This window comes from Poecilia mexicana, unplaced genomic scaffold (assembly GCF_051168715.1).
Source record: "Poecilia mexicana isolate PSO_F unplaced genomic scaffold, ASM5116871v1 scaffold_5, whole genome shotgun sequence".
Lineage (NCBI taxonomy): Eukaryota > Metazoa > Chordata > Actinopteri > Cyprinodontiformes > Poeciliidae > Poecilia > Poecilia mexicana.
This window is the reverse complement of record NW_028263374.1, coordinates 10,456,301-10,595,359: the sequence shown is the minus strand read 5'-3', so window position 1 is coordinate 10,595,359 and position 139,059 is coordinate 10,456,301. Positions and strand designations below refer to the sequence as shown.

Here is a 139,059-nt window from a genome sequence, read left to right as displayed (position 1 = left end):
TAAATCTGTTTTTGCTTTGTTGTCACACTAAAGATTAAATACAAACTGCAATTTTCAAATGATGATTTAACTTCAATAAAATTATATGAAAACTAGCCATGATCCACTGCTGAACCGTACAGTGACATTTCCCAGGAAGGACTTCCTTCCTTTTTCATTTCTTTGCATAGGAATACGTGTTAAGTCTAAACAAATACTGAACTCTATGATATTTATAGCCGTAGCTAATTTGCAATGCTCATCCCCAGATGGGCCTTTGACAACATACAGACTGTAAACCAGCATAGCAAAATAAAATGCCAAACATAGCTCCTAAAATTAACTTCAAACAGACCACAATAGCCATCATGAAGCCATCATGGGCCATGACTACAAATCTGGTCTTCTTAAAGAAACACCTGAGCATTGAGATGTTGGAGGATAAAATGAAACATTTTACTGTGACATGTCAAATAATCTTCATTCAGGCAGTGAGAGAGCAAGACTTTTAAGGATGTAACGGGAAGGCTGAACCCTTTTGAGTTTTCAACCTCTGTTTGCCATGAAATGTGCTAGATTAGCGAACGTTCACAGCTTTTGGAAATGTCAGATTCAAAAACAAAAGAATCTTAACTCTGGAGAAAACATCCACAGAGAGATAGTAAAGGTAATAATGCGCATTGCTACAAAGGATCTTATTTTAACTAACATATTTAGGTAACTTTTTAAGAACTCATTCAGCTTGCAATTTACATAACAGTAAGCGCCTGTTGGTCAACGACTTCTCTCACACATGGAGGGTGTGATGTTGTCTCTGCTCCTATTATAAATAATAGATGACCAAACAGGAAGCCCGGAAAATATTGTTGCTGCTCTTACATCATAACAACAAAACAAAATAAAAAATTGAGATATAAAATCTACCCCAATATTTGAGAAACGGTGCACCTTTTTCAAAGTATGGTACGGAAGAGTTTGAAATAGAGAGAAAAATACGAGAAAAAAAAGTTATATCTATATATATACATATATATATATATAGGCACATTCAAAAGCAGGAACTTATGTCCTGTTTTAATGAACAGTGATGATTAGTATTTGCAAAAATGAAAATGATCAATGAAGTATTTCAATATCAGTGTCTGATTTTGAAATATCTATTCTCAGTCAATTTAAACAGTCAGATGTATCAGTAAAATAGTTGATCTTTCGTAAAACATACATATTAGTGAGGATTCTGTTTAATAAGCTCTGAACATCGGCTACAATCTCTCTTTTACCTTACGTTTGTAAGGAAACAATACTTTGGAGTGTGTATTTTGCAGCAGAAAGCGATTATGTTCGTGGTCCAATCCCAACAGTCTTAAGTTTGATCACTGCCTTCTAATTGTATTAGATCCACCAGTTGAACATGCTAAGAGTTTTTTGGGCAGCTCAAGCAGGAGTGTGAAGATGGGCGACCACAACGGTCGGATACGCAGCATCACTCTGACGGAGGAGCCAGGCGGACGGCGAGTGTAACCTGTGAAACGAGCCAGTTGGACCTTTCAAGTTGAATACTGCAGACCTGTTGCCAGTTTCTGGAAGAAAGTGCTGCAGGTGAAGCTGTACTGTTATAGTGTAATACAGGACAACACTCTGTCTTATAATGCTTTGAAACACACACATATTTTACTGGCCAGAAAAAGCCCTGAAGATGAATTAGCAATGGTCGTAAGGGCTGGTGTCCAACAGCTTTTGGATACATTTCTGCTTGAACACACCAATATAAAATATGTAGGTCATTAGCAGGACTCTGCAGAACCTAAACACACGCTGAGGTAATGCAGCCATTTGTTCGTAGTGTTGGACCAGGGATGCGTCCAAACGTTACAAGACAGCAACTCTCATGAGGTGGAGTTTGAAACCCCCTGATGAATTAGTGAATTAAATAATGTTAGACTCTTTGGGAAAGTAGACAATATGAGCTACATACAGTTCAGGGAAAATGACAAAAAACATTAACATCTGATGAAAGTTATAAAAATAAGTGCTGTGCTTAAAATAAGTGAAAAGGACTGAATGCATGAAGAAGAAAGAGACATGTAAATCACATAGAAAATCACTTGAAATGTATCACTATATAGAAAGTAGTCCTTCCCACAGTTAATTTAAAAAAAATGTTTCTCATAAAGCAATCGCATAAGAAGCATTTTATGAGGGTAAAAAGCAAAGGGATCCCTCAAATCCTGCATTTTGATTATAGTGGCTACAGAATTACTCCTAATCTCCTTAGTGGTCCAGTGAGGAATGCTACAGTCGGAATATGGAAGTGATCATCGTTATTTCACTATAATCTGATAATCTGACCCCAAACAGGCACACCTTGAAATATTTTATAGACTCAAATAAACAATCAGAAGAGTTCTTAGGAGCCAAATTCCACCTGCAGAAAACCCACTTAGTGGGCAGAACGCTCACAGTTTAAGATTCTCAAAATCCTAACATGCATTTTAACGTTCACATATACTAAGTCAGATGAGCACTTTGCAGCTGGGTCCCTTTGCACCAGGCTGCACCATGACATTAAAAATTAACCGGACCACGCACGGTCTCTGCAGGGTCTTTGAGAAGATCTTCCGGGGATGCATGAACTGTATGAATACATGAAAGTCCTCGGACTGTTTTAATCATGTGCAAATCTTCAGCGGCGGTCCAAAGAAGTTGTTGCAATGCTGTTGGTGGTGTGGATGTTATGTGTGTTGCATGTTGCCACTGCTCCGGCAGAAATCAAAAGGATCTCAGAACAAGTGCTGAGAAGAACAAGGAGAAGAAAACACTTGTAAACAGCTGCTTATAAGGTTAGCAGTCACATTATAAAATAATACCTAATTTCTGCCACAATATGTTCAGGAAAACACCAAGATTTCAGACTTTGGTTGTATGGTTCTATCTGAGTGAACTTGATGAGATATTTGAACGGAGCGCTTCGTCGCAGCATCGCCATTAAAGTGCAGGATGACAAACTAACACTTGTGTTTGCATGTCTATAAACAACAGTGCTGCGACTCATGGCAAATTTCAGAATTGTTCTAACAATAAAGAGTATCTTGCATCATATCGTACGATACTGGATCGTACTCCTGCTGACACACTGGTGAAAATCCTGGCTGTTTTTCCTCTGCAACAGCAAGTCTGAAGCTGATTTCATAACCCCCCCGCCCCCCGTATTTGTTATAAAAATCTGTGGAAGCTGGAAGGAAACATTGTAATACAGAGGGGATACCTCTGAGCACGAAAGCGCCAGGGAATAGGCATTTGGCAAGCACAGAGAACATGGTTGCCTTCATAATGAAAATGAGATTTTTCCAAATTTGCTTCGGTTCAGCCACATTTTAACGGTCCTAATCCGGCAAGAGGAACGTCTGTTGGAAAGTTTTAAGGTCATACAAAAGTGCATCAGAGGGCAGAGTTTGAAACAAATCGTGTTGCGTGCTTTATGTCCCGCTCACTTCAACAACACATTTTTATAACTAGACCAGTTTAGTCAGCCACGCCAAGCGGACTTAAAGGCCAAGGAGTAATGATATCACCGCGCTGTGGACGTCTTCCACCTCTAATTCAAGTTTGTGCTTAAATTACACTTCACAATAAATTGGTCCCCCATTATTGTAATTAATGTAGTGGGGAGTTTAAGTCACTCCGCTAGTGTTTGGAAGATATTACGATAAACGGGCTTTGAAGTGAGCACTCATGAGAAAGTAATCACCGGTGCTGCGAAGGGGGCAGATGAAAGTCAAGCGCCGGATCGCTGTTGGGTTACATAAGCTGTGACAGGTGAAAGGAAGATACGGAAAGCGGAGGAAGAGGAGCATCGCGAGAGACGGGAAGAGGCAGGGATACTCAAGTAGGAAAGACTGGCAGCGGCGGAGAGGGAGCATTCACAGGTCACTGACATAAAGGATACAACCACACCCTGCAAAGGTTGATCCCAAAGAAACCCAGAAATCAGGTCCTTCCTGCTGCACACTAAAATGTGACCTTTATCTGCCGCATGGAAATGTGGACAGTGATCTCACACTCTGAAGCGTTCACGAGAAGAAAAAAAAAAGTGTCACCTTTACTTATTTTTACTGTGAATCAATGGGTGCTATGTCATGTGTACTGCATGCAAATGGTTGAGTCAAAACTAAATATCCCCTCCACTGTGTGCGCACTCCTCTGTGGTTTGGCACACTCTGACACACCGGTTTTGTGTTCATTTTTATGTGAGTACACACACGAGTAAATATCAGCTGGAGCATGTGTGCTGTGTGTGCAAGCTCACTTAACATTGGGATCAGGTATTCTCGGGGCTGATTGAGTCTCTGCTGGGAATTTACAAGGGCGACTGCCGATAAGGAGGAAAAAGGAAACGCATGCAGTCAACCATTGGAAAAATACTACGGCAGAATGTTCTGTTTGCTGAAACATTTGACAAAGAAATAACTACCCTGTCACAGCTATGGTGGGTAAAAAACAACCTGGCTAGATCTGAATTGCATGACGTCAATCTTTCAAGCAGAGTTTCTTCTCATCCTCATCTCCAAAAAGTGCCTGAACCTGAATTCTGTCTGTATTTTTTTTTAACAGATGGGTCTGTTAGGGAATGGTGATTTAAAAAGTAAAAAAAAAAAATAAAAAGCAGGACTGACAGCCAAAAAGACAGAGATGGAAAGACCACTCTGTGTTCAGAGAGAGGTGGGGCTGGCAGCTTGGAATGATAGAGCGAGAGAAAGTGAGATAGAGAATGGCACGAGAGGGAGATGAGAAGATAAGGAGAGATGGAGGGAGAGAGGAAGAGGGATAAACAAAAGTGAGAGCGCTGGGGTTGGGAGAGAGGACGAGAGACGGGGGCTCAATATGATGAAATGAAAGCTATGGGAGAAGCAGCTCAGACCCACCAGATGGTTACTATAGCAACCACATTCCCCAGTCTCTCTCTCTCTCTCTCTCTCCCCGACTCTCCATCTTACTCTCCCTCGCTCTCTCTTTCTCTCTGTCTGTAGTTGCTTTGTTGCTGCTTTAATTCTGTGGAGGGAAAACGGAGAGAGAGAAAGAGAGAGAGAGAGAGAGAGAGAGAGAGAGATGGCGTTTTACATTTTTGGTGCAGTGGCTCCCCAACAAACTTTTTTATATTTCTTATGAAGACTCTTTTACGTGTTGATTACTTCATTCCTACAAAAAATAAAAAATACCTGCGTAAAAGCAAACAAACGACCCTTCCTTATATTCACTAGCGCTGAGGTGTTTACTGTTCCTGCATCTGCAGACATATTCAAACGCAGCGACGGCGTCTCTCTAACGCTCCGCAGCAGACGATCACTTTCATGTGCAGAAATTCCAATGAAAGACATTTTCAAAACTAAATTGTGCATTCATACACAGATGTACTCACACACACAGACACACACACACACACAACCCATGAAATATCCAGACCGAGATGCTCAACAAAGGGAAGAGCTTTCCAGGCCCCCCTGGCTAATCTCATGCATGGAGATCATTTTCAAAACAGAACAAAATGGTGGGCCATCTCTGCGTAGCGGAGTGGGTTTCTGCAGGGCCCCCGGGGCAGGATAGCATGTAACTGTGTACGTGTGCCTCCTGAATAAAAGATGCTGACCTAGATGGAACGGCGCCATTGGTCACTTCATTTGTTCTACATGTGTGATTGGCTCATGCTCGGACACGGTGTGGCCGTCCAAACGGACTTGGAGCAAAATGTGCAAAACTTTCTTTCCTCTGCCTGTTTATTTTTTATTTATTTATTTATTTAGACAGAAATACTACCTTACCTTAGAAGACGATTATTTGAAAACACAGTGCTCTGGAGTCAGGGCTTGGAATAAACATTGTCATCAGTGGTCAAGCTTCGCACGTGTTTGTCACCTCTGTAGAGGAGCTGATGTACTTTCCCGCCCCCCTGCCCCCTCCCCACCCACTGAAAACAAAGCTCAATTTCTCACCTCTGGGGCTGAGTCCTGAGCACATCTTCAAAGACAGAGTCATAAATGAAAACATGAGAGGCATTTTTTTTTTTTTTTTTTTTTTTTTTTACCATCAGCCAGCATTACACGGCTCACTGATGCAGACTGTACGCATGCAGCGTGCCGGCCCTCGACCGCGTGGGACTAAACATAGTACATATGTCTGCAGGTCTGTGAGCATGAATGAGCCCAACTCAAAGGGTATTTTGTATCAACACTGTACTGAGCCCTACTACATAATTGATATGCAATTTGACTGCCTGCCATCAATAAATTATTAAGGAATTGAAAATTGTTGCGCTGAGGCCTGACAGCCCCGAGGCTCTTTTGGCCCAACTGGGTGAGCGAACATGGCCGCCTGATTTGTCAGTGACTGCTAATGTCGGAGCGAACGAGTAAGTCTGCACAATTCTGTTGGAGATTTTCAGGAGAATTCAAGGGTGCTCAGCTCTATGCTACAAGCTACGCGGGAATCAAGCTGGTATTGCTGGGGTTAATAGCTGAGCTGTGAAAGAAGGAAAGATGAAATCCAACGCTCATCGTTGCCAGGAAAATACTGGCAAGCAAAACTGATTCTTAGAAACGGAGAGAACATGCCTGTTCTTCTGTATTAACCACACCGGCTGGTAAGCAGTCGTTTCATCCATCCATTTTGTGGATTGCACAGCAGGCAGGGGACTGTTTGCAGCCACCAATGGCCAGGAGCGCATACCTAGACAGGTTTGCTTGATTGTCACTGAGGCAAATAGAAAAAATTCAGCCACTCATGCGTGCTGCATGCACGCTAAGATGCATAATGCTGGACTCTGAGAGGAAGTCACAGAGGACCCAGATATGCACAGGCAAACTTCACGCAACACAACAAAAAGCTCCCTGAGCAGATTTCAATCAAAGGACTTAGTCCAGACTTAGTGCATACAACTGCTGCATAGCTCCACAATAGTCTAGCATTTCATATTTGACTGTGTACAATTAAAATCAACAAGTTGATGCAAATATACTATATATGTTTTTTTGAAATAGGAAAAAAAGATTTGCATTTCTCTAGCATGTATATATATATATATATATATATATATATATATATATATATATATATATATATATATATATATATATATATATATATATATATATATATATATATATATAGAGCTGACTGTATAGCTCAGTGGGTAGACACCAGTCTACCACCCGGGAGACCGGGGTTCGAATCCAGGCTGGTGCAAGTTACAACAGTGCAATTGAGCTATGCAGTGTGGGTCCTTAGGCAAGACCCTTAGAGCTATATAGCCTACCTCATACCATGAGAGACATTGATAAGCACGACATGCCGGCTCAGACGTCGCCCGGCCAAACAAGGTCTGCGTCAGGTGCTGGGGAACCAGAGCACCTTGATGAAAAATGGGCTACTGGAACAAGACGGAAATGGGCGAGAGACGAAAACATGGATCTGTTGGAATGCTACTACTCAAGTAACCCTAGTCAGAGGGGTTACATGCAAAGACTGAGGGTGGAATGGTTACTTCGACACCCACAGTCTACAATGACTGCCAAACAACTAGTAGCTCAGTGCTCCAACATCCGCAAACGGCAACTGCTATCACAACTTGAGATTGACGAGGTACAACACAAATGCTACGGCATAAGGGAGGAGCCCAAAGGTAAGGTCAGGGGGGAGTTAACTACTCCCCACCCCGAGACTGGGTATGCAGCCCCAGTAATGAACGAACTACCACGAATGGTGTTCATTCGTGGCCCGAATGAACACCAGGCAACCCCGACGCCAATTACAACGGCTGAGTGAAGTACCATCAGAAAGTCTCATTGAAGATGTGAGTGCAGCATTGAGAACAATCCCTACCAACACCATAACAGAAACCAATGAGCTGATATACAACTCAGCATCAGTGATCCTTGAAATGCTCGGCTATAAGAGCAACCATGAGACCCAATATCCATCATGGAAAAGACGGTTAGATCAAGATAACAAGGAGGGAAGTGAGCCAGCTGTCAGAGCTCCTAAGGGGTGCAATGAAAAGATCAGTACCCAAGAAGTACAGCCAGATGCCCATACCTGAAGCACTCGAAACTGCCAAACAAAGGCTCCAATCCTTGGCCAGCCGCCCAAAGAGATACACAAGAGAGAATGAAGCCAGGAGGATCAACCGGCTCTTCTCCACCCAACCAGCTAAAGTGTACTCTCAATGGCAGGGTACTAACAACAGAGCAGACCCACCAAGGCTGGAGACTGAACAATACTGGAAAGGCATATGGGAAAGGGAGGCGTCCCACAACAGCAAGGCACAGTGGCTAACCTCTCTACGAGAGGACCACAGCAACCTCCCTGAACAAGCCCCGGTAACCATCCAAGAAAGAGTCTCGGGTATGAAAAACTGGACATGATCCATGCCTACTGGCTAAAGAAACTCACTGCCCTCCATGAGCGACTGGCAGCTCAACTGAACCAGCTGCTACAGAATGGGACTCACCCTGAATGGTTAACTGAAGGGCGTACAATCCTGATCCAGAAGGACCCCTCAAAGGGTTCAGTCCCATCCAACTATCGGCCTCTCTACAACATGGAAGCTCATGTCAGGCATCATAGCGGCTAAGATAAGCGGACACATGGATAAATACATGAGCACGGCACAGAAGGGCATCGGCATAAATAGTAGAGGAGCCAAACACCAACTCCTTGTAGACCACACAGTCGCCCGAGACTGCAAAACCCGACACACCAACCTGTGCACCGCTTGGATTGATTACAAGAAAGCCTATGACTCAATGCCACACACCTGGATCATTGAATGCTTAATTGGACTCTAAGAGCCTTCATTGCAAACTCGATGGGGCTGTGGAAAACCACCCTTGAAGCCAACTGCAAACCACTTGCACAAGTGTCCATCAAATGTGGCATATACCAAGGAGATGCTCTGTCACCACTGCTGTTCTGCATAGGCCTGAACCCCCTCAGCCAAATCATCAACAAGACTGGCTACGGATACCGACTTAAGAATGGGGCCACAATCAGTCACCTCCTCTACATGGATGACATCAAGCTGTACGCCAAGAGCGAGCGAGACATCGACTCACTGATCCACACCAGGATCTACAGCACTGACATTGGGATGTCATTCGGACTAGAGAAGTGTGGCCGGATGGTTACAAAGAGAGGGAAGGTCGTCCGCACAGAAGGGGTCTCACTCCCAGAGGGAACGATAGCAGACATAGAGCACAGCTACAAGTACCTGGGAATACCACAAGCAAATGGCAACCTCGATGAGGTCACAAGGAAAGGAGCCACAGCCAAATACCTCCAACGAATAAGGCAAGTCCTGAGAAGCCAGCTCAATGGCAAGAACAAGATCCGTGCAATAAACAGCTATGCCTTACCAGTAATCAGATACCCTGCCGGAATAATTAGCTGGCCAATGGAAGAGATGAAGGCCACGGATGTTAAGACTCGGAAGCTACTAACCATGCATGGAGGGTTCCACCCCAAATCCAGCACCCTGAGACTGTACACGAGCCGTAAGGAAGGAGGCAGAGGACTAGTGAGTGTGAGAGCCACTGTCCAGGATGAAACATCCAAGATCCATAAATACATCAAGGACAAAGCCTCAACGGACGATGTGCTCAGCGAATGTCTCAGGCAATGGGGAACAGAGGACGAGGTGCTGGAGGAACCATCATGGGAAAACAAGCCCCTGCATGGGATGTACCACCGACAAATAACTGAAGTGGCTGATATCAGGAAATCCTACCAATGGCTGGAGAAAGCTGGACTCAAGGACAGCACGGAGGCCCTCATCCTGGCCGCCCAGGAACAGGCCCTAAACACCAGAGCAATAGAAGCTCAGATCTACCACACCAGACAAGACCCAAGGTGTAGGTTGTGCAAGGAGGCCTCTGAGACAGTCCAGCACATAACAGCAGGGTGCAAGATGCTGGCAGGGAAAGCGTACATGGAACGACATAACCAAGTGGCGGGCATAGTGTACAGGAACATCTGTGCAGAATATGGACTGGAAGCCCCGAGGCCAAAATGGGGGACACCCCCAAAGGTGGTGGAGAATGACCGAGCTAAGATCCTGTGGGACTTCCAGATCCAGACAGACAAGATGGTAATGGCGAACCAACCGGACATTGTGGTGGTGGATAAAGAACAGAGGAAAGCCGTTGTGGTGGATGTAGCAATACCAAGTGACCACAACATCAGGAAAAAGGAGCATGAGAAACTGGAGAAATACCAGGGCCTCAGAGAGGAACTGGAGAAGGCCTGGAAGGTGAAGACCACAGTGGTGCCTGTGGTCATCGGGGCCCTCGGGGCAGTCACCCCCAAACTGGAGCAGTGGCTCAAACAGATCCCAGGAACAACATCAGACATCTCAGTCCAGAAATGTGCAGTTCTAGGCACAGCCAAGATACTGCGCAGAACCCTCAAGCTCCCAGGCCTCTGGTAGAGGACCCGAGCTCAGAGGATGAAAGAGACCACCCACGGAGGGTGAGAGGGGAATTTTTATATATATATATATATATATATATATTTTTTTTTTTTTTTTTTTTTTTTTCAAAAATCCCTGCTGTTAAAATAATTGTATTTAAGCCACTCAACTAAATCATCAGTTTGCATATAATCCTAATTGGCCTTCTAATTGTTTTTCAAAGCAGACAAGTAATTTTAAAAGCTTTTTTATGACACCAAAAAAGGCCTCAGGAAGTGACTGCCATATATGGACTAGGAGCTGTACTGTGGATTTGCAATGTCTGATATTGTTGCATATAGAATAGGGATTGTTTCATTGGTTTAAAAAACTACTACAGAGACCTCAAAGGACGACTTCAGCCTCCATAGTTACCTGAAAGACCCAGGTGTGTGATGACGCAGGGTGAGACTCATCATATGAATGAAATTCTTAAGCCTTGGCGTCAAGGGGAAAAACAACAGGCTGATAGACAGAGCATTGTGTTTTGTGTGTTTATCAAGCATTTTATTCTAAGTCAATAAAAGACCACTTTATGTGCATGCTTGCACTCCTCCCCATATTTGTCGAATCCTTTATAAAACAATGTATGCTTCAAATATGACGGAGAGAAAAAAAAACCTCCTAATATTTGCAATCTGTTTACTTCACATTTTAGCAAGGAAACATTGACTGTTAAGCCAAAACAGACTCTGTGATTAACAGATTTTAAAGTCTTGAAAGGCAGTGTGGGCCCAAATCAGATTTGGCTTTTGGCCCCAAAGTCCACACCGGGCTGGATCTGCACTGTCTTATGCAGTAAATTCTTATAATTGTACATTGAACCACTATGTTATTCAATATATAGATCCAAACTGGGATCATTGTCTTATAAAACAGAAAAAGCACAAAATTGTAATACCAGCCATTTGGGGACATCTAAATGAAATGGTTCATTTAATGTGGTTTGTGTCAAATATGTATGGAAATCAATCAAATGGAAAAACTCAAACAAGGTTATGAACATATTTGTAGCAGTTAAAGTTTCACCACAGTTTGTTTCAGTGTCTCCACCCCCAGACTTGGGGAGGAAATCTCATCTGAGTCAGACTGGTACTTCAGGCCCATAAGGTTGAACCCGTTCAAACTCAAATCGTTTCTAATTGGTTTGGAATCTGTTCCAAAATCTGGTAGAAGACCCTTGTCCACCATAGTGTTTACTAGTGCTAGCTAAACCGTTCCTGATCCTCTTCTGATGCCATCAAATCATGTACACGCAAACCAGAGTAAGCAGGATTTTTGCTGCTGCCTGTGGAAATTTTCGCTTCCGCTTGTTTTTAATTGTCATTGTACATTTGCTAGGGAAAAATGTTTTGTTGTTCAGAGAAAGAAACACAAAAAAAGAGCATATGGGAAAACTAAAATGCACTCATTTTACATTAAAAGGTCGTGTAATAAATATTTCTAAAGCACAACTTACGAGCTGTGAAAAAAAAAATACAACTTGAATTTGTGGTTGATTTGATGATACTCGATCTGATGAAACAGTTGCTGGTAAAACACCCAAGTTTATAAAGTACAGAGATTCAAACATAAGCAAGTTGTTGCACCCACATTGAAATTCCTCAGCAATGTCCACTGTGCACCAGCAGCCTCTAAGCTAAGCCTCAGGAATACAAACCAGCTGTGCGCCCCCTAACTCTTCCCATCTATTGCACTTCTTCTGGCCCTATCTCACTTTCTCTCAGTATGCTCTCGCTTGTTGACTGAAAACAAGTGCTGCATCACCATTTTAGATTCTGGCGTGGGTGTGCAGGTTTTTGTTGTTTTTTTTTATTTGTTGTTTTTTTTTTTTCTCTCACTCTCCCTCTCTGATAAAGATGCATGAAGAGAGCAGTAAGAAGTGAAGAATCAGGGGTATGAATCTTAATGACTTCTACCAGAAGAAAGTGGGATGAAGAGGTCTGGAGAGAATCCGCCCTTAATCTCGCTTCCTCCCCGATCGCTTGTCTGCCTTTCACCCAAGGACCCGTTCTTACAGCTTGTTCGTGTTTACAGGATTTGTCTCCCTTTGATTCAGATTAATTAACTACCAATGGACAGCCATGTTTCTGAAAGCTGTCTTGGTAAAAAAAAAAAAAAATTACATGAGCACAGAAAATAAATCCATGGGCAGTGTAGTTTCGCACATGGCGTCATTTTTGTGAAATAGTATCAATCGTTGTTCTGGACACGGAAGAGACAAATGGTACTGAAACGTTATCCATGCTTCAGTGATACATAAAACGTTTCTGGCTTACATTCAAAATGCTACGTGGGACACAAAGCTAACAGTTCACACCATCTAAGTACACCATCCACATGATGCAACAATAAAGTTGTGGGACTGCTTTTCTTCAGCAGAACCATGGAAACTTGTCTAGTATGATGAGACGATATAGCTAAAAACTGGATAAACCTCTGAGAAACCAGTTAGAGGCTACAAACTGAAAGCAGACCTTTGTCTTTTCACAGCATGACGAACTTACAGCCAGAGCCACAGCAGAGGAGTTCAGATCACAGCATATTAAGATGCTAAAATGGCCCTGTCAAAGTCAGAACCCACATTTTAATGGGGATTTATGTCAAGACTTCAATGTTTAAAGTGGTTATCCATCCAGTGTGGCTGAGTTTGAGTTTGTTTGCAAAGGAGAATTCACACGTCAAGCCTCTTGACGTGTGAAAGACTTGCAGCTGTATTTCAATTCAACTCGAAAAGATTTCACTAATCCAAAAGGTGTGAGTGTGTGTGCGTGGTTGTTTGTCCTCTGTGTTGCCCTGCGACAGACTGGCGACCTGTCCAAGGTGACCCCGCCTCTCACCCAGAACGTTAGTTGGAGATAGGCACCAGCACCCCTCCCGACCCCACTAAAGGACAAGGGTGTAAAGAAAATGGATGGATGTATGTATGTGATATAGTTCATCCATGTCGATGTGTGTGTATGTTTTCAGAAATATTAGAAGTGCTTTCTCATGCAGTAAACCTTTCACAAATCTGAACCAAGATATTCACTGTTCTAAAGGCTGTAATCACATTCATCTCATTAAACTACAAAAAAACAAATCAAAACCACTGACATCAACGGCCATAGGAAGAGCTACTAAATAAACTGCTCTGCCATTTTAACTGAAACATTTGTGGCTCAGAGAGTGGCAGCAGTGCATCTATATATAAGCTGTCTGTGCAAATGGCAATAACAAGATGCTCCATAATGTTGTCCCATCCAGATCTTGAAGGAGGCTCTCCAAATGAATTAGTGCCGTAATAACCTATCAGGATGTATTTGTTGGATGCCTTCCCTCAGCAACAGTACAGAACCCACAGATATATTCAATTTATTTCCAAAAACTTGAAGGGCAGTTAATATTGGATTTATATGCCCAGTCTATTTAAATGCAAATGTTGCGAACACTTGCTGAATTTGTAAAACTCCTTCGGTAAGCTGCAAGAGATGAGGCCTTACCGGGCCCATGGCAAACCGCATGTTCGCCCCATTTATAAGTCCTAGTCAGTGTATGAATGACCAAGGACAGTTTTTATTCTTAAAGCCCTTTGTTGATCAACGTGTTGATCTACATCAACATGTCATTCTTATAAAAAAAAAAACAACAAAAAAAAAGAACGGCACAATATCATCTTTTAATTTCAAGACTTAATGCTAAAAAAAATCTAGACTGAATATGAGGAGATTATAAAAGCATCTATTGATTGTAAATATATGTATATATATATATATATGTAAATGGAAAAGAGTTAAGGTGGCCCTTTACTATGCATTTCTGTGCTGTTTATTCTTTCAGATTGTTCACACAGTGCCTGCTTTGATACCCTCTCTGTCACATTCAGTGCTTGAAATAAGTCCTTATCTGGCAAACAAAGTCCTTCTCTCCTTGTCTTCCCAATTCTCCGGAGACCTCAAACCTTCCTTTTACTCTTTCAGTTGCTATGGATACCTCTGGCGAGGATGCTGATTGGAGGCAGTAATAAACTCTTCTCTTTGAAATCTTTGACAAATTTGTCTACTAACAGATGTCTCAACAACCACCAGTGTACAGCACGTATAGTGGAAGAAAGGTGATAGAAGAACAAAGATGTATGTAATTCCCTTTAACACAACCCACTGTCACCCTCCATCTATCTGTCTCAGCAGAGCGAATGAAATGTGTGAAATCAATTCTGCATTCACTTAAAGAGCAGCAAGCCACTGCAGTCATGCTCCTGATGTGACCGGGACTGATCCTTCAGGCCTGTGGTTAGTACCTCAACTTACACCGAAATATCAAACTATTGTTATCGTCCATCTGAGCCTGATTATGTAACAAACAGAATGTCTATGCAAACAAAGTTCGCTCTCTTCTTGTCAGATGGAATAATTGCCTGTTGCTTTGCAAGTGAATAAAATTACATAGAGAACTGTAAAAATGTATTTGGGCCTTTTTATTAAAATTTCAGATAAAATCATTTTAAAACAATTATGTCAATTTACTGTGTAACTGTTGATTTTACAGTAACCCCTCATAATGACAATGGGGAGGAAAAACTCTACTTTAACATGAAGAAATCTCCAGCAGAACTTGACTCAGTGTAAGAGGCCTTCTGGCACGACCGACTGGGGGATTTAGAAAGACAGACCTGATGCATAAAAAAGATGCAATGTGGGGTATCTTATGTGTTAGGGAAATGTAAAAAGTTAATAAAAACAGAGGAAGAGCATTTAGTTGTTGGCAGGATTATCTCCGCAAATTTAATTTCTTACAAAACATGTCAATTCAGAAGAATGCATAAGAAATGTCCAGCAGAGCTAAAAAAAAACAAACAAAAAAAAAAACAGGAAGGCTTAAATTCATCTTTTATGTATCTGATTGTGATTATGTATTATTAAAGCTAACTATAAATTCTATTTTGTGGTTGTATATCACAAAAAAATGTTTTACATATCAAATATGCTATGTGTAGCTAATATGTGACAGTAAAGCTGGAGGTACTATTCTTTTTTTTCTTTTGAGAATTGGAATTAGCTTGTTCCAATCTTTTATAATTTTGTATAACAAGGGATCTGAATTTCTGTGGATTCAATATAAAAACATAAAAGATACCTACATTTTTTTAACCTTTTTACAGTGTTGTGGTCAAGACCTACCTAACCTGAGACCAACAGAAGACGAGGACCAGAGTGTATCGAGACCGAGACAAGACCAAGACTTTTAGGGTCCGAGACCAAGTCAAGACCAAGACCGAGGGAAGTCGAGACCGAGTCAAGACCAGCGGCCCATGCTACATGACATGATAAAATGTAAAATATGATCAAAATTGCTTCTCAAATTGAGCTGAAAGATCCATATTCCCAATAAAACACTTAATAAATTTTACCAATATTAAATATTCCATCTCTATGCTACAATCTGTGGTTTCTGTGCTACAATGTGTGATGGTCTCGTGCCATCCCTAATAACATAACACCCTGGGCATTTGCCTATATTGCTCATGTAAGAAACCACCACTGTCTGCACCATTAAACATAGCAATTGAGGCAATGCCCTGACGGTAAATAACGTCCAACTATGAACACTGACAAAGGAATAACAAGCAAGAAGTAACCAAGCACAAGACGCTCATTGTGACTGTTGTCTTCCTCTCTCCCGCTACATGAAGCCAGGCAGTCTGACACCATGGCACACATTACAGCTGCCACTTTGAACAAAAACAATCAAAGAGCAATGTGCATGCTGTGCGTGCTCTTTCGTTCTTGTGTTTTAGTTATTTGTTAATTTAAAAAAATATCAACGTACATAATTAAATAAAATAATAATAGCTACTGCAGAGTACACAGAGCATTACAAGAACAAAGAACAGGTGTTATGTCAGGTCAGATCGTCATACGCTTAGCACGAACTCATGGCTATATCTGTCAGACACGTCATTACCATAAGATTTCATTTATTCAGCAACATAGAATCATGACGTATATCGTCATACACTTTGTTATTAACAGTTGTATGTCATCTGTGGTGTGCTGTAGTGGCGCAAGGGTTAAGCACAACCCACATATGGAGACCTTAGTCCTCGATGTGGCCGTCGCAGGTTTGATTCCCGACCAAGCGACCTTTGCCGCATGTCTTCCCCTTCTCTCATTTCCCACTTTCCTGTCAATTAACTATTAAATAAAGGCAATAAAACCTTTTTTAAAAAAAAAACAAAAAAACAGTTGTATGGCATCCTGACTCGAGTCCAAGACCGATCTTGAGTACTACAACACTGCCTTTTTAAACATGTCGCATACTGTAATACAAGTTATATTTTCTGAACTCACAAATAGACCTGTAGCACTAATTAAAATCAATTACCATGAGTTGCTTTTACATATATATGTAGGGTTTGTGAAATCACAATAACAATCTGCACCTTGCTGATAACTTGGTTAAATAAGTTATTTCATAATTGCTGAAGGAGTTGTACAGGTTGTCTAGTTGTTAATAACAAACCTACCCACTGTATAATAGGTGCCAATTATCATACCATAATAAAATAAACATAAGAACACATTAATATGTACAACTGTGTTTATACCAGGATGGTTTGACACACAGCAGATCAGACCACATACTATTTAAGGACTTTGACTCCCTCTGCAGGCTAAGCGACTGAATAGTGCGTTACACATTCACATTTTAGTCATCTTGTTTTATTAAAAAGAAAATAACACTTTGTGAGGAACGGTGTGGCTTTAGCGCTATATTTGAGCTAATTTATTTTGAGCCTTATTTTTATTGGTAATGAGCACTTATAAACTGATGCCTCAATCTTTCCCCTTTATAGGTTGTGTGAAACTGTAAATATTATTATTATTACTAATAATAATATTAATAATAATAATAATAGAATCATGACGTAATATTATTATTGTCAATAATAATAATAATAATAATAATAATAATAATAATGCATTATTATTGTTGTTATTATTGTAATATTCGGTGTCGCATATTATTCATAAAAAGGATTGCATTTCGAAAATGCAGTTTTCAAATATAAAGTCTTAGTTCAACATTATTTATTTTCAAAATTCTCGGCTAGGAACGATTGTTGCTAAAGCCTTGAAATCAGCCGGAAACGTTACGTCGTTACACCCCCGTCCAGAATCGGGATTGGCACGCCATTGTAACAAGTAGTTACTTTTACATCAGCGAGTGGTCATTCAGAGCCAGACTTCAAACTCACTTATCCAGATTGTAACAGTGGTATATCAACCTGTCCCATAATGGCTTCAGAGTCTTGGGCGCAGGCCGTGGATGAGCAAGAAGCCGCGGCTGAATCGGTAAAAACCTAAACTTACGCAACGTGAGCTAACCTGTTGTTAGCCTGTTTAAAATTATGCTTTTGCCTTTTTGTGGGAACTGTGTGTGTGGAAAAATAGGTGTCAGTGTTTGGTTCATAACATACTGAATTTTCCGGTGATAGTGCTGCCAAAGAGTTAGCCGATCTTTGCGGCAGTTTTTCCTTTTGAAGTTTTGTGACTCATAAAACTAAACTACCGGCTAAGTTAGCCCCATGGTAGCTTTAGCAGGTAGCGGGCTAGCATGGAAATGATTCAACCACACTGTTGTTAACTATTACTTACGACTCTCTGATTGAAAACTTTTATCATGTTCTTCCTCACAGATTAGTAGTCTTCAGATAAAGGAGAAACCAGAAGAAAATGGTAAGTGTAGCTATATTACAAATAAAATAAAATAGAAATGACAAGGCAAAGCGTAATTATATTCCTTAATTTTGTTGGTAGTATAATTCATATATCATTTTTGTACAGTTTTCCAGTGTTTGTGTAATGGTAAAATACAAAGTCGGTAGTCAAATGGGAAATGTCTCTCGTTTTTAACTTGTATAATGATGTTTAACAAGAAATTATCTAAAGAGCTATCACTTTGCCTGATTAATCAAAATCAGGGTGTCAAACTCTTATTGTTAAGGGCTGATGCTGAATTTGTTCTTCAGCATCCAAATATGTGGTTAACATGGTTTAAAGAAGAGAAGCATCTAAAACTTGCTGGACATCTTTGAGGACTGTAGTAGATGCCAGCTTTATTTGTTACCCCTTATGGTTTTGTAGTTTATCTGATTAATATAGAAATTAGCATTATTTACATAATTAAATGCATTTATGTGCAAAGAAAGTGTTCAAGGTTGCCTGCACAAAGTCTTCACTTTCACACACACACACTGGCAGAGAGTTAATCAGTCAATATTTCTGGGAGCAATATTTATCCTATAAAAAATGTAAATAAAGTAATCATAAAAACTTTAGTTTTTGTCATCTTTACTACCTGTGGGTGCTGTGTTATTTCTTCAGCTACTCGTCATCCGTCATGCTTGTCTTGATCAATTTTCAATCTAAATCTTAGAGAAAATCTTAATGCCCTGCTTGTCTTTGCCTTAATTGAAGTGCTTCCATATTTATTCCTGTCACAATAACACTCTCTGGACAATTATTGTCCTGGAAATCATCACCATAAACAATAACATTGTTTTAAGACCATTTTCTACTAATATCTTGATAAAGGCATAATAACACAAGTTTTCCCTCACAAAGAATAATAGCTAATTTTTTATTTATCATGTGATTCATTGATTTGACAGGCTTATTATCCATATCTTAATCTGCCGTTTTTTTTTTGAGACATTAACTCAGACGAACAATCGAACACTGCTGACATACACACACACACACACACACACACACACCACACGTACCACAGCTACGGGGTTTGTATGCACGCACTGCAGTTTGGAGGAAAACAACTGGAACTTTTGTTTAAAAAAAAATCAGAAAACAAACCACAAAAAAAGAGACAAGTTCATTAAAAATGGACAACTGTAAATATTGATATGGATGGATTCTTTAATTATATTGATTCCCTGTTAAGTTACAGTTTTGTATGTCTTCAGTTAGTGCTCAGTCGTACACAACTCCATCCACTGAATTATTTTAAAACACGCCGTATTCATTTTGTAGCACGATTTTTAAAAGCAAAAATCAACTTGTAAATACTTCTTTTTAGGTACTGTTTCAAATGCCTCAGACTCCAGCAGTGGGGCTGCAAAATCAGAAGGCGAAGGTGACGCCAAACCTGCAGACGACGACGACAAGGGTGAGGAGCATGAAACGTGGCTGTGTCTAAAATATGGGCCTAGACTTTGATCGCACCCATTCGAGTTGCTTGGTCTGTTGCGCTTTAAGGTTGCGTTGCCTGTCATGTCTTTCAGAGGACAAAGCAGCACAATCGCTGTTGAACAAGCTGATACGGAATAACCTCGTAAATACGACAAATCAAGTGGAAGTTCTCCAGAAGGATCCAAACTCCCCGCTGTACTCTGTGAAGTCCTTTGAAGAGCTACGCCTGTAAGTAGCTCCTCCGTGTTCTTACATTCAAAATTAATAGTAAATCTCTCTTTTGTTTGTTTTTTTTTTTTTGTCCTTTCTGTCTGTGTCCTTCCTCCATTGATTCATTCCTTCTATCCTTCCTGTCTTCAGAATGTCCTTCCTTTGTTGTGGGTGTTTCCATCATACTTTCATCAAAGCAGTTTCATAAAGTACAAAAAAATAAATAAAAAAATCACTAAAACAGTTTTTGCTTTGGGCTTGTTTTTTTTCTCCATTTCTTCACAGCAAACCACAGCTTCTTCAGGGTGTATATGCCATGGGGTTCAATCGACCATCTAAAATCCAAGAGACCGCCTTACCCATGATGCTGGCAGAGCCGTGAGTTCTACTTGACGTTTTCTATGCCTCGTACAAAACCTCTGGTTGGTGCGTTGGGCTGTTTTTTGGGAGAAGTTGAAAGAGGGTTGCTTTCTTTTTCTGAAATACGTCTTGCTACTTGGAATCAAATTTTGTCTTTTTCTTCCCTGAAGTCCACAGAACCTGATTGCTCAGTCTCAGTCAGGGACAGGAAAGACGGCCGCCTTTGTCCTGGCAATGCTCAGCCACGTCGACCCCAACAACAAATATCCCCAGGTCAGAACGACATCCGCATGTTTATGTAAAAGTGTGACTTTCTTCTCAACACTCGAGGTGCAACGTTTCTTTGGTCCTTCTCCACCAGTGCTTGTGCGTGTCGCCGACGTACGAACTGGCACTTCAGACCGGCAAAGTCATCGAGCAGATGGGCAAATATTATCCCGAAGTCAAACTAGTCTACGCCATTAGAGGGAACAAATGTGAGTCTCTCTGCAGCAGTCTGCTGCCAAAAAGAAAGCAAGTCGTTTCTTTCGCTCTGCCTTAATCGTGAACAGTGTCGTCTCGGGTCTCTTCCAGTGGAGCGAGGCAGTAAACTGCAGGAACAAATAGTTATTGGGACACCTGGTACGATGCTGGACTGGTGCAATAAGTTCCGGTTTATAGATCCCAAGAAGATCAGAGTGTTTGTGTTGGACGAAGCCGACGTCATGATCGCCACGCAGGGACACCAGGACCAGAGCATCCGAATCCAGAGGTAAGCTCAAACACACGTGCAACTAAATATTTGATCAAATTTAATTTCAAATTAGCCATATGTTAAATGATAATAATAATCTTAGATGTTACTTGAATTGTCAAATTTTTAATTTCTAGTAAAATTTTAGGAGCCGTATCAATATATAAATAATTATGCTAAACGTCCAGTGATGCAATCATATTGACCTCATATTGACCTATACAGATTTGACATCGAAATGAGTCTGAAATTCAAAAATCCGTTTTAAGAAGCTAACAGCGTAATGTAGATATTTGAGTCTGTGAATTTGGGAATTTTATAATGAACCTTGATTAGAAATGCCCTTTATTTTACTACTTTGCATTGTTGAATATGGCCCATCTGTTCTGAATTAACACAACCTGCTTAGGTAAAAGGTCTACGACAAAAACAGTTAGACTTTGAAAACGGCTTCATGGTAAGTTTTACTTCCAGAGTTTTGACCCAGTCATTCAGTCGTGTGCTGCAGTGCAGGACTCGGCGTTACTGACACGGCCGTTAATCATCTAAAAAGGAACAATCTACTTGGCCCCTCAAAAAAGATGAATAAGTGCAATAAAACATGTTTTATGGTGAAATTAAACCCTTTTTTTTCAGTTTGGATCTTTTAGAACAAAGGAAAGTAGTCGGTGCTTTACAACAAAGGAGTGTGTACATTTTCTTTTATAGAACATTTCATACTTAATGAAAATGAAGGGAAATCATGAAGTTATCTATGTTTATAGAGAAAATGACACGTATATGTTATAAAACAAAAATATTACTGCACCGATAGGGTGTTTTCTGTTGTAGACTTTCTTTGTGCACATAATGTGTGCACTGGACTTACCTTTCGGATTTGTAAACGCTCGTCGGTCCTATGTAATGTTTGGCCAAAGTTAATGAAGATGCACATCTCTCCAGAACTGCAGGTCGTGGTGTCGCGACACCTAAACGGGTTTTCCTTGGATGGAGTCTAAACCTTTAGCAGAAAAACTCTTTCATTTCTGACTCTTGCGCATGTAATAATCATCTGAGAATGATTATTATAAGAGTGTTCACAGCTAAATATGTTAACATTTGCCTCATAAAAATGCAAAAGCAACAGACTTATCGTTTGAAAAGCTTCCCGTTGGCACAGTCGACGGTTTTACAACTCTGTCCACGTCGTCCGTCCGCAGGACGCTGCCAAAGAACTGCCAGATGTTGCTGTTCTCAGCCACGTTTGAAGAGAGCGTTTGGAGCTTCGCGCAGCGCATCGTGCCCGAACCCAACATCATCAAGCTGAAGAGAGAGGAGGAGACTCTGGACACCATCAAGCAGTACTTTGTGCTCTGCAACAGCAGAGAGGAGAAGTTCCAAGCTCTCTGTAACATCTACGGAGCCATTACCATCGCTCAGGCCATGATCTTCTGCCATGTGAGCTCGTTTTCTCACACTCCCTGCATTAAAAACATCGTGCATATTTATTTATATTTTCCTCCGCTAAATTATTAAATCTTTCAGTTTAACAGAGTTTATTGGTTATAATTATGCTCTGAGAAACTTGGATGGTCATTTTTCCCATAATTCGCAGCACCTGAAGCTTGTTGTGTTTATTCTCTTTGCCAAGTGGCCAAAGCAAGCTTATGGTTTTTTTTTTTTTTTTTTTTTTTGTTCCTCTGTGCAATCCAGACGAGGAAAACTGCAGGTTGGCTTGCAGGGGAGCTGTCCAGAGAAGGCCACCAGGTGGCGCTGCTCAGTGGAGAAATGCAAGTAGAGCAAAGAGCTGCCGTCATAGACCGCTTCCGAGATGGAAAGGAGAAAGTCCTGGTGACTACAAATGTCTGTGCTCGAGGTAAAGATGATGAAGTGGAAAATAAAGGGAATATGAAGTACAGGCTTGGTCAAAAATGTGCAGCTCAAAGGATTCAAAGGATTAGACTGCTGCAGAATTTTGTCCTAAATTATAATAACCAGCTATGGCTTTTTGCATCAATCCTGGCTGTTTTTGAAAAGAGCCATTCCTGCCTAATGGGGCTAAAAGCTGCTTGAGACCCACTGTTATAAATCTGCAACTTATAGTCTCATCATGCATCGTAGTCGGATTTGATTTTCTTTCTTTTTTTTTTTTTATGCAGGCATTGACGTGGAGCAGGTTTCTGTGGTGATCAATTTCGACTTGCCAGTCGACAAAGACGGTAACCCTGACAACGAGACGTACCTGCACAGGATTGGGCGTACCGGCCGATTTGGGAAGAGGGGACTGGCCATCAACATGGTGGACAGCAAGATGAGCATGAACATCCTCAACAGGATCCAGGAGCATTTCAGTAAGTTCAGACAGCTTCACACTCCTTCACACACACACACATCTGATCGGATGTCTGAACTGCTGTAATCTTTGCTTTCTTCCTCCTACAGATAAGAAAATTGAAAGACTAGATACAGATGATCTGGATGAAATTGAGAAAATTGCCAACTAAGCGGAGAAAGCGTCCCCACCCCCTCCTTACTCTCCAAGGACTCTACGCTTCTATGATATTTTAAGCTTTTATGTTTTATTTTAGCTGTCAGAGAAAAGAGCAGAACCACACCAACAGATCATATGTTTACATGTGGACATGTCTCCTTTCAGACAAGTGTTTTTTTTTTTTTTTTTTTGTAAATCTCTGGAACATACCCCATTTCACTCTTTGTACACATTTTTTTTCTAAAAAAACAAAACAAAACAAAAAAACAGAATAAAGTCTGTAACTTAAGTGCTGTGTATGGATCTTAATGCTCTAAACATTATCAAGTTATTTATTTGAAAACTTGTGAAATTTAAGAACTTTTTAGTGATTTATAGGAATATTCACAAGTTCCAAATTAAAAACAAAACAAAACAAGCATTTAAAAGTGCCACAATTGTTTCAATGTAAAAGAAAACGTAGCAGATGGTCGGTACAAAGGGTGAAGTTGGGTATGCTGCTCCAAGTGGTAGTTTGTTCAAATCATTTTGTTTGAGATGGTGAGGGTTAGGATCTAAGGGTCTATGCAAACTTATCAGCCTGATAGATATTATCAAATGCTATCAATATGTATTCTCATAACACAAATTAATCCTGAAATAACCTCTTCTCTAGCATCAGGGTGTGTAGTCGGATGCCAAATCGGCTGCGTAGAATGATACTAACTCATAGGCATAAAGGTGCATCTTTGCTTAGCCACTAGTCATTCGTCAGCCATCAACACACCATTTGTGTCACTTTTGAAAGCCGGAACGGCCACTATCTGAATAGTCCAGGCAGCCATTCATCACAAGTCATCTTCTGTTTCTTCATCAGACTCATAAAATCTCATTTTAAGTCCCAAAACGTGACCTGCGAGGTCCGGTGTGAGTTGTTTTTCTTTCACGTCGTCGCTGTCCCATCCAACCAGTTCTAATCAGGGTCTCCAGCTCGGACCTCGGCGCAGTTCCCATTCTTCACCCAGACTGTGCCGTCAAAAGGATTGTGTTACAAAACAAATACGCAATGCCTTCCTCAAGTGCATTATATATACGCGTAGGATTTTGATATCGCTATTTTAAGACATTGGGCTTAAATATTCTGGCTAACACTTGAAATTTTGATATACGTACTGAATAATGGGGAGCCTTTAATTATGGGTGTGTGAACTACATTATCTTTTTGAAACCAAATGCTGAATTGAACTTGAGGATCTATGCTAACAATCAGACTCGCTGTGTTGCTTCGACATGGTTGCGTGCATAGAAAACGTGTACTTGTGTACATATTTAAGAAAATGTATAAGAACAAATATGGGTGAAGTATTTAGGTTCGTCACTTCTAAGAAGTGCAATGAAACATTCCCGACGAGGTTTAATTTTCATATGAGACAGTGAGTCTACAGGACCTTGCAAAAACATATTCATGCCCCTGTCAACGTTTTCATTAAAACTGCAAACTTTAATGTCATTTATTTGAGTAGTATGTGATGGGCTATAACTGTGAACAGGAAGCGACGAGGTGTGCCTTTCTAATTTCTACAATATGTTTGTTCATCCCCCCCCTGATTCAACACTTTGTAGAAACGCCAGTCTTTTTATGGTTAATGTTTGAAAACTTAATTGATATTTTTTTCCCCAGCTCAGTCAGATTTGGTGGAAAGCGTCTGTCACCATCAGTTTTCAAGCTTCGGCAGGCATTTTTCAGCCTCTCATGCGTTTTCTTGCATTTAATTCCTTCCTTCTATTTATTCTGACCAGCTTTCTTGTGGTGAACTTGAAACAGGACTTCTTTAGGATTTCTTTTTGCCGCTCTTTGTCGTTTCTGAGAGCCACTTGGTCACAAACTCACTATTTAATAGTCAGGCGACGTCTGCAGTCGACACGGGCGGGAGGGGTTGAATACGTATGCACGCTACACTTTGCAGAGTTTCTTTCTTTGAAAGGTTTTCGAAAACCAGGCACCATGAACCCTCGTCCTTCCACCTTTCAAATTTATGCTAGTTTGTGTCGGTCTGTCGCCCAAAAGAATGCATTGGTGTTTGTCGTTGCAATGAGACGTGGCATATGAATCACTTTGCAAGGCACTGTAAATCAGTGTACCTTTGTGTCAGTTTGATACAAAACATAAAATAAAGTGTAATGTTAACACTGGAGCCTCAGAGCCAGTTGCCAGTCAGTGTGAACCTGCAACAAGCCTCAATCAGCAGCACAGAGAAGGTAACTGGTGGTAGTCTGGTTTTAATGGACTGTTAATGGACCTCAAAACTAGCTGAACAGATGCAGACAAATTAGGAGAAGCTAGGAAACAACGAGCATGAGAATACTTAACACTTTGTAGGTAAAAAAAAAAAAAAAAAAAATAAAAGTGATGAATGCAGTTTTATTAGGACAACCGGATGTATACATCGAGTGTGTTTGTGTGTGTACTTTGTTGACCCGCAGTGTAATGCCTCTGTGTGAGAGCCATGGACACAGCAGCTTTTGCTAAAGGACACCACCCCCACCCTCACCTGACCTCCCCACTTGTAGTACAACCATGTTTTGATAATGTTATGAACCCAGTTCATAAATGTGTACATTAGCTAAACAGGCATTCAGCAAGTTGTGTCCGTAGTAGCCAACGATAGGTTCAAGGTGTGTGGTGTTGTGTAAGCGGAGCTGTGTTCATGGACACAGTTATGTATTGTTACATGTTGAATTAAATGAACATATAGAGGTTCACCTTGTTCTCCGTTGCTTATTTATGTCGGATTGGAAACTCTGGTTCTGGTTCTCGGATCATTTAGAAGCGGTTCCTTAAGTACCACAATATTCAGAGACATTTTAAAAACAGGAATACCATAGATGTTGAACTTTAAAAAAAAAAAAAAAAAAGTTTGTCAAAGAACGTCGCTGCATAATTGATGAGTTAATCTTGGAAAAACAAGTTTTCTCCAAAAAATTAAATTAGACTAAATGTTTCCTGTTTCAGATAAATTAACATTATCAAAATGATTCCCACAGGGTTGACTATGCTTTTAGGTCATTTGAAGATGCCCAGACTATGTGATGAATTTGTAAGCTTCTCAATTCACAACGGTTGAGTTAAGATGGAGGCAAACCTGTGGATGCACTTAGAGAAACACCTCAAACATGCCATTTGACATTATAGGACAGTAAAGAAGTCGGTCAAGATATCAGGAAGAATATTGGTTCATCCTTGAGTTTCCCGATGTCTTAAAGTGTCACTATTATATGTTCAAACAATTATATGTAAGTACAATTGGCCCGGGTTTCGTGTCCCAGAGACCAGAAGGACAAAACCCTCGAAAGAAGCTGACTGAACCTGGTAAGAGTGCTGATATCCAGCGAGAAATACATCGGACATGGGCTGAATAGATATAAAAAGAAACATTCCTAGTTATTTTATCATTTAGCAAGTAGAAATAATTCCGACAAACCTGCGCATTTTATTGCCTTGGAGACAAAATTTCCCCTGAGTGAAACTAAAGACGGCTAAAGTACCAAAGTTAAAAGCATAACCAATAACTCGAGATGGATGTTACTAAAAAACTTTATTATAGTCGCTATCGTAAAGAGTTCGCAAATATATCAAATATTTGTTTTTCAGGTAGCATCGTCATGTCTTTGGATCTTCAGTGGCATCAGGCTTTTGGGAGAACAGAAGGTCTGAGGAAATCAGAAACAGATTTAACCTGAGACAAGAATGAGAAATGCAACAGCATAGGAAAAATAAAACCCTGTAAAATATAACAGCTATGTTTAAGATGAAGATGACAAAACCAGTCATGTAGTCCTATAGTGTAAACTCTTTGAAGTCATTATTGCTCCCTCTGATTTATCCAGAATGATAAACTATGTTTAATAACACATTTATAAGACAATATAATTAAACTGTTAACATTTATGAAGAAAGAGAGAGGAACACACATTTCAGCTATACATTTTTGTACTGTAAATTAGGCCAATTTCAGACTAAAAAAAAACAAACTAAAAAAACAAGCAATTTTAAAATGAATAAAAGATCAAGTCATTGTCTGATAAAAGCAAACGCGCATTACAAAATGCGGCTACATCCAGCTCAGATAAACAATGCAGTTCAACTGTTGTTCATATCAACTATCAGTGTCTTCATGTTACTTAAATTTTCTGCACATACTTCATGAAAACCTAACAGGAAAACTGGTATAACTTGACATTTTTAAAAATGTGGCACTAGGGATCATTTTTATTGCATAAATGGTGGAACGTGTGAGCTTAGCAGTCGAGGGGGAGATGTCCGTTTTAGATATAAGCCAAACATTATTTCCGTAAAAACTAAATTGAACTAATCTTACCAAAAAGGTACAAATAAATAAATAAATAAGCAATTGAAGAATCTACATGGAGTGTAATGTCTTTGGACCTACATATCGTTTATTTGATGGAAGAATGGTGGAGTAACTAGTCTTCATACAGCAAAGGATGATGGTAAAATTATTCCCTGTTCATTTTTGTTGGGAAACAAAAAGTTTAGAAAAGTGTTAGGTGTTTTAGAAATAATATGGAAGTTACACACAAGAAACAAGAGCGCAGTAACGTCCTCAATGTGTTATATTTCAATTAGCTGTCGGACAGAACAGACTCTCAATGACTTTAGATTACATAACAGACTTGCTGTATACACTAAAGACAAGAGATATTACATATGACTACAGATTCAGAGTGATTCTCACTCACCCGATTCTTTGTAATCTACACTTTTAAGGAAGAGGCCATAAGCTGGAGCCGCCACATCGTGAGGGAAGGCCAGAGTGTCCCGCGCATCCAAGATCTGTTTGACCTGGGACACGGACAGCCGTCCCTGGCCTGCAGCCACCAGGACTCCAGTCATCCTCCTCACCTGGATCACAACAACCACGGCTTCACTCTCAGGTTCACGCCAATCATTCACTGCAGATATGTGATCGTGTCGGCTTTGATGCGACTCAGCTGTCACCAGCAGAGGGCGCCACTCACAATGAATTGGAGCAAAATCAGACGAAGAGCGCACATTAACATAGGCATTTGAAAGAGATTAAAGCAACAAACCTGCTTATAGAGAAAAGATTGACTTTTAAAGGTCAGCTCCCAGAATTGTAGCCGCCTGTGAAAAATAAAGTAGCGTTAGCAGCAATACATATACGCATAAAAGCAGGTTTTAACAAAAGTCTGTACTTAACCTGAATGACTGATTTAACAAAAACTATTTTTAGGTCTCAATTTTATTTATGTTAGGACAGATGTAATTATTCTAACAACCATGAGAGATGAGCAGGAAGACGGGGAAACTAAAAAAAGAAAAAGGTAAAAATAACCCACGTCAGACAATTCAGACGCGACCTGCGTCTGCGTGGATGAGGCTCATTTGACATTCACCCAGACATCAGACACAATTCAGGAGTCTGTTGCGTGGATTTGTTTAAATGTCATGTCACGAATATGCCAGAAAACCACAGAATTATGACCGACGGCACGCAAACTCCTTTTCTGCATTAAAAATCAGAGCAGCCTTTCTACTCCTTTTTTTGTTTTATTTTGTTTTTGGTAAAGAAAGATACAAATAAACGACGAGACATGCGGGAGGAATTGGGTCAACTGCAAATGTCTCGCAACTTGCTGCCTGACTGAATTTGACATATAATAAATATAGACCAAGGTTCATTTAACAGGGCTGAAAGCAGTGTGTGCTAGACATCATTATTACACATATATTTAAACCAAAGTTACCAAAAATAAAAACAAATAAATAAAAGTTAAGAGAAGATTGGTATTTTTCTATTTAAGCTGGAAATGGACATCTATTGTGACATAAGCAGATGAATGTGGGAAAAGTTGCAAAACGACAAGGAAATACAAGCCTTTCTGAATTGCTGTTTTTGACCCAAATGACTGCAAAGGGTACCAGGAACACTAATTAGAAAACTAAAGATATAAAACAACATTCATGCTGGAAGGACGACACATATATCTTGGAAATATTAAGGTAATATTGAGCTGCCGTTGATTTCTTTTAAATAATGATTGTGTGAAACGTAGCTCTAATAACACAGACAAGCTATTTTCTAAACATCTATCATCATTGTGGTAGCATGAACATATTGACCCATAAATTGCAATTGAGACTTTTACAAAAATTACAAGCAAAATATATAGCTTTAAATATATAGCTTTTAATATATAGCTTTATTGCTTTCATAAAAAAAAAAAAAAGAAAAGCAACACGTATCCCTACTGCTGAGTCAAATTAGTCTTTCTTGTGAGCACAGGAAAACTGTAGAAGATTTTTTCATCCAGCTGACTGGCAGTTTGCAGCAACACTTTAGTGTTTACATATTAAATAAGCAGTGCTCTGAAGAAGTATTTACATCCCTACAGATTTGTTTGTGCTTTTTTGTCACATTATAACATTTTCACATCAAACACATTTTAATATTGAAATATTAATATTTATTTTAATTTATACAGAAAAAAATTATATGAGAAAAAAAAGTCTCAACCTTTGGGAAAAATGTAAATGGTCTGTTGGAGTTTGGCTCGTAGATGCAGATTTTAATTTTGGCAGCCTCTCGTTTAGTGGGACGCTTAAGTTATTATTATTATTATTATTATTATTTTTAAACTTTCGTTTCATATGACAATGGAAGATTACAATTAATAATCCTTACAATCTGCTCACTTTTATTAGTTAGAAGGCTGAATAATTTCTCAGTCAGTGCAACACAAGCCTCAGACAACCTTACCCTGTCAGTGAAAACAGACTAAATGGAGAGAGGTTTACTTGTAAAATAAAATTAGATTAACTTAATTAAAAAACAAGAACAAAAAACACCACCTTATGTTTAACCATCTACAACCAGGCCATTCATTCTCACTGCCCTCTTTTAGGATGAAACGTTGAGGCCAGCCTTTGACATTTCTTAATAATTTATCACTTAGTTTCGTTTTATTTCATTACAGTTACTTAGAACAGTGACGGTCATAAAAAATGAACACTTAACTCGAATGCAAGCTTTCTAGACCGGTGTTGCCCCACATCAACCCAAAACTATAAAATATGCAAAAGACTTTAAATTAGCAGAAATGCAAGCATGCAGGCTTGACTGGAAGATGTGCCATGGACCTTTAACCCTGGAGGTCACTTCATGCTGGTGCGCCACGCGTGTTGGGGGTTAGGGCATAAGAAATTACATTTATTCTAAGAAGCGCTAACCTACTTCTGTAACGTGCGCCATATTTTCAGGATTAATAATTAATACTCATGGAAGTGTTATCTAGCATACAGAGCTAGATAACACTAGCTCTGTATGCTAGTACATACGACCCCCCTCTGTGGAAATGTAATTTCCCACAGCCCACATGGCCCTCCCCATCTCTGCCATGGATTATACTGAATCCTCATTGTCTAAAGTACATGAACCTGCTTAATACATAATCACGCGCAGCTCCTTAATTAACACAAACAACATCTATACCTGCCTGATCTAACAGCGGGGAACATCAGCTGTTTAAAAAGGCATTAAATAATATACGGAGCGCAGCTGGAAAGTCGAGACAAAGGGAGCTTCCAGTTATTAGCAGCTCAGCTAACAGTGTGGAGATCCAGGCATTTGAGGCTGGAATGCCTCTTTGGCATCACACTAATTTTTAGCACCCTCCACAGATTCTCTATCAGAATCAAGCTGGGACTTTGATTGCAATCTTTTTCAGAAAACATTTTTTTTTTTTACCAGGAAATCATACAGTGTAAATATTCTTACTGAATATTGTGAGAAGTGAGTGAGAAGCAAAAATGCTCAGGCTTTTACAAAGAGCTCTCATATGCATATTTATATAAGAGGTCCTGTACGTATATTAAAATTCAAAAGTGAAGTCCATCAACAGAAGAATTATATATTGACATGCTAAAGCTGAGCTGGGTACAACTTCTTGTTTTCCTGTCCACAGTCCCACCTGTGAAAATGTGAATGTGCGAAGGAGCTTCCAGGCTGTATGGTAACCACATCCACCGTCTTCACGGGATTTTTAAAAGGCAAGTCAGAGTTCACTGCCCTGAAGCTGCTGAAATCGTGAGTCCCAACCAGCAGTGCGGCAGCCTCATGCATGGCATCTATATCCAGCTCTCTGAAACAGACAAAACATTGGATTTTAAACACACGAATGACGCGACTCCCTGCAGGCCAGTTTCCCCAAAAATCAGCCCTTTTCTGGTCTTATTGGGATTCCTTCATGCTGACCTGAAAGTGACTCGTCTAAGCAGTTAGGTCAGAATGAAGAGTTCACGCCAAGTAAGATGTATTTCTAGGCCTCCTTGTTCCAATTTCCCATGAACTTATGTAATATTAACATTCTGAGGAACAAGGCCACGTGAGAGAGCAGAGGCATGTCGACGAGTGGCTCATTTCGAGCAGGGAGTGAGAGCGGGATCACGGCTCGGACTCTCCGCAGCTTTTAACGTCACCGTGTAAATATGAGCTGACAGAGACGGGGATGGATGCAGCGAGGAGTGACTGAGCCATTAAAATCCTTAATGCAATCATTGAAAGCCTCTGCCTTACAAAGAAATCTTAATTAATGACTCAATAAAGGAAAGAGTTTGGTACCAAAGAGTGAAGATATAGGATTACCTTTGGTTGCAGAATAATGTCCTGATATCTGATTGATTCCAATAATTACAAGCAGGAGAAGGTGCCACCCCCATACCATCACACTTCCACCGCCAAAATCCATTTGCAAAGAGGATTTGGAAAGTTCCTCTTTGCTGTGATTTACATTCTCAACTCTGCTACTTAATGCACAATGCATTTAAATACAAGAGAAGAAAGCTGGGCCTGTGTGCTTTCAGATTTATTGTCGAAAAGCTTTGTCAACATCAGAAGAAGCAAATTAAAAAAAAGACAAAAACAGAAATCTGTACTTGCAAGAAAAACCCCCCATAGGTCAATCATCAAGAAAGTTTGAGAAATACACAGTAAATAAAAATAAGCTGCATTCATTTCTGCTGAAAACCAGCTTGATGAAGTAAAGAACTAAAGCAATCTATCAGATATTTCTTGCAGTGGAAAAGCGGGTGTGATGACGCGGGAGAGGAGCGGCAGATCAAAGAGAAAACGAAGAGACGCTGCTGAGGCAGAGATGCTCAGGGGCAGAAAGACGAGATAAAGGCTGAACACGAGAGAGGGATAAAGGAGCAGACGGCGGAGAGAGAAATTAGGGAAAAGGAGAATGAGAAGAGATTGAGGAACAAGTGAGGGATGGAGAAAAGAAGAAAAAATGGAAAGGGAGTGAAAAAAAAAAGGAAACCTGGCTAAAATGCGTGGGTGTTGTTCAGTGTGTATAAGCCCGCAGCTTATCTTGCCCTACTTTTCCCTTAAAAAAAAAAAAAAAGAGTGAAATGAGAAGAGCAGACAAAATGTTCAAACATACACTCTTTAAAACATTTTTCCTTCATGCTCCCTCAATGTAGTCAGAGCCAGAAGAGCATTGCCTATGCTTCAAAGCCCTAAACATTTTATCTCTTTGTACAAGCTGTCCCTCCTCTCTCCCTCTGCCTCCTTCTTGTTTGCTTTTGGTGCGTCAGCTTACATAAAACCTTCTCGCAGTCCCTAATTTGTAGCTCCACCATTCCCAATTGGGGATTATTCATGCAATTAACATCCAGTTATTCTCTGTGAGCTCTGAGCTTACTGTGAACAAAATCATAGTCCGAGCTTTATTTCTCATGATGCAGCACAGGAACGGGAAAATACGTTGCGCAAATAATAGGGAGAGAGGGGGGGAAACAGCAAGCAAACAGTGATGGGATCACTCACGTGTTGCGGAGACCCCAGCACAGATTCCAGTCTGTGAGCGGGAGCAGAGTGTGGTGGGTGACGCCCAGCGCTACTCGGTAGACGTACGTCCGAGACTGAGCACGATAACGGGCGTGGAAGTCGTCAGGGACGCGGTAAGCATGGGTGACCCTTCAAAAACAAAAGATCAGTATTGAGGCTGAAAAGATGGGAGCGGCATGTCCATTAATTCAATCTGAACAATGTTTTTCTTTACCCATTTCCATTCTCCTAGTAATAACGATTCAAGCTAATTTCAATTTCTTTTTAAAGTCTATAAAATCGGATTATGTAACAACTATCAAAATGTTGGGGTTTTTTTTCTTGGTATCCCTGAGCTTATTCATTTACATCAGAAGCAGTTCTCTCACCGGGTGTGAGAAAACTGCTGTAAAACCAGTCGTTATTATCATAAAACCAATACAAAATGATTCCAGGTTTGACATTTGGTGTTTTTATATCCTGCATTAGTGATTATCCTGGTCATTAACTCAAACAACAGTTTCTATGTGAACTCAAGAAAGAAATTCGACCTTTACCTCAGCTCTGGTATTTCTAAATCCAGTATGTTCCTCAACTCAAAAGGATAAATGGAGCATCTTGTGAGCTGTATTCTTCCTGTACAGCCTTCCTGTTATCTGCAAAAACGTAATGCTCTCTCTTGCTTTCTCACAGCCAAGTCTTGTGTGGTAAAAAATATTGTTTCTTTCTAAATGGCTTCTTTGATTTAAGTGCTTCCTCTTGACTTGTTTTTGAAACATGTGGTAGCTCTTGGTATGCCGTGTTCCCTGATTGGTAAAGTTTTGGTTTTTTGAGTTTGCCTGATCACCACCGGTTGAGAGCAAATCAGTTATCCACTCATTCAACACCAAACAGACATTCAAACAGGCTGCTGCCTATTTCCAGCAGTCATTGGGTAAGAGACGTGGTTCACCCTAGACAAGTAGCCAGCCAATCACCAGGCTACACAGAGACAACAGGCCAATCAAATACGCACATTTATGCCTAAGAGCGATTCAGAAAGACCAAGGAACCCGACAGTCATGTTTCTAGACTGTGGGAGGAAGTCAAAGGACCGGGAGCGAAAGGCAGAACATGCAAACGCCATGCAGGAAGATCCAGGCCAGGATTTAAAACCAGGACTTTCTTGCTGCCAGGCAACAGTGCGACCAACTGTGTCACTATGCAACCATGTAAAGTAATAACTGAGTAAAAAGCAGGTTACGGTCATGGACATATACTTTGATGGATTATCTCGTCGTCCCTTGATGTCCTGATGGTTTATTTAAAATTGTTTCTAATACTTAATCAGTGGATTGAAACAAAACCTGATGTGCGTTTGAGCTACAGAAAGTAAAACCAGGAATACATATCGACCACCAAAAAGGTCTGATGGGTGCATCGCACATACATTTAGTAGAGTTCACCACTACTAGCGCTAAAGTGACAGAGTATTCTACAGGGTTAAACGGTGAACTTGATAACGGGCTACAGCAGACTGTAGCACCATGAGAGTGACTGAATGTGACACATCAATACCCTTACAGTTTGTTCACACAGATTTGTGTCTGCAGTGCAGTCAGTCTGATGGTGAACATGTTTAGTGAGGGCTAGACGATGTGGGAGACATGTATTTAAGCATGCTCAAGCACACAAAGGTATGACAACAATGACAATCAGAAATTCACGCTTGTGTATGTGCTTGTGTATGCGTGTATGCTGGAAAACTAGGTTATGCTACCAGGGGAGGAGACTGAGTGTGACACACAGCAGATAAAACCCTTGTGTATGCCTCTGCCGGCACCTCCGATGTGAAGTGACGGTTTTCGCCCCCACCACACACCCACATCAAATTTTCATACACGGTGTACAAAAGGTGGCTGCACAAATTTGAGGAAAAATGGGACATTGTTTGTTGTGGCACCAGCCCATCTACGAGTAAACAGCCATTAACCCGGGCCTTAACGCAGACCATTCCGTGAGGACATTTTCTCTTTTACAGTGTGCAGTCTATGTTTAATTCTCATCTTGGCTCTGCATCCCTGGAGGCGGCAGACCAAAGCTGTGAGCCAGCGCTGTTGTGGAAGATGTCTTTATTTCGGTTACAAGCTCCCTCTGCTGCAAAAACGGGTAGTGATGGTGATGAGAGACTTTATTCAGGCTTATTTCTAATGTGACGCAAAACAAAAACATACATGATGGCGATTTAGTCATACATCTATGGAAACAAGAGCATGTTTATACTGTATACTCCCATTAAGCCAGATGAAAGCATCCTTGTGAGTGTGTGGAAGTGTATGCACTGCGCAGCACTAACAGCGGAGCTGGGATAATCCTTTCCAACCTTTTCTCTACAGGTTTAAGGATTAGCAGTATGCAGGGAGCTTCCCTTCCTTCAACACTTCTCTGTGTGTTTGCCAGTTTGGGTTTCACACCATCTGTCCTCACAGGTCTGACACTTCAAGACCCTCTCTCCTTGTTAATATCTAATCATGCATAACTGTAGTGTGTCTTTCGTGAGCACTTAAAAGATCTGAATAGTGCAGAGATCCCTAATGAAGAGATCAAGATGAGGAAACTGGGAGAATCACAATGGGGAAAAATATTTTATTGTTTATTAATAACACTAACATTTCAACAAGACAAAAACCTGAAATGTACAGCCAGAGCTACAACTTGGATAGAAGCATATGTGCGTGTCAGAATGGGCCAATCAACGTCCACACCTGAATCCGTGGCAAAACTTAAAAATGTATTTTCACAGATGCTCTAGAGATCCAGTCTGACTGACACTGAGCTAGTTTGCAAACTGGAATGTGCAACATTTTCAGTCTAGACGTGCAAAGCTAGTAGAGATACAGATATACCGTCAAAAGACTTGCACCAGTAGCAGCAGGAAAAAGTATTTCTACACAGTATTGACTTAGGTTGGCTAAATACAAAGGCAAGCCACACTTTTCAGATAAACTATTTGGAAAATCATGCATCATTTTCAGTCTGCTGCACAGCAGTGCAGTTGCATTGCAGCAAGAAGGTCCTGGGCTCTTTCTGTACAGGGTTTCCATGTTCTCTGTGCATCCATGGGTTCTCTCTGGGTACTCCAGCTTGCTACAATAGTACACAAACATGATTTGTAGGTTAACTTGTCTCTCTAAGTTGCCCTAAGAAGTGTGTTTATTCATAGTTGTTTGTCCTGTGTGTCTTTGTGTTGCCCAGTGACAATTACTGCAGATGCTAAAAACATTCACTTTTCTCTACCATAAATTTGGCTCAGTTACAAAAAATTATTGCGAACCACTCTTATTTTGCGCTTTGTTAGTTTCAACATATGCTTTGAACAAGCTGGAGAACTGATGAGGGTTTGCAAACTACTTTCTTTTATGAATAAAAATGAACTGTCAAGATGAGCAACAAAGGTTACAGACAGTAGTGGAGCAAAAGAAAATGGAAAGAAGAAAAATCTGCCTGAGAAATAGGTAAAAGGTTTCCAAAAATCAATAAATGAAAACAAAACTTCTTCAAGGAAGATTTATTATACAAGCTTATGTAATGATATTTGTGTACCAAGAGCAATGCATGCTTTTTAGAAAATGTTCCCTGTGATATAAACAGGAATGTTAAATAAAATGACAAAGAAAATCTAGTAATTAAAGAAAAGAGTGGCAGAACACTTGCACACATCTCAGAAATGTCCCATTTAACACCTCCGGTGTTGAATGGTTTTCAGGTCATAGCTCACTCATCCCAGTTGATTTTGAATTTATTGTTTGTCGCTGTACATATGTACGATGAGGAGCTTTAACATGAAGCTTGACTCACCTGATTTGCTGTTCCTTGAGGTTAAAATTGAGAGCTTCAACCAGAACGTCTGCAGTGAAAGGAGGCTTGTCGTTTTTGCGCTGCAGGTCAAAATGAGCTGAGTTCGAGAGGGCGTGGACACCTGCATCTGTCCTGCTGGACACCGACAGAGACACTGGGTTGACTGGTTTCAGTCTCTTAATAGCTTCCTGCACAAAGACAGGAAAAAATGCAAAGCTTTAAGTTCATGCAAAATGTAGAAAAAGCCTTGAAAAAGTGTGGAGGGCTCTTAAGATTATTTTAAAAGATTCCAAATCTAGATTATATGCTAGCAGGTGATTCTCACAGTGTAAGAATCTATTTGCAAAAATAAAAAAATAACATATGAAACTATCTAAATGTTTTTAAAACAGAAAAGCAACAGTTTCCATTCTAATAATTTTTATTTGTTCTAGTTATGACAACTGGAATGCTTAGCAGGTTGCAGACACTGTTCATATCACCATTCTCAACTATAAATTAAGCACTCCTTGTGTTTATTCTCTGCTTTGTGCTGTTTTTTTGTTTGTTTTATTTGTATACAGCACATATTGTTTGTAAAGTGCTTTACAAATAAAACTGCATGGTGGAGTATAAATAAGTAAAACTTGCCTCCAAGTGTTCCTGGACCCCTGACTGACCCCGCTGTTGTGGAGGTACTTTTACTACTCCCCTGTAAAAATGTAAAGAAGTAATAAATAAATGATTGCAATTATAATGCAACCCTTCCGCCGCACACTGACCTGTATTTTGTCCCAATGTACTGAAAAAAGATGAGGTAACGTGCCCAGTTGTGCATTGTGTTATCGGAAATCTTCGTTCACAAGTTACCACTTGATAGGAAAACTACAAAGATGCGATAAAAACCCATTTCACGTTCATGGTTACAGCAAGAACGTAAGCGCTGACTTTCACTGTCCTCTTGTATGGAGCACATGCGGTAACAGAAATCAGTTAGAGAACCGTATTTGTAGTCCGGAAGTACAGTAGAAATGTCACTTACAGTCAATAATACCCAGCTCTCCTTCTCTTTTAGTAAATCAAAATAGAAGAGCAAGTTTGAGTGTATTTACAGTACATAGTCTTCTTAACATAAAAGGCAAAAACGCTTCGTGTCACATGAACACTGTAGCAATTAGCGTGGCGGGTAACATTTAAAGATTTGGCATTAGCATTTTAGCACATGCGACAAAAAACAACTGCTAATTTAAATATAAACTGTAGACAAACCCTACAGCATGAAGCCATTTCTTGTTAAATAAAGGCAAGCGCGTCTGGTCGCTTATTGATGACGTCACATTGAATGGGGGGTGGGGGGAGGTGTCAGCTGCAAGCCAACCTTCATTGAAAGCAATGAACCCAGAGAGCATAGATGTCGGAGATATGTCATTGGAAGTGAGCAAGAGAAAGTCACCAACCTCCAATTGAAACTGAAAAAGTATATATATATATATATATATATATATATATATATATATATATATATATATATATATATATATATATATATATATATAAAGTTTGATTTAGCTCGTAAGCAAAATCAAACAAATAATTTTCAAGTTTTCTTTGAATGAAATAGTGCAGGAAACGAGCCGATTTCTTTTTGAGCTGTTTTATTAACTGTAAACGTGACAGGTTATTATTGTTCCATCCATCCATCCATTTTCTTTACACCCTTGTCCCTTAGTGGGGTCGGGAGGGTTGCTGGTGTCTATCTCCAGCTAACGTTCCGGGCGAGAGGCGGGGTACACCCTGGACAGGTCGCCTGTCTGTCGCAGGGCAAAACAGAGGACAAGCAACCATGCATATAATAATAATAATAAATAATAATAATAATAATAATAATAATAATAATAATAATAATAATAATAATAATAATAATTATTATTATTATTATAAAGGTTCTACCTTTCCACCACGACTCCTGCCATCCTTGTTAGGGTAGGTTGTATCTGTTGGACTCTCTCCCCTCCTCTTTCAGGCTCTGTGTTGCGGCTACGCCCCTCTCGCTCCTCGGCAGCGGCAGTAGCAGTGTAGTAGTATCTCCTCCTGCCGCGCCGCGCCGCGCATTGCTTCAGCTCGCATTTTGTGTCACGGTGCCACCGGGCGAGAAGCGACACACTGCTGCTGCTGCTCCTGCGCGTCAGGGGGGATATACCCGTCACCATCCTTTACGGTCAAAGCGACATCCCTCCGTGGGCAATGACATTTGCAGATTGAAGTGGGAATACAAGATCACAACAGCAAAAATGACGGTGGACTTTGAAGAATGTATAAAAGATTCGCCCAGATTCAGGTAAGACTCCACTTCACAGGGTACATCTCAGCGGTGCGCAAAAAAAGGCACACCTTCTTTTGTATGACTGAGTAAAAAATAAAAAATTAAAAAAATTAAAGAAAGAAGGAAAAAAAAATAATATCACTTGTGTTTTTTTGTTTTTTTTAATGTGCTTTCAACAATTAGAATGAAAGGATGCCTCGCACATGTGCAACAAAAAGATGGCGTTTCTTCTGTCCATATGTCTGTGTCCTTCTGATCAGATTTTCAGGCCTTGGCTGAAAACGTCAAATAAGACCATGCAGAATTTATATTAACTTAAGATGTGTTTGTTGGAATGCTCTTAGTGGCTGTGGTGTCTTCTGTGGTCTGTTGTTTGAATGTGGGCTAATTAGCTCAGAATTTATGAGAGGCTATGGCCAGACACAGACAGGATCCATGTTGCTTTCATGCAAAATCAAATTACAGTGGCTCTCCTTCAGCCTGTATGTACATTATGCTGTGATATGTGGGACTCTTTCATTGTGACAGCATGAGGAGATCCTGCTGTGTGAGAGCGTTGCAGCGTGGTATACGGTGTGGGTGCAGTCCTTTCGTCTTGTTCATGCTGAAGGTTGCGGTCACAAACTGTGTTAAGTCTGGACTGTTTGAAGGAAGGGTAGATGCTCTGGCAGCGGCAGCACTGGCGGCCAGGCTGAAAGAGGCAGCGGGAACGGAGCTCATCTAGCAGCCAGGCACACATCCAGATGTTCACCTCCATCACTCCCGGCTGTCTCGATCCACGTGCCAGTCTGTGGGGTCCAGCGGGGAAAATGTGGAGAACCGTACAGGCCATGTAGCTCCAGTTTATCCCCAGATACATCAGTTCTTCCTGAAAAGATTTTTTTTTCAGATCACATTGCTTTGTTGCATTTTTCCCTCCATCTTTTATCTCTGCTCATCAGCGTCTGGTGCCAGTTTGTTCTCTTGATCTCCAGCAGTTGTTTCCACTTGCTTTCTCGTTTTGTGACTTGCAAACTATAGAGCAAATTTGGGAGGCAGATGCCCAACCTGCTGCTTGAGTCTTTCTTAAGTGTTTATGGATGACTCAGACAGTAGTTCAAGGAAAGAAGCAGAGCACTTCCGTGTTTTCCCGCTCCTGCTGTACTTTCCCATATTCTTGTGAAGAGAGTATTTGGAAAATTCCACAAAAGCCAAAGGAAACCGATGTGGTTGCTTCACTGGATCACAGGAGCATGTACCGTACCATAATTATAATGAAGTTGGTGAGCAATCTGACATCTTTTACATTTATGAGGCCTTAAATAAGTAATATGGTGATAAAGTACAGTAATTTGGTCTTATTGTAAAGTTAAATCCTAGTTTTGATTTATTTTTTTATGATGTGATGATTGTTCTCCTGATAAAGCAAGAGACTCTTATGATTCCAGTTTCCTGTTTTTGTCTGAATATCCACTTTAAAACACTGCAGTTCTGGCAAACCTCACTTTTTCAGATTTTGTCATGGTGCAACCAAAAACAGTTATGAATTTTTCTGCTTTTCTTGTGATTGACCAACACAAAGTAGAGCAGTACAGTGAAGAGTAAGGAAAATCTTGCATGGTTTTCATATTTTTTGCTAATAAACATCTGAGAAGCATTTGCAAACAGCCCCTTTTACTCTAACACCCTTGAACAAAATCCTTCTCTGTCTTCAAAAGTCACATCTGTAAAAACCTGTTACAATTTTTTTTTCAGTGTAAAAGCAGCTGTTCTGTGAAGGCCTTACAGATTTATTAGAAAATGCAAGAAAACAAGAAAAGCTTAACAGAGACCAAGCAACACATGAGACAGATCAGAAAAAGTTGTGAAGAAGTTTAAAGCAGGGTTAGGTTATAAAAAAAAATACCCCAAGTTTTGGTGAAATCAAGATTATAGAGTTTAGTTCAGTTCGTCATCTAAATATCAAAAGAGTATGGCACAACTGCCCAAGCAGGCCTCTCCGCATAATCCAACAAACAATAATTAGAGAATTATAGAACGCTGTGAGTTGATCTATCGCATAAAAACCGGTAAAGTTTGTAGTCAAAATTAGAAAAGGTTCATACAACATTTTTTCAAGGTGTTGTAAGTCTGGAAAAACTTAACAGTCTGTGAGCTAAATCAAGATTACTTGTGCAGATATGAAAAAGCAAAAAAAAAAAACAGCTTCCAAGGAAAAATGCTTCACTTGTCAGATGTCAGGATATTGTGGTTCAACACGTACAGCCTGAAGCCAGAATTGTCCAATGAGTGTCTTTAGTTGAACAAATACCTTGGGAAGTAAGTTCAGTGAGAGGGAAGACACTCTGGACCATTAAGAGTTTAAGCTCAGCCGCAAAACGGTTTCACAAAATCTCCATAATCCCAGAAAAAAAAAAAAATCTTTTAATCTTTTTAAAAGGAATACTTGTTCTAAAAACAGCAGCTGGCCTGTTTTTAAGTGCTGCGTGACACAACCAGGTAAATAAAGTCAGCTGCTGCAGAACTTTCCATTATATTTATTTTTACTCTCATCCAACTTTCTTCTTTCTCCTTTTGTCTTCGCTGTGTCACTCTGGGGAAACGCGAAATTAAAGAAACCGAGAAACCAGTCCTGTCTGTCTTCCTCCTCGTGAAGTTTAAAGAGCTCACATACACCCTGACGCTGCAGGTCTGAACTTGTACGTGTGCCATAGACGAGGAGAAGATTAAGGAGCATTTTAGTGATGATTGCGTACTCATAACAGGCATCTTTTTGTTCCCGTTTCCTTTATTGTGCCATGCCCCTTATTCAGCAGTCATCCGCTGCATTCATTCTGTTTTGAAAAGATTCCCTCGAACTGTGTCCCTCAGTTCTGTCATCACCAAGCCGTTGTGATATGATTTCGCTTGAGATACCCAGAAACTTAGCGCTACTCTTTTAAGAGTAAGGCGGTCCATGCGCTTCAGTAAAACACATAAGTGCACGAGGCAAATTTTGTCTCGGTTGTCACAGAATGGCCGTAAAGTGGGCAACACAAACACAGGATGCGCTCCAGCTTAAAAATACAGCAGCGATTCTTCCGTGGAGCGTTTCTGTAAAGCATAATTGTGCCGACAAGAACAAGCGGCATTATATAAGACGTCGACTGAGCCATTCACAGTTAAAATTGGGACATTTCATTGACTGAATCTTTGTGATGAGTCTATTAATACGCACATGGTGGGTGGGAGCTGTGGCCGACCAGCAGCTGCTGAAAGACAGACAACTGAGAGCCGGGGAAAGGAGGGCAGGAGATTTAAGAATGAAGGAGGAGAAGGGCTGCAGAGATAAGAGAATCGGTTTTTGTGTAATTTTTTTTCTGTCGCTTTCCGATCCAAAAGAAGAAGTGTCAGGGGAGCGTCGCTCTGCAGCATGCTCTACATTTAGTGGCACTCCTGGCAAAAAAAGGGACTACTTTTTACAACAAAGACGAAATTATCACAGATAACGTTTGTAGCTGTCTTTAGCATCTTGTATTAGCAATTAAAATAGTTTGCGTGGCTAGCAGTACTCCAATATAGTGTAGGTTTGTACTCTTTAGGGAATATAGATGGTTAACATTGACGTTTCCAAAAGGCTGCCAATATTTCCAAATTTCAGCATATTTTATGATTAAAAGGAGGTTGAAAGCTCAAGAGAATAAAACGGAGGACTCTAGCTGCATCCTTCATAGTCTTCCTGTTATCTGCTCAAAGTCTTGCTCTCATAGCCTGAATGAACAGCAGGTTTGGCTCCTTTTAGTTTCTTACATCTGTTTTTTTTTCCCCCCGGCTTTCTTTTTAAGAGCCTCTTTGATGCTTTTGTTGACAGTATGGTGTTTTCTTTATAGCTTTGTAGTTTTATGTTTTTATTTTATAAAGCACCTTGCTGCTGATAGGTGCTATACAAGTAAACTTTGATTTGATTTTTTGATTCTGATATAATAAATAGCTAACTTACTGTGTTCTTCTCTCAGAGACCAAAGATGTGTGTATTTGTGGGACGTCACAAGCTGGGAAATGGCTATTTGCCTTAACTTCATACAATTGAAAATATAGAAATAGCTGAAAAAAGCTGTTAAGTCTTCATTTTAATCATAGTAGTAAGATATACTACTGATCTTATACTATAGCTCTACATTTTTCTACACCTTGTTATAGAACTTGAGCAAAATGTCTAAATTGTGGTACTTTGATAAAAATGAAATTATTTTAAAAATATATATATATATTTTTTATTTTACCCCGGATGCCAATAGAAATTATTTAATTACCTTAAACGTAGTAGATTTAATCTTTGTTTTTTTTTGTTTTTTTAAATCCACTCAGTGATAACAGCATGTGTGTGTAGGTGTGTGTCGGGCCATCTGTGTTCAATGATCACTGAAAACAAATGGAGAAGCTGAACGTGGGACGGCAGCTGCCGACTCCTGCTCGGTGTTGTTTAGTTTACTGTGTGTACAGCCGACAGTTTACAGATCTAAACAACAAACTATAACTTTCAGCTCGTCTCTGCCTGTTTTCTCAGGTCTTTAAATGGGACCCAGCCGGTATTAAGCTTAAAGTTTGTGATGAAAATATTACTTTTGGAGTAGCTTGAATGCCTTTATATTGTTTAGTAAATAATAGTAATTAAAGAAAATTCAGTTTGTATGACTCGCCACTGAATTATACTTGGCTAAAGACTTGTCTGTGTCATTTGGATGGTTTTATGTGAGATTTTCTCCATTACTTTAATATTACATCTTCCTTTATTGGCATATTAAAGGGCCTTTAAATGTCTGTCTGCCAGCCTGGTTTCTTTTAACTGTCTGGATATTTATTTCCTACCTGCATCATTATCACCATCACCTCAAATCTTTCTTTTTCACACATTCTGTCTCGCTGCCGGTCTGATTTAGTGGATCCTTTTTTTTTTTTTTTGGTCATCTATGTGTGAAGTGTGTAAAAAAAAAAAAAATCCATCCTGCTGTGTTTTCCAAGCAGGGGCAGGAAAGTGGGTCTGCCATTTCCAAAGCGTGACCACTGGCATCGGCAGGGATGGAGAGTACCTGTCCATTAGTCTCACTGAGGGAGGGAGACGGAATGAGACCCGTATCTGTTCGCACACAGCTGTTAGCGGCGCGCGCCGGTGGGAGAGGTTTGAAATTGAAGGGCGCAGGATCGTCCTTGCATTTATTGGCGCCGAGAAAGCGCATCGACATGTTGAATTTGATTAAAGTTGTCCAAAGGACCTTGGCGGGACCTTGTGCTTGTGAACGTGGCGCAAGACGTCCTTCGGAGCATCATGTGAACCTTTGAACTTCGGCAGCATTAGATCCTGTCTGCAGCGTCGGTGGCTTGTCAAAATGTTTAGACAGATCCCAAACCACTCGCATTAAGATGATAATGTCATGATGCTCTTTCCCGAGCACTTCTGCTAATGCACCCGTGCACGCAGCAGATGTGCACACATAGTGCTGAATATGCGCCTGGCTGGTTTCCTGGAAGTCAGTAATGCTCCGCATGTGGAGGCTCCTGATTTATATTAAAGCCTGTGTTTGTTATGGCAAAATCATTTCCACTGACGGTAGAGGAAGGCTGTGTTTAAAGCCCAGATCTGGTCCCATACACACACACACACACACGCACACACACACACACACACAGAGGATCTGTTTCAGCAGGTTTACGTCCAAAAGACTCAATATGTAATATTATGGCAAAGCTTTAAGATGACTTTCATGACAAACGTATTTTTTTAAGCTGGTCAGGTTTGACTCAGATGATGCATTCGGTGTCATCTAGAATAATAAATGAACGGATTTGAGGATTTAGACAAAGTATTTAGACCATCGACTGGCTGAAATATTTATAGTCTTTTTTTTTTTTTTACTGTTTACTGTTGCACTGCGCAAATGTTTCAATATTACTTTACAATATCTCCTTAAAACCACTTAAAGTGGATTTCCGTTCGATTCCAGCACCTGTAAAAAACAAAATCTGATGACATAGGCTGCAGTATGACACATTTTCATTTTCAACATACTTTTTTATGTGCCAAACACTTTATTTTATTTTATTTTTTTTCATAAAGGCACGCTGCCATGCATGTTATAGGCGTTTCAGCCCAGCTGATTCCAATTGACAGGTGTTTGCTGAGCTGCAGTCACCTGAATCAGACGTAGCAAAGCAGGGAAGCGTCTGAAACGAGCGTTCCTCGAAGACCAGGGTTGGAAAGCACTGTCATAGATTAATTTGAAATGTTTTATTATACTCCAGAAAATGTGCAGGTGTTTTGAAGTGATAAATATTGCCTTTGAATAATTACAGCTTTTTAAATAGCAGTTTTAAAATCGACATTGTCTGGACCACCAGAAGCAACATGTATGGCAGCTTAGAGACCTTAGCTCCTTTTATTGATAAGGTTTTACTTAAAAGATAACATATCAATTTTCCCAGCACCCATACGTTCACATAAATATTTCAGCTCCCATTGAGAGTGTAAAAGTCTAAGCTTCAGTGGAGAGTTTCATTGCTTCATGTCAGGAGCGTGAAAAATTATTCCCATAAAGGATTAAAAAAATTGCACCGCCAGGTGTGTCCTGCAGGTTCCCTGCAAAATTTCTTCTAAAACTTCCTAGTTTCTCCATACTCAACTTTCAAGAGTCCGCGCTCCTTTATGCCAATTCACTGTGAGTTCACTTTGAATTTATAGCAGATATTTATAAGGTGAATTAAATATTGAGAAGGAAGTAAGGACGGAAAGAAGGAAGCAATGTAGGTAGACAGGTTCAAAAAAATATATAACGTTTTAGGAAATGGATGGTTGCATATCTCAAGCGTACTCTTAAGAATGTCCCCAAGTGATTTGAGGCAAAAATGAGCAGGAAGTAGCCGAAAGATTCCCCACACGTCTTGCTGATGAGGACTCTTTTCTCCCGCTGTGGTTTATGTGGTGGTTAAAGCATTTGTTTACTTTGAGGCAGAGAGTGCACAGATTACAGCTGTGCTCACAAACCTGGGTTTCCTGCTTGGGATTCTGGTTTCATCTCGGGGATACAGCGTGCTCACTGAGATGCCTCGTACCATAATTTAAAAATGTAAAACCTATTTACATTATTCAGTGGTGAGTACTTTCTTTTATCTAGTTTGTGTTCCTGTCCTGTTTGTCCCTGCCGGTCATTCCTTCGCCTCCGTTTCTCGGCCGTCGTGTCCACGAGAGAGCATCTCTCCAGCACGTGGGCCGTCGCTCTGAATGCACGCTGCAGCAGATTCTCTGCTGCATGTAATGGCAGAGGGGACTTGGTGTGGGAACCCGTGTATAAAACAAGATTATCCAACACTGATTAAATCAAGAAAGCAGCCTACACACAACCTATTAAAGCTCACACACTATCGGCTTCTTAAACCCAATAACTTCAGTGTAGCTTTTTCTGTCCATACTCTGCAGGAATGCAGGGTAATTTTCAAGTTCTGATTATGCAGAATAATATTCTCTTCTGTCATTCTGCACAATGTGCCCCACATATATTAATGTGGGATTAGAAGGTTAATAAATTACTTCAACTTACTACCTACCCAGCCAGCCAGCCTGCAGTCAAGCTGGTTAACGGCCAAGCCGCTCATAGGCTGCAAACTGTGAAAAATACAACTACCTTAATAAGAGTGATGGGCGGTCCTCCTGCTTCCACATCAGGCAATGTTTTTCTCCAAACAACATGTTGACAAAACACTCATTAGCTTTTTTCAGCTATCTGAAGTACAGCTCTTTGTTATTTTATGCATCATGCCGTCCAAGAAAACTCATTTCATTCTATCACTTTCTGTAAAAACTCATTAAAATGAAAAACATCGCAGAAAATTCTAACTTCTTTGTTTGAACAAAAAGAAACCCTTGCATGTGTCGACACAGATAACTAGCCCAGCGTTTGACTTAACAGTATTTAACAAACTTGCGCATGTCTTCAAGTCGTGCTACTTTTTTACTTGTTTCCCATTTGTTATTGATGCTCGAAAGGCTAATTTAGTCCCAGACGTCTGCAGCGTAGAAAGCAACTTGAGCAACCAAAAGCTTATTTAATGTGGCGTGTGTTTTCTTCTTTTAATGGGCCTCTGCGGTATTTCATAAAATAAAATGACAATAGAACTTCAATTTTGTTTTTGTCTTTTTATTGTCTCAGTGTTTTTATATGTGTGATTTTCAAGTGTTAGGTGGGGCACATGTCCTGCAGGCCCTGCCGGTTCTGCAACCTATGCATTTAACAAACGTATTGGTCTTTGGTAACCGTCTGTTCACTCAGCCTGCTCTCACTAAGAAACACTGAATGCTTTGCAGCCTTCAAATGTATGCTTATCCCATTAAATATACCCTTATTTAAGACTAATGCTGAATCTACAAAATGGTTTTTACTCAGAAATTGTTCACCAGTTTATGCAATTAGAAGGATATTTCACGTGAGTTTGTAATGGATTTGATGTGAACCTGGTGGGAAATAAAGTCAGTCAAACAACTTTCATTCTGTTTTATTTACATTCATCCATCTGCACTTTCAGAAAATTGTAACAAAATTTCAGCAGTTAAAAAAAATTGAGATTCATATAAAATCTTGACACTAAGTTGTCCACATTTTTCCTTCTTAATGCCGACGCAATTGGCTTTTACATTGGCTTTTTTTTTTTTTTTGTCTGATCCAAGTAGTGGTGGGTCATGCTTAAAACTGTTCATCCAGGTAACTGGAGAGTTAATTAACCAATTCAAAATTGGTGCCAAGCATTTTCATTAACTAACGTGTCAGTTTAATAACAAAGATATTTATTGCTTTTAATTAGTTGAATGTGAACGAGCCATTCAATTGGTGCAAAGTGTTGTACCCATTCAGCTTTGAAGTGTTTTAGGAACACTTGATCACTCATGTAACTTCTTTAAAAAAAAAAAAAAACTTCATTAGAAATATTGACTGTGAACGCTAACATAAGCAAATGGCAACGTCTCTGCTTGCTGTTTTGCAATGAGACTGTATTTCAGGCTTGAATAGTCCCAGTAATACACCAACTTGTTTTTGCAGAACTTGCACACAACAAAAGCATTCCATCAGATCTTTTTTTTTTATGCAAACCTTACCATTTATGTAATTAATTAATCCACATTAACATGTTAAAAGTCCCAGCCCTATTTCAAACCCATATTTTTGTTTATATTTTGGGTTGGTCCCATGCCTTTGTACGATGGGTGATGAACCTTTGCTGACAGATCTTTTCTTGAGTTTCACAGAGATTAAGCCTTCAAAACATAAGTTTGAGCTCTGCAGAGTTCACACCCCCATGCAGATGTAATGAAATCACACGGGGAGAGGAATCTGCAGGACCAGACACTGTTGTAATTAATGAAACTGTCACATAGACTATTAAGACATACTTAGACGAACCTTTTAAGATATATGATTGTATGTATACATACTTGCATAAAGCTGTTATACCTTAATGAATTTCAGGTCATGTTACCCATGGTGAAAAGATCAGTGAGTCGACAGCCTTAGTTTTAGTTGTCAAAATGACTTCACTAAAGATGAACTCAGAATTCGGGTTATTATAATAAAATAAATAATAAATAAAACAAAATCGTAACCTATACATCATGACACTTATAGATTTACAAACACTGAAATCAAGAATACATTTTGGACTTTTGGTCCTTCTCTAGTAATATATACTTTCAGTTCCCTTTCTCTGAAAAGAATTGTGTAAGCCACAAGTGGCGTGTCGTTTATTCACAGTGCGGGGATCGTCTGGTGCTGCCAAGCCCTTCTCACAATACAAAAAAACTGGTTTGGCTCTACAAGACAAATAAAAAAAAAGAAAAAAAAGGAGAAAGGATGACATCCTTTGTTCCTATATCCTTGTTGCTACTGACTGAGGGATCTATGTTCCTGTCACTGGTGACATTTTCCTCATTTAGCTGAAAAGATTGCACTTTATATGGATTGTTGAAGGATGTTTATGGGAGGGAGGAAGGCTGAGAAGGAAAGATGGGCTAAATAATAAATAAATAAAATAAAAAGAATCAGAGGAGTGGACCATGAACGCCAATCGGGCAGAGAATGGAGAAGGATTAATTGCCTTTAAAGCTAATCCCTCGACATATTTTGCTCTGTGCATCACAAACTACATTATTTACGGTGCATGTCCACTTAAACGTGCAGGAGAAGAAGATTTTTGCCTTGTTATACAGAAGGTCCCGCTCTTTTAGGTGACCAACGAAGAAGTCATCTGACTCAACGTCATGCGAAACAGACGGAAGGAATCGTGCACGCTGCCTCTTGCTCGCGCACATCTGGGATCCACCTAGACATCTGGTTCAGATTTAGCCCAACTTTCTCTGCCTTTGTGTTTCCCTGAACACTTCTAATTTTCACGAGTCACAATTTTCTGTTATTTTTCATCTTTAATGCGTTGTTTGTTCTTCCTGTTTACTCATCCACTCCTCGGCGCTCCTGCGTCCTCCTCCACCCACGTTCCTTTTGCCTTCGACTGTATTTGGTGCCATATGGAGGAGGCTAAACCAATTTGCGTCAGATTTTCTGGACCGGCGACGTGAATTTTGAGGGTGTTTACTAAACACCGCCGTTAACTGACTTCTTTTGGGTTTTTGTGACTTACTTCATCTTCTTCTTTTTTTTTTCCTCTGTTATCTTAGCTTTTCTGTCTTACATCCATCACTGAATGTTTCATGACGGGCTGCTGATGCAGGCGTTTGTTTGGCAGCCCACCAGATCCGATCCTCACTGAATCCAGACACTCCTGCGGCGCTTAGCCTAAAATGCCATTGACAAGCTTATCTTCTTCTGAGACACAAGAGGAGACAGCAATGCTGATTGCTCCCTTAGAAACTGATGGATTCCCACTCGCAATCCTTCTCCTGTTATCCCGCCTTTAGATCTCTACGGAATTCTCCGAACCCAAAGGAAAACATTCCCATCTGCTGTGTCAGCAGTCCCACACTTTCTTGGATCCATCTGTCCCACCCCCTCAAAGTCCCTCACACGTGCATCCGCTCAAAAAAAAAAAAAAAAACACACAAAAATCGGAGTGCTTCCTCCCATTTATTGGCTGGATTGTCCCACTGCGTACAACTGGAAGAAATCAGAAGAGCAGAACCGCAGTCACGGCTCGATAATGGACATTATGTCTGGGAGCAGGAAGGAAGAAGGATGGCCATGTTAAATATACATATTAAGGCACGGCTGTGGTATACCAGGAATTACAGCGTGTAATCGCACACACATATGGCAGTGTGGAGCGGACAGATGTAGCAAGCTGAACAGGAAGCTTCTTTGGCTATGCCAGTGCTCGTTTTAAACGCCACATGAAATGAGCAGAACTAGAAATTTCACAGTGAATGCAACTTGTGGTTTGTTTTGCATCAGAGGCTAATAAACTGAATAAAGGGATTACTTTCACTGCAGTTCATTCGAGAAGAACGGTTTCTGCGACACTTCAGGGTTGGAGCGAACAGAGAGAGGGATCGAATCATCACTTGCCATATTGACCAGAAGCTGAAAGAAATGGACATGCGTGACATGTTATGTTTATACTCCAAGGAGACAGAAAGTTAGATGTTTATAAAAACTTATAGAAGTATTTCCCCTCATTTACAGAGTTCTTCTGCTTTTGCTGCTTTGTCACGCTCACATCAGATCATTCAACAGATGCTAATATTAGACAAGGTTAACCTCAGTAAATACAAAATGCAGCCTTCAAATGATTGGTTTTATTTATTAGTGGCAAAAAAGATAACCAAATTAACTGGGCCCTGTCTGGAAAACTTAATTGTAAATCATATATTGATCGATTAACCAATTTTTTTTTCCCTTGCGGGATGGGGGGGGATGAGTTTAACTTCTCTGGCCACATCCAGATATAGCCTAAAAGAGCTCGAAGAGCAACACTGTAAGTCCAAATCAATGGAAGTGTGAGAACAAATGAGAAGTAAAATGATTGACATCTATCAATCTGGAATAGCTGACAAAGCTACTTCTGAGACTTTGGGATTTCAATGTACTGCAATTTATCCACAAATTAGGAAAACATGGAACATGTGAAGCTTCCCAGCAATGGTCGGCCTCCTGAATGAACCCAAAGCAACATCTGAAGCGCTGCAGGCCTCACTTGGCTCTGTAAAAGTCAGTGTACATAATTTAACATAATTTAAAAAAAAGTCTCTTCCTCAGCCAAAACTGCTAACGAAAGCCCATTTCACATTTCCCAAAGAAACTTGATAATCCTAAAGAACAAGGTAAGTGTTTTTCAACAGACATACTCCCAAATATCACAATCTGTATTCAAAACTCTTAGTTTTGTTTATAGTGCATTTAATAGACAAACATGTATTTTCTGTACGCTGAAGACTGAATTATTCGGTATTCAGTTTTGGCTTCAGTTCTCAGCTTGAATATTGCCTCAAGCAACAACTGTCAGAAAAACTTTCCCCCCTGCTGTCTCAAAATATTCTCTATCAGCGTGTGAAAAGTCACTCATCTGTCACAGGGTAAAATATCTCCAGTGGATCATAATCACATTTTTAACTGAGTAGGAAACCATACCTACAGTCTGTCATCAATAATTTCATTAAGTTTTCTACTTACTGATTGCACTAAAGTTTTCAGCTCACCCAAGTAATCGCGTACCTTAAGACATAAAATTGTCTTGCTTTGGCTGTGGAAATAGTGTGATTTATAGAAAAAAAATGGGAAAAACAACTTTATACCTTGGTCCATTTTCTAAAAGATACAAATGTTGTTGCTTTACTCATACAATGTTTTTTTTTTTTTTTATCCGATCAGGAATTTTGGAGTTTCCTGGGATGGTGGTCATCAGCAAAACCTTTAGTGAATTTCAAAATAACACACATACGCAGTGAATACTTACAACTGGCCTTAGTTCAAGTCAAGTACAACAAATTGTGGTTTTATTTTGTATTTTTCAAACTATTATTCTTTTTAGCTTTAATTTTATATTTATGTGAGGCTCTACAACCACTGGTATTCACTGGTTTTAATGGTAGGCTTCATGTTGGTGTGGATGGCCCTGAAAAATATGACATTGTGGAGCTAATTTGACCTTTTCCCCCCATCAATACATATCCTAAAGAAGAAAACCGTACAAGTACACGCACTACAAACCAATCCCAACGCAGCATTTGGAGCTGATTTATTATGATAGCAGTTAAATCATTTTAAAGTCTTTAGTTTTCACCAGGCTTTCTTTATTGTAATGTTGTGTGACACTTGCGTGCAATAAGAGCCCCGCATATATTCATAAACTGTACATCAGTATTCCACGTTAAGCCGAACCAGACTTAAAGCCAGTTTTTGGCCAACATGTGATCGATGTTGTACACCGCCAGACCTCAGTGAGTGTTTGACGTTGATGGACCCCTCTTAGATGGATGAAAGTGTAAATCTGTGGTTGTTTCCTGTTTGGCAGATCTGACTGCGGTGTCAGCAGGAGTCTTATTCCCCTCATGTTCAGCCAGCGCTGCCAAAGACAACAGAGCGAGATCTGGCTGTTGTGCAAAGCTTGCTTCTTTGTTCTGGTGCACAGCTGGCTTCAAGGCGCGATCTCTTTACCTCCACATGTTAAGAGTGATTGCTCTCACACGTGCATGCAGCGTTGCATATGAACTCTGTGATTGAGAGAAAAAAATGTGCTGCCCCTTTCTCAGTGTGGGGTAACGGATCATACTCCATATTAGCAGACTCTTTCTTACTGTTTTACTCATGCTAAACCTGTGCACTATTGATAACCTGCATGATGGCACGGATCAAACAGGTTTCCTTGCAAAAGGACTTGAACCCATTGAACATTTTTGCAGTTTATCATGCTATGAGTAAAGTGGGTCTATAAAAAAATGATTTTAAAGTCCTACCACAGACTCGTAGTTGGATTAAAGTGTTGACTTTGACTGGACTTTCCCAGTACATAATTTTGTTTTGATTTAAACTATTTCCTCGTTGCTTTCTCTGTGTCTTTATGGATGTTGTCCTGTTGGAAAGTGAACCTCTTAAGAAGTTTTTTCCTTCCGTGATTACGCTGTTTTTATCTTCATGTATCTTCCCATCAACTCTGACAAGCTTCCATGAGAATTATCCCCACAGCCTGATTCTGCCATCAGCATGTTTTAACATGGACATGATGTGTTTAGTGATATAAAATGTGCTATGTTTTAGTTTTTTTGTTTTTTGTTTTTTTGCATTTGACACATAGCAAATGCTTTTGCAATGGTTTTCTTCATGCCACTCTTCCATAAAGGCCACGTTTGTGGAGTGCACAACTAATGCTATTGGCTTAGGTGGACAACCATATCTAGATTTCCATCTAGATATTCATTTTCAATATTTGCTTATTTATTGAACTTTGCTCAGTGTTGAAAAGCTAGGGAAAATTTTTTTTTAATGTAAATCTGCGTTAATTTAATCACCAATCCTCCCCAGCAAACGTCTTCAATCACTGCAGATCAGCAGCATTTATCGAGGCATCGCTACACACAGACTCAGTTGGCTGAGCAGGTGACATCCATTTTTACTGGGCTTTCATTGGGGATATCAGAGTCAAGGGGGCTGAGTATAAAAGCAGGCCCTGCTTTTCAGATTTTTATTCATAAAACCAAATTTAAATCAATATATCAATTTTCACCCGTGCCTTCAAAAGCTTATTTAAACCAGAAAACTCTTGTGCGGAATTTGTTAGCACTTAGTTAATGGAGAAAGTCAAAATAAACGTTGGCTCAGAACAGCCTCTGCGTGGTCTCTTCGGATGTTCCTGCAGTTGCTGTGTCTGATCACACTTCTGACCTCGACAGTCAGCCAGGTGTGTGTTTGTGTGTGAGTCCCTTCGCTGACTACTGTGTGTAAGCGCTGTGCTTGTGTTGGCGTACACATATAGGTGTGGTTTAGGGTTTCAGGGGTAACGCGAACGGCAGGCCATATCAGTGCCAGACATTCTTTAAGAAATATGTCATACCCTGCATCTTGTGGCAGACACAGTGTCTCTATTATGCTCAGCAAGACTCAAGGAATGCATGTTAAGCCTACCTGTAAATCTGTCTCTTTATCCAAATGGTGTAATAATAATAACCGTAATGATATGTGGGCTTTTCACACACCAGATTTAGGGATAGCCTCTACTTCCTGTGATGAACTCTTCAGGGTTTTTTTCACCTGTTGCTGCCACAGGCAGCAACATCTGCTCTCTGTCCCTTGTGGCCAAACACACAAGGGACAGAGAGCAGATCATTACACGCGGCATGACTTGCAATGGGATATCTATTTACTGGCTCAAGTGGCATGTAGGTTTATTTTCCAAATTGTATTTTTTTTTTTCACAGTATATGAATAAAGCTGGTAGACCAGGCGTGCATTTGTATTCGACCCCCTATTTACTCTGACACCACTTATTAAAATCCAGCTGCCCTCGGAAATCTCCAGATTCTGCGTAGAGTAGAATAGTTGGTGTACAGGTTCTTTTGTCAGCAACGGATTAAAGACGTAATCTCATCTGTCGCCTTTCGCTTTCGGCGATGAGCTCTTCTTCCGCCCGTCTCGCCGCGGGGAGTCAAGGAAATCTTGTTTCGCCGGAAACGGATAATATCAAAAGGGACAACGTTGACTTTCGTTCTGATTCTCTCCTGGTTTTGGCTCCACGCTTCCAGGCATGTGGGGGTTGTGATGCGTGTCCTGGTTAGTCATAAAATAACAAGATCATAATATCATTTGATACTGTTGACTCATCTCTGTATTGTGGGAATATTGAGTGCACTACACAGTGAGAATACGTCGCTTCTGCGAAGCAACTGGAAACTCATTAATTGGGAATTTTTTTTTTGTTTTGTTTTTTTTTTTGCAAATTTCTCTTCATCCAAGATACGAGCTGCAGAGTGGGAGGGCTGACTCATCCCATCTATGTTAAAAACAGCACAGAATGCAGCAATTTATAAACTCTAGAATAATCTCCGGCTGTAGCAACTGCATCCTTCTACTGTTCATTTATCGGCTCACAAGAAATCGTCTTTGTACATAAGCAAAAAGAAGTAACTGTTTATTCAGAATACAGAGAACCAAGACGTTATGTTCATTATGTTGGACTCCGTCTAGGTTGCACAATTTCTAGTTGCTGGCTTAAATGTCTTCCGGGTCAGCTTAATTTATATTTTTTTCTGTGATATTGAAAAGAACAGAAGCACAAAAGAAAAAAATGAGTCTTGGGAACAAAGTGCTTAAATGTCACGAGCTGGGGGTGAGGGGGGTCTTCCTCCTCTGCTTTTCACATGCAGGCTGCATCTGTGTGCATGCACCCTGTGCTGCTGGTGCTTCCACCCCGCTGGGAGATCAGTGAAGGTTAAAGAGGTTAGGGATTGGGATGAGCGCGCGGTACTACTTTTATGCTGTCCTTTTTTTAAGCTTCCTGTCGAGCGCATTCTTTTGTGAGAGAGCTCTGCTGGCTCTCTTCCTCTACAGTTTCTTAACTCGCGTCACACGCTGGTTTCAGAGTCAGAGGGTGATGCAGCCGGTTTTGTGATCTCGTCGTCACTTTGTCTTTTGAAATCTTCCTCAAAACCTAATTTGGGATGGACAGCAAATACGTCTGATGCATTTGAGTAATGAACCAGTGGATTCACATTAAGAATTTGTGTTTGGACTCAAATAGTCCAACAATGTAAGTCCAGATACTATAATCGTGCTGCAGTCAGAGGATACAGCGCTTTGGCGTCCCACTTGTTTTCTTTGTCAGGTTCAAAATATCCTGGATAAGTATGGACTTGCGAGTTTGCAGTGAAGAATGAGAACTACATTCTTCCACTCATTTGCTCTTGCTAAATAAATACAGAAATGTCTAAATATTTTGCTGACGAAACAGTTCTACAAATATGCAGAAATGTGTAACTACTCAGGGTTAGGAGGAAGAGGGGAGCAAAAAAAAAAAAAAAAACGGCATCTATTTACCGTGAAACTGCAGTTTTGAAGAAATCAGTACAGTTTCTGTGACATGTTTGAGTTGTAAAACGTTTCTGCTGACAAAGCAAGAAATTTCACTTTACGATGATGTAACTCAGGTTGTATTTTTCTAAGTCAGTGGAGCGACTTCCTGTGAAACCCCGTTTAGCGGCCCCCCCTCCTCATTCCTTTTGGAAAGCAGAGAAATTGTTGTAATTTCCAAGGGGGAAAAAAAAAAGTTCCACCTGGCCTTAGCTGTGGTTATAATACATCAGAGGAAAATGGTTTCTGTCTGTTTCACAGTCCATGCAGGGAAAGTTTTCCAGCTCACTTTGCTGTTGGCCTGCAGCTGGAATGCACTGTAGAATGACAGAAAAAGACGTTTCCTCATCCAAGACTTTAGTTTATTACTAGAAATATTTAGAAATGTTTTGTTTACACCAAGAGTGATTTACAGAATGGCTTCTCATGAGCAGTGATAACAAAGATGACTCATATTTGGGGTGAATGTTGTATTTTAGTGGAGACCAGTGGTAGGTGGTCTGACAGCTGGTCGGAAACAGATGCTGTGTTTTCTCTCTAAATGTCAGCTTGCCTTCATGTTTTGGTGAATTACAACTACAGCGAATAAAATGCAGGAAGGGAAGTTTGAATTCACCATATTTTTGTAGTTTTCCACCAGTCATCCAGAGGACATGTGGAAAAAGTTGCTCTGCTCAGGTAAGACCAGTATCAAACATTGGCATGTGTACAAAATGCTACATGTGTAAAAAAAAAAAAAAAAATAGCAGTTCACATCACATTAAGCATGGAGGTCTCAGCATCAGGCTTAAAGAATAGTTCTCTTCAATGTAGGTGCAGCATAGCATAATAAATAATATTTCAATTTTACCAACATCTGTCTTCCTACTGTAGGAAATATTAGCTTATTTAAGTGGCTCAGTCCTGGTTTGGTTCTGGTAAAGAATCTGTGGTGTAGGCTAAACATTTGAAGATCAAATATCATCATCAAATATAAATCCTTAAAGTATCATGGGAAATGTGCAAAAAGCTAGTCTGCTAATATTAATGATATAGGTGTAAGATAAGTGTAAAGTTTGACTGCTTCAGTTGCAATAAATATGTTTGCATTGATCATTGAAAAAAGGATACGCCATGTTTGTTTTTGTCTCGCCTCCAGTGAGAAACAAATTTCTTGGTTGAGTGAAAATAATATCAGATTTAACTCTGCAGTGCGTGCGAATAATTTTGTGATTAACTGTGAATAGATCGAAGGCTTTTAAGTAAATCTGTCATATGTTGCAAAAGTCCTGATTCTGAAATCAATTTGTACGTCTGGGCTAAGACAAATGCACACCACACTTTTCATATTTTTATTTAACATGTTTTTCTGTTTTTTTTTTTTTTCCATATATGACTGTTTAGTGGTCTGTCACAAAAATCCTACTGTAAACACACTGAGGTTACAAGACAAAAGGTGAAAATGTTCAAGCGGTTTAAATATGCTGGGCTCTGCCACGTGACTTTTTTTGGGGGGGGAAATGTGTGAAATGGTGTTATTTCCACAAGACATAATCCAACAAATAGAAACTTTAAGCTTTGGGTTTTGTAGTTAGGTGTGATTTTGGTGATTTCTTGAAGTCGCTTGTGTTCTTTGGCAGATTTTCCCTGCTGATGTTTAATAGGTGTCGGTCACCATGTCTGTTGTCATTATTTCCAGCATCATGTTTGGTCTCTTTGTCTCATCAGCCGACCGTCGGTGCAGTCAAATGCTTTTTTTTTTTTTTTTTTTTTCAGGGAATGAGTGTGATGTTTGTTGTGTGTAGGGAGGGGCGGCGGGGCTGGCTCAGGGGAAGCAGTGAAGGCGTCTTTGTTTGCTGCACATAGGATACTAGTGTTTGGCTTGGCTTGTTATTTGTGTTAAACCTAGTGCGTGCAACGCAACGTGTGTGTTTTATGAGAATAATTTACTTCAGGCTCTTTTAATTGAGTCTGAACACTCGTTTGAGAATTCAGCAGTGATGAGGCCTGAATCCTGTTGAACAAATTCTGACTTAAGTGCAGCTTAGTCCTCTGGTTGAGACTCCCATCTTCTTTGTTATGAGCTGAATTGTCAGCTAAGAAACGTGTCATATGGACAGAGAGTCAGGAGGCAGACTGATAGTGAAATGGACAGGAGGCATGCATTAATGAAAACAATGAGGCTAAATGGGAATATGATTTTAGGGGAGGAGAACGTCGTCCCAGAGGATTAGTGACCGTCGCTTAAATGGCAGCTTAACATTTTAGTGGAAAGATGGGAGGAATCATATTTAATTGTTGTAGTTTTAAATGCTATGACAATTATTTTCAGCCATAGGAAGTGAAGTGGCTGAAAATGATTTCCGTTAACAGAACAAAGAGACGAGGGATGGACCGTGGTTATTGTCCACACCCAAACACCACCTGTTCCAGCTCTCCCCAGAAACAAACTACGCTTACTAAATACGCTCTCTGCGCACTCATTAGGTTCATTACTGATGTTATTGTTTTAGAAATGTTTTACAATTCCAATGAGAAATGTTTAAAAAAAAATGCACAAGACATGCTGTGAAAAGAGGAAACTGACTGATGGAGATGAACGTGTTTCCAGAGCGTGTGACTGATCACTCTCTGTAGCTTTTTAAGAAATCTGTATGCAACTCAAGGGCACTTTCCTCTTGACAGCGGGCGCTGCGTGCAGCTGCGAAGCCAGGGGTTCATGATTGCAACACACTGGCTTGTTACTCTCAGGGAGGGAGATTGGGGGGGGGAGGGGGAACATTTTTCCTTTCCTGTCTGACATATAAGAAGATAACATTCACCTTGGATATGGGGGCTGGGGGGGAAACCTGAAATAGTTTCAGGGAGATGCACAACTCCAGACAGATCAGACAAAGAGAAAATTAGTCAGGAAAAAAGGCGTGAGTAATGGCGATGCCTGTTGCCATGGAGATTGGGGTCAATGAATGGTTGCTATGGAGCCCACGGCTTGAAATACGGGGAGAGGAAATTTTGACGTATGCTTATGTCGCTCTGTGTGTGTGCAATCTGGACGACAAAAACACATATTCTATTTTCAATGAGAAGGTGCTGCTGAAAGCTCGGTACGTCTGCAGGAAGCAGAACGAACTACCATTGATGATTTGGGAGGATATCAATCTCAGTCATCATTTTTAGTCTGGAAGACAAAGAGACTCCATCCACCATGCTGGCCAGATGTTTTGTTTTTATTCTCTGATTTTTACTTTTTTTTTTTTTTTTTTTTAGTTCTTGTGGTGTTTAACAATCATGTGATTTATATTTTAGTCTTGTTTTATACCAATAACAAGCCTGGAACTGCAGGTGAAAAATAACCCTTGTGGCCAAATGTGGCATATTTACATGATTGACTGAAACACTTGTGTGCATTAAATTTCACTGTCAAAATAAATAATCTAATTAAACACTACAAGTTGATAGATCTCACACCACATTAAGTGACCACATATGAACAGGATAAAACAAAGTACTCTGAAACTTTAAACTGCCACTCAGGATTTGAGTGAGCCTCAAAACATTGCCGAGTTGCTTAGTGATGCCAACAGGACCGATTAAACGAAGGCTGGGAAAAATATGCACGTCAACATCTGAGACAGCTCACAAACGTGTCTTTGCCATGTCTGGTGTGCAGGTTCCCACCAAAGTCTCTCAGTCAGATCCGTCAGAGACTCTCCCGAAGTTCTCTATGGGAGAGGAAAGGAGGAGGAGGAGGAGAAGGAGGAGGAGAAAGGGTTTCACATCCAGTTCTAGGACGAATATCCAAGCGGCCACAGAGGACCTTAGCTTTAAGCATTATGCTTCATCTTTGCTGCGGTAATTAACCTGCTGCTGAGAAAAAATGAAGCATGTTGAGAGGACTGAAAGTGGAATTGACAGACAAAGTGGTTCTTTGGTTGATTTTTTTTTTTTTTCTTGACCAGAAATTTGTTGCTCAAGAAGAAACACTCCAGCAGATTAACTTGTCTGACTTTTGTCTGCAAAGGCTTAGATATTTCTGGCATAACCACACACTCTGTAGGTTTCTGGGTCAGTGTGCATGTGTTTTGGTTTGATTTTTTTTTTTTTTTAAATGCCCGTGTGTGTGACAGTTTTGTCTTCACACGAGAAAAAGATGCTCACAGATAATGTCATTGTCATTGTGCTCAAAATTACTGTTTAATACTCAATATTTGTTGAACAATACTATTCCAAGAGTCAGGAGTTCTCGTTTTGCCCGTCGATGAAACAGTCGGCCTTCTAGATGGAGCCTTGGGTGTTTGAAGTTGACACAGATGGTGCAGGTGGATTGTTATTACAGATGAAAAACGGAAGTAAGAGCACAATGTGGATTTATTGCAACTGTCACAACGCATAACAATGTTGCGTTCTTTCCTCATTTCGTGTAAAATTGATTCTAACTCCAGTTATTAACATTTCTCTTCTTAGAAAATAAATGACTTCCAAGTATCAGCTTCATAATTTTGTTGTCTTTATTTTTGAAATATTAGTGAACCACAGGCCTGCATAACACTGGCTGCTTGCTTTCTAATGCACACAGAGGGACGTCACTCCTCGTCCTAATCTAAATAGATATTAATCGGTCGTAGAATGGCTTTTTGCGTCTCCTGCCTAGAGTTAGGATCAAGATTATTGAAAGCCATGGTAGATTTAGGCTTAAATTAATCTCTTCATTTACCGTCATGTTTCGTTTAACTGGTAGTAATGTTGCTGTTTTGCAGTTGCCCAGCCAGAGCACTTTGTGTGAGCCACTTCTTGAATCTGGGGAATCTTTCAAATGCGAAAAAAACGTTATGATGATGGCAAGGAGGACTTCCAACCAGTGCAAAAAGTTGGTTAGCAGTTATTAAGCAGGGTTTGATTACAGGGCTTAAATATTCCTAGTATACATTTTTGTCTACATCAGGTTACTATTCAACAATATTCCAGTAGTTGAGCTTCTTTAATTTTGCTCGGCACATCAGAACATTCCAGTCTTTTCTGCCACTGTGCTTGAAGTGGTGCAGATGTGGATGCATGGCAGATTCAGTCTTGAAGACACTAAAGGTTCAGATTTTCTCTCTGTTTTCATGTGTGTGAGGAGACGCAAGACACAAAACTCTGCATGCTTCATGCTACGGTTCATCATCCAAGCGGAGGAGAGCCTTGGACTCACTACTCTGTTGTGGACAGAGGTCGTGTGTGTGCTGAAGGCAGGCGAAGGGGGGGGGACACGTGTAGTCGGTGCACGTGTGGCTTCCCTTCCCCCCTCCACATTAGCAATGTCAGACCTCAGACGACGTACGCTGCGTTAACGCTGGTGGTGCATTTGGGCCCATCCCCCATCTCTGAGTGGCCAGCATCATCATCCTCATCATCCACAGAGCTGCTTTGAGCCACTTGTTCAGTGTTTAAACCCAAAGTCACAGGAAGCATGTTGTTATGACCCGTAATCCTCTTTAAGATCGAGTTTTACTCCATTTCACTTTAATCCCACTCAGTTAGTGGGAAAAAAATATATATAATGCATCTCACTTATTAAAATGCCAAATGGAGACAATCAATTTGCATATCTTGTAGGTGTGTAGCAGTGCCGTCGTGGACATAATCTAATCTTTCAAGAAACATTGAAGTTTGTAACTTATCTGCAAAAAGCACAAGTAAGCGCAGTCATCTTGTGCTGAAGCTAAAAGCTCAGATCAATACTGTTTTGGCTGCAGCTGCATCAAGTGTTGTCTGCGATCCTTGTCATCAAATCCGAGTCTGTGTTTATTGGCAGTCGGTGCTGCCTGAGACACTGCGAGCTTGTAATGGGCCTGTACCCGAGATCAAACAGCCGCTTGATGGGACGGTATTTGGTTCTGAGTGATTTAATGGTGAAGGGGATGCTACTGCAGCTGGTGCAGAGATCGGGAGCAAAGCAGAGCTTGGTAAAGTTGGTAGAGCCCCTTGTGATGTCATGGGTGGTGCTCCAAAACACGGGATTTACTGAGAAATCAGCTGGTTACCAGAAGTGGGTGATGTTACACTAGACCCGCCTTGATTGGGGATTAACTACATTATAAACAAAAAATCTTAAGCATTTCTTTTTTTTATGATGCCCACAGAGAAATTTACATAAAAGTCCAATCTGCATTCTGATGAGCGAACCTAGAACATCTAAATTATAAAGATTGCACTATCAGCATCACTCTTCAATGAAGAAGTTGCTACTGACTCAGACTTGGACTTTATTGTCTCCAAAAGGGATCATTTTTCACAGCACTTCATGGGTTAACCTACCATAGACAGATGCAGCAAACCAACAATAGCAAAAACGTTTTAAACATGATGCAACGTTATACAAGTTCTGCCTGTTCACCATTTACAACAAAACATTTAATCTTTACATTTTGAGCAGTTATAGTCAAACTCGCTCATTTATTAAAGGGGTGATAAATGAGAGAACCGTTTTTCTCCTAAAGTGAATCTTTCTGTACTCAGTCCTGTATCTTTGCCGTGAACAGGATGAAGCTGTGCCTAGAGTGGGCGTGTGTAATCCTTTTCCATTAAAAAAAAGAACAAAGGAGTTATTCTAAATCTTTTTAGTTTAATTTATTAAGATGTACATGTACAATCACAACTTTGAATATACAAATAACCTTTTCTTTGTAGTACTTGCGGTGTAAGTCGGGAGCAGTGCGAGCCGGGTGGCAGCCAGCAGGAGGCTCGAGTGTCATGATGCAGCTTTATCGCAATCAGCAAACAAAAGCACTAACATGTAGCGCTGATAGCAACACTCTTCAGTGTGGAAGTTGTTTCTAAAGGAAGAATGCCCAGCTTAATGTTTTCAGCACAGAAGGTGCTTGAATATTAATTCAGAGTACAAAAGCTGGCCAACTATTTTCAACGTAGGTCTATTAGCTGTTAGTTCATGCGGCAACATAAGGGAAGGAAAGGTCAGCAGATAACAAGAACACTGAACATGTTGCTGTGCAGTTTTTGGCTTTGTCCTTTAAACTTTTCAGTATAAATGACAAATGTGAGCATTTCTTTGTAGGGTTTACCAAAGAAATTAATAACTAGAGATAGTTATTAATGCTTAATGCAATAAGATGCTGCTGATAATTTGAACTATTACCTCTAATCATGTTTTTCTTGTTTGGGTACTGAGGAAAAACAGATCTCTCGTAGAAGACTAATGGAGATATACTTTACTGTAATTCGTTTCTACTCAGTTTTGCTTCTACAGATGTAGTTTTACAATAATTAACAGAAACGCCTCCTGTCTGTCCATTGTACCGACAGAGAAATTGAAATCGTCTGTAATCGGCTCACAGTTCACAGCCTTTCAGAATCTGAAATTGATCCCAAAAGCTCTGGTTGGTGCTCCAGAAATAAATAATGAAGCCATCAAGGAATTTCAGGAGTTTCATCATGCTGTTGTCATATTTAGGTGGGGTGGGTGTGGCTGAGAAAGATTTGTGGATATACAACATTGCTGTGAACATGAACAAGAGAAAAAAAAATGACACAGTGCAGATCAGTGGGAACCTGCAAATTTTCCCTTGGCGGATCCACAGACGGAGCACTGTTGTGTTTTATCTTCTGTTGTTCTTTAAAATAATTCACATAGCATGTTGTGCTGCTAAAAGGAAACCTCTATACAATCCACACATTGTCTTAAAACAAGATAAGTGGCAGCGAACTCAAGATAAAGTCAAAAATGAGCATTTCTTTGCCCTATCTTGAACCATTGGAGCTTGTAAGCATTTCAGGAATGCCGTTCTGTGGAGCAGGTGAGAACAGATCTCCGTTAGCCCCTCCCACATCACCCTTCGCCCTGCCGCTGGGTCAAAATGGCAACGGCAGAGTTATGACCTTTGGAAAATAAACTAGGTTGGCAGGTGCTATTGGCCATATCTTTTCCCATCTGTAGACCGCATTTTTACAGCTGACGCACGGGATCAGCTGTAAACGAGTCGGGATCAGGGTGTGGCTGGGACTGGATGATGAGATCACCGACTCCCCGAGGTGTACGGTTGGCAAGTTGCAACAGATTTAGGGGTGTGATGCTGGTTCCGTGGCAGGAACAACTGAAGTTGAAGAATGGAAATGCTGGCATGAGTTGCATAAATTTAATAGGAGTTGTTCTGCGGTATTTTCCTCCACAGGATCACTTTTGAACCTTGTTTTGCCTTTCAGCGTAGGGTGGCGTCAGATGTGATGTAGAAAGACGACCTTATGAGCAGCCTCTGTGACCCACTTAGAGAGAGGTTGCCATAACAGCTGACCCTGTGTGTGTGTGGTCATGGATGAGTGTGTGTGTGTGTACTTCTGCACTAATGGAAGAAGACCCTGAGGGGAGGGATGGCTAAGGCTGATCGCCCTCCAAAACCACCTGACACACTCCTGCTGAAGGCCTTCAAGTCTCATTATCCTCAGACTGAATAAACAGAGAAATGAAAACTAACAGCAGTTGAAAGAGTAACTTACTCACCGTAATTTTGTTGCTTTTTATTAAATTCTGCGAAATGTCCGAGGTGACGATGAGCCCGTCTGCGTTGCTGCTGAGTGCTTTATTAGTTTTATCGGTGCAGACGTCTCTGCATGATGTCATTCATTGATTTTTTTTTTTTTTCCTTTACTGCTCTGCCGTGGCCACTAATCTTCCAGAGCGATGCCGCTGTCGATCTAAACATCAGGATTAATGCTCAAACCTGAGAGGCTGCGATGTCTGGTGGCTGATTGCAGCTTAATGTGCAGGAGGCTAAACCACAGACGTTGATGCTCTGAGCACACAGCGTTACATTACAGCCCACGACAGCAGGACAGCCCTCCGTTTCTTTCCTGTTCTCAAGACACAAAGTTTTAAAACTTTTCTATACCTCTATATGCAGTCCCTTGCACTCTTTATTTTTTCAGGTTTCTGTGAGAAACTGCATTGCATTTTATTGGGATTTTATGTAACTAACCAACACAGTATTGTTGTGGAAGGAAAATGATACATAATTAAATAAAAAAAAAAATCAGAATCTGTAAAATATGACATGTTTGTATCTTGATGGAGCTTAATCCAATAACATCCTACAGAGTATTTGGTTGAGGTTGACGACGCAATGTTAAGTATAAAGTTACATTTTGATTAAAGCATATTCATGTAAAGGCTTAAAATCCAACATTTAATCTGATTAAGAATCTGTGGAAAGACTTGAAAAGTGATGTTCCTGAATGGATCTCGTTGGAAAGAGGGGTGGATAAAAATGCCTTCCACACTTTTTAGATTTTTCTGTCGTTTTCCCTCCACTTCATAATTATCAACTGCATTGTGTTGGTCTTTAACATACAATCCTACAAAAATGAAAAATGGTGTGAATGCTTTTCCAGTAAACTACGAGTAATTGGAACAATATGGAATATTGTGTTTTGCTGCTATCCATCCCAAATAATCTATGGATTCCTCTGTCCGTCTCTCAGGTGGTCCTTTTGTCAGAAAGAGAGAAAGCAGATCTGATTAACCGAGTGTCTTTGTGTCTTCCCCCTGCAGGGCCGGAATCGATGATGTGGAGACAGACGTGGTGGAAATCGAGGCGAAGCTGGACAAGGTACGGACCAATGAACTGAAAACGTTTTGTCTTCGTGTGAGGATGTTTCTGTCTTTCACATCCTACACATGAGCATGATCGCACACAGAACCTTGTACACAGTACAAACACCAAGAACAAACACCGATTAATGGCTCAGAGGAAGCTTTATGTTCCGTAGCATAAAGTGCTGCCTGTAATTAAGATAAAAGATGGTTCCCAAAAGCAATGATGCAACAGTTTTTTGTTTTTTTTTTATCAGTAGTGTTTGTTAAATATAAAATAGGGTAGCATTAAAATATAGTTCCCTAGAAACAACATATTTGTTTGGGATTGTCTGTGAAGTATGACGTTTTGAGAGTGTTTGCATTGCAAACAACAGCCACATTTTTTTTTTGTTATAAGCTGTTGGCACAGACCACAAGCATAGGCAAATCAGAACAGATAGTTATTGCACACCAAAATTCAGGTTCATAACCTAACATTTTAAATTAACTACCCCATAAAGAAAATGGAAGCTCTTTGATGGATTATTCCCCCAGCCGACAGGTCAGGACCGCCCGCTGAACTCTGATCCCTGACTAAGCTCCACTGAAAGATGAAAAAAGGTCAGAGTAGAGAGATTGAAGAGGGTTTGAATCAAGGTGATTTGCTTACTTGTTCAGCCAGCCCATGTTGCTGTGCTCCTCTGACGGCACCGATGGGCTTTAGTGGATAACGTTACCAAGATTCAGAAAATCTGATAATTCCTAAGAAAGTGCTTTGCAATGACCAAAAAGGTGATTAAACTGAGGACTTGCATTGGGATATGTATTGGTTTCCTTATTATAAACAACCACAAAACTCTGAAACTGCTGCAGATTGTCTTTAACAAGGCAAAAAAAAAAAATCTTTGCACTGCCAATTTAAAAGCTCACTCCTCTGCAGAGATTTTGCATTGCTCTGGCTGTTTTGGTCCTCCAAACACATTTACTGTACATCTAATGACCTTGCTTGCAGGCTGGAGGCTTGGTGCACCACACAATTACATCAGATTCACATATATGTCAATGTGTTTACATACACTGCGTGCCACTGCAGGCCTGGAGGGGTCAGCATGTGTCACGCTCCTTCACATGTTCTGCTGCTTCAGAAAAGCTCTCAGCTCTGCACACGTGAATTTAAATGCTGATTTTTTTTTGGACAGTGACTTTCTCTACACAAGGGTGCCCTCTTTACATGTCAGAAACACACACACACACATTCATCCCAGCAGCTCGTTTTAGCAGCAATCATTCACGCAGCCGGCGTGCATGCATTACTGACGGCAGTGCCAGCCTCCCAGAAAACCACACTCGTATAGCTACAACCTTGGGAACTTCTGCTCTAAATGAGATAATTAAAGGTTTACTGCACGCCCTCCATGCATCAACAGACTCTCTCGTACTCAAATGCTCCGATGCTGCTTTATGCACAGCTGCATCAGTGTGCTGCTAATGACAACTTACCACTCTGGAGCTTATCATGTTACCTCTTAAGTGGGGAGGTGTAGTAGTTGCTTCCTCATGTGGTGTTTAAAAGGGAAGCTACCATCGTGCCTGCTTCTTGTAATATGAAACAAGCTTTTTTAGGCATCAAAAGTGATGCTCCAGCAGTAAATTACATCGATGTTTGCTTTCCATCTTTCTAATTTGTGTTACATTTGTATGAAGCTTGTCTTCTGGCTCTGCTACTTTGGCTTGCTCTTAAGTGTAGTTACTTGCATATGTATTTTTTTTTTTTTCATTTTAATTCTCATCCAAAATAATTTTTAATTAATGTTGCATTTTATTAGAGGGAGACAGAAAATTGGAGTGTATGAAACAACAAACCGAAAATGATGAACTCTGCTTTGCTTGGAGTTTACCCCGAATCCAGAAACATTTTTTTTCATGTATTACTCATCTAAAAGCATGCTGAGGTTGGGCAACACATGGCTCAAGCAGGCGCACCATGCACTGAGGCTGCAGCCCTCAAGGCGGTTGTCCCTGGTTCGATTCCCGGCCCAGGACTATTTGCTGCATCTCAACCCTTTTCTCTCTTCCTTTCCATATACAGTTGAATAAATGCCACTGAAACCTTTTTTTTTTCCAGAAAACACACAGTGGCTTTTATTCTAGTTCCATTATCTAAAAATCTATTTGCTCCCATGATAGCGACAGATCATACAGTATGTCCTAAATGCTCAGCTTTCACGAGACTCCACATAATCTGCCTGATGTCCTGCAACCATGAGCTCCCTATCACAGAGCATTACAAATCCGTAATTTAAAAATGGAAGAAGAATAGTTGGCCAGGTCAAATAGGACCAGATTGATTTTTTTTTTTTTTTTTTTTGCTGACATGCAAAATGTTTTAGTAGCACAAAGCGGTGGCAGCATCATGCTACCACTTACTTTTCTTTAGCATTGACAGTGAAGCTGGTGATGGAGAGTCCTGTAAGAAAAACGTCTACAGGCTGCAAAAGACTAATATGAGGTTCACCTTCCAGCAGCCCAAAGCACACAGCCAGGGCTTCTCTGAAATAGCTTAGCTCGAAGTGTATTTATGGGGTTTGTCATGGCCCAGTCAAAGTTTAGACTTCAATCCAGTTGAGAATCTGTAGAGACTTAAAAATTGATCCGAGTCTTTCCCACCGATCTGACTGAGCTGAAGCTAATTTGCAGAAAAGAAAAAAACCAAACATGTCATTCCCTGACTTGTAGCTGTAGTAAAATGTAGTTCTGTAGTATTTTTGAATAGCACACTTTTCAGATTTTTTGTTTGTAAAAAAAAAAAAGAAGTCATTTATCAGTTTCTTTCTTGTTCTTTATTTTTTGGTCTGTCGCAAAACTGTGAATGTAAAGTAGCAAAATGTGAAATGCTGGTAGCGGTAATATGACTTTTAAAGATTATTATAAAAGAAACTACAAAAGCCTTGTTGGAAACAACAACAAAAAGAAAGAACAATTAATGATCTCGGCATTAGAGTAAAAAGAATAAAGATAAAACATCATGCCATCGCTGCTTCCTTTGATCAGTATGCCACAAAATGCATATTGAAAGTCACCAATAAGAATATAAAAACGCGTATTTGTTTTATCTTAATTGTCGTTTAGAGATTTGTGCCTTATGATGTAAGTGTTGATGCTTTGTCATGTCATTTTTGTCTTCTGATCATTTCATCTTTTTTGATCTGTTTAATTCTTGCTTTTATTTAAATATTCTCATTATAATTTCGCCAGTCTTTAGCAGCTCGCAAGCAAAGAGAGCAGTTCTTCTTTCATGTGAGCATCCTCTCATGTGATGAGTGATTCTTCCAGGCCTCGTCTGATTTGCATCATCGCCGTGGCTATTATTACCCTCAGAGCACATTGTTTAAAACATGTGACCGATTAAACGGGCTGCTGTACTGATTCTTTCCTTTTTCTTTTATCATGTTAGCTGGTGAAGCTGTGCAGCGGGATGATCGAGGCCGGCCGGGTCTACGTCAGCGCCAATAAACTCTTTGTGAATGGCATCAGAGATCTGTCCCACCAGTGCAAGAAGGAGGAGATGATATCAGTGAGTACAAGCTGACAAAAAAATAAAAAAATCTGAGCGTGTTCCCCATCGGACGAGCAGCCATCTATCGCTGGATGTGCATTCCTGAGATTCCCCAACATTATAAATGATTGTAAGGTTGGATAAGCAGTTTTGTCCAGACTTGGACGTATCCAGCCGTTCTGGTGATGAAAGAGGTGACCACAGACGGACCTGAATTTTTACGCAAAGCCTGTTGCTTTTTTATTAAAACATTCAGGCTGCTTCTCATGTCAGTGTAAGTGTCCCTTAGGGAGATTAAAAAAAAAAAAAAAACTCGAATCACTGAGTCTTAGCGCCAACTTGTCCAAAGAGCAGATCCTAAAATCTGTCGTGAAAACGGCGTTTGCACAGAAAAGGGAGTATAATCACATTTGTGTGTTGGCAATATTGCAGGAATGCCTTGAAAAGTGTGGAGAAAGCCTCCAGGAGATTGTCAACTATCAAACGGTAAGACAGTTTTACACACACACACACACACACACACACACGCACGCACACACACACACACACACACACACACACACACAGAAACCCCACACTGTTGTTGCCACAGGCGAGAGGGGGAGGAGAGGTGCCCCCACATGCCCGAATCTTTCCAACATCTCTCTGTAATCCGGCTCCCCTTTAGGGCTCAACACACAGGCATCACACACAATCAAACTTCCCACTTCTTTATATTTTGTTGGGTCTTGTGTTCATGTTTAACAGAAATCACAGTTTTACTGGCATGACACCAGAGCAGTTCTTCTTTATGACTAAGTGTAGTTGGAATCTGATGAGATGAATCAGACCTTGATGTTATGACATTTCAGAAACTCATGTTGGGATCTCAACAGGAACATAAACATGGCTTGCTGCTTCCTTCTTCTTTTAAGCTTGTAAAGACAAAATAAAAGCTCACAGTATGGTGGGTCTGATTGTCTTGCCGTGTCAGAGACCAATCTCCTCTTAAGAAAAAAAAAAACAACATTTCCCTTATTGTGCAATCAGGAAATCATTGATGACCAGAAAGCACCAAAAACTCTTTTTGGAGGAATTAGCCAATGTAAATACTGTGACCTTCTACAAAGTCACTAGATAATTACAAAGTAACTGGGAAATTACTTTAAAAAGTTCCTTTAATCATTTCAGTATTAGGATGTTTAAAGTTGCTTCCTGAGGACGTTGGTACTCTCTCGTTAGTCTTTGTACGACATTATTTGCTAAACAAAGCAGAGGAAAGTTATTTGCATGTATTTGAAGGTTAAAGTAATGACACAGCTGAACAGTGGCACAGTTTTACGAGCGAGAAGGTCCTGGGTTCAAACTCCTGCTGGGAGTCTTTCCTGCATAGAGTTTGCATGTTCAATCCACCCATGCATGCGTAGGTAAGCAGCGCTGGTTGGGACTAAAACGTTAAGTGAAGATTGACCTCTAGAAGCCGTGTTGGTACATTCCACCTCTGCCTTGTTGCATGTTCGTGTTGCTGCACTGGAGGCTCTTGTGCTTTTGCTAGACCAGAAACCACAAAACACAGCCCCATCCTTCCCCTCTTCAAACTCCAGTATCGCTCTTCGACCTCACACAAAACTATGCCTCTCTAAATCTGAATGACATTCCAGTCTGGTTGTATCACTTCGTATTTAATCTGTCATTTCCCTTTGTGGTTTCAGTTTTGAGTGGAATTCCCACTTAAAACTTTTGGTTTTGCATGGCACACGAGGGAATAAAGAGCGGATCAAACGGCTGCTCTTTGCTGCATGCTGGTTAAATCAGTAAGAGGGCTTTTCACAAGAGCAATTTCTTACTAAGAGAATACCTTCCAGCTGTGTTCGGAGGGCAGTAAATCACATGTGCAGCGTGAAGTACAAAATAAACTGTTGATCCCTTTTTATTTCTCAGTAATTTGTCTCTGTTCCTGTAATCTTTATTCATATCTCTTCTTCTCTGGTTTTTTAAGCGTCTTTGACCTTTTCCGATCAAACCGTTGAACTGATCAGGCTGATGAGATCTTCTGTGTTTGTTTTTTTTATCATAAGTCCAGCTTAACCATCTTTTATGCATTCTGCTGTTCAGGTGTGCACTGTGCTGCCCGGCTGCAGTCTCACGGACCGCTTTCAGAAAACACTGATTTTCTATAGATGGTGTTACTTTTTAATTGATCCTCTTTCCCCTTAACGACTTTCTCACATTCCTCTTCAGTAAATGTGTCCCAGTCCTCCAGTCTAACACCTCTTCTTCTTCATTAATGGAGTCATGGCAGAGTGAGACTGAAGGACAGAGAGACAATAAATCTGTCCTTTGGCTGCTTTTCACTGTTTGTCTCTTTGTACATCTTGCTCAACAAATGTTTAGAAATCCAAAGCCATGATTGAACAGATGAAGAGACAGGCCATGGTTTTTAAATTTTAGATCGCAGACCTTTTTCTGTAGATCTACATCGTAATTAACATGCTCTCTTGTAAATTGGAGCTGCTCCCCCCATCCCCCAATTAGCTTCACTTAGTTTCCTTAACACTACAAAGATGTTTACTCTGTTTTGAACTTTTTCATATTGTTGTCATCCCAATATTTGTTTTTTTTTTCCACATTTCTCCTAGCTGGAAAATGTTACACATTGATCAATATGTAGGAAGTAACTGCAGATTGGCAGAAGTTGACTTTGGAGGGAAATTCTGCTTTTTTTATATTTCCACAAAGAGCTAAAGAGCCCCTGTTTGGAAATGCATGACCTCTCACATCCAGAAACCCGTTTATGTTGGACGACCTGATTCCCTGATGTCACCGGGTAGCTGCCGGGTCATTATGTGGATGGAGGCTTACACATAAACTAAGCCTGTAATCTGCAATGCGTATGTCCAGGGTAAATAATGGTTCTCTCCATAGGGTTTAATCCCATCCCAAAAGAATTGATTGTTTATTGTTGTGTGTGATTGTGATGCAATCGCAATTTCAGTCAAACCTTGTTCCTAATACGACCATATTGTTTGTCCACCATCACCCGCTGGGTGCTTTATTGCACATGAAACAAATAGCAATGGAGGGAAAATAGTTTTTTTTGTCAAGATGGAAAGAAAACAAAAGGGGAAAAAAAAGAAAACACGGTGGGAGGAGAAATGGAAATCCTAAGGTTAACAGGAAGGGAAATGTGAGGCCGAAAATCTGTTGATGCAGCAGCTGAGTCTGTGCACGTGTGTCCTGCCTCTCCTTCCTCCTCATCCTCACACCCGTGGCATCTTCTGCTCTCAAAGGGTTTCTAGTGCCATCTTGTGGTAACACCTAGCCACTACAAATTCATGTGCCGTAATCACCAATCTCTACGTAAAGTGAGATATTTACCTGCTGCTTTAATGTGACTCGTTGTGTTTGTGTCTGCGTACAGATTTTATTTGACCAGGCTCAGAGGTCGATCAAACAGCAGCTTCATACCTTCATTAAGGAGTGAGTAACCCAGCTGTCTCCTTGTGGAGACTCTTTGTTCAAGATTGTTTGAAAATTTCTCACATTTTAACACATTAAAGCCACAAACGTTACACATTTTCCTTGGGATTTTATGTAACATAGCAAGACAAAGAAGTGTCTAATTAGAAAAAAATAAAAGTTTTTTAAATTGTATCGTATTTATTTTTGGTCATTTTAACTTTTCCGTACACACATTTAAAAAAAAAAAACAAAAGGGGAAAAAAGACAAAACTAATACAGAAATAGATGAACGATATTTAAATTCCTGTCAATGGCTAGAACACAAAATGCAGATTGGATTCCACCTACCTTCACGTTTTTATACATACATTTTCAGCTCCTCTCAACAATTAGTCCACACATGAATCCTTCTAACTGAAGTACATCTGTTGTAGATATTTGTCGTGACCTTTTTCTCTTAAATCTTAGTTTTTCTTTATTTTCAAACCACATCTGCATACGCCTTGCAAGGAGTTTATTGTAATCTTTGTACATAATCAGTGCTGTTCTGAGCTCTACTAAATCATAACATTTTAAAGTATGCAGCCCATGACTCCCATTTGATTTTATTTGTAAATTCTGAAAACTATACATCATATTTTATTCACTTTACACTGTTAGTAAAGTGCCTCCTGTTTATAATTATGACATGGCAAAGAAAAAAAAAAAGGTATTTGCACAAAACATCTGCCAGGTTGTCTGTCTGATAAACACAGTAGAAACCTTACAGCCAGAATAGTCAGCTACTCTGCTGTGCATCAAAATAAACATTTTGCACATCAAGCCTTTTTTTTTTCTTTCTTATCAATAAAAAAAATCTTGACTACCAATTTATACTTAATATCTGTACTCTGCATCTGTAAGTGCTTGTCAATCAAAGTCAAATTCCTCATTTGTGCAAACGAACTTGGTCAACAAAGCTATAGTGTCTACAGTTTTAAAGTTGCACTTGGGATGTTTGTGCTGCGTCTGCCTCAGGGACATCCGTAAGTTCAAGGACACCAAGAAGCAGTTTGACCGCGTGCGCGAGGACATGGAGCTGGCTCAGGTGAAGAACGCTCAAGCACCGAGGAACAAGGTGCACGAAGCGGAGGAGGCCACGCAGGCGCTCATCCTCAGCCGCAAAGCCTTCAGGCACCTCGCCCTGGACTATGTGCTGCAGGTGAGACGCTGCAGGTTATGTTTTCAGTATTGTCCAGTAGGGGGCACTCACACACCATGGCTGCTGAGGCTTGTGTGTCTGGCCCAACAAATCAGATCAGATCACCTGTGTTGTTCTCAGATTAGGATCTAAATCTGCTTTTTGTTGCTGCTGTTTTTGTGCAGATTAATGTTCTTCAAGCTAAGAAGAAGTTTGAAATCCTTGATGCCGTAAGTAACTCACACTCTGAGACATTTGCAGATGATCAGCGTGTGTCCTTTCTATGGTTTTGAACATCACTTTGTGACTGTTTTGTTTTCTTCCCATGCTTCCTTAAGATGCTGTCCTTCATGCGAGCCCAGTATACTTTGTTCAAGCAAGGCTTCAACATTTTAGATGAGATTGACCCCTACATGAAAAAGCTGGCTGCACAGGTATACAGTAGTCTTATTCACAACTTTCAATGTATTCTGTTGGAACTGTGGTCCAAAGCAGAGCAGTGAATTATTGTGAAGTGGGGAGAAAGGTTATGTGATTTTTTATTTTTTTAAATTATCTACAAGTAAAAATATGGACAAATAAGAACATCTTCATGGCAAAGCATGTGGGTGGCATCATGCTTTCTTCTGAAAAATATAGACAAGTTTTGTGTTGGTTTTATACAAACTTCCCCAAATTTCCAAATGGTAATTCAGTTACTGGAAATCTTAAAAAAGAAAAAAAAAATCATGATTTTTTTTAAGTTTAAAAAAAAACAAGTAAAAAAAACGTGATTTTTTTTAAAAGTTTGGATTAGAAAGCTGGTGAGTTGATGGGAATCTGAATGCAGCTAAATATCAAGATTCAGTCCGTCCAGCAGGACAACAATCACAAACATACAGCCAGATCTGCAGAGGAATCACATGGACAAATACCTGTACACATGTATGCATGGCCTAGTCAAAGTCCTGATCTAATCAAAACTTAAGTGAACGACCACACTTTTCGCATGCGTTTATTGCTGAACGTGTCGAAAACCCATCACACTTCTCCTCCCCATTTACAGTTGTGTACTAATTGTGTTTGTTCGTCACTTGGAGTCCAAATAAAGCATAGCTGCCTTTGTTTTGGTAAATCTTTGGTTAAACTAATACTTAGTCTCTATAGATAAAAGTGGCAAATTAAAAAAAAAAAAAAAAAAAATCCGTCTGACGGCTTCTGCTTTATGTTTCAGTTGGACCAGCTGGTGATCGACTCTGCCATGGAGAAGAGGGAGCTGGAGCACAAACACGCTCTCATCCAGCAGAGGGTGAGAAAACAACACCGCTCTCGTTTTCTAGCTCACGACCTGACATTTTTTTAGCATCACATTTTTTTCTCCTCCAAACATCTGAAGTGAAACAGAAACATCTCCAGCAATTTTATTATTATTATTATTATTTATTTTTTTTTTTTTTTTGCATAGTCTCAGTTAACAATCTGGGGGATTAGATTTGTTGCTTTACCAGCGCAAAGTTAGTTCTTTGTTGGTTTTATCTGATGGTTTTTTTTTTTAACAAAAACTTTCCTTATTCCTTCTAAGCTTGTCGGTCAGCGATGCATACAAGTTTTCAAAGCAAACTTGAAAAGATAACAAAAGACTTATCTTCAATTGGCATGAAAGTTTTTGTTTAGCCTTCCAGAGAAGCTCCTGTGTATTTTTCTTTATCATCTATTATGTGTTTTCTTTCTGATTTCAGTGAACCATTGAAAGGAATGCAGGATATTTTTCTTTACCTTCGAAGTTCAAAGTAAAAGATTGCATTTGAAAAGAAAATCAAGCATTTCTGTTCTAAAAATCTCTCGAGTGAGTGAAAAGTAGTTCCTTTAGCCCGGTTCGGCTCCCGCTCCATATTCAACATTCACATTCATGCACAGATGCACAAAAAAAACAACATCCATCTGTTAGGGAAGGCGATTCCAACTACATGCCTGTTTTTCCGCCTGACTTGGCCCTTCCTGGTGATCGATGTAGTTGCCCAGTGAAGGCATCCTGCCAGACTTGACAAACAGCCTCGTGCCCTGCTGGCCTTTCACCAACCTCTTCTCTTAAATCTGACTCACTTTAACACTCTATGCATACTTTTCACTTGATGAAATATGCAAAAAAAACAAAACAGCCCATCAAGGAATTTTTTTTAAAACTGTTTCCTGGATAGACAAAAAAATGTCAGAGAGCAGTCTGAACACCTGTGATAAACTGTATATTACATTTAATGCATTCAGTTTAAGTACTAATATTTTATTAATCGTATTTTTTGTTTTTGTTTTTTTTGTTTTTTTCTCCATGCTAACGTGCGGCCTTGTTCTTCCACCTCCAGACTCTGATGCAGGTGAGTTTGTAACCTTACCAAAAATACAGCTCCAATTAGAAACTTTTATATCTAATAAAAGCATTCTGGTTCGGCCTGAACAGTGAGGACGTCTACTCTAACCGGTTTGAGGATAATATCTGTAAATCTAGATGAAAATGGAAGTGTCCAGCATCTTTTAGCCCTTATTTTGTTCCAGCTTGTCTCAGTTGATAATTTTGAAGTGAAGCATTTTGGTGCTTCCAGATAGCATTGTCCCTCACCAAGGGGCAGGGATGATCTGGGCTGTGCTCTGGTTTGAGATGCCGTCCTCAGTTAAGCTACAGGTTTGGTAATTATGGTGCCAGAAAGGTCGATTTGTTGCCAGCGATTGTGGAGATGTGAGCGCACACGATGCCAGCCTGCCTCCGCTCCCTCCTTCATCCGCTGCCAGCTCCGGCCAAAGTCAACAGATGGCATCATGAGGCGCAGCAGGGCGCTGAATGTGAGGCCGAGTGGTACAGACAGAAGACAAGCAGATAAAGGGAGATTAGGGCTCGACGCCAGCTGAGTGTGATGGAGAATGAAGCTGTGAGGAAGAGGGCGTCTCTGGTTAGCGCCTCCCCGCTAAAGTGGCTGCTTCTGTAAAGGCCTCGTATTGTCTGTCGAAGGGAAGTGCGAGCCAAACGGCATTAACGTAAAAATGTTTTTGCACAACAGCCTGAGGAGATGTTTTGACAGATCGCCTCCCCTTTTGTCACGCTTTTCCTTCAATAATATGCAAATGCGGTGCAGCCTGAGGCACAGTCATGAAGCAGCGGATTTTTTTGAATTATAGATGCTGACGTTCTTTATTAATAGGTCTCTAAGTTACTTCAGATCAGACAAAAAAAAGATTCATTGGGGAGTAAAGTTAAATGTGAATGTTTGTGCACCCTCTGGAAAATGGAGAAAATATGAAAGTTTCTTGTGGTATTTTCCAAGACTGGAGGAGGATAGAAAAAATAAACTAGATTTGTTTTCTTCCTTCCTTTTCACTTCCCTCCTTCAGGATCTTTCTTTCTTTCTTTCTTTCTTTCTTTCTTTCTTTCTTTCTTTCTTTCTTTCTTTCTTTCTTTCTTTCTTTCTTTCTTTCTTTCTTTCTTTCTTTCTTTCTTTCTTTCTTTCTTTCTTTCTTTCTTTCTTTCTTTCTTTCTTTCTTTCCTTCTTTCTTTCCTTCTTTCTTTCCTTCTTTCTTTCCTTCTTTCTTTCTTTCTTTCTTTCTTTCTTTCCTTCTTTCTTTCCTTCTTTCTTTCTTTCTTTCTTTCTTTCTTTCTTTCCTTCTTTCTTTCTTTCTTTCCTTCTTTCCTTCTTTCTTTCCTTCTTTCTTTCTTTCTTTCTTTCTTTTTTTCTTTCTTTCTTTGTTTCTTTCTTTCCTTCTTTCTTTCTTTCCTTCTTTCTTTCTTTCTTTCTTTCTTTCCTTCTTTCCTTCTTTCTTTCTTTCTTTCCTTCTTTCTTTCTTTCTTTCTTCCTTTCTTTCTTTCTTTGTTTCTTTCTTTCTTTCTTTCCTCCTGTTGTGTCTTTTCTGCTTCGAGTCCTACTGGCCTTCCTGTTTTCATTACATACTTTTTTCTTAGTTTCCTTTTTTCCCTGCGTCCTTCCTTGTGTTCTTACTCTCTTCCTTCTCTCTTTGAGTCCTACATCTCTACCTCCTTTGTCTCACTCCTTTCCTTTCTTATATGTTTGCTTTCCTCCGTTCTTTCCTATTGTCTATCTTTTACTACTTCTCTGTCCTTCATGGCTTCTTGTTTCCTATTTTACTTTTTCTGACCTTCACTTGTCTTTCTTTTTATTACATCCTTGCCTTTCCTCCCTCCCTTCTTTGCTAGTGTTCATTTTTACTTTCCTCTCTTATATCCTTCCCTCCTTTCCCAGTTCCCTTCCTTTCTTTTTCCCCTCTTTCCTTCTTTGCTCCCTCACTGCCTTCCTTCCTACCTTTCTTCTTTCTTTTTTCCCTGCAGAAAATACATTTCTGTTTGCACAGTTGAAATCTGTCAAACTCTGTGTTCTCAGGGTTTTTTTTATACGTCTTGTCTCTCTCTATAGATACTCAGATACTCTTTCAGTTTAATGCCCAGTTTCTATGTGAGCAGGACTTTATTGTGTCTCTCAAGGGAACCGATTCTTCACCCTTCCTCCTCCCCCATTTTTTTTTTTTACCAGTAGAAGATTCTGGATCAGAGAAATGTTTACTGAAATAAACACAAAAGATTAAAAAGTCATTCACGCGCCGAAGAGTAAAAGTCTTCTGGACGAAGTTTGTGGCAGTTGAAGCTCGAATCTGAAGCTGCATGTGAATCTAGTAGTTTTATTCTGAATCCTGACACAGCATGGAATCGTTATGAAATGCAGCTTTTTTGCTTACAGGTATTTCAACTCATGCAGGCATTTAATTGGACGGTTGTGTCACATTACTAATGTCCTTTAGTGTTACTGTGATTGTGACACAGTCACACTGTGGTTCTTCTGCTGCAGCAGCTTTTACATAACACCTCAGAAAACAGCAGAAGGTGCTTATTAGTGTGGTGCGCTTTAATTAAGTTGTAATGACTGGCATGGATGTCAGTGAATAAGAATAGCTTCTTATTCGCCGTCACTCAGACACACCTGTTAACTGCAGCGCATGCTAGTTATACACTGCAAAAACACAAAATCTTACCAAGTATTCTTGGTCCAGCTTCTTGTGGGAATACGTCAGTGCACTTGAAATACGACAAAACTAGTTCACAAGTAACCTTTCGGCAAGATGAGGGAGTTTGTTTTAAATCAACAATTCTTTAATATTGATGGATAAAAAGTGCTGGTTATACATCTGCCAGTGGAACATATTTTTCCCATAAGTTAAAGAATAGTTAAACAATCTCCTATGTCATGCTGAAATGTTACTTGTGAATTAGTTTTGTCTTATTTCAAGTGTACTGAGATATTTACACGTGAACCTTTCAGATTGGATGAAAAGTGGTTATGATTTTGGACTTGAAACTCGACCAAAATCAAAATATCATGTGTTTTTGCTGCGTATCCAAGTACCAAAATTAAAGTAGACTCTATCAAAGCTTCTATGGGGACGCATTCAATATGCACAACTCGGCCTCGGTGTTGTTAAACTGGCTGGATTCTGCAAACTAAATGTGTTTCGCTCTGTAGGGCCCCTGGTTCTGCAGCCTCCTTCCCTCCAGGCACTTTACACACCAGATTCTTGCAGGGCCTTGGCTGATTTAAGGTGGGAAGAGGGGGTCTCGTCCTGGTGCTTGGGGAGCAATAATATCAGCTTGATTTAACAGCAACAGTTTTCAGAGCTGCAGACAGATGGAAAGCTGACTCCCCTCAGCGCACACCGGGCCTGGGGATTGTTGCGAGGGTTAGAGGGGAGCTTTAAATTGTGCTGCGGGGCGGAGAGGAGAAACGGGACACGCAGCAGAGAACACCCCGCTTCCCCCTCCTTTTTACCCGCTGCAGTAAAATGACACGTTTGATCTCTCTCTGGACGGGGTCAGCGGGGCACGAGTGTGGCAGCTGTATGGTAATGAGCTCCCGCTCCGCAGCCACGCAGCGAAGGCTGCTAGTCTGCTGGCAGGTGGCGCAGTGTGAAGGAACGGCACGAGCGTGCTGCTGTCGCCTGACAGACTCTCATCTGGACTTGTGTGGGCTGGCACGCCTGACCGCTGCGTCCTTCAGGATACACACAGACATTTGTCGCTCTGCTTATATTAGGTGACTTTGTTGCTGCTCATAATGTTGTTAGATGTCAGTTTGGCGAAAATGAAGATATTTGGCAGGCTGGACTTTTTTCTGGTGAGGATCATTTCTGATTCTTTGTTTTCGTTTGTTGCACTTTCGTTGCTCTGCATGACGATGCACCTGAGGTTTTCCAGTCATGCTCGGCTGAGAATTTAGTATTTAAACTAATTTTTCTGTCATGTTTTTCCACGTCCCTCTGATTGTGAATGGGAAACAGAGGAAAGTGTATGTTTTGATGGTGGTTTTATGTAGATATAAAACCTTTGGTTGCTTTTCTCTGCGGTTGCCTTTCGGTATGTGCCGTGCTTTTCCAAAAATGTTGGTACCTTTTGAACTTTTTCAAATTTCAGGACTGTAGAACCACAAACCTCAGGAAAACAATCCATGGTTTTCTAAACTTTCTAAACTTATTCAGCATCTTTGAGTCATTGCTTTGTAGAACCAGCTTCTGTTGCAAGTGTTTTGGGGTATTTCTCCAGCAGCCTGACACGTGAAGAATTTTTTTGGCCATTCTTTTTTTTTTTTTTTTTCCTGCAAATATACTGCATCTGGCCATATTGGATGAAAAGTGTTTATGACCTGCAGTTTTCATGTATTTGCCACAGATTCACATTTAGATTTAGGTCTGGACTTTGACTAGGCCTTTCTATCATCTGAAAATGATTTGATCTAAGCCATTAGGAAGGTGAACCATCCCTTCTTATAACAGAGTTCTCTTTCTTTCTTCTATTTGGCAGAATAAAAACATCCTCACAGCATAATGCTGCCACCACTACCTCAGACAGTGAGGATGGTGCATTCAGGGTGGTGTGCAGTGTTGGTGTTCTGCTGTACATTGTGTTTTACCTGAAAGCTTCTTCTGAGATTAAATCACAGACATTAATTTTTTAGTAATCAAGTGACTTCTGAAGGCCTTTGGTTGTGCTGCATTATATTATGAAGACAGGATTCCAAGACATGCCACAGTTATTTTGGAAGCCATGTATTGTATCATTTTTCATTCGATTAGCAATTATATACTGTTCTATCATATAAAGTCCCCCCAAAAAACATGCATTGTAGCTCGTTGTGGTAGCAGGACAAATGTGGAAAATAGGAGTGCGAATACTTTTGCAAGACACTACACTCATTGCTCTTGAGAATTGTACACAGCCTACTATACTACCAAATGCCTCAACAAAACGACAAATATTACGTTACCTTCCCCATTTGAGCCTTGATTTTTGGTGCTGATTAAAATCAATCAATTGGAATTGATACTTTTGTGGACACCTTGTGTATGCGTGTGTTTCTGTGTGTGTGTGCCCAACCTGCCATATGCTCAGTGTTACCTTACCGGTGAACAGAAGCTGTCTAACCGGAGTGAAACATAATCACAGTCTATGTAAAATGGTAGCATGTTTTTTTTTTTTGTTTTTTTTTTTAACCACACTCAGCAACTGTCATCTTTCTCAGACCTTTGTAAAGACACATACATGTTTTTAGCAGAGCTCCAGATGTGATCCTTGCCATGCCGCCGCTATCTGCTGTAATTTGATTCAGACAGGCTGCACAACAATATCACCACTATATGCAGTAGTGTGAATCTGAGAGTTTAAACCTGCAGTTTTCCACGGTTTAAACATCCTGGCTGAGAAAGTGACTCACTGACCTCATGAGAGACTTTGTTTTACTACTGATCACCAATCTAATTGAAGCTCGATGGGGAAAGAAAAAAAAGTCAGACCTCAGCATTTTTTTTCCACATGTTCCATCTGCAGGATTTTTCCTACGATGATCCCAAGCTTGAATTCAATGTGGACGCACCCAATGGGGTCGTCATGGAGGGCTATCTGTTCAAGAGAGCCAGCAATGCTTTCAAGACTTGGAACAGGTGAGGAACCAAACAACACAATACGACACTTGTGAATATCTGCAGTCATGGCTCTATAATAGTTTGGAAAATAATATTTTTAGACTTTAATCACTTTAAGATTGTCTGAATGTTGGGTCCTTCCTTGGTTCCTGCCTTCCTTTCTTCCTATGTTCTTTTAGTTTTCCCTTCTGTGTCCATTAATTTTTGTGCGTCCTAAATCCCTTTCTTCACTTTGTCTTTCTATCATTTCGTTCCTTCGTTACATGGCAAATTTCTCTCTGTGTTCTTTCTTATTTGTGTGCTTTCTACCTAGTGGACTTCCATCATTATGTTCTTTTTTTGTTTCATTTCTGTCTTTTCTTTAATGTTTACTTTTTGCTTCTGTCCTTTCTTTCTTTGATTTTTAAATGTTCAATTTTTACTGTGAAATGATGTATATAAAAAACTGATAACTTTGAAAATCTACTTCTTTTTTTATTTAAGTGGAAAAATCACATTTGTTGCATTTTACTTCCATCAGGCGGTGGTTTTCAATCCAAAACAGCCAGCTGGTCTACCAAAAAAAACTCAAGGTAAAAGTAGCTTTTTTTGCTCTTGAACTAACTAGTTTCATTTAAAAAAATATATATTTCCCTTATACAACAAAACCAATAGTTTGCTTCCAGAAATTCATTTTTATTAGTCATTTGGCAAGGAATGAAGGATCCCTGCACCGACTTGCCTGAGAAGTCGAACCTGCTCTCTGCCGTCTGTGGTTTCTGTGATACTCTTTTCCTCCGCCAACAGGATTCTCTGACGGTGGTGGTTGAGGATCTGAGGCTGTGCTCAGTCAAACCATGTGAAGATAATGAGAGGAGATTCTGCTTTGAGGTGGTTTCGCCCACAAAGTAAGTGTGTTGGTGTGTGTCAAACAAAAGCAGTTCTCTGTGGTATAAACACAGCTGGTGCTGCTTTGGTTCCCTTTCTGCTCCTAATTAGCTTTCCATTAAGATGAAGCTAATTAACTTTGATGCTAATGCGCACAAGGACCCAAAACAATATGCTTTCCAGTCATTACATAAAAAGGAAATGTAATGTGGGAGAAGCAACAGCGTAATGTGAAGTTTTAGAAGCGAACCAAGAACAAATCGGTGGGACTTGTCGTTTGCTTTTCGTACGGCACTATGTGTCTCACAGTTTGTCTCATTTAGTGAGATAATTAAATTAAGCAGTTTATTCCTGTAGCTTCTGCTACAGATCAAAAACACGGTGGCCATTTTGGATTTTGAGGCTGTGGTTTATGAAAAACTTGGGATTTTAACTTTAAGGTGTCCTCTACGTTATTCTAAGCTAAAAGTTGAACAAACATCTGAGTGAAACTATACAGAGTTAATCCTTCATCAATCCATGTCCTTCAACATGCTGTGCCAAACGGATATTCATATAATTATTCGGTTACACTTTATGTGCAGACTCTGTCATTAACACCTGTCACGAGTAAAGTGTTTACGACAGTTGTCATTAACTGTCATTTGGTAAATAATGACACAAGTTGAAACTTTAAATACAACTTTGCATTAAATCAAAGTATTACCATTTAGTTCTTTTTACTTTCTTTTTTTATTGGCTTCATGAGAAACAAAACAAATTGCCTTCTCAATGAGGTGATCCTTAAAAATAGGTTTTAATTAGGTGATATTTGGGGCCAAAATATCAACCACTGTGAGTCAAGCATAAACTATTTACTCTTTTTTTTTCATATTTCTTTACTACAGAGGTAATTGTCTCATAGCAGGCTGTGACATAATTTAAATGGGCTATTACTATTTACACCAATCAAATGACGCGTGTTTTATGATTTGGCGTGTGCAGGAGCTGCATGATGCAAGCAGAGTCTGAGAAGCTGCGGCAAGCTTGGATCCAGGCGGTCCAGGCAAGCATCGCTTCTGCATACAAAGACATTGGCGACAACTATTACATTGAGGTACAGCCTGGAATCAGAGAGCAACCAAATACAAAAAAAAAAAAAAAAAAAAAAAAAAAAATCTGTTTATTTCAAATCGTTTCTGGAATGTAAGCAAATCTGAACATCTGCCTCGTTCTGCAAGCGTTTGGACCGGACGGCTTCACCGTCCACCAGCAGCATCGACTCTGCCAGCGACTCTGCCCGGGACAGGGGGGAGAGGGCGGACAAGGCGTGCCGGGGCGGCGGAGAGAGTCTCCTGCAGCGGGTGCAGAGCCTGCCGGGCAACGAGCTGTGCAGCGACTGCGGCCAGGCGGCTCCGTGCTGGGCCTCCATCAACCTGGGCGTGCTGCTTTGCATTGAGTGCTCGGGGATCCACAGGTATTTGCATGTTTGAGGAATCTTACATTCGCATGTCGACATATTCTAAAACCAGCTTTTCCAGTTTGCCGTTGCTTTTCCGAATTCTTCCTCAAACATTAAACTGTTTGAGGAAAATATTTTTAGATCACATGATGGGAAGACAAATCTTTACAGATATCCTGTGTTGTTTTGGTCTGCTTTATTTTACCCTCCATAAAAAATAAAAATGCTTAAGTGTCAATACCTTAACACTTTAATTTACCAACATTTCACTTGTTAAAGCACAGCGGCGTTATGGTACTTAATCGAATGTATTTTATTAAAGATAATGAACTAGGGCACTCTGTTGCAATCTGCAGTTTTCAGGAGCAGTAACTGCATTTCAAAAAACTTTCATCCGTGTTAAATATAAAAACTGAGATTTTCACAAAGATTCTCTCAGAGTGTATTCAATCTCTAAAGGATGCCGCTCCAGGCAGTTAAAAAAAAAAAAAAAAGTGGGATAAGTTAAGAATATAGAAAGAAAAACTTTATTCGGTTTTATTCCATCTCTTTCCCGTTTTCTGTTTTCAGGAGTTTAGGCGTCCATTTCTCTAAAGTGCGCTCGCTGACGTTGGACTCGTGGGAGCCAGAATTACTCAAGGTGCATCTCTCTCACCAGTTTCCCCGCAGCCCGTTCTGCATGTGCAGCAGTCTTTCTTCCCAGTGGTGTTGCAATATTAATTGGCCCCAGCACATTGCCACACTGCTACATTTTTAATTACTCCTTTTAAATTTACTTCCTGTCTTGTTTTCAACTTTGCCACCCCACCCCATGTTTTTCTCTCTTTGCATGCAGCTCATGTGTGAGTTGGGAAACACTGTGATCAACAACATTTATGAGGGAGCCTGCGAGGAACTGGGAGTTAAAAAACCAGGACCGTCTAGCTCGAGGTAAAGCCAGCTCCAGCGAGGAAGTTTGACTGGAAAATTAGAATGAACACTTATTTTGTTGACGCATATTTTTTGGTCACGATTTTCTGACCTGACACAGATGGTCATGGAAGACCAAGGAGGTTCCCGTACCGTACTCCAGTTCAAAAAATCATTAAAATCTGTGCTGTGTATTGGTAATAATGCAGCTAGTGGTTCAGATTTCAGTATTTTCAGCTCTTTGTCTTGCTTGTCTGATTGTCTCCGGTTGCAAATATCTCACCGTAGAGCACTAAAAGTCCACAAAACTTTTTTTTTTTTTTTCTGTTTATTTTCATACATTTAAAATAATAGCAACGTGTCACTGTGCGTCAAAGGAAGATGGAAAGATGACATATTGATATAAAATAAATCTGAAAGTTTTACTGTGAGCCCGAGATGATACTTACTCGTCTCCCTCTAGGCAGGAGAAAGAGGCCTGGATCAAGTTTAAATATGTTGAGAAACGCTTCCTGAAAAAGCTGAGTGGGAGTGAGGCGCTGGTGGAGGGAGAGAGGAAGTCCCGACCCTGGATGGTGAAGAAATGCCAGCGACACAGCAGCTCTGTGCGGGCCCCCAACAAGGCGCGCAGGAAGTACCACCGCTACGAGCCTGGCAGCGCCTCACCCGCCAACCTCACAGCAGGTCGGTGAAGAGGTTCAAATATCCGTCATCATCACAAGCATAAAAAGCAAAACCTATCCATTTTTCAACTGTTTTTTTTTTTTTTTTTTTTTTAATCTGCAGCCGCCGCAGCAAAATTTCGACGGGACTCCCTGTTCTGCCCAGACGAGCTGGACTCCCTGTTTTCCTACTTTGACACCGGCTCTGGCCCTCGCAGTAAGTCCACAACTTGGATAATATTAACGTAGAGAGAAGAACATTTCCGTCGCCTTTGCTTACATCAACTGCAGTGATTTTGGGCGATTTAGTTCCAGCGCGATGTTTGGGTTTGCTTAGGAGATGGAAATTGTGCGTGTGTAATGATTAACGTGTCCGTGGCTTGGCGATGCTTGGCCCTGCAGGTCTCAGCAGCGACAGCGGCCTGGGAGGAAGCACAGACGGCAGCACCGACATCCTCGTGTTTGGCATTGTGACGGAGGAAGGTACAACGAGTCCATCTGTTATTAGGATTTATATTTAAGAGCTATAACTGAAGGAGAAATGTTTAAATATAATTTCTAGCCTTCGTGCTGTGAGTGTTCGTTCGTTATCGTATATGAGCAAGGCGAATGTGACACTGTTTGCGTGAGAGAATAATTAGTTAAAAACAAATTCATATAGAGATGACATTCTAAACTAGCTTTTAGTGTTTTACAGCTACCTAGCAGTTCTTACAAATGGTGCGTTCACTGGTCAGAAAAATATATCGTTTTTTTTTTTTTTTTTTACTTTTTGGTTGGTAGTCAGGACTGATAAAGGGAAGGTAATTTAATTTATATGGCACATTTCAAGGCAGTTCAAAGGGATTTACATGAATTAGAAGGAAATACAACAACAAACCAAAGGAAAGAGCAAAGGAAGAAAAAAAACAAAACAAAAAGTATAAGATAAAGATAAAATATAAGATAAAGCTGAAAAAGGGCCAAATCTGATCACTGATCTTTTTTTTTGTACATCTAGAAGAGTAAAAGGGAGCTTGAACACTATTTGTTTTGTGTTTTATAAGATTAAAATTTCAATGGCCATTATTCGTTTGCTCACTAACAGAAGAGGAGTCGGAGGAGTCCTCCAGTGGGGAAGTGGAGATCGAACACGAGGGGTCTTCGGATCCCGAGGATCCCAGGGAGTTGCATCCTGGGGCGCTGCTCTATCGCTCCTCTCGTCTCCACAATTTGCCCCTGATGGCAGAGGCACTGGCGCACGGTGCTGATGTGCACGCTACCAACGAAGAAGAGGAGGGAAAAACGGCTCTCATACAGGCTGTGGCCGGGGTGAGAGGCTTTTTGGTCTGTCTGCAGGCTCAGTGTTAATAGAAACATACTTAAATATATTTTAGCAGACGCTGTGACTTAAATGGAAGACGGCGCAACATCTGTTGTGTTTGGTCCAGTAACGCCTCGCAGTTATCAAGCGGATGTGTTTTGTGATTTTTAGGTGTCAGTATCATCATTTCTCATTTGAAAGCGTATCCGGGATTAAACAGGGTTCCTACGTAGTTTTGAAAAGTTTGTAAATGGAATTTACTTTTATAGTTTTTTTGTTTGTTTTTTTTAATTCTGTATAAATATGGAAAACTGAAAATTAAGTCAAGAGAAAGATTTGGCTTTCAATGCTTCATTCCATTTCCTATCATATAAAAATATATACATTTCTAAAACAATAAAAGAAAACATTGTGGTTTTTACATCCGCTTTTATCTGATAGCAACCTTTGTCTTAGATTTTATTACATCACAAAATGAGTTTCAGTTTTAATTCCGGTATAACTGTGACTCATTTGCATCTTTCTTACGGTTCCAGATGACTGGAAATTAAGCTATAAAAATTTAAACAACTGGTTTACTTGCCAGAACACGAATAGTTGAAATTTAATTGTTTTTATTATCATATTTATTACATATCCCAAGCTGAATTTAAACATGTTTTGACAAATTTCACTTGTATCAGTGTGTGTTTATTAATATTGTTACAAAGAACATGACTTCCCCTCCATTTTTTGGTCTCAAATACTGTTTAAAGCCAGGCTGTGTGTATGTTGGCTAATAAGTGATTAGCTTCCACAAAGTGAATGGCATCTCTGTCTGACTGTCTTCCAGGGCTCTTTAATCGCTTGTGAGTTCTTGCTCCAGAACGGAGCCGATGTGAACCAGAGAGACATGAGAGGCAGGGGCCCGCTTCACCACGCTACCTACATGGGCCACACTGGGTAAGAGGCTTTCAGAGGAATGACTACCTATGCGTCACACACCAGTGCGTGTAATAAGAAGATTGGGATTTAAAGGAAATGTCCGATGGCTTTCAGGAAAGACTCAAGTTTCCAAAAACTAGTGGGTGGCTCATGACGTGGTGTTTGTTGTTGCTCATGAAAATTTTTTCTCCAGATTACATTTGCGTCAGGAGATTCAAAACTTTCCTGTTTGGTCCGTCTTCGGTGTGGCAATACTGTCTATAATATCAACAGGCTCAAAGTCAGCATGTAGCGCTTGAACCGTGAATCATAAGTCTGTCAGTTGGCTTAGTCATTGTCTCTCATGACCTTGCATCATTTTGGGGAATAGCTATGAAGTGTTTGTAAACATTTAAAAGAAGGAGGGTGGATAAAACACGCCGATTTCAGTGACAAATCGGTCGCCAAGCTTCTTCCGTTGTTCCTTTTTCCATGTGTTTGGGAATGATGGGCTTCTTGTCCCTTTCTGCCTCTGTTGTACAGTCAGGTGTGTTTGTTTCTCAAGAGAGGAGCATCACAGACGGAAGTGGACGAGCAGGGCAACGACCCCCTCAGCATCGCTGTCCAGGCTGCCAACGCAGACATCGTCACGCTGTGAGGAATTACAATCATCAAGTGCTTTATTAGTAATCACCTGCTGCTACTGCCTTAATTATTCATGGGGGTTTTCCCCACCAAACCTGTTCTGTAGCTAAACTGGTGCTAGAACTTTGAGTTTCCATACCAAGACACAGACTCACTGAAAAGCGGAAGATCTCTCGGCACCAAAGTCATAACTTAGTAGTAGTAGAAAGAAATGCTTTCCTTGCAATATACTTCTCTGCCAAAATTCAAAATATAGGACTCTTTTATTGAAAAACTGGTTTAACTTGTTCTTTTATTGGAGCTGCCTTGAGCACCAGTGAGTGAGTTTTTACCACAAAAGATTCATTTAACACTGTGACTGAATTTGCAATAAATTGAGCGTCTTTACTGATCAGTTTTAATAGGCTTCTAGAATCCTCTAATTAAAAACCCTACAACACAATCACATTAGTAATGGGTTGTTAAATATGTTTAAAATCATAAGAACTGATTTTTTTTTTATCTTAGTAGCAATTAGCTTTTACTAGTTTTTTTCCCCCCACAACTGATTCCTTAAGTCTGTCAGAAACTTTCAATTGATTTGATATTATATTTAACCTTAAACTGCTGTATGAGATATTACCACATCTATAATCATCAGTATGTTATATTTTTAGCAGCAGCAGGAATAATTGTTGCTTTTCTATTTTAGATTAAACCAGTTTGATCATTTATTATACTTTTTGCTTTACGTTTCTGGATCTGTGGTATTTCTCCTATAGGCCGCACCATTAAAATTAAATTTCCACTTAAGCCTTCCTGCGTGATACAACGCATATCATCATCGCCAATCATTTCCTCCCTTTGTGTGTCTATTTGCACTTGCTCTTAATCTGTTTTTAACCCATTTTTTTCACCCCTTCATCTCTTTCTGCCTCTCTACACCTCCTCCCTCCCTCCTCCAGGTTGCGACTGGCGCGGATGAACGAGGAGATGCGCGAGGCGGAGGCTCCGCTGGGTCAACCAGGTCAATATCCAAGCAGCAGCCCCACTGAGCAGCAGTATAGGAAGTGCATCCAGGAATTCATCTGCCTCAACATAGACGAGAGCTAGTGGTCCCTTCCTTACCCGGGAGCATAAACTCTGTTTTTTTTTTTTTTTCATCCAGACTGAGAGGCGATTGGGTTGAAGTTGCCCCTAGACATTGATCTCGAGTCAACTGTAGATCTAGATCTTACAGGCAACTTCTTGCCGACGGGGGGTGACTGAGTGGGCGGGACCCCTGATGGAGCTGTCTAACTCTACTGACTATATAGACGCCACCTCCATTTTCCTGCTTGTTACTTCTTGGCGCCACTCATGCTTGTTGCTGACCACACTACATACACTTAAGCTAACTTCTGCTTTTTGGCGTGGTACTAACAGGGTTAATCTTCTGAGTTCACCGAACGCTGCGCGCTTTGAGTTGATTTCTGGCGCTTACGTCTGGGGGGGATCTAGCTGCGTTAATCTTCCACATTCTCTATCTATACAGAGCATCTGCGTGACATCCCATTCAGCCCATCTCTTCTTTAACAGAGATGTAACTATAATCGTATTTAGAGGACTAGAAACTGTGTACTGTGGCATGAGGTTACAAATGGTATCTGTTCAACTACTAAAAAAAAAAAAATTAATAAATGACAACTGAGAAGCTACATTGGAGGTACCAGGGTAGTTTACTGTGACAGAAAAAAAAAAAGATACTGAAGGGCTTGTGGAGAAGAAGAAGAGTCCTTGGTCTGCTGTGTAAGATACGACATATGACGAGTGAGTGAACAGGAGAGCAAGAGTTAAATGTGTTTTTTTTTATATTATTGAAAGAAACTGTGCACTTTTCCCATAATAAAGTATTTTTTTTGTTTGTTTGTTTTACATTGTTCATGTCTAGATTATGTCTATGCGAGTGCTTTTTTTTTTATAGATATATATTATGCTTATTATTTATCATACCAGAGAACTAGTGCAATTCATCCTGGAATGCAGTTCCTGTCTGCATATATATAATGATTGTCATTTTAATCCCAAAGTTCGGAATTTTTGGGAGAAGATAGGGAATAGCCTTAATTTGCAGTTAATAAACTTTTTGGTATCTGGAGACATGATGCTTTTTGCTAAATTGCACAAGCTTTTGAATTGAAATTTTGTTTAACTGAGTAAACTGTGGAACTGCAGCCATTAATTTACTGACTTGTAAAAAGTACATGAGCCAACAAACCAGAGCAGGAAGCTTACAGTGCACTTGTGCAGCAAGTACTTGTACTCCTCGACCTCTTTCTTACGTTGTGACGTTACAACAACGAACATCAAACTGCTTGATTGGGATACTATGTGATGGACCAAAACATCGTGCATGTTTGGAAAGGGAAGGAAAATGTTGCATCAAGTGTTTTTATTATTATTATTGTTATTATCATTATTATTTTTGTTAAAAAGAAAAATATTAAAGATGTGGCATGCAGTTGTATTCAGCTCTAACTCAATGCTTTGCAAAACTAACTTTCGCTGCAGTTGCATCTTCGGTTTTTATGTTTTTACCAACTTTCCAAAACAGCTCAAACTCAGTCTGTGAACATCAGTTTTCAAGTCTTGCTGTAGATTCCTCAATCAGATATGACCTTTGACATGGCCATTCCAACTCATGAATATACACTTTCCAAACCTCCACATTGTAGCTCCGGCTACATGTTTAAGGTTTGTTCTGCTGGAAGATGAAGGTCCTCCAATTTAAACTCTTTACGGCCTGTAACATTTTTTCCTTCCAAGTTCGCCCTGTATTTAGCTCCTTCTATCTTCCCATTGACTGACTAGCTTCCATGTCCCTGCTGGAAAAAAAAGTATCCCCACAGCATGATGCTGCCATCACCATGCAGTAGAACTGGTGCATTCAGGGTGGTTTTTAGTGTTTGGCGCCGTGTGTGTAGGGCTCTATTTTGCACCATCTTCCACAATTTTACTGATTCTCCCATATGTAGTAAGGTGTGAAGGGAAGCTGAAGTTAGGACTTCATTTGGCTCAGCTATGGATTCCTTCGTGCCACTTTTCTAGAAGAGTCAAGATTTGTAGAATGAACAAGTCACATGTCAGATTCTGCAACCAGAGCCGTGGAGCTCTTTCAAAGAACAGCTTAGTATTTAGACTGAGAATAAAGTACTTACTGGCATATTTACAGCACAAATTGGATGACTTCTGAAGAAAATAGTTTTTTTTTTTTTTATTTCATTCAGTGGGGCTGAATACAAATGTACCCCACTCTTTGATTTTTATTTGCAAGAAAAAAGTTGAAATCGTTCTTTTCCATCCAATTCCCAGAAACACATGCCGCCTTGCGTTGGTTTGTCTCAAACAATGAAAGGTTTTAACAGGTATAAATACTGTTGCAGAGCACTGCATCTTCACTTCCATTTCCATTCCACCTTCTTCTGTTTAATGCCATGTATTGAAGACGAGTGACTCGAGAGACTGTATATGAAAAGACCTCCAACTTCCTGTAAATACTCATGTATGTTAACCTATGTGAGGAGATAACAGAGCACCTTGTGTGGTCAAAGGCTTCCCTTCCTGGTCAGTACTTATGATATTCTATGTATACTTTTTGCCAGAATTACTATTTGGGGGAGTTCGGCATCGTTTGCATTCTAACGCATGATGAACAAATTTTCTTTCGATAATCTGATGACTTTGTGCGGTGCAGTCCTGTGGAACGAGCATGCACCACCATGAGAGCCCGCTGGTCTCCGGTGTCCTTTCTGCACATCTGTGCCATTCCACCATCCCCACAGCTTCGAGGCTGTGGCCTCTGTGTCTCTGTATCACGGTGGTTTCCTTCTCTATTTTCTACAGCTGTGCTTTTATTTTCCTCTGCCAAAGACTTTTATAAAGGGAACGTGTAGATACAGAGTAGTCCTGCCTTGCTCTGTGAAGCAGCAGAGAGGTAGAAAACACTGTCGGTGTCCTCCGAGCGAGGTTCCAGAGAAGTCCTGATAGATGCAATAGTTGAGTGTACTTCGAGTAGAGCCAGACTTAATGGGCGGCGTGAGCCTACTGTGACCGCTGCCGCCTTCAAGGAAGTATTAAATGTTTTGTGTCCATTTGTGTGTATTGACTTAAGAGTGGTTCAAGGTACCGTCGAAAGGAAATGTACTGTAAATAGTTTGGGTGTGTATTTTATCTTGATGCCAGCCGGCTGCCTCTCAGCATTCTAACACAGAATCTGATTAACTGATGATGTTTTATGTTTGTCTTTGTATTATGTATAAAAAAAAAAGACACATGTCAGATGGAAATCACTTCTAAAGTACTTGGAGGCATTCTTCTGGTTCTTTACATTTGAATATTTTAGGAATACTTCTTGTCTTTAGAAGCATTAAAGGGGGGAAAAAACAAAAAACAATGCAAATAAACCTGAAATCCCTGACAAACTAATCCATGCTTCCTGCTTCTTGCTCCCATTGTTGTTTCGCAACATCCTCCCAGCATGACACTTTCATAAATATTGTGGCTGGAATTGTAGTTTATATCTTAGTACTATTTTTCAGCGATTAAAGGTGTTGGGAGAATGTTGTTTTTTTTCTTCTTTTTTTTTTCAATCAGATCTTGCCTGTGTGTGTTGTTGTTTTTTTATTACGGTAAATTATTTATATCACTTGACTTATTCAAAGAAATAAAATTCCCACTAAACTGTGTAAACTCACCCCACAATTGCTGCCGGGAAAAGTTGCTTTCAAGTTTAACATGTACAAATGAACCTTAAAAAAAGACTATAAAGTATTTTTATTTGAAAAAAAAAAAGTTGAACCTGAAAAACGAAAGATGAATGTCAAGTTTTAATCCGAACTCTAAAAACACAACAAACTGATTTAAAATAGAAAGAAATGTAGCTCAAGTTTACTCCAGTTTAAATAAGATTTTCTTTGTTGGTTTTGCTTGGTGGATTTTATGTTTGTTTGAAGCTGAAAGAAACTTTAGCATCACTTCCTACTTTTTAATTTATTGTTTGTTTTTCACATTTTAAGACCAAATCTGAACATTCAGATTCAAATCTAAAATGTTTTCATTTTCCTTTAATTATCTACTACTTTTAGACTTTATTTAGCTCCATTCTGAAAGATATCTCATAAATGACTCATTTTTCATTTTACCAAAAATATAACACATGTCCATGTGTGGAAATAACCCATGACTCATTGCTTCTGTTGCCACAGGGGTTTTCACAGGCAGCAGGAAAGATAAACACAAGGATGTTCGGGATAGAGTGAGTGAAGCAATCTGGACCGTCTGAGGGCGAGTGGGATCTTTCTTTCTGATCTGGTGATTTGGGGGGTGATTGTTCAGATGCCTTGGTTTGCAGATCCTTTACCTGAACATTTCTTCATGGAGAGTCTTTGGAGTGCTTTGCAAATCCGTTCATGTTCTGCAGACATTTTCACATTTTGTCAGATGACATTCACGAATATTGGGTAGGTTCTTTTAGATGGGCATAGGCTTCTTTTGCAGCATTTAAACAGTTGTAATCCCACAATTGCTATGTTTTTAGCTAAATTAATCTTCTGACCAACTCTGATCAACTTCCCATTACCTGGCAAAGAATTGGAACCTCACAGCATGATGCTGCTACTACCATGTTTCATGGATGAAATATGGGCTCATCTGGGCTTTCTTTCTTCTTATATTACTTTCACAAAAAGTACTCTTTTTACTTATTTTCGAAGCGGATTGATTGCACAATTATTTACGGTAAGCATCCCCTCCTCAGAGTCATTCCCACTTTTGGATTTTTTTTTTCTATGTAAAAAAACATCAAGCAAAAAACATGTAAGTAAAAAGCATGGCCTTTTACTTACATTTTACAAACATATAGCTTTTTAATAAAAAAAATAAGTTTGTTGTTGAAATGTGACAAGATGTGAAAAAAGCTGGATGAATTTTTGCATTGCACTTTATAAGGCTATTAAGTGCACCCTCTCCGAGAGTCTCAGAGAGAAAGCTCTATCATTAACAAGATAAAGTAGATCAGAATGTTGCAGCGTTAAATTGAAATGTTATGTCGTTCCCCCATAAAATGTGAAATATTCTGCCTACTGTGAAATCACTTCTGATTTTAGGTTTAACCCAGTCAGAATGGCACAAACATTTAGGTCACTGGTAAGTAAGAAAGAGCAGGATGAGAACTTCTCATGGGAAATTAATTGAGCTGCTGATAAAAGAAGAATGGGTGTCACTAACTACTCGTTTCTCTGTAGCTCTACATTTGCTGAAACATGAAGCTTATATGTGTGAAGGAAGGCAAACTTCACTTCGTTACGCTCTGTGGGTTTTTTCTCTTTAGGTGGTTGCAAATATTTTCGGGGATTTCCTCCTGAATTCTGAAGAGAGGTTTATCTATTACTTGCTGGGTTTATGGCCTTTGAAACATATGTGGAGAAGGTTAAAAAAAAATGTGTTTAGGTCTCCATGGTGTCGCATTGATTTCAATATTCCCTTTACAGGTGACATCTCCAGTGCTGATGTCTTTCGCGAGTTTTCTGTCCTCGCGTCTCTCCAGCCCGAGAAGCTGAGGAGAAGAAGCATGCAGTTCAGCCTTTGTCAGAAGCTGTAGTGACCGACAGACCATCGCTTCGATGCCCATTCTTTAGTCAATGTGTGTTAAAATAGAAGCAGTTGAACTGACTGTTTCATATTACTTACATTGTTTGACTCTTGTTTTTTCTAGTAAGGTAGCTCATAATACATGGCTAAATATTTAAAGGACTCAGGAGGCAATAAATTTAGCTTCTGCACAGTACTCTGCACTCTCAGTATTTGGAATTGCATCTCTAATCTTTGGCATCTCACTTTCTATGTTAATTTATTTATTTTTCTCTGTTTGGCAAATGAATTCGCACACTGATGAAATGGGTGTGGATGTTTTTCTTTTGTTGCCAGCAATGAGTCAAGCTTGTTCTCAAACGTGATGAGAAATGACTGTTGTCTCGTATAATTTAAAGAAAAACAATGGTGAATGAAGCCATGAGGTTTCAGCTTTGCATATTTTTCTCGATGAGATTGATTCTGGGTGTTGGCCATGCCAAAATCTCAAGGTCATCCCAATGAATTGGAATAATATTAAAAAGTTTATTTAATTCAAAAAGGTGAAATGATGATGATGATGATGGCTTACAGATAATGAAAACCCAAAATTCAGTTTCTCCGTTGATTAAAATAAAATCATAAAATGAACAAAAAGCTGTTTAATTGTGAGTCTACTGAAAAGTTTGTCTATGTCAGAGTTTAGCTGTAAGCTCTGATCATCAAAATGATATGAAATAAACATAAATATAAATCAGTATGCAGTAGATTTTTTGTTATAACCTGAATTTAACCATTAATCATCTTTTTTTGTTGATGTCTAAAAATAAAAGAAAGCTTAAAGAACATTGGAAATGGTTTTGCTGGAATATTCATACTCTATGATGAGTATGCATCTCAGGGTAGAAATGAAATAAAAGAAGCAAATTTCAAGGTTTGTGTGAATATTTTGTTCATTCTGTTTTAAGTTTAAATTTGGTAAATGAACCTTCATAAAAGTGTTGTCTACAAGGCATGTCAGCTGTTTGATGAGGTAAACAATGCTGAAATCAGACAAGTTGCAGTTTTAAATGGTAATTCCCTAAAATAAATAGGAGTTTATATTTGCCAACCACATTTTGTACGCCTTTAAAAAGGTTTAAATGGCGAATTATTCCACATCAGCTGGTGACACTAAAGAACCTCTCAACGAGAAGAAAGAAACCGGAAGTGCAACTGTTCTTGGTGGTGACGTTAGCTAAAGCTACGTTGGTGTCATCGTCTTCTCGGTGTGGAGGCTTGACAACAAAAACAACAGTCTTAATTTCGTGCCCAGCCACGAACAAATATTCTCATTGGAGTCTCTGAAGAGGTATGTCGACATTAGACACCCACTGGTAGGGGAAAAAATGAGAGACGTTGTGGCAGCTCGTCTGTATGGGAGCTGTTAATGACAGCTGATAGCTAAAGCTAGGTAGCAACGGCCTTCGTTAGCCGTTAGCGTTACGGTACTGGAAACAGCTTTTTAACGGCTGTACTTGCTAGCTGGAGGCTGGTGCCGGGAGAAGTTCACCAGCTATAACAGACAGTACATACTGTGATTTCACGAGTTGTCAACCAATTTTGGTATATTTCTGTGGTTTGTAAATGAAATGTTTGTTTACAGTTCGTGATTAAACAGCTGCTCCACATTGATCTGGCTAACTTATCGATCTGTCAGTGTCTCAATATTAACTTAGCACGTCAACTAGCGGATTAGCACTAGCTAAGTAAGTTGAGTTAAGACGGTCCTGTTCATCAGGTAATGTTCTCGTCATACTTTACACACTGTTGCAGACCACGTATAACTCATTAGTTTGCTGTTTGGCCACTATAGTAGGTCAATGGGTAGAAGGGCACATTTCTCATTTTCACTTAAACGGCTAATACGTGAGCGGTTGGAAAGTACATTTCGAATGTAGTCATGTGATGGAATAGCAATACTTAGTTTCATATTTGCTTTGTGGGAATGGAAGACTGTTATGAAATTGCATAATATGTTATAGTCGCTCTGATGGTTATCATTGATGATATTGTCCAGCTATCTGAAATCTGTTATCTTCCAGTTCTATTTTTTTATTTCAAGATCTCAACAACTAGGTTAATGGAAAACAAAGGTCACAATGCCTTACAAACAGAACTGCACAATATTTCAATTTTGCTTGCAGTGTCGATTTTTGCAATAAAACAATTATTGCCTCCATGCTAATGATATTCATAATTTTTAGTCATTTGGGTGGACTTTCACTTCGTGTTATCCCCATATTTATTATATAATTTAAATTCAACATCTGTTTTCAATATTCAGCAGTAAAATTGCAATGACTGTTTTCAATATTTTGTGGCCCTAAAATGTTGAAATGAAATAGTTTTTTTTCAGATATCTAGAGAGTACAAGTGCATTTGTTCTGAAATTAATTTTAATTGTTACATAAGAATTAAAATTGCATACACAATTCACTTTTTGATGCTGTCCTTGAGCTAGTAATGGAGCAGTTACTGCCACCTTTGCTCTCAGCGAAGTACAATTTTACATTTGGCCAGCTTTGACCTGGGTACTTGTGGGAGAAAAAAATAAATTACCTAGCACTGTTAATGTGAAAATCACAGTTTATTAATATCCTGTGCAGAATGTGAGCATTTACATAATCATTCTTTATCAGGTCAGAGGAAAGCTCTGTCAGAAGGCAGCACACCTCAAACTGGTGTTATTACTGAAAGTCTTTTATCTCATCAAGCCTTCCACTCTTTGACTTTGTCTTTGCCAAGTTAATATATTCATACTAATATGCATCACCAAATGATATACTTTAATTATAAGAATTATCTCTGCTCTGTTAAAGTGGCATGTATTCATATCTGCAGGGTGTAATGGTAACTTTAAGAAGTAGTGAAGGTCTACGCCTCTGCCATTCACATGACTGAACTCAGTTCAACTGCTGAAGGATGTCGCATGTCGTTTTAACTGGGATGTTGTGGTTTGTTTTTGCTGTAGTAATGTTTTCCACTCAGATGGGACAAACTACAGTGAACTGCTCTCCTTTCAGATTAAACAACTTGATTACCTGTCTCAGTGTGTCGTGTTATACAATATATAATCTCTGTGCTGGACTCGGATCCATCTGTCCATGCAGCTATTTCAGGAACGTAGTTCGGACAAGTTTTCACTCAATAAATGATCTAGAAGAAATTTGTAAGCTTTTTTTGTTGTTGTTTGTTTGTTTGTTTTGAGGTGTGTTTAAAATAAACAAGGACTTTTTTTCTGCTTATTTCTGTTTTTATTATGACGCTAACGTTGGTTTTATCTGATCTCTGTGATTTGACATTGTTATTAATCTTTTGGCTTTATTCTTATAAGGTAAATAAAAATAAGCTATCAAAAGTTTTGTTACACCAAAAAGTGTTTGAATGTTGTTATTAAGCTAATTTGTATATTAGTGAGAGTAAGATATACATTTTTCATTCTGAATTTTTATTTTATTTAATTTTTTTCTGATCTCAGATGAACAACACCGGGAATAAGAGAGCTCCAACGACAGCCACACAGCGACTTAAGCAGGATTACCTCAGGATAAAGAAAGACCCAGTGCCTTACATCTGTGCAGAACCTCTCCCCTCCAACATCTTAGAATGGTGAGATTTCCATCCACAGTGCTGACCAGCACCGGGCTGAAAGAGCAGACGGCCGCAAAAGATGTTTTTATTTTTTTAAGCATATTTCTTCAGAAGATGCTGGGGAATGAATGTGTTTATAAACAGATATTTGCAGATGGTACAATTTACTTGAGATCAGCACTTCTGTCCAGTCAGCTGGTTGTCATTATTAGCACAACTAATATAAGCCTGTTTAAAGTCCCTGATGAAATGGATTCTTTGCTGTGGTCTGGCAGCGTGGGTCATGTTGTCACTGCAACAGGTTTGTTTCCTTGACTTTATTATCACTGTTGTGACGATTAAGACAGAAATAAATGTTGCTCTGAAACTAGATCTGCTGTTGGCGGGGAAAAACAGCCTGAAATGCACTCACTGGTCAAATAGTGCATGTTTGTAAATTAGAAATAACTATTCTGTTTTTTTCCTCGGCAGTAATTCCTGTTGTTATAAGTACATATATGGCTCCTTTTTGAAATTTCAGACTTTGTCCACGTTGACTTTAATATTCTTCAGAACTCAATTGAAATACACCTATAAACGTAATTTAACAAGCTTTTGGCATATTTATAAACTGAGGTGTAAAACTGTACTACTCAGGTGTACAGTTTTTCTAGGGTGAGGTCAGGAGGAGATGGCTTGGAGATAGTCAACAGTTTAATTATTAATCAAGGTTGTGTTCGTTAAAATGTTTACACAGCTACCAGATGTTATAAAGTCATCACAGAAGCAAGGTTATGACTGGTTCCGGCTCGTGAATCGGTAGAGCTATGTTTCCTACCAGGTATATAAGTTACCACTCAGCTAGAAGTTATAATTGGCATATTTGAGAGAACGCACACGCTTGTTTTCAACCTCAGTGTCAGGAACCGATTGTGCTTTTATGGGATGTGTGCTTCATGTTTAACTCGCACAAAACTACTAGAGTTTTTTTAAATGCAAATTTGTAGGAAATGTTTACTGCACATTTTGAGTCTAGATCACTGGTCAGCAACCTTTACACACCAGCCATTTTTGTGCTTTTTTCCAGCTTTCAGTTTGAGAGTGTAGTACTCCCAAACTTGGATAACTTTTAGAAAAAAAAAAGATTTTCTCAAGATTTAGTAGTAGCCACTGTTAAAATGTGAAATTAAAGAATGATAGTTCAATTGATTTTTTTTTTTTTTTTTTTTTTAATGGTTTTCAAAAAAAATAAAACTACCAAAGCTTTTACCTTGATGGGGAAAGATGCATTTACTAGTATTTTTGTTAGTTTTTAAATTACTTAGTACAAATGTACAAACTTATATCAATTTTGGTAAAAGTAGTCATGGGCATAAGGAGCCTCGCTCTGAATTGGACCATCCACTTGTGAACGCCTCATCTAGATCGAGTCTGTATTTTACACACGGCCACTTGACTGATTCTCCCAAAACTTCAACCACATGTAGCAACTGGTGTTCCGGCTGTAATTCCGGACATTGGCAGAAAACTAAACACATGCTGTAATTGTCCTCAGGGAAGATGCACACATTCCTGTTGGCGTCTTTATTGAGGTATTTTATTTGTTTTCTGTTACGGGGAGCGGTTTCTGAAAATAGGGAGATTCCAGCGTTGGTATCAATATTTGGTTTTGTTCTCTCTCATGCTTTTGTTAATGGATTATTAGTGACAAATAGGATGTGACAACATGTTAATCCTACTTAATATGTGTCACTGTTATTTGCACCTTTCTGGTTCCCTGTTAGAAAATAGGTCAAACAACAAGCAGCAGGTCAGTGATTCAGAGAAAATATTTCCCAACAAAACCTCACTCATCAGGTTGTTGTATTGTCATAGTCACGTTTCATATATTGTCTAGTTGGTACTATTGGGAGTTGTACAGTTAAACTTAGGTCAGTGGTTCACCAGCAGCAATTTAGGGTTTTAAATAAAAATGTAAGTAGGAGTAAGAAATGGAAAAATGTTAATGTTCTGTTTCTATGTTTCTCATATTAAAATGGCTTTGTCCCATTAACCTTGTTGTAGTTTTTGGAGAAATGTAAATATTATTTATTGTCTCACACACCCATTTTTTTTTTTTTTTACATTTTTTTTAATTGACATGTAATTTGCAGTATTTGTCAAATCTAGTTCTTGGAAGTGATGAAAGAAATTAAAGTGTCGTGTCTTAAAACCCAAAATCAGCTTAGAAAAAGACACGAGTTCACCTGTGACAGCCCTGACTTTTGTCCTGGTACGTGAATTGTTGCTTCAAAGAAACCAACAACTGAGTACTTTTCTTTTTTTAACCATGTAGCGTGACAGTGGTATGTCAACAGCCTGTTTTCCACGGAATAGCACAGTGTTGTCCAAACTGAAGCGGTCCAGTTGGCAAATATCAGGAAGTAGCTTCTGTTGATATTTTACAGTCTTTTCCTTGCAGTAAAGTTTTCACATATGTCCTCAGAGTTTGAACAGTGAATTTCTCTGTTCATCTTCGCTGACCTTTCCTTGCTCGTACAGCGTCGGCTTTACAGTTCAGTTGAAATTAAATCCTATAATCATTTTAAAAGTTTTCTGGATGATTTTTTTTTTTTTTTTTTTTTTTACAAATATTTTTAAACTATATAAAGCCTGAATAAGCTCTTTGCTGTGTTACAGAATCGAAACCCAATTGAATTTTCTTTACTAGAAATAAAGGTGCGAACAGATCAGTCAGTTTAACTGAGAGAATTGCGTTACTGAAATTGAACTTTGAAGAAATATTTATCGTATATGACAGTCTCAGCATTTCAATTAAGGAAGAGAAACTTGTAAATAGAGCCATACGGAGGGATATAGTTCAAGCAGTTATTTCTTCAATTAGATTATTATGCCTTATGATACTGGAAAAACAAAATAAATTTTATCAGAAGATTAGTATTTTTGTTTGAGAGGTTGTGTTGGTATTCTGGCTCTTAACTTTGAATAAGTAGGACAGAGGGCAGAATTTATCTCAGAGGGATAAAGACTTTTAATCAATACTTCTAAATGAAGGACCAAAATTTAGATTTTTTTTTTTTTTTTTTTTTTTTAAGGAAACACTGTTCTTTTTCCAGCTCATAAACCTGAAGCTTACAGAAATCTGGAATAGTCGGATTAACCAAAGTCTTTTATTTCCCCTCAGGCACTATGTAGTCAGAGGTCCTGAGAAAACTCCATATGAAGGTAATGTATCTGTAATGAGGAAAATATTCACATGATGTTTGCTCACCTCAACCTGACTCATGCTTTTGTTGTTTCTACAGCACCTATTGTGTAATGTTATCTTGTCTTTTGTAGGAGGATATTATCACGGAAAACTCGTATTTCCTCGTGAATTTCCTTTTAAGCCTCCAAGTATTTATATGATAACGCCAAATGGAAGGTTCAAGTGCAACACAAGGTAAAAAAAAAAAAAAAGAAAAAAAAAGATGATTGAAACCAGTCTGGATATAGCTGTTGGAGATCTTTTTGCTAAATGTTTATGTTTTTGCACAGGTTATGTTTGTCCATCACAGACTTCCATCCTGATACGTGGAACCCAGCGTGGTCTGTCAGCACAATTCTGACGGGTTTGCTCAGTTTCATGGTGGAAAAGGGACCAACACTCGGCAGCATTGAGACGTCCGACTACACGGTGGGCAGAACTATCTGGAATGACAATAATACTGTAGATCGACGTCGTTGAACCGGATATCTGACCTCTTGTGTTGCCTTTTTTTTTTTTTTCTAGAAAAGACAGCTCTCTCTCCAAAGCCTGGCTTTTAACCTCAAAGACAAAGTGTTCTGCGAGCTATTTCCTGATGTGGTAGAAGTAAGCATGAGGAGATTTCTTACAGATTTGCTCTTTCTCCTTTTTGTTTAAAAAAAAATAAAATAATATTAATAATCTTACGTCTTCTGTCCAACGATTTCTCCTTTTCTCCTCTAGGAGATTAAGCAGAAACAGAAGGTCCAAGAAGAGTTAAGCGCCCGCACACAGCCTCTCCCCTTACCAGATGTGGTGCCTGATGGAGACCCTCAGCAAGCTCATTACGGCCTCCCGGTCCTCAACGGAGGGCCGGTCCCCATGGGGGACGCCAACCCCGCCCCTGGCCTGCAGCAGGGAAATCGCAACCATGGACTCTTAGGAGGAGCTTTAGCCAACCTGTTCGTGATTGTAGGCTTCGCTGCGTTCGCTTATACAGTCAAATATGTTCTGAGGAGCATAGCTCAGGAGTGATAGGAGGCGCCTGCTCTTCTCCAAATGACTCCAAACTTTACACAGTCGATGCGTGGAGGAGAGACGCTCAGTCCTGAGTTCTAATCGCTCCACAGCACCATCTGCCACCATGGACCTCACCAGAAACAAACTTAAAACCCCTTCCCACCTCCCACCCCACCCAGAACGGCTGGACTGAGAGCAGGAACTGGGAAGCGGACGGGGTTGGAGCAGTTTTCATTAAAACGGTTGCAATCCACTTTGTGCTTCAGTGGTTTAATAATAGAGTTCCTGGGAACAATCTCGGCTCATGGGTTGTGACAAAAAAAAAAAATATTTTAGCAATTCCCACCATCTTTAAAATAAGAAGTGATTTTGTCCTAAATAATATGGTCTGTTTGGGGGCGAAGAAAAAAAAAAAGATGATTCACCTGAATCATCAAAGTATCGTCTTTAATCGGTTGAAGCATCCGTGCTTCCATGTTCCACAGAAAAGGAGCTGCCTCTGCCTGACATGCATTTCCTGCTCAGGCGCCCCACAAGGCATAATTTAATGCTTGAAGTTGGCTCTAAGTTTATAGGTTTGCTTTGAGCAGGTTTCGTTTTGCTTCCCATACATGAAACGATGAGTTTCACGTCATCACACCTCACAAGCCAGCTCGTCTTTCTGTGGGGCGTGTACAAAAGGAAGCTGTTTCCAACGAACCTGGCCTATTTTTAACAGGCGACGTAATCCTGGAGCCTCACACGGGTTTGGATTATCACATCACTGTCAGTTTGCTTTTTTTTTTTTTTTTTTTGCTAAAACTATTTTCTCACCAAAATTATATGCTAAAAATCCAAGAGGAATGCTATTATTGATGCATGGATGGCCAACAAGTTCTGTTGTAATTGATTACATCGAAAGACATGCCGAGTATCCAAACTATGGAGATAAATCTGCACATAAACCGGTTTTTCCTGGAGCCGTCAGTGCTTTTACATCAAATTGGCTTTGTCAGGTCGCTCCTTCATTGTTCAGAACTGAGAACAATGAAGGATTTAACAAGAAAACAGCGCTTTAATAAATGTGCATCTCTCCGTAAACAGCACGGATTGGGTTTGATGTGCTGATATGTCATCAAATGCCAGTAAGAGTTTCCCAGTCAACCCATGAGCCACGAGTGTAAGGTACACATTGGAGACTTTATTTCTTTTTTTCTTTTTTCTTTTTTAAATCGGTTTAGCTGACCAGTATAGCGCCAGTCTATCCAGGTCCAAATAAGGAACCAGCGTTTTTATTTCTGTTAATCAAAATTTTCTTTGATTATATACATATTTCTCCTCCTTCCCCCCCCTTTTGTTGTCCTATTTATAGAAACTGCCAGCTCATTGTATTTTGCGAAGCACGCAGTACAAACACGGGCAAAGACCCTGGCTCTCATTATTTGCTGATGATTAACTCCTGAATTTAGAATAAATGGTTCTACTGCGTATCTGATGCTTCAGCGGGAAAAAAAAAAAGATTCTCTTTTTCTCTGCACCTTCACAAACAAAGAGCGGGGAGACTGATGATGGGAGTGCATTTGTGTAGTGATACAGCAAATGGCCAAATTTCCATGCTTCAGTTAACCTTGTGTGACCTTGTATGTTTTCATAGTAAATGCAAATAAATACCCTGCTCGTCGGGGGCGTTTAATAAACCTCCCTTTGAATCTGCTTTTGTCACCAACTATATCTGTCAATGTTTAGCAAATAGTTGCAGGTTGGAAAACAAGTGCAGGTCTTCGCTTTCTTTTTCTACAAATAAAAATATTTGATAAGCCCATAAAAGCGTGTCACAAAAGCTTCTTTTGTTACGTGAAGCTCTGCCAACTTCCTGTTCCGCAGAAGGAAGGCAGCTCTTGTCTGAAAACTATGCCTTGCAAAAATGTTAATACTTTTTCACCTGTATTGACTTGAGAGGTGAATCTACAAGATTTAACACGAGAAAAGTGAAGCACTACATTAATTTATCCGGGTGAAAATAAAGTTGGAATAAAATTGTTAGCTTAAGGCTCACCAGAGGGGAATGGTGAGAAGCTTTGGATCGGAGATCATTGTGTTAGAATGGCTCAGTAAAAACGCAGTGCTTAATTCAATTGAGAAAATGCACCAAGAATTGAAAATATCCTGTAAAGAACTATGGGCAAAGTTTTGCTTCTCAATGTGGAGTGGAAGGAAGCGGAAGGTGGTTCGACATGAGAGAGACGACTAAACCCCACGCCTGCTTTTCGATGGAAAAACGTGAACCTCTTGCTTTTACGTTGTGAGTCCAAAACAGAATCTCAGAGACGTGACAGCTTGATGCTTCACGTATCTCCGTTTTGATCGTCGGGTTAAATGCTGTTGTTTTTCTGAACCGAAGCACACAAATTTACAGCCAGCGCAAGATGAATGCATATAACCAAGAGTTTGAAACTGAACTGCTTTCTGACTTATTTTTCTCAAAACTAATCAGTTACTGTAATAAAGCTTTTTTCCCCTGTCCCCCTTGTTTATACACATTTTAAGGTGTAACCCCTCAGGGTATAAAAACGTATTATGCACCTCAGTTATTCCTGGCAGGGCTCCATCCTGTGGCTGTCAGTACCTGACTTTATCTGATTAAGTAAACTCTGACTCATTTTTTTTCCAGGTTATGTGGAAATAATTGTGTTAAATTTATCTTTCCTTAAAAATCTACAATTACCCGAAAATGACAAAATGGAAAAATGTTTTTGAGGGTTTTTATTTATTTATTTTTGCAGAAGTCCACCAATTATATATGACAAAGCAAACAGAGGAAAGCCATTCTTTAAATCGGGGGTATGTAACTTTTACAAAAAAAAAAGAAAAGAAAAGTTTTTACATATTTGTTAACGCTGACCATGATGTGACAGTGTAGATAACCTGTGAAAAAATATGAAGCTTCTCCATTTCTTCCCAAAGCTACCGGTGTCAGCGCTGTCACTCAGCTTGTGTACACGCTGCTAAGTGAGCAGTCGATACGTGGAAGACAAGCAAACAAACAAACAAATAAACAAAAAAAGTAATAAAATCTTGTATTTTTGCAAAACACACCCAAATAATAAAAATGATTAAGTTCTGTTTTGTGGTTTAAAAGTATTATGTTAATTGAATGTATTAATTTAGTACATCCGGTTAGATGATATTTAACGTTATACGTGCTTAACTTCTGTTTGTAATAAGATGTTACACCATGCTAACTAGCCGTAGCATTCATGGCGGCCTCCATTGCGGTGAAGCAGCTAAAGTGTAGCAGAGATCAAGGGGGGAGGCTGCAAGCATGATTGACACCGCTGAGACCCTCCTCCTGGCACTGATTGGTTGTTTTTGACCGATCTGCGTATTTCTGTAGCTATTCAATTTTTTGAATAACAAATTACTTCATTGTCCACAACCATCATTATCGCTTATCAAGTTGGCTTCAAAACGTAGTTGAAACTTATTTTAAATTAAATTGAAGCCCGAAAATCTGGAGATTTTTGAATGAATAAATAGAGAATGCACTCTTTTGTACAGCAACAGTTTTACAGAGTTCACAAGAAGGTAACTGAGGAGCATGCATGATTTATTGCATGAAAAGTCTGAGGGAATAAAATGATTCCATGGAAGCGCTCAGGTTTTACACTGCGGACGACAACGCTTGAGTTCACGCACAATAGAAGGAGATCGTCACAAATCAAGTCATTGCAATGTATTTGAAAAGAGATATTTTATGGTTAAAAAACTACATAATTTTTAAGTTAAAGAACTATTTGTTTTGACAAAATGTTCAGGATTTACTCCTTTTGACTTGCTTTTTTGACCTTACCGTACTTTACGATCTTTCTGTTTTTCTTGTTGTAATCTTTGTGTCAATGTGGTTCCATTTTTCGGTCACTGAGACAATAGTTTCTATTCTATTCTATTCTATTCTATTCTATTCTATTCTATTCTATTCTATTCTATTCTATTCTATTCTATTCTGTTTGGATTCTGAAACGCAGCAGTCTCATGCTCCAACTAGAATTAATTGCTGTTGCTCAACTACTCAATTTCAGCTACGCAGCGATTCTCAAATGCTCAAAATGACTCAGACTGTCAGTGGAAACCTGTCATGTGAAATGGAGAATATTCTGGATGTCAACGAACAGGAAGTCCTCGTGGATTTTCATAATGATGACGCCTCTAACCCGGACCTGAAAGATGAAAACTCGAACCATGTAGTCACCATACAAACCTTCACGTCATGCCGGACTGGATCGTTTTTTAAATCATAAGGTTAAAAAAAAAACAAAAAAAACAACAAAACAAAACAACAACAACAAAAAAAACAAACAAAAAAAAACAAGTGAATGTTTGCCTGACTGAACATGTTCTTTGCAGATTTTTCTCAAAAATTGTCAAAAACTTTCTTACTTGTACTAAACAGCTGCCTCAGCCTTAATTGATGTCAGATTGTAGTCCATTATCTATACAGCAATAAATAAAAAGTCACATTTACCGTCATAAATATTGCAAATATTTCCAAACATTTTCATTTTTATTGCAAAAAATAAATAAATAAATAAATAAAAATAAAATAAAAAGTTTCACGAAAGCCTGGAAGGATTGAAAAGATGTTCAATACTATTATTTAATTTGAAGAATTTATTGATATTTTAATAGTTGGTGAGCAGGTTTTATCAATACATTCTGGCACAACCGGCCCTTTAAGAGCTTTTATGATCTTGGTTTGACACCGCTGGCCTAAATACAAACAGTGCTGCGAACAAATATTCTTATGGATTTCATATCAGACTAATTTAACCACGTTAAATACAAAGTTTATTGCTTTCTGATGACGATTTCATTAACTGAAGCGGAAGAGCTGTCATTCAAACCGGCATGTGGTTGTGTGGCCAACCAGGAGAGCAAATATATCTGCACGCTTGTCCAGCTGACAGAGCTGTTTTAATGAATGGAAACACTGTTTAAAAACTGAGTTTTGCATTCACTCGCTTTACCTTTGACTAATACAGCAATTTATTTCACTTTGATCTTTCACCAAGATCACCTCGTGTGATCATCTACTGAATGCAAATAAATACCCTGCCGTGCAGGTGTTTCATAAAAAATCTCATAGAATATGCTTAGAAAAGACACACGATGTCTGCTAGTACATCATCTATTAATAAAGATTCCCGCCTTCTTTTCTCTAAAGAAGAAGAAAGAAGAAGAAGAAGTAAAAAAAAAAAGACTGAATCTATATTGAGCCTCAAAGGTTTTCATTTTTACTCTGAAGCCTCTTGTAAACAAAAATTTCCATAGAAAGCATGTTTGCTTCTGGGCAGGTGGCGCTTCTGTGGAAAGGTAAGTCATGCGACCGCCTCTTCAGGTGAGTGGGAGGAGAGTTTCGTTTAAGAAGCAGCCAGTCAGTCAGACAGTCAGACAGTCAGTCATTATCCTTGAACACAACTCTCAGCAGAGGAACCCGAACAAGTGAGTACTTTACGGTCTCTTCCATAGCGATTATGTCAACAGTGTCTCAGTTCTAAACATTCACTTTTCATGTGAAGTCTAAAAGTTTTTTTCTCTCTCTCTCTCTCTCTCTCTCTCTCTCTATTTTCTTAGCAGGAGGCCTTTTTGTCTTCCTATCTCTTGAAATCACCATGACCTGCGACGAACTGGAATGCATCATTTGCTGCAACGAGTACTCCCGCACCAGGAGGGTCCCCAGAGTGCTCCACTGCCACCACACCTTCTGCGCCCCTTGCCTGGAGAAGATGTCCAACCTGCAGGGAGCCATCTACACCGTCTCCTGCCCTCTGTGCCGCTGGGTCACCTGCGTCCAGGCCCGCCTGTCTCTCTCGGGGGGTCTGTGGATCGACACTGAGAAATGGGACCAGATCATCGAGCACAAGAACCTGGAAAGGCAACAGCCCCAACTCGTCCAGCCGCCGCCTCTGTAAGTTTCAGTTCTCTCTCAAAAACAACAGATACCTGGTAGTAGATGGGTCGTAGTTTCCGCACAGCTCGTGTCTAAAGACAAACGTCTTTCTTTTCTTTTCTTTGTAGATCTTGCCGCAGACGGCCTGGTGTTTTTTCCGGACTCCAGCGGCTGCTCAGCTGTGTGCCGCTGCACCAGCAGAGCTGCTGAAGCACGGAGAGAGAAAAGAGCGTCGCTTCTGAGGAACCGAGACTTTTGGAGCGCTTAATGTGAAGTTTGGACGTGTTTCAGCAGAGACTGGATCTAGAAGTACTGTTTGCTTTTTGTCGAGCTTTTTTTTTTTTTTTTTTTTTTTTTTTTAATATTTTTTTTTTTTTATCTTTTTAGATGTGAATGTGAGCGAAAGCGAAGACATAAAGTTTTTTTTTTGTCAAAGTAAAAAAGGAAAATGTTTTAGGTTATTAAAAAAAAGAAATCAAAGGAAGACCTCAAGCATTATATCTACAGATCATGCAAAAAATAGTTGATTGAGTTTTCCTATAAGAATAAATAATTTATTGTAAATAATATTATAATTATTTATATATGCAGTGTGATTTTGTTTTTATAATTATTTCTGATTTGTTCCTGAGTATGTGTATGTAGTATCAGGCATCCTGAGTTTTTTTTAAAATTATTATTATTATGCATGTTTATGTCAGTTTTAAAACATATCTGTGAATTTTTATTTGTTTTGTTTTGTTTGTTTGTTTGTTTTTGCAACATGTACTGCAACTGTGAATTAAGTGTCTGGAAAATGACAAACAATGTTCTAATATCAAGTTATTTGAAGCATTTGAATAAAAATATTTTTCAAAAGAGCTTTTGAGCAAATGTCATGTTTCGTAGCAGTGCATACCTTTACAGTAACTATGTTGAAGACATCAAAATGCTCATTTTAATTTTAAAACTCTGATTATTTTTGTTAAAGTGCAAACTTATCCATCCATCCATTGTTCAACACAATTATACCTTGAGGTACCTCAAGACTTCATTGTTTTCTTTCAAAATCTTCTTGTATACTTTGTAAGGCTTGGCGGTATTTATATATTTTTAACAAAATATAGATAAGTAGATGGGTGAACTCTTACACGAAGTTACAGATTCAGTCTGCACATACCTAATTCAGTCCTTAAACATCACTTGAAGAAGAGACGTCCTGTTGCAGACGACTGAAGAGGAAACCCATAAAACCCCTTGAAATTAGAAAAGAAGTTGTTTTGCTTCATTCATTTTTGTGCTTTATGTTTTGACATGATTATTTGTGTTGCGGTTCCTCAGATCACTTTTATTGTACTTTCATGCAGCAGTAATTTGTGCACAACTGCAGTTTTTTTTTTTTTTTTTTTGTTTTGGCACAGACACACACTGCTGCAGACGTAAAACAAGAAAAGGCAGGAACAACCACTGAATTTGCATGAACCAAAAACAATAGACTTACTTGGAAGGAAATCAAGGATGAGTAACGAGGAACTGCATAACATCGAACCAGATGACAGGGATTCTTTGGCTGCTGAAGATAAACGCCACACAAATGTCTGGATTGATCAACACACAGAAGAGGAAGCTTAAATCCAGAATGGCTGCACGCATGACAGCTGTTCAGTCAGTAACGTTCAGTCGTCGCATGTTTTGTTCGGTTTCATGAACATGTTCAAATATTCAGGTGAGGTCCAGGTTACCGTGTGGGCCCCTGGCTCATCCGTACATCTGCCATCCATGTAATTCACAGAGCAAGAAGAAACAAGCTCACGCACACCATAGTAAGATGTTTTCGGTTTAATGTTGGGGCTGAGATCTTCTGTGCAGAAGTCTGGGAGAGTGCAGAAACGGATCTGCTCTGCATGTGGGGAACAACCGGCGAAAGGAAAAGGAAGGAATCCTGGCTGATGTCAGGAAAAGTCCAAGTCAATACGACTAACTCACAGGCGTCCTGAATCAGAGGGGTTTTTGTTCTACAGGTCCATATGGGCCGTTTCTTAGGGCGGCATTAGAAATGGAGGGTCCAGATTAAAATACTATACACACACGACTTATCTGTCAGCTGCGCCTTCAAAAAGTTATCAAATGTTTTTACGCGTGCACAAGCCAATGAGCAGTCGGCGCCCCCTGCTTGCTGCTGAGAACAGGGAGACTGTTTAACATGTTTTGAATAGGCCATTATTCAGCGGTTTTCCCGTCCCCAGAATCGAGACGGTTTCCAGCTTTTTGAATGGTTTTAGAGGCGTCACTCTGGAAGAATTAGACTCAATACCACACTCTGAATTACAAGTAAATACAGAGAATGTTGTGATCGCTCACACCACACCCACATCTCCTGCAGTTGAAAAAGAATCTGGAACTTTCTAAAGTACTTTTAGAGATTAAGGATGCTTTATAGGCAACCTTTGAAATATGAATTTTTGCTTAATATCTCATTTTTGCCATCAGCCTTGAAGGTGACACCACGAGAAATGTCACATGTCACTATTTGGGAAAACTATAGTTTCTCGTTCAGCTACAGCAGCGACAGAGAAACAAAAAGTGGATTGAACTGAAGTTTTATGTCAGCGTTTTATAACAGCGTAAAATATGTGGCTTCTCCACTTGATTACTGTCAAAGCAACTTCAAGCTAAATGATAAAAAGAAAAATTGGCTAAAATCCAAATGCAGATTCAGGTAGAATCCAAGCATCCACAAACATCAAGACAGGCTTTACGGTCGCAGGTGCGCAAACAGAAACCGGTTTTCTGTGTAGAGAGGATTCATCTGAGGATTAACATTTTTTCTGAACCATCAAAATTCCTAAAAAAAAAAAAAAAAAAAAAAAAAGATAATCAAACCAAATCTGGAGCCAGTTCTAAAACTAGAACTCTGTGAAAGAAATGGTCGCATTTTAGAAAGTGAACTAGATGCATTAGAATGAAATATTTTAAGCCATTATTTTTTGTCTAGATGATTCTGAACCTTGATTTAAGAGCATAAAAACTCAGCTACTTTGAACTGAACACTTTGGGTTTTTTTTCTCCTAAACTGAGAAAAGTCGCTCGTCTCCTTCATGTGGGATTTATCTAAGTGGGTTCTTGATGTGCCTCGGTCCACTGCTTGTGAAGCTCCACAAATGTTTTAAAATTTTTCTCGACAATCCTCTCAAGATTATCTCTGTTGCACTTTTACCTTCCACTCAACCTTCTGTGAATATGCTTTCGCAGTATAATTTTCAGAGTGAATTTTGTTTCTTTTGTCATCTGTATGCCATAATCATAAAAACTTAATATTTCATTAGGATGAAATAGATATTTCATCCTAATGAACCGAGTTTTCACTTTCTAAAACAAGTGATCCCTGCAACTTTCGGTGCTCACGGTTTCAAACGCAGGAATACGCGGATGAAACCGGTTAGGGCATTTTAATAATTTTTAATAGATTGAAAATTTTGGATTTTTATTAGCAGTCTGAGAATGTGTCCCCTTTTAAACTTTCATCTGAATTGTATTCTTCAAAACATTTCTACATGTTTTTGGTCTATGTCATTAAGCACTTTTAGATGTTTTGCAACAGTTAAAACTTTTACAGTTCCTTTTATCAAAAAAAAAAAGAACAAAAAGAACCATCTTCCCAATAAATTGATTTGGGTTTTTATTACCTCACAGCTACGATTCTATCTAACAATCCTGTTTACTAAAGTCAATTTTTTCAACTTTGAAGGAGCTTCATCTAAAACCAACTTACTTTACTCACCATTAAACTGATAGTAAAACTCGATGCTCGCTCTGTACATTTTTCTGGGTCACGTGCAAGAGCTAAACCTTGAGCCAGCATAAAACAAAAACCTCAAAACACTTCTCTGGAAGTAACTCCGTTTATGAGGGAGAAGAATGTGATTAAATCTCATCTGCAGTTTTACTCGCATGGAAAAACGCAGATTTCGCCCTCACCGCTCAGGAACGTGTGGCAAATAAAGAAACAAGTCGTGAAGCAAATGAATTAAGATTGTGGTTATTTTATTGGAAACAGTGAAAGTGGATTATTTGAACCCCTTTTTCCCTGAATTAGCTCTACCAAACATCCTCTTTAACTACACTATGTTAGGATGAAATACAGTTAAATACTCAGACATTACAACACAGAACCGATGATGGAAAACAAAAACAAAACAAACAAACAAGAAAACAAAAAAAGCTGGGGGGTTGGGGGGGGTGTTTAACCTAAAAGCCCGCAAACCACCCAGAGATCAGCGCCTTAAAGACGATGACGACGACGATGCTGGCAGGAGAAGCCGCCTCGCAGCTGCATGTCTGAACACAGTGGTTGACGGTTTCGCTGCCTGCGTGTGTCGGCAGATCTACTCTGCCCCCCAAACCCCTCCCACCACCGTTTGGCCTGAAAACAGACAATAGGAAAATTCGCCTCAGACAGCTGGGAGTGTCTTCCCGACACACTGTTACATAAATACGTCTTTGTGCAGAACAGGGGGGGGGTTTAGTTTGTTACAGCTTTCAGGCGAGAAAATAACTGGCCTTAAATCTGTTTTAGTAATAGTAGGTCCTAAAAGTCTGGATTCACATGAATACATACATTTTTCTTTCCAGTACACATGAAGCGAGGGGAGGGGGGGCTTTTTATTTTATTTACCCCCACACCTCACTTCAAGAATCAATAAAAAAAAAAAAAAAAAGAGCTTTTCACATGATCGCTTCGGGAAGGAGATCACGCTCTGAACTTTAGCAGTACATTCAGCACTCAGTTTTAAAGTTCTCTATTGCATACAAACATGATCGATCCGTCCGAAACGCCGTCACTACAGGAACACAACAACCACGATTTAAATTAAAAAAAAAAACAAAAAACACAGCCATCACAGTTTTCGCCGCAACTCTTCTCTGAACATCTTGGCGGAGCTTCCTCTTCCATAAACATCATAATTTAAGAAAACAGTAAAACGACATGAGTAAACAAACATGGGAAGGAGGGGGAATGGGGAGGGGAGTTACAGTATTTATGTTCGCTAAATAAATACAGGGCTTCAAGGGATTAGTGTGGAAACTTAAGGCTCATGAGAAACTAAGGGCTTGTTTTTGAGCATTTCTGCTGCTACCGACAGGAGGAGGATCTCTCTTCACAACAAAACCTCAAAATAAACATCACAGTTTTATTTTGTGATGTTTTTACATCACAAAATAAATTAACATGATGCCTTACAACTGGATCGACTAGGATGGGGGATAAAATATGAGCCATGGGGGAGGGGGGTATTAAGATACATTACAAATAATACCAAAAGTCATTTCAAATACACTAAAATAGTCCAAAAGAGCATATAGATAGCTAGGGCTGAAATGCTTTCTTGTGGTTAAAAGCAGCAAACAATTAAGTGACAGACAGTAATTCTTAAGTTTCAGTGTCCCTTTGTGATAGTATGCAAGGGGGGCAGTAGATCATCTCTACCTTTTTTTTTTTTTTTATAATTGCATTGGTTCCCTATAGGTAGGGGTACTGTGTGAGGCGCCTGGGGCTCAGCTGGTAGGCGCTGTACGCCTCAGCTCGGGGCGTCACGCTGACGTAGGGCGAACCGGCCGCAAACTGGTGCTGGTAGGCGGCGGGCAGGCCGTGCAGCAGGCTGCTGACCGACTCCTTGCGACCGGCCGAGTCCCTCCTGGAGGACGACGAAGATGAGGCGTACGTTGCTGCATAGGCGGAGGGAGAGTGTCCGTGGCTGCCGTGGCCCCGGCTGAGCAGCTGCTCCATGGCCTGGGAAGCCGAGGAGAGCGCCGTGGAAGCTGGGTAGGTGTACAGGCTGGCCGCTGCGGCGGCGGCGGCGGCGGCAGCGGCTGCGGCGGCCGGGCCCGGGGCCAGGGCCGTCACTTCTGGGAAGCTGTAGTGAGAGGCGGGAACAGCCGGAGGGAACGTCTGCTGGCGGTGCAGAGAGGAGTCGCCGTGGGAGACCAACGAACGCTCCTGAGACGAAGAAACCACCGACTGAACCTAAAACAAGGAAAAAATTATTCATTATTGTTGGATCAAGACAAAGTTATAAACATCCATGGAATACCAACATCATTTCCAAACCCAGCTGCCATTATAGCTTCGTCCAGCAGGGGGCAGCTTTGGCTCAGTCAATATCCTCTCCTCTCTTATTTAGCAGGTCATTCTTATGCATTTTAGTGAAACTAAGACTTCCTAAAAAGTCCTGGGAGTAATTTGTAAAAGTGTAAATCGAGTTTGCTCCTGCCTTCAGTTACAGAAAACTGAAAGGACTTGCAACAAAGTTCAACTACTCTGGTGGGTTCTGCATCCTTTAGCTGACACCACAGTTTGCAGAACGATTACAAGGATCTCATTGGATTGAAGGCGTAGATCTGCCTCAGTGAACACAGTCAACACAAACTAAAGCAGAACGCCACACCTATAGAAAAGCACAACTTTAAAGGAGGAAAATTACACGTTTAGTCCAGCCGGAGTCCACAATCTGATATAAATGATAATCTGTGAGAAAATCTGTGATGTTACAATATTACATCGAGACGCAACATGCTTTGGTCAAAACAAAGACTGTATTATGAAACTAAAATAAAAGCTGTATTGTACAAGATATGACACACTGAACGTGGCAACAGAGTGCGATACGGAGACGACGATGCCTCATTCCAAACTCCAGGAATATTAATAGGAGCCAAGCCACAACCTGGATGATTTCATCTCCAACTGAAGGTTCTTCCTGCACCGTTTCCCCGCCAAGCAAAATCTACTGTAGTCTGGCACAAAGACAGCGTTTAAATAATCGTTGTCTCTCCCATCCAGTGATAGAAATATACAGAAATTGTTCATAAAATACCCCAGAGACACATGTTCATACTTTATTGCTGAACTGGAAGTGCCTCAATGCTCCAACGGCCCATTTTTGTGCTTTTTTTTTTTCTTTCTCTGATCTGAAAACCGCAGAAAACAGAGGAAAGTCTAGAAGAGCAAGTTACGCAAGATATGACTGCAAAGTGAAGCTGCCTTTTCAAATAAAAATGTTTTTTTAATTACTACTTATTTAAATTTATTTATCCACTGTCAGTGTTATTTCATTCAGTCCACCCACATTTTCTTTCCTTTACACTAATGCACCCTTGCTATGGATTTTGTCTTGTGATGTATAATTAATATTAAAAAAAGAAAAGAAAAGAAAAAATTGACACAAAACAAACAAACAAACAAGGCGAAGCCTCACCTGGCTGAGGTTCAAAGGGTGAGACTGGCTCGGGACCAGCGCAGCTCGGTCCAGGCTTTCCCCGGAGCTGCAGGGCTGCCGGTTGGATGATCTTTTTGGCTTCATGTAAGTACCTGAAGGTCGACAGGATAGAATCGTTATCCATTTATCATTAACGCTTGGAATTAAACTCGACCGACATCGGCAGCGCCCTCACCAGTCTCCACGCGGCCGTGTGAAGCCGCCGCCCTCTCAGAGGTCTGGCTCTTGACCGAAGGAGCCACCACTGCCAGGGACTTGGGCTGCCGGGACGACAGGGGGCCGGCGGCGTTCAGGCTGCGAGGCAGCGGGGTCAGCGGGCTGGTGGTGGACGAGTCAGAGTCATGCACCGTGACGCAGCTGATCACGTTGGTGCGCTCGGTTCGGCTCAGTCCAATACTAGACGGATAAATATTGGTTGGAATATTTCGGTCCGCAAGCCGTGAGGAGTTTGAGGCAGAGCAGAGAGTTGGACTCACCTGGCCGGGTGGAACTTGCGCTCGTCTTCTGTGTCTGTGTCGCTGTGAATGGTGATGATGCTGACCGCCGGGCTGGGGGTGTCCGAGATGACGATGGGCTGGGACAAGGCCACAGAGGAAGTGGGCGGGGTCACGCCGCTGCTGAGGATAGATGTGGTGGACACAACCCTAGATGGAAACAATTTTTTTTTAGTTTTTTATTTCTCTCCATCCAGACCTGGCAACATTTTAGAACTGACGATGAAGGTGTGGCGGAAATTATTTCAGATTATTTGAAGGTTTTTCTGACATTTCACCTCAACTCATCTAATCATTTTTTGTGTCTTAAACAGAAGCTGTTGTCACTCAAGTGTCACCGAGCCTCTCACGGGCTCCGTGCAAAGCATCAGAGGGCGGCTCAGAGAGGCATGGTTTTAATCTGAAAAAGTTAATTAAGGGATTACGTTTGCCATCATCTGGCACAACGCCATTTCCCAAGGGAAGCCGCAACCATTTAAAAACCTTACAAACCTGTTTCTGTTCTCCCCACACCGGGCTTTTCCTTTCTTTCTCTCTTGCTGCGTCCTGGCTTGAGATCCGTTTCTGTTGGGGGATAACAAATTAAAAAATGAGCGCGGCAAACAACAAGAGAAAAAAGAAAAAAAACGAAGATGGCGAAGATACAATTCTGAGGAATTTGGAAAGACAAAGACAGAGAGAGAGAGAGATCAACATATCACAGCCTGTCAACATTTTCTAAAGTAATTGTTTGTTCCTTGGCATAAAATATACTGAGCTCTGACTTATTCATAGCATCTTAATAAAATGATGCAAAATGTCATCTTTGTTTATTTTTGGGATGATGATTTCTAGTTAAAAAAAAAAAAACTCACCAACATCTGAGAGACACTAAAGAAAATGAGCTTAAAAAAGCTTTTTCTTAATAGCAATTAAGTTCATTTTGCAAGACAAAAGTACTGCTTTCAGCATTATTTAGTCAAATAGAAAGTAATAATTGAAAGCAATAAAGAGGAATAAATATTAACTAAAAAAAGTAATGCAATATTCAGCTTCTATATTTCTGAGTTCTTTCCTTTTTTATGTGATAACTATTTGTTATTGTATTTAATAATGTCATAACGCTCCAATGTTGAAGACTACTGACTAACAGTGTTAAATATGGGAAAAAAAAAAAAAAAAACTCAATTTGTCTAGAATCATTTTTAAAGGCCTCCCTGTCTTCTTCCCACACTCTGAGCTTTTTCCCCTCCAAACATGGAGTCTCATTTCTGACCTACAGAAGCCAAAATGGCATCAAATCAACATCGAGACACGAAAAGAAACGGCAAGTACACCAAATTCCTTGTCGCCCCACAACCCTGCGGCATGTTTTAAACCAGTTCACCCACCGCCAGCTTTGTCCCGTCTGCACAGCGGCACCCGAGTGAATGGCTTCCAGGGGAGATTCTGTGACGTTCGCCTGGTGGGCGGAGCCATGGATGGCCACACCTGGGACCTGCTGCCAAGACGAGGGGATGAGGATTTGTTGGGTACCAGTTGGCCAAGCCTGCTGAGAAAGACAAAAAGACCCATGAGTAGATGCACCCAGGTAGATACTTAAAAATGAGAATCGGTTTTCTAATTGCTGCCATGGGCAAGACGTATTAAGCCATGCTGAGAAATCCACAGACTAAAAAAAAAAAAAAAAGTAAATAAATAAATACAAGCCAGTTGCCGGGATCGTCTACAGGCAAAAGCACAAAGCTAGAGAAGCGAGCAACCTTTCCCAAGCCATTCCTTTAATTCTAGCATTGGCCTGCAACAAATTCACAGGATGAAACCATGCAAAGCACAAACAATGAAGCGCTGTAAACAGATCAGATAAAGAGTCGAGTATTTACAGAACCACGGTGCCTGTTAAAGAAGATCCAGATTAGTTCAGTCCCCTGATGACAAACAGTCTGCTGATCGTAAATGTTGGGAAAGAGCATGCCACATGTTCAGGGGCTGAAACAGAAGAGGTGTGTGTGAGAGCTCTTAGTGGTCGCAGCTGCGACCTCCGCTGCTGGAAATCGATGGCAGGACAGGACAAAGAGAAGCTAACAAGCAAAGCGCAGACCAACTCAGCAGCGCATGCGCTCCATGCCCTGAGCACACCTATTGGGAGAAGAACTGGGGAATGAAAATGGGTGGATGATGAAGGGAATAAAAAAGGGGAAATGTCATCAATTTTGACGTCATGTTCAAACACCAAGTTTCAAAAAAAGTACAAAAAAAAAAGAAGAAAGAAATAAGTGCTGCTGGATCATAAGGCGGAATTTGAGCATGGACCAACTGTGATACGTCTGTACACGAGATTGGAAACTACGAGAAGGACGAGCCCCATACAACGTGTGGCACAGGAGGAACGGAGAACTTGCAAACGAATGGAGAGACAGAATGGGGAAGGAAAGCTGCTAGTGTTAGTGAGTGAGACATTCTCCACAGGATGCCGTCGGTGCTTTACCAGCACAGTGGCCGTGTGCTCCAGGAGGGTGGGCCGACCCACCCCGGGGCCCAGCCCCAGGGGCAGGGAATACTGAGGGGCTATGCCTGGTGGGGGTGGGTGCAAGGTGGCCACCATCAGGGGTGTGCAGGAACCCTGGAGGAGGAAGGGAGGATAGAGGAGGGAAGTGTTACGTGAAGAGTAAAAAAAATACAAGGTCAGGCCCTGCAGCCCTGTGATTGGCTGAGGGGAAGCACAAACAGCTGCAAAGAGACGGACAGAGGGAACACTGGTCAGCTACGCGACTGACGTAGGAGTACTCAACACCCCCCCACATCTCAAAAAACACTCCAATCGGCTCTGAAAGCAAATCCACAAAGAGCCGAAGCGCAACAGAAGGACAAGCAACTTCATGTACACAACCTTTGAAAAACCTAAACTGTAAAACCGATAAGATTTTTTGCCTCCTTTAAATCCATGTAGTCAGAGGATTATCAGTGATAAAATCATGTTATGTTTCTTCTACTATTCACATATAAGAAAGTCAAGATCAAACACATTTTTGACAGTGTTTGCTTAGCACACTGAGAACAATCATTACCAAAGCGGGAATTTTGGACAGAATATATTTTGATACATATTTTCCCAACTCTAAGTTGTGTAAACTTCAAGGTTTATGGGCTTAAGCGCAGAGTATGAGGTGAAGCATAATGAGGGAGAGTGAGGCCTAAGGAGATCAGCGCCCTGGATCAAGGTATCCAAAATTATTAGGCAGCTAAATTGGGGGGGAAAAAAGGTTTAAGAGACTCTGAAAACTTAAAATGTGCAAAAAGTCTGAGCGGGATGCAGCACTGTTGTCATAAATAATAAAAAAAAAACATAATTTTTATTTAAATTAGTTAACAGGTTCCAGAGAAACGTGACTGCAGCAATTTTAGAAAATACTTTAAAACAAATTGCTAACAATTTCCCACAATACACAGTCGCTAACCTGTGGCCATCTCTACTAAACTGGTTCCAGTAGCAGACTGGTGCTAGAGTTTACTAAACACCAGTTCTTTGAGTCTCCAACCAGAAACCTTCACCCTGGTACCAGTAACTCTGCAGCTAGCCAAAGGAATGAGCTTCTTTATTCAGGAACCAGAGGCTCATGGGTAAATGTAGCCAAGAAAAACATTACGCTCATTTTATATTCACCCGTCAGAGTTTAAACAGCTTAATGCTCGTGGCTGATTGTTTTTCCCTGAACCTGTAAATGTTATTTCTGATGACTTAACTTCTTTAAAATCACCTTGCTGCATTAAATTTAGCCGTCTTTAACTCCAGTCCTTCAGCTCTCCTAGTGCTGAAAATCACAAATCAGCAGTTAATGGAAATAAGAGTAAAAGTTAACAGCTGAATCACTGTTGTTCTCATTTATTTATTTTTACAATTTGACTTCTATAAACATTTGAAAGTCCTGTATCTTGTTTCCCAACCCTTTCGTGTTGATGTAACACATAGAATCTAGCAAAAACCACTGCAGGTTATAGGGATAATGTGAAAAGAACATATTCGAATACCATAAAAATGCTTACCTGGGTGAGCATACTTGGTTGGATCTGCAGTGACTGAGCAGACTGGTTCTGAGGTACTATAGGTACAGAGTTCTCCACCCTGACAGGGAAGCTGGAGCTCTTACTCGATGGTTGTAGCCCTGAAAAACAAAACAACAATTGGAACAAAAACACAAAACCAGGAAAAAAAAAATCAAAAGACTATAAAAAACAATTTTTTTCCAAATAAAACTAAACCCTATTTTTACGTTCAGTTTATTAGCATATTTGTGAGAATGCAAGGCTTCTATAGTACAACGTATTTCAAAGTGGAGGCTGTGATTCCCTAGGTGGCCACCAGGGGGCGATAAGGTGGCCTCAGAAACTTGGGAAGATGAAGGAAATGAATGTAAAACTGAATATATATAATTTATAAAATACAAGTTAAAATAACTTAAAACTGAACTATATATATTCAATATTAAATATATATAATTATAATATTTGTCTTTGTCATCCTTCTGATCAAGTTGCTTTCGCCTCAAGCTAGCACAGCACAAGGAAAAATGGACAAGTGTATGAAACAAAGTTTAGATTTTACTTTACTTTATTGGACAAGACTCGTGTTGGAACTGTGGGATAAATATAAAAATATCTATATTGCATATTTTCTTGGAATCAAGAGGGGACTGTGGTGGTTTTTGTTTAGTATCAGGTAAAACTTTATGACATCAGAATGAATAAAGTTATATTACCTGATAATAAAAATTTTACCATAGAATTCATGGCCAACTAAATTTAAAATGCATGAGGCAGCATTTATGCTAAACGACAGCAATAATTATTGAATAGTGAATAAAAGTGGGGGAAAAACATTGTAAAAATTGATATTCTTTACATATTTTGAAGCATTTTCTGTGGTTTCCGAAGGGGCAGAAGGTAGAGCATGAAAACCTTTGGGAACCACTGCCTTAGTCTAGTATTTGGGAATGCAGGACAAATTATAAGAGCACTGCTGTGTGACTATAAGCCTATGGTCTACCTTGAATAGTAGAGGGTGGACACACAATAAGGGTCTGCTGGAACGGTTCTGTCTGGGTACACAGCCCAGCAGGACGGGCTGGAAGTGGGACGCTTTGTTGAGCCAAACCAGGAATGTTGATAGTGGCCTGTTGGTAAAGAGCTGGCTGGTAGTTCAGCAAAGGCACCGCACCCCCTGCAGAAGGCACCTGTTGAGATGACGACACTGATCAACACCAGAAGGCTTAAAGGTTCAGGAACACATGTTTGCCGTCATTCATCTTAGATACTTCACAGAGTCTGATAAACCACAGCGTCAATGCTGACATAACTGCCCTGAAATAACTTGAAATGTTACTGTCCAGCTCAAGAGAACACCACCTTAGTGGACACGCTGCAAAAAAACACAAAATGTTACCAAGTATGTTTGTTCTAGTTTCTAGTACTTTTTCTTATCAGTATTAAGAAACTGACTAAAAAAAAAATCTCCTCTATCTTGCTGAACTGCTGCTTGTAAGTTCGTTTTGTCTCATCTCGAGAGTACAAAGATATCTGCACTAGAAACTAGACCAAACATACTTGGTAACATTTTGTGTTTTTGCAGTGGAAAGACAAAAGATCTCTGCAATTATTCTTCTGTAGAAAGTGGCACAGTCTTTGAAAAGTTACACCTGGACTCTGCTGAAAACAATTTCTAACTTTTTGAGAAGAGTAGAAAGTACATTTTGATATCAGGATAAAGTGTTATAATACTTTATCCTGATACATGACATAAGCAGAGTCAAAGGCTTAAAAACCGGTTTATGCATGTTGACAGAGAGTAAAGAAAAAAAACAATGAACACCCACATTGAGTGTGTGCTATTACAGCCAGGTGTGCATACATATTTGCACGCACGGCTCCTACCTGGTTATGCTGGTTAAGCTGGCTACTGAAGGTAACAGTGAGGTTTCCTGCGGCAGCACTGGGAACTGCATTGGTGGAGTACAGAGACTTGCTACTGTCGTACGTGCTCCGGCGCTTGCAGATCTCCATATTTTGGAAGCATGACTTGACACTGGGGAGGGGGAAAAAAAAGTTGGAGTGCCAAATATTTTAGGAGCTACACCTAGGTAAGCACTTTCTCCAAAAAACTGATTCGACTTCCCCTCCCCAACTCCACTTACTGTGAGCTGTGCGGATAATTTATTAGGTGACTCATCGTGACAAAAGGGTGACCCAGCGTTTTCGTGGGAGTGATTCTCTTGTCAGCATCGAGACGAAGCATCCGTTTCAAGAGATCTATGAACTCTCTCCTGTCGGCTTTCTCAGCCAGCATGTCCGTCCCCTCCAAATGAGATGATAGGTTGACCTGAACGCAGAAAGTAATGAAAACGGTTTCATAATCGACAAATACTTCAGAAGATTTCCTAGACGTTAAAACAAAGTCTACAAACTAAAGACGAAGCGTACCTGCATCATGTCATCTAGACAGTTGAAGATGTACTTCCTGGCCTCCTTCGATTTGATACCCATCTCCATTTCGTGCTCTGCTGGTGTCTAGGGAAAAAAAAACAAAAAAACAAAGAATGTAATGCATGTATATCTTTAGCGATAAAACCATTTTGGAATGATGAACCAAATTATGAGAGAACTTAAACATTATGCCAATTATGAGAGAATTTCAATGAAACAGTGCGTCAAGAAATTGGGGCAGGATTTGTTGACAGCTTTAATTGTATAAACTTGTTGTTTTATGAGGCAGATCATTGATCTGTAAAATAGGAAGTACATGTAGGAAGTTTTATAAGAGCAACACAGATTTCTACTTGATAAAGTTGCAATGTCATGTAATAGATAAACTTTTACCATTTCAAGTCTGTTATGTCTCTACTTTTGTTTTTAACCTCTAACGACTGTGTTGCACAATTTGTACAAAATTCTCTAAGAAATAAAATCTAAGCTGTGTTTCATAAAAACGTTTTCTGCAATAAAACCCTAAAAATACCTTTAAAAAAAGGTTTGATTTGTTTTGGATGGTTAAAGTTTTCTCAGCTAAGCTCTAGTCTGTGCAGTAGATGACTTTATTATGCTACAAGAATATCTTGAAACCGGGATAATTTAGCAATGCTTCCATCTAGTCGTCATCTACTACATTTGAGTAGTAGACGTGTGGTAAGCTTTAGTATGCCATATCAACCTTAAGCCGCCAGAGCGGGTAGCTGGAGTCCGGGCCTCGGTTGAAGAAGCGGCTGGTCTTGGTGCCGGCGCTCAGGAGGTATTCAGCTGGGAGGCCTTGAGTCTGAGAAATGTATCGGATCTGGAGACGCAGAGGACAAGGAATCAGTTTGTTTTGTACGATCTACTGCATCTCCTCATTTCGAATGATTAGATTTAAGATCTGACCAACGTCCACACTGACCTGGTCGTACTCGGAAGCTCCGGGGTAAAGAGGCCAGCCTAAAAACAGCTCAGCGATCACACAGCCCAACGACCACATGTCGATGGCCTCACAGAACGGCAGGCCCAAAATGATCTCTGGAGCCCTGGACGGCAGACGGCAATCGGCAATTAATGAGTGAAGTGACAAATCTGATCCCAAATGTTTTTTGTTTTTTTTTGTGTTTCCAAAATGACAGCTTGTGTCGAGATTAGTAAAATACCTGTAGTAGCGAGACTGTAAGTAGGTTGAGCACACAGCTTTCGACACGTGACTCGCAGAGCCGAAGTCTATGACCTTCACCCGGTACGGCTGCCTGATCGGGTCGACCAGCATGATGTTTTCAGGTTTCAGGTCTGCATGGATCAGTCCTAAACTCTTCAGTTTCATCAGTGCTGTGGCCACCTAAAAATGCAAACAGCTGTTAGAACTTCTTGAAATACAACGACGACGACAAAAAAAGAAGACGTTACGTTCAGCCGACCTGCTGCAGGATGGGTCTGATGTGTCGTAAGGGGAGTGGGCTGAACTTGCTGTGCTTTAGAAAGTCGTACAGGTTCTGCTCCAGCATCTCAAACACCAAGCAGGTGTGGCCCTTGTGTTGGAAGCATTCGTACGAGCGCACAAAATTGTACTCGTCTGCGTTCTCTGCACTCAGCCGATTCAGAATGCCCACCTGTGGAGAACAGAAACCGGCTGGTTAGAAACAAACGCTGGTTTTCCTGGAGATTCTACCTACTGAATCACGAACGCGCTTTACCTCGATTTGTCCCTGACGAGCGTATGAAGGATGGTTCTTCAGAATCTTGATTGCCACGATCTCATTGGTGCCCCTTTTCCAACACTTGGCCACTTGCCCAAATGTGCCCCTTCCCAGGAACTCTAGGACTTCGTAGCTGGAGGACATGGAGCAGAGGATCTCGTGCTGTACGAGCTGATAATCCCCCTCGCCGTTGGAGCTGCTGCTCTTGGTGGTCGGAGCCGAGTGAGGTATGGACTGGCCTGTGCCGCCTCCCCCGCCTCTGCCAGTGCGGGTGGAGTAGGTCGCCGCGGGAGCCGAGAGCTCCTCCAGGATTTGAACGCTGCCACACCCGCTCCCGCTGCCCTCGCTGACCTCCTCTATCTTTCTCTTCTGGCCGTGCCTCTGGCTCCTCGCTTCCGACGACGTCTCGTGATTGTACGACGAAGAGGTCGCCTGCTCGGGGACGCGTCGACTGGACCCGCGAGGAAGGCTACCTGTGCTATCAGCGGCTCGCACCACCACCTGGCCCCTGGAGCCCGTGGCAGCGGGAGGGAAGACGAGCGACGGCGCAAACGGAGGCACGGCCATTGCTGGGGTGAATGCGTACGCCGACTGGCCTGCTATGGAACCGTAGGCTTCAGTGGTGGAAACGTCCCAAACATTGCTCTCCACCTTGAGCTTCTTAACTCGGCAAAAGGCACTGGAGGAGATTGAAGGGGGAGAGAAGACTTGCAGCTGTGAACTCATTGCTGCAAGAAGGAAAAAAAAAAAAAAGAGATTTACAACAATTGGGAAAAAAGGAAAATAATCAGCATCCCCAATGTATAATTGGGAATATTACCATACGTCTGTGGCTGCAGCTTTTTGCGCATAGCGCTGAATGTATGATTATGCAACTAGCAGCGATACCTCCTCCACAACATCTTATTTGCTTCTGCGAGTTGCAGATAATTTATACGAGAAATGTAAAGAAAACACACCCGGAATGTCGCTCATCAGCCAATTTTCCCCCTTCGTGTTAGTGATATAGCTTGTGAACAGAGCTGAAATGTCATTAAGTCAAAACAAGAGTTGAGTTACTTGAGAAAACAACTCTTGTTGACATAGATATAAATACATATACCATTTCTAAAAAAAAAAGCTGTCTTGTGGAATGTCTGGAGCCCAGCAATAAATCAATAAATAACTCAAAAGTTTTAACAGAAAACTTTAAATCACCAAATATAGTGTAAGTAAATGTGACAGCTGGCTGAATAATGCCCCTTTAAGAGTAAATTAACCAAAAATTATACTCTTTTACTTTAAAAATGTGTATAATTGATTAAAAATGCAGGAAAATATCAAATACATTTTAGAAACTGTCAATCTTTGTGATTAATGGGAGACTGCTTTTAAAGTTTTATTTTAAATTTGCTCTCACCAATTTCTGTGTGGAGTTTTAACATTTTATTGCTGTATACAATGCGGGGGGGGGGGGGGGGGGGGAGTCCAGAATATTGCTTAAATTATTCCAGTTTTGTAATTTTGGGTCACAACTTTTCACATTTTTATATGAAAAGTCCTAACTTTTCTGAATATTTTTGACATAGTAGTAGGGAAATTCTTATTGGGATGCACTAAGGAATTTTGATGCAGACTTTACCACTTGATCAACCTGTAAAAAACCCAACAATTAAATTTTTTACCAATAGGTGACCACCAGGTCACATAACTACATATCTCTTGGGTATGAATGCTAAAGAAAACTCCAACTTTGATAGTTTCAGAATCGATGATATGTTCAAAAATCAAGCCAGCATTAAATTACCATTTAAATGACCAACTGAGTCATTATCCTCTTAGAATAAGAAATCCCTTGGTTAACAACACAAGCACACAAAACGGGACATCGTCCCTGCTCGCAAAATAATTACTGACAGGAAAGCTTGGGGAAAAAAAAAAAAAAAAAAAAAAAAAAAAGTATAGTTTTATATTTTAGGGGAAAAAATGACATCAGACGGTCTAAGCTCGATATGGATCTGAAAAAGGGGTGGGAGGGTCAGTCTCTGCTGGAAGCATCTCGAGAAACTGTTGTCACAACATTAGAAGAGAAACGAAAACTGCTTATATCGTCTCAACATAATTATACAGAGAAACTTTGAAACGTGAGCATGGATGACAGTAGAGATGAACTGTGCACTGGAACACCGTCACACAACATGGGCTCCCAGACATCAAAGGCCTGTCCTCACAGGGAAAATGGAAGGACAAAAAAAAAAAAAAAGAGAACAAGGCCTGGACAATATACTCACCAATACCGACTTACATTAACATTCCCAACGAAATCTGTCCAGATCTAGTGAGATTAGGACAACTAAAACAAGCCCAAAACGTTTTAATCTGAAGCTGCCAATGTGCTCTGTCGTTCAGAGAACATTATTATATTTAAATCATTAATTTCTGAGATAACAAAAGAGATAACAATATATCTAAAAGATATACATTTTAGTTCTATGCGGACAGGTTGATAAAAAAACAAACAAAAAAACTTTGGAAATCGAAAGTGTTTCTTATATAATCCATACCTGTATAATTACATGCGACAAACTAATCAGCAAAGCATCGTTATGAGATTGAAATACAGAAATTGTATTTTTAAGGATGGCTTCATGTGCTGTACCCAACTAAAGCAAAATTCACCACAATATTCTTTCAAAGCAGGTAAGTTTTAAAAAAAAACCTTTACAAAGAGGTTATTACTGACAGGGTGTTGAAGAACAGATTTTCCTAACACTAGTGTTAGAATATATACATATTTATGTATTAAAAAGTGTATCTATGAGTTTCTGTCAGTTTTTAGCCCAAATGTATCCATAAATATGCACACCTCTGAAGGATTTTTCAACCAAAAGCACAAAGATTGTTACTCAACAGACTAAGGCTAGCATGCTAACGCATTATCTCTTGACACCCATGGCCTCAAAACTCCCACGTTTTAATACATAAAAATGAAACCAATGTTAACATATATGTATACATCCAAACTTACACGAATAAACAGTTGTAACCTACCGTTTTATGTCGCCTCAACAGCTTTAAATCACAGCTCCGTCCACGGTTTAAATCCCACTGGTCGGCCAGTTATCCGATTAGCCTCCGCTAGCTAGGCCTGCATTGTTTCTTCAGTCGAAGGCGAGCTGGTCAGCATTACAGCGCCGAGTTCCCACAGGAAAAAGCCCAAAGCTCTCATTTTCTAGATAAATTAAATACTCTACTTCTAAAATATGTACAATTCATAGTTAAAAGATCGCTTGCTCTGCTCTTAAAATCCGCCCTCCGTGGAGTGGCCAAATCCACTTTTCTCCGGAACGAACCACGGCCTTATATCAGCTGCAAGCTTTACGACATGTCCGGTTTCTACCGTACTTACGGTAAATTTTCCAAGGCTCGGATGCAGCAAAAAATAAAATTAAAAAACACATGTTTTTACATTTTTGGGAGAGTAACTGAAAAATAATGCCAAATCTAGAGTTACAAAATAAATTCCAGACTCCTGTATATGCTACAGTGTCCTAAAAAGTGGAATCAGTGAGAGAACAGTAATATTGAGGAGGGTACCACATATTTACGGTAAAAATGAATTGACGTAAGTACTGGTAATTTTCCGGATTGCCTTGGAACTTTCTGTTAACGTTGGAACTGAGTGTTGTAACGTTTAGTCCTAAGTAAATACTCTTCACGCTGCTTTGAAAAGTTCATGTAACTTCTCTCTAAAAGATGTCAACTGCAGGGACAAACACTTTATTTGAATACATGGAAAACATTGGTGAATGTAGTAAGTTTTATTTTGTAACATATTATTAGAATACAGAAAATACAAGTACAATTATTCTAGAAATCGAGTAGTTGCAGTTAAGTATTTACACTTTAATATCTTACGAACACAGATATAATTGTAATATGTGTAATTAAATTAACTATTTTATCTTAATTATAAATGCTTTTACTGCTACTTTTCTTGCGGTATTTGTAATTAAAATACCACAAGAGGAAACTCCCAAGCTTTTAAAATTGGAAGAAGTCCTTGTCGTCAACCTAATCTTTAGCACACTTCAAGTCTGGACTCTGATTTCACTAATCCTGACTGATATTGTCTACTTTGAGAAAAAAGGTAATGTCATCATAAACAGGTTATTTAAATATCCCAGATCATTTACTGAAGTACTCAAAATGTGTGCAAAAATGATGTACATTTTAAACATCAGAACTAGAGGTTATAGTTCATAATGGTGACCAATCTTTTTATGATTGTGTTCATGTCTATGTAATAAGGAATAAGTGTTTTCAAATATTTTCAAAGTGCAAAAATCTATTTCTTTTGCATACTTTTGACTACTGGACAAGTTTTGCACCTCAGCCACATTCTAACCCACCACTCTCCAGTACCTGCATGTACCTGCATGAAGTACTTTATCTGGGCCATTTGGCAGGGGAAAGAATGAATATAAGAAATATATACAAAATAAGAAATAAAACATCACCCCAAAAAAAAAAATAGGTTAAAGTGCAAATTTTCTTTTTATTCTGATTTCATTTTACAGCAGAAATTATGTAAAGCATTCAGAAGACATATTCCACATATAAGGGCAATATTCAAAAACACTTTGCATGGCCTCAGCAACAAAATATTCTTTTTGAAAACATCAACAAGTTAGTGATGCCTGTGCATGCATGTTTGTAAAAACAAACAAACAAAAAGAAGGATCAAAAACTAGGCTACGAAAAGAAAGAGAGAAATGAGCGGTTGAGATCGGCATGAGAACACAACGGCAGGCAGGATGATGGTACAGCAGGAGATGAGAGAGAAAAGGGAAGACAGGGCGAAAGAGGAGGAAGGCAAGGAGAGGTCTAGCCGTAGGTTATCTATAAGGGTCTACCATTCTAGCATGCAATGTGGTGTTTGGCCACGCCCTCTTGAAACAAGGCCTGAAAGATTATACGGTTCGTTTCCAGGCGGACGTACGAGAACAGAGGCTACCTCTGTGCACGTTTTGCCACCTGTCTGCTGTGGCAAAGGTTCTTACCTGTGCAGTCTTTGCTTTATGTTAGTTACATACTCTTTACAGTCACCATCCTCTGCGAAACATGATCCTGCTGATGGAGTTTCTGTGGTGTGGGATGGTACTTTGTTAATTGTACAAGTTGTTGAACTGATGCCTGTGTGTGTACATATGTGAGGGAGTTTCACAAAGTCATCTTTAGCTTTGGTGGTGAGAGAGGGAGGACAGTTTAACGTCTGTTCAAGAGGAACTGTCCTCATCATGGCCGTCAGTTAGATAAAAAAAACAAAAAACCTGAAAATAATAAACCCCAAACACGAAGATTGTTAAGATGATGGAAATGTATTACTTACAGTGCCTTTAAAAAGTATTCATAACACTGCAATTTTTTTTTCCTGATTTTGTCTTGTTTCAACTACAAACTTTAATGTATTTCATTGGGATTATCGGGTGGCTATGAAGTGAAAGAAAAGAATACACAATTTTCAAGATGTTTTAAAATATACCTCTGAAAAGTGTGGCAGCCATTTGCATTCAGCGCTCTTTGCTCTGCTACCTCTAAGTAAAGTGCACCCAGTTGCCTCTAAGGTCACGCAAACGAGTCGGATGTTTTATAGAGAACATTCCTGAGCATCTTGAAGTCCAAGGAACAGAGAAGACAGGTCAGGGAGAAGTCGTGGAGAAGCTTAGAGCAGGGGAAAGCTGTAAAACAAACCTTACAAAGACAAGGCTGTCCAGTCTAACTGAGTGGCTTAGCATAAAGAGCGTTAATCAGAGAAAGATTCAATCAGCTCCTAGTTACTTTGGAGGAGCTGCTGAGCTCAGCTGGGAGAATTTGTTGACAGAACCAACCTGGCATCTATAGAAGGGAAGGAGATTCACGAGACGATGCATGAAGCTAAAAAGAGGAATAAATCCTGCGGAGAAAACCAAGAGTCTGTAAAAGACTTGGTCAGAGCTGAATTTTCCACTGGGATGATCCTAAATATTCAGTCAGAGGTGCAGCAGAATAGTTTAGATCAGAGCATATTCCGGACTGAATGATCAGTCAAAGCCCCAGATGTAAAATCTGACTGAGCTTGAACTTTTTAGCAAAGAAAATGGGCTCAATTTTCAGTCTCTTTAGGTCTGAAGAGCTGGTAGAGACCACTTAATGCAGCCTTAATTGCACCACTAAATTCTGCATAGAATTAATATGGCGAGTTGCATCAAATGCATATCACACTTTTCATATTTTTATTACCAAAAGATTAAAAGAAAAAAAAAACCTCAAATTCAGGGATTGTAATATGACAAATTGTGAGAAAGTTCAAGCGTTTAATACTTTTGCAAGACACTGCAAGATACTCTAATTCAGAATAATCTAAAAAAAACTGCCCATTATAGGATCTTATGAGTACATTAAAGTCAAGAACATTTGCATCAGTGTAGTTTCTTATTATACTTGCTTTGAATGTCATTTAAATTTAGACAAAATCTACAAACCTAGGAGTATTTTGCGTGTTTGTTTGGGTTTTTTTTAAGTTGGAAGCTTGATCCATGACACACCTTAAGTGATTTTTTTTCTTGGGGGGGGGGGGGGGTTATAAGAGCATGTGTCTCAAACATTCACATTAAATTTGAAGGTGCAACACAGTGACTGGACAGATGTTATATTATAAACCACGCACACACACGCACGCACGTACACGCAAATGTACACAGCCTCCACATGTGGGACACTTGTGTTAATGCAATCCACATACCATCTCCCTGTTCTTCAACCCTGAGTATAATCTAAAGGAGAGATTTCATGCCTCCCAAAGACATAAGCACATGAGAGAAAGAGTGTGGCCTTATTTGTGTACGAGCCAGACTGTGTACGTTTGAGTTCCACGCTGTGTGTGTGAGCACATTGGAGTCAGAGACTGAGTGAAAGAAAAAAAAATCCACAAAGAGGGATGTCTATGAAAGTAATTTAGCCAGATAAAGACTTTAGAGTTCTGTTTTAGAAAAAGATTATTTTCTGGGAGTAAAATAAGAGTGAGATTCAGAAAACACACGAGTCTCTCAATACTGATGCTGCGAATTGGCTTATAGTGCCTCTCATAGACAGAAGCAGAATTCAATGTTTTTTTTTCCTCCTCTGATAAGTACACACAAAGGTAAGGGGCGATACCGTCATATTTGTTAGCCCGACATAGTCACACATATGATCAATTAGGCCACGAGCGTCCATTCATACCAGACAAATTAGGGTTTTTAACAGAGAGCAGAACACTGTCAAGTTCAATTTTAACACACAATTTAGGAAAATAAAGAGATAACTGGGAACATTTTTTTTTCTGGAGAATATACAATACTTCCTGATATTAGTTTTCGGTTGTTGAGCAGGCACTTTCTAAACAAAACTTTCCACGAGATTAAACTACATGTCATACAATTATGGCAGTGACAATGAGGAAGGAAGGAAGAAAGAAAGAAAGAAAGAAAGAAAGAAAGAAAGAAAGAAAGAAAGAAAGAAAGAAAGAAAGAAAGAAAGAAAGAAAGAAAGAAAGACAGAAAGAAAAAAGAAAGAAAATAAAGGGAAAAAACAAGAAAAAAAACATGAGTTCAGAGACATTCTGTTTGAAGATGGAAAGCTTCGACTGGAGGCCGGACTGGATCTGCTGTAGGTGAGATCGATGGTCTTAATAAAAGCAAGTATGTTGCTGGAGCACAACCACACAGTAAGAGATGTTCAATGGATATAAAAAGTCTACACACCTCTGGCTTTGTAATGTAAAAAAAAAAAAAAAAAAAAAAAGTGACAAAGATAAACTTTTTCCTCCTAAACAAACAAACTGAAATCTTTTAGGCGAAACAAAAACCCCTGAAATAAAGTGGTTGTATAGGAGCGTAAGATCCTCTTTTGCTGTTTTTGAACTCCAACAATCTCCTGTACCTCTCGCACGCCTGGGCTGTTAGGATGGCAACACAAATGCCTTTTCTTACGACGAGATTGATCCAACCAAAAATCTGTAGAGCAACCTTCAAAGTCTTCCAAAAGCAGGTGGGGGAATGCATTTTCTTTGACAGAAAAAAAAAAAAAAAGGCTGGACTTTTTGTTGTTTTTGTTTTGGTGGAAGTGAAAATAAAATAATTTCTGAGAACTATGAAAAGTCAGCACTAAAACCTTCAGGTTTCTGCTATAAAGCTGAAGATGAACAGCCGGTGCTCGGACGTATCATCTGAGGAGGGCTGAGTGCAGGAGACGTTCTCGTAATATGGCAGATTTGGATAATTTTCAAGTAAGAGCGAACAAATATTATGAAGTCAACATGCGTCCTGGTGACAGACTCCAACACAAGCTGTAATAAAATCAGAACATGTTTCAGCAAAGCTTTAGCTTACGGTTGTCCACACTTATGCAACCACGTTATTATTATTATTATTATTTAAAAGATTTCAGTTTGTTTTTAACTGAGCGGTAAGGTTCACAGAAAAAAACAGTAAATAAATTGAATTTATAAAGTCCCTTTTCCCAGACAAAAGGTCACAAAGCTCCCCCCATGTCTTCCTGTACAATGCAGTTCAAATGAAATTAACCAAATAAGCAGTTTCACATTAAATCTTATACACCAACACCTATATATAAGCCTATGTTTCACATTAAAGATGGTAAGAGATGAACATCTTTTTGTATCACAGGATCCTGGCATTTTAATGTGTGCAGACTTTTTACACCCACCTCTTCTCTTCATTATTTACCAGCCATAGCATTCACATTTTATCATCATCGGCAACTTTAGCATCGTCTTTTATACTTGCGTCATCATGTTATGCAAAAGCCTACCTTTTTTCAGACAAACTTCAGGACTTGTAGGTCTACATCTGAGCTAGAACTAGGTTTACTATTGTTTACTGTCAGCATGTGCTGCCTCTGTGGATCTTGCTGATAACTTTAGAGCACTGGTTTCCCCAGCGTAACATACTGTGTTTGTTAGGCAAAAGTAGCATTCATAATGATTGGCACTACTGGCAAAACGGGTTTAATTTTTGCTAGCCAAGAAACAAAAGCACAAAGTGTAAATGTTTTTTTTGTGTTTTTTGTCTTTTTTTTTGTCTGAAAGATCATGGTTTCAGCTTACTTTGTTTTCCCACTTATAGTTCTAATGTTAGATTTTTCGTTTGCATGCTTTTAAGAAAAATGTTCTTTTTCAATAACACTTATACTGGATACTCTTAAAGTGAAGCAGTTAAAATCCTCTCACAGTCCATAGCCACTAACATGTTCTTTTAGCTGTTTCTTTTGTCTTAAATCTCATGCACATTACTTAGTCTGTATTATCTACATTATTTACAAGCAATATGCCGTCCTGTGTACCCAGATCTCTGTCTAAAGTTCTCGTTACGGGAAGTAAAATAATTTATAATCTTAAATACAGTCTTCTTATGAAAAAGTTTCAGGGTCCTTGTATCCCCTTACCTCGTCAGTTTATATACAGAAATATGCAATAGTCCAAAATATGGATTTGATCGCCCGTATAGGGGCTAATACAGGGAGCGGTGCCCTGCACAGGGGCAAGTATCGGACCCACATCCTTTACAGAGCAAGCATAGAGACCTCTCGGAGTCAAGAAGAAGTCAAGGCAATGTTATGTGACTCTGTCCTCAAAACCACAGTTAGGATTTGGAGGTTCACGCAGAACAAACTAACAGAGACATTTAACCATTGGAACATGTCATATTTTATCACACCGGGAGGGGGGAGGGGAGGTTTTTTTTTGAGTTGGGGGACCAGTCTCGAGCTAAGCCACTCTTGATCCAGTTAAAGAAAGAATTAGACCCTTAAATAAATAAATAATAAATAAAGCACCCCATAAAAAAAAAGAAAAGAAAAAAAAGAAGTCATTTGTCCTTACACGGTTCACATTACACAGGGCAAGGATAAGTCGATGAAGACATGAGACACAGTTACACATAGAAATACAAAAAGAAACAACACTAAAGCAGTTTTGGCAAGCATGCAGGAGCTCGTAGCTCAAACACATGCATTGAATTGAACGAACACGGACACACCACGTCGGGCGAGCAAAAGTGCTGCCGCTGAGAACAACTCCATACAAAGTCCATGTAGCAAATTAAGACATCGTTATTCAGGCCGCTTCCCTTTTCTCTAACAATGCTCCTTGTACATTCAAGTGCAGTTCCTCCCCCCCTGTTTTTTTTTTTTCTTTCCTTTTTTCTGTTTGATTAGGTGACTAATAGCTTTGTAAGCCGGTGAGTCAGAGTGGTTGGGTGATACTGTGAGATACTGAATCAGCAGAATGATTTGCCACTGTAGCTCTGTAGGATGATATAGAGGAGGAATAAGCGGGGGAGGGGGGAAACCTTGCATGCAAATGCAACACAGAAGTGAGTTTTTTTTTGGTTTATGGTTTTCTTATTCTTTCACAGATCTCTGTTTGGATACAAAAAAACACAGCGGGGTTTTGTGTTTTCTGCATGTCAAAGTTGCCTCTTTTGCTAGCCAGCTGTTCCCTGTCGGAGCCTCTTCAGCACATCCAGCCGCTTGTCTCAAACAGCAGGATGTTGTCGTCAGGCACTTCCTCTTTTTTTTTTTTTTTTTTGTCTGTTTTTGTTTTTCCTTTGAACTGCTTGTCCCGCTCGACAACTTGCTCTTGCAAAGAAACATACCCATGAGGAGTGCAAAGAATGCCATGAGGTTAATGTGATGGCCTCCCAGTTAAACTGGAGGAGGATCAGTGCTGTGAGCAGAGCCTGGTTCTGGGGCTCTGCCCAGCAGTATGTCTGTCTGAGCTGCCATGATGGACACCTATCCTGTCCTCAGTCTGTCTGGGAAGAGTTTTTTTTTTTTTTTTTTTTCCTCTTGAGAAATGAGGCCAGGGAGGTTGAGAGCAAGGAGGAGAAAAGAGGGGACAAGGAGAGGGCTGGGCGATGGAAACGGAGAGGGATGGGGGTGGGGCAGGAGACATGGATTGGGGGGGAAAGAGGGGAGGAGGGTAGATTGATCACAGGCTGATGGGGCTGTGTGCAGGGCCTGGTGATGCATTCTCAGGACCCCTGGCCTTTCTCTGCTCTCTGGCCCTGAGGAGAACCAAACGCACATTAGACACACAATCAGAAAACACGTTTGCAAGGTCAGTGTGTGCGTACGGAGTGGCTCGCTAAGCTGTTCACATTGCATTTTGTCACATTACAACCACAAAATTCAGTGTATTTCACTGGGAGTCGATACGATAGACCGACACAAAGTAGCGCATGCTTTTCTTACATATAAAAACCCTGAAGTTTAGCATGCATTTGGATTCAGCTCCTCTGACTCAACGTTATGAAGAGACACCTGTTGTTGCAATTGCAACTGCGAGTCTTTGCACATCCAAAACTAAATCTTTGACCCATTTTTCTTAAAAAAAACAAAAAACAAAACAACCCCCCCCCCAAAAAAAACAAACAAACAAAAAACTCAGGCTCTGTCAGGTTGGTTGGAGGTGAACAGCAACGACTTAGCAAATTCTCAGTCAGTAGGACTGGACTTTAACTGTCTCATTCATGAACAAGCTTTTGCCTAAACCATTCCTTTGCAGCTCAGGCTGCACATTTCGGCTTGTAGTCCTGCTGGAAGATGAACCTTCACTCCAGTCTTGACTCTTTTACAGTCTCTAACATATTTTCTTGCAGGAGCTGCAGTTTTAGCCCTGCTTTCCATCCTTCACGGCTATCTTGCCTTTCTAATCTAAAGGCCAGATCTGTGGAATGGATGGTTAAAGGTTGCAGATTTTCCCATTTCAGCATTGGATCTATGCTGCTCCTCCATGGGCCTCTCGGTATGAGGCTGATTACTATTCTTCTGTATTTTGCAGTTTATGTGGACAGTCATACCTTGGTGGGTTTGCAGTTGTGACAAACTCTTTTCATTTTCAGACTATTGATTAAATAGTGACTCTTTGAGATGTTCAAAGCTTGGAATGTTGTTTATACAACCTAACTCATCCACAACTTTTTTCCTGACCTGTCTGTTGCATTTCTTGTTTTTTTCTGATGGTGTTTGTTCACTAATGTTCTCTAATAAACAACAACAAAAAAGAAATTTCCAACACACTTCTCATGGTTTCCTCTGGAAAAAAAAAAAGAATCTATTGCTAAGCTTCCATTTCCTAATAAAATATATTGAACTTTGTTGTTGCAATCAAACAGAATGTGAAAAAGCACAGTGATAAAATACTCTTGCAAAGCACTTTAACAGCGAGTTGTTTTTCTTTTTTTTTGATATCATCCCTCAAGTGTCAAAGAGAAATCAGCAGATGTTTGACAAAATCTCCTTAAATTCACATCCTTACACAGCAGACATACACTCAGATCCTCTGTACCAGCTACATCCATCAAGGCACACAAAAAATTTGCATGCCAAGCAACCCTCGATGTCCCCTTGTGATAATCGGAACATGCCCCCAAGAAGACCGTATGCAAGATTTGCGTCTCTATCTGTCAGTCATGCACATTTATTGTCATCATTCGGCAGTCCTTCGAGGCAGACAGAGAGAGATAGGGAGGAAAGAAGAGAGCAGGAGGGAAGGATAATGATCCAGGAACTCCTCTGCCTCTCCCTCTCCTTCTGCTGTCATGCAAACAGGCATCAGCCTTCGAAAGAGAGGGAGCAAGAGGGGACTCACCTGTTTCAGAGGCCTGTGGTCCATCAAGGGGCTTCACAGGAGCAGCAAAACAACAGCAACCATTAGCACCGCTGTTAGTCTGTGTATGTGTGTTAGTGGGTGGGTGGTATGAGTGCATGACATGGTGCCCTTGCGTGAGATGAGTTTGAGAATGTGGCCGGAGGCTCGCGGCTCACCTGTGGCGGCAGCGGAGCAGGAACCTCAGGATCTTGCGAGCAGCCTGGTTCTGTTTTTTAGTGAGGATGCTGCTGCAAACAAAAGACAAGCGGCAGATGCTTTAGTGACATCTCTTGTGCAACCCCAGCGACGTCACCCCCGCGTGTGCACATGGAGCACCTGAGGGAGTGCTTGTAGGAGCGGTAGTATTGCTGGATGAGGACTGCTGCCCTACGACTCTGCTGGAACTTCCTCTGTTCGTGGAAACTCCGGAAACGACTCTGGATCAGGATGGCTGCCAAAGTCATCCTCTTATAAAGTGCATACTGTAAGGGAAGACAGACATGAAGCGTGATGTTAGCAAAGAAGTGTTTTCTGAATTTTTTTATTTTTTTTGTATATTTTGTTTCTTACTTTTCTACATGGCCTTCCTCAAATAACTTTACCCCTTGGACCTTTCCACATTTTTTATGCTACAACCACAAATTTAACATGTTGTCTTTGGATTTTGTGCAATCTTGCGAAATGAAAGAAAGTGATCTTACACATGTTTTTTTTTTCATGTTTAACTTATAAATATCTGATAAGTGTGGCTTGCATTTATTTTAGCTCCCTTTAATCTGATACCCCTAAATCAGTTTCCTAAGTCAGTCCTCAGGGGTCTGTGTCCTGAATGTCCTGATGTTAAAATATCATGTAACCAGAACTATTTGCTTTGTGAATCAGACACTGATTTGAAGCAGAAGCAAACGATTGTTTCTCAGTCCTTTCTGAGAGTTTTTACATCTGTATTTGGTGCACAGAATGGCAGTGAGGGAACATTCATTTCCAGTCAAGACATTCAGAGTATTTTCTTTAACACACACAGAGACCTTGAAGCTATATTTACACATTCAGTGTAACACAATCTACTTTCCAACAACAAAAAAAGTCTCTATTAAAATCAACAATCTTACCTGCTTGTATCTCTTGTAGCAGCGTTGAATCACTGCTGCAATCTCTTTGTGTTGTTCCTGAATGGGACCCTGAGAAGAATGTTAGAAATAATTTAACCTAACATTGCAAATGTAACAAAATCACTGATTGACAATAGTGCAAG

The 139,059-nt window shown here is 40.0% G+C and overlaps 7 protein-coding genes across 11 annotated transcripts; 4 read left to right on the top strand and 3 right to left on the bottom strand.

The window, feature by feature from the left end:
• The first annotated feature begins 17,607 nt into the window (after positions 1-17,607).
• ddx19b (DEAD-box helicase 19b) lies at positions 17,608-26,177 on the top strand. Its single transcript, XM_014971318.2, has 12 exons — positions 17,608-17,808; positions 18,153-18,192; positions 19,550-19,639; positions 19,755-19,890; positions 20,158-20,250; positions 20,403-20,505; positions 20,594-20,708; positions 20,806-20,983; positions 22,165-22,402; positions 22,658-22,820; positions 23,104-23,295; positions 23,387-26,177. Exons 1-12 carry the CDS (start codon positions 17,752-17,754, stop codon positions 23,446-23,448), a joined length of 1,467 nt encoding a protein of 488 aa, XP_014826804.1. The 5' UTR covers positions 17,608-17,751; the 3' UTR covers positions 23,449-26,177.
• An 814-nt stretch (positions 26,178-26,991) lies between these two features.
• Positions 26,992-38,370, bottom strand: pusl1 (pseudouridine synthase like 1). Its single transcript, XM_014971319.2, has 8 exons — positions 37,885-38,370; positions 37,754-37,814; positions 37,124-37,311; positions 33,287-33,436; positions 31,428-31,598; positions 28,527-28,581; positions 28,176-28,338; positions 26,992-27,125 (listed from the first exon to the last, which is right to left on the bottom strand). Exons 1-8 carry the CDS (start codon positions 37,938-37,940, stop codon positions 27,076-27,078), a joined length of 894 nt encoding a protein of 297 aa, XP_014826805.2. The 5' UTR covers positions 37,941-38,370; the 3' UTR covers positions 26,992-27,075.
• A 703-nt stretch (positions 38,371-39,073) lies between these two features.
• Positions 39,074-96,347, top strand: LOC106909718 (arf-GAP with coiled-coil, ANK repeat and PH domain-containing protein 3-like). The gene is made up of 26 exons (XM_088005507.1): positions 39,074-39,440; positions 65,955-66,012; positions 69,433-69,552; positions 69,967-70,020; positions 72,935-72,993; positions 73,993-74,176; positions 74,341-74,385; positions 74,494-74,589; positions 75,369-75,443; positions 76,495-76,506; positions 82,005-82,117; positions 82,620-82,671; positions 82,886-82,986; positions 83,951-84,062; positions 84,187-84,422; positions 84,978-85,047; positions 85,243-85,337; positions 85,780-86,000; positions 86,103-86,196; positions 86,373-86,461; positions 87,066-87,289; positions 88,114-88,223; positions 88,728-88,838; positions 89,774-89,835; positions 94,052-94,101; positions 95,336-96,347. Exons 1-26 carry the CDS (start codon positions 39,394-39,396, stop codon positions 95,402-95,404), a joined length of 2,559 nt encoding a protein of 852 aa, XP_087861633.1. The 5' UTR covers positions 39,074-39,393; the 3' UTR covers positions 95,405-96,347.
• Positions 96,348-96,597: 250 nt separating this feature from the next.
• On the top strand, positions 96,598-105,078 carry ube2j2 (ubiquitin-conjugating enzyme E2, J2 (UBC6 homolog, yeast)). The gene is made up of 7 exons (XM_014976156.2): positions 96,598-96,765; positions 98,935-99,065; positions 102,211-102,251; positions 102,366-102,468; positions 102,564-102,702; positions 102,799-102,879; positions 102,997-105,078. The coding sequence occupies exons 2-7, from the start codon at positions 98,935-98,937 to the stop codon at positions 103,285-103,287; spliced, it is 786 nt and encodes a 261-aa protein (XP_014831642.1). The 5' UTR covers positions 96,598-96,765; the 3' UTR covers positions 103,288-105,078.
• Positions 105,079-108,644: 3,566 nt separating this feature from the next.
• On the top strand, positions 108,645-110,058 carry LOC106909715 (E3 ubiquitin-protein ligase RNF186-like). Of its 2 annotated transcripts, none has more exons than XM_088005506.1 (3): positions 108,645-108,750; positions 108,883-109,216; positions 109,327-110,058. In XM_088005506.1, exons 2-3 carry the CDS (start codon positions 108,921-108,923, stop codon positions 109,406-109,408), a joined length of 378 nt encoding a protein of 125 aa, XP_087861632.1. In that variant the 5' UTR covers positions 108,645-108,750; positions 108,883-108,920; the 3' UTR covers positions 109,409-110,058. The 2 variants fall into 2 exon arrangements, with proteins under 2 accessions (XP_087861632.1, XP_014831638.1); XM_014976152.2 differs by having other exon boundaries at positions 108,701-108,750; positions 108,886-109,216.
• A 3,146-nt stretch (positions 110,059-113,204) lies between these two features.
• LOC106909720 (homeodomain-interacting protein kinase 1-like) lies at positions 113,205-128,489 on the bottom strand. Of its 4 annotated transcripts, none has more exons than XM_088005502.1 (18): positions 128,162-128,489; positions 125,129-125,859; positions 124,853-125,044; positions 124,592-124,773; positions 124,351-124,474; positions 124,129-124,248; positions 123,402-123,488; positions 123,116-123,300; positions 122,856-123,006; positions 121,972-122,158; positions 120,972-121,090; positions 119,416-119,550; positions 118,319-118,479; positions 117,441-117,512; positions 116,931-117,098; positions 116,630-116,850; positions 116,434-116,546; positions 113,205-115,202 (listed from the first exon to the last, which is right to left on the bottom strand). In XM_088005502.1, exons 2-18 carry the CDS (start codon positions 125,855-125,857, stop codon positions 114,699-114,701), a joined length of 3,450 nt encoding a protein of 1,149 aa, XP_087861628.1. In that variant the 5' UTR covers positions 125,858-125,859; positions 128,162-128,489; the 3' UTR covers positions 113,205-114,698. The 4 variants fall into 4 exon arrangements, with proteins under 4 accessions (XP_087861628.1, XP_087861629.1, XP_087861630.1 ...); XM_088005503.1 differs by having other exon boundaries at positions 118,319-118,476; XM_088005504.1 differs by lacking the exon at positions 119,416-119,550 and having other exon boundaries at positions 128,162-128,488.
• Positions 128,490-137,381: 8,892 nt separating this feature from the next.
• Positions 137,382-138,721, bottom strand: LOC148159634 (calmodulin-binding transcription activator 1-like). The gene is made up of 3 exons (XM_088005501.1): positions 138,141-138,721; positions 137,981-138,052; positions 137,382-137,835 (listed from the first exon to the last, which is right to left on the bottom strand). The coding sequence occupies exons 1-3, from the start codon at positions 138,266-138,268 to the stop codon at positions 137,643-137,645; spliced, it is 393 nt and encodes a 130-aa protein (XP_087861627.1). The 5' UTR covers positions 138,269-138,721; the 3' UTR covers positions 137,382-137,642.
• Positions 138,722-139,059: the final 338 nt, after the last annotated feature.

Bases quoted from the DNA above. Each gene is read 5' to 3' on its own strand.
- ddx19b (XM_014971318.2), top strand. From the start codon at position 17,752: ATGGCTTCAGAGTCTTGGGCGCAGGCCGTGGATGAGCAAGAAGCCGCG. The intron at 18,193-19,549 runs GTAAGTGTAGCT...ACTTCTTTTTAG, and splicing joins GGAGAAACCAGAAGAAAATG to GTACTGTTTCAAATGCCTCA. The intron at 22,403-22,657 runs GTGAGCTCGTTT...TGTGCAATCCAG, and splicing joins AGGCCATGATCTTCTGCCAT to ACGAGGAAAACTGCAGGTTG.
- pusl1 (XM_014971319.2), bottom strand. From the start codon at position 37,940: ATGCACAACTGGGCACGTTACCTCATCTTTTTTCAGTACATTGGGACA. The intron at 28,582-31,427 runs GTGGGACTGTGG...TATTTTTCACAG, and splicing joins GCACATTCACATTTTCACAG to GCGGCTACAATTCTGGGAGC. The intron at 27,126-28,175 runs GTGAGTGAGAAT...TGATTTCCTCAG, and splicing joins TGTAGATTACAAAGAATCGG to ACCTTCTGTTCTCCCAAAAG.
- LOC106909718 (XM_088005507.1), top strand. From the start codon at position 39,394: ATGACGGTGGACTTTGAAGAATGTATAAAAGATTCGCCCAGATTCAG. The intron at 70,021-72,934 runs GTAAGACAGTTT...GTCTGCGTACAG, and splicing joins AGATTGTCAACTATCAAACG to ATTTTATTTGACCAGGCTCA. The intron at 82,118-82,619 runs GTGAGGAACCAA...TACTTCCATCAG, and splicing joins GCTTTCAAGACTTGGAACAG to GCGGTGGTTTTCAATCCAAA.
- ube2j2 (XM_014976156.2), top strand. From the start codon at position 98,935: ATGAACAACACCGGGAATAAGAGAGCTCCAACGACAGCCACACAGCGA. The intron at 102,252-102,365 runs GTAATGTATCTG...TGTCTTTTGTAG, and splicing joins TGAGAAAACTCCATATGAAG to GAGGATATTATCACGGAAAA. The intron at 102,703-102,798 runs GTGGGCAGAACT...TTTTTTTTCTAG, and splicing joins TTGAGACGTCCGACTACACG to AAAAGACAGCTCTCTCTCCA.
- LOC106909715 (XM_088005506.1), top strand. From the start codon at position 108,921: ATGACCTGCGACGAACTGGAATGCATCATTTGCTGCAACGAGTACTCC. The intron at 109,217-109,326 runs GTAAGTTTCAGT...TTTTCTTTGTAG, and splicing joins CTCGTCCAGCCGCCGCCTCT to ATCTTGCCGCAGACGGCCTG.
- LOC106909720 (XM_088005502.1), bottom strand. From the start codon at position 125,857: ATGAGTTCACAGCTGCAAGTCTTCTCTCCCCCTTCAATCTCCTCCAGT. The intron at 123,301-123,401 runs GTACGCTTCGTC...TTCTGCGTTCAG, and splicing joins GTCTAGATGACATGATGCAG to GTCAACCTATCATCTCATTT. The intron at 121,091-121,971 runs GTAGACCATAGG...TTTGTTTTTCAG, and splicing joins TCCACCCTCTACTATTCAAG to GGCTACAACCATCGAGTAAG.
- LOC148159634 (XM_088005501.1), bottom strand. From the start codon at position 138,268: ATGACTTTGGCAGCCATCCTGATCCAGAGTCGTTTCCGGAGTTTCCAC. The intron at 138,053-138,140 runs GTGCTCCATGTG...TTTTGTTTGCAG, and splicing joins TCCTACAAGCACTCCCTCAG to CAGCATCCTCACTAAAAAAC. The intron at 137,836-137,980 runs GTGAGCCGCGAG...GCTCCTGTGAAG, and splicing joins CTGCTCCGCTGCCGCCACAG to CCCCTTGATGGACCACAGGC.